The following is a 120034-nucleotide window of genomic DNA, read 5'->3' on the forward strand; positions in this document are numbered from 1 at the left end:
AAGATGGTACAGTACGACTGCTAGCCATCCTCATCTCTTGCCTGCCTGGCAGAAGATGGTACAGTACGACTGCTAGCAATCCGTATCGCCTGCCTGCTCACCATAAGACGGTTCAATAGGACTGACTGCAGGACTAAAGAGAATGACCTGGTCAAGTCACTCCAAATTTAGTCCCTGTGCCCATGTCTGCCCAGTCGCTCCCAGCCGACGTGGCCAGGAGCACCTCGGACACGACGAGGACGACTACCAGTCGTACTGCACCGTCTGCTGCCAGAAGGCAAGGGGTTGCTGCTACTGTGTAGCAAAGCCGTACCGCGTCTGCCAGCACCCAGGAGACATACGGTGACGGTTACCTAAGCGGGCTCCATGCTTGCCGTGGTATGGCGTCTGCACAGGTAACTCAGGAAAAAAGGCGTGAAATGATTGTCTGCCCTTGCTTTCACGGAGGGAGGGAGGGAACGGGGGCCTGACGATATGTACCCAGAACCACCCGCGACAATGTTTTAGCCCCATCAGGCATTGGGATCTCAACACAGAATTCCAATGGGCAGCGGAGACTGCGGGAACTGTGGGATAGCTATCCACAGTGCAACGCTCCGGAAGTCAACTCTAGCCTCGGTACTGTGGAAGCACTCCGCCGAGTTAATGATGCACTTAGAGCATTTTCTGTGGGGACACACACACTCGAATATATAAAACCGATTTCTAAAAAACCGACTTCTATAAATTCGACCTTATTCCGTAGTGTAGACATACCCTAAGTTATGCTATGGCCAGTGTATCTGAAACCTCAGCTCATGATTTACAGGGAATATTCACTAATGGGACTTCATTCTTTTACTGTTATTTTAAATACATATAGTTGAGAATTTGCAAGTGTCAAATTTTTTGCGAAAGTGTTAGTGAAATCAGATCCAAAGCTTTCTTTAAACCACAATAATTATTTTGTTGGCGATCGCTAGAAAATTTTTAAAATAGCCCTTTTCAGTAGGGACAAAATTACTGAAACCATACACTACAAAATACCTCATCCATGGTCAATTTGAAAACAACATCTCTCCCCCTTTAAAAGCCTCCAAAGTTGAGCACTGACATGTTATGCCCAACAGTTGCCTTAAGTCAAGCTGTTTATAACATTAAAAAGTATACCTCTGCCAGACCAGCTGGAGTGTTGTTTCCTGTTTTGTGGCTCCTCTACCATTCCAGTACCATTCCAGTGTGTAAAATGAGAGCTTGCACTGCTAGCTGCAGTTGCAGTGACAAGGCAGAAATTGCCTTTTTTTAAAATTGAACTTGTATATTTTATAAAACATAGGGCAATAACATAACCAGGCCAAAGGTACATACAATCGATATACAGAATCCTGACAATACACCCACATAGTCTACAGTGTCCAGCATTTTGCAGAGGTGGCCCTGCATAGGCATCCTTGCAAACTTCACTCTGACATACCCCAGCTAGCTGTGCATTGTGCTGTCATGATATAGGCATCAAAATAATATGTTCATTTACCTCTGCACATAGATGGAAATAGCACAGCAAGACTGTAGCCTCAGAACACATAATAAGAAGAATTATAAATACTAAGAACAGGAAACCAAACATGTTGTATATTTGATGGGACCTAAACATACACAAAAGAAATCTGTCAAATTAGTTTTCACTCTTTTTGTTATATACCCAAGAACTAAGCTCATCTGAAAACAGAACAGTCTTTGTCTGCATTGTTGACATACTCCTCCAAATCTTCAGCCTGTACCTGCTATACCTCTACCTTCATGTGTAAATACGCTGCTTACACAATTTCATTGTTAAAGTCAGGGGAGGGACAACTCAAAGCTGTAGCATAGTTTTGTAAAACAATTAGACCCTGACTACCTAGGCCAGGGAAATCATTCGTTTCCCCTCACCTTTCTGTCAAGGACTGCTCTCACTAGAAAAGTACTATCATGATTTCAAATCTCAGGGCCTTCTGAGCCCTACTGCTCCATTGGCTCTCTCTTGTGCCTCTCTCCAGCTTGACATCTGCCTCCTTCACATTGCTGCAATTAGTCTTCCACCTGTCTATTTCACCATGCTACACCTTCTAACAGTTGCTCCTCCACTCCCAGAGTTCTATCCCTAGACAAATCAATCTTACTCCAGTCCAAGGGTCATCGAAACACTTGACCATGCAAAAATGCACCCTTTCCTCCCAAGTGTATAAATATTATCTTGTTTATGAGATGAGGGAGGAAGAATTAACTCATATGTAATAATAAGAAGACTGCAACTACTACAGTTTAAGAGATCTGAGAAAAAGGGGATACTGGCAAACTCCTAATGTCTCCCTCCTGAATTTTTGCTCATTCTGCCTGTAATGGTGTTTAGTATTTTTAACTATATAACTAGACAGGCCAATATCAAGGTGTGTGTTTGAAAGTTGCCTACATTTTTCAAGAGTGTCTTATCTTGCCACAATCAAGACCCCGGTTGAGGACTACTGGTGAAAGGTGAATAAATGCTCCACAGTATATTTTACTCTCTCTATATTTAAACCTTGCTATCTTATTCCTGTAGATATCAGGATATGGAGTGTACATCGGACCACAATAATCTAGCATATTAGGTATTTTTCATATGACAATCAAATGCTAAGTTTAACGTTTGGGTTATGTCTGTACTATGAATAGCTACACTGGTCAAATACTTTTATGCAAAACTAAAACAAACTGCATTTTAACCATGTTCCTGAATTTTGTTGCAGCCCTGTGAAATCCAAGGTCTTGGCCTGATTCAGAAACACAGTTGAAAAAAGTTTTGTCCTCCTGATCGTGCAAGACCACCACAGTGCTGTAACTGTGTCAAGGGTCTATCAAATTTTAATAGAGTCCTGCAACACATTAAGGCCCATTATACCATGAAAAACTAATGTATAAGGCCAATTATGATAACGCTCTCATATTAGTGCTTCTCTTTTGATCTTCCTGGTTCCAGGCAAAATGCAAAATAAATGTATTGTCTTAAAGTTCTCAATAAAGGCAAGAAGCTTTATTTTTAATTGTATATATTATATGCTTAGATTCTGAAGAATTCTGAAAAGTCTTCAGCAAGACCATCAATCCTAGGAGTTTGTGGAGTTTTCTGACTCCACTGTTTGGGAATGTCCATTTTTTGGTTTGTTATACCAAGCTTGAGCTGACAGCCCAGCCTGCCTATCAAGTAAAGATACAATCCTCACCAAATAGTGTTTAGAATGGAAAAAAGCTGAATAAAAATACAACCAAATGGCAAGATGCCACCCATGATGATACCAGGCAACGGCTTTGTGAAAAACGAATGCTCCGGGATCTGACAAGGAATCTGGTTTGTACGAACTGGATGTTCAATTGGCTTTGAGAGAAATTAATACAATTAAAAAAAGACAAATACCTTGTTACTATGTTATTTACAGTTAAGATATGAAAGTGTTAAAGGAATCAAAGAAACTTAAGATGATTTTTTCCTAATATCAACTCCTAAGAACTTGACATTTTTAACTCTCCCATTATATTCATCCATAAACTGTGCCACAAGCCACTGAGCTAAATCACATCTTTAAAGATTACAGACTAGTGCACAAACCAACAAACAGTGATTTTTAGACACTCCATTTCAGTGGTGACCTAGCAAATTTCAACATGCAGGAGGGAGAGGTCTTTATTTAGTTTTTCATGGAATCACTGATTTTCTTCTAGATGTGTTAACAATTCAGAGGACTGTAGCTCACAAACTTCGTAGGCAAGAGGAATGTCAATAAGTTTGTGATCTTAAAAGAGAGACTCCAAATGGCCAGAAAAATATTTTGAAAATCATTTTGTATTCTTGTCTACCGTACAAAAATCAGAAGTTGAAGAACAGTTCATTTCAGAATGAACAGCCATATGCATCTTAGCCAAATTTTGGTGTTTTGATGTTGACAGCTAACACACTAACTCCGCATGAATAAATACTTGATGTTAGGACAGAAAAGTATTATACTGAGTGGCAGATAAGACACACTTAAACAATGCACTCAAAAACTGCCTTTTCTTTCAATCCAAAATATGCACCAATAAAGGTTAATGGGACAGAAATTCCAAACCACATTGCCAGGATAGCAACAGTGTGCCAAGGCGGATGGCAGCTGATGATCCTTTCACCCACAGAATAAGATTCATAATGAAGAAATCAGCAAAGACAATTCTGGGGAAAAAATAAAACCAGAATTTTCTCACTAGCAGCATAAAATCAGAAGAGAATTAAATATTTTTAGGTGGTTCATAAAACTAAAGGTTTATGAATATTCACTTGTAGTCTATTTCATTCTCTATTTATGCAATATTGTTTCCCCACTAATTCATAAAAAGTGGTAATTATTATAAGGCCCTTGTAACAGCTAATTGTCTCTAATCTTTAGAGGTCTTTTAGCAAACACTCTCTTGACTGTACTGTACATTTCCAGCCCTTCCTTTCCCATCACAGCTCATTGTCTATTAATGTTTTTAAATAGCTCTTTTCTTCTACCAAATTCATTCAGTGCTGGCAAAACCCCACTGTTCAAGATACTATAAACCATATCAGAGTGAACGCGGTAGGAGGGCTACCATGGGCTAGTCTTAGGAAGAGTTTATTGTTACAAGCTAATCTCTCTTCAGCCATGGAACACAATACATAAAAGACAAACACCCCCCTCCCAAAAAAAAACCAACCCATCATATCTTTGTACTATTTTAAGAAATTCACAGTTTCAGAAGCAGCTATGTTAGTGAAGCATTATTTCTTCAGTTTAATCAGTGGGATACCTTCCATTTTAAGTCCTCTTCTCGACAGTCTTCTTGCACTTTTAGTGTAGAAGTGTGTCACAAAGCAAACTTCCCCACCGCATTATATTCTCCTAAAGCCTCCCTTCAAAAGAAAAAAGAAAAAGAAAAAAAAAGTACACCACGAACAAAAAGTTTTAAAAAAGACTTCCAAACTTTTATTTTGGAATTAACAAAATCTAAGTCATGCGCTCCTGCATCCTCTCCACCTGCTTTCTTAAAATCCTTTCAACAAATGAGACTGAAACCCAGTTTTAATTATTTGAGAGAAGTGATTAAGATTTCAAACATGTTCCATCCTATAGTAAAGCAATAAAATACATTGCTAGGGAACATCATCTGGGAACCTGCAAGGATTCCCACCACCCAGGGTACAAGAGAAGCATCAATCTCAGGAAGGGTCACTGCCAAATGAACCACTCACTGGGACTCATTATGGAAGAATTCTTGAAGCAGAATTTACACTAGTCTCAGAGGAAGCTATACATTCGACTGTATTGAACAACCTTATGCAAAACGAAAGCAGTGGGCAAGCCATTGTACAAATGGCTCCCAGATACTTCTGAAAGTAACATCCTAAAAATGTGTAATCAAATGCAGTTAAACCATACCCTGCATGGTCTATTTTAGATCTTGTCCATGTCAGTAATCCAATCTCTGCTTCTCCCCTTCCCAGGATTCAAAAAAGAACTAGATAAATTCATGGAAGACAGGTCCATCAATGGCTATTAGCCAGGATGGGCAGAAATGGTGTTCCTAGCCTCTGTTTGCCAGAAGCTGGGAATGAGCGACAGGCAATGTATCCACTTGATGATTATCTGTTCTGTTCATTCCCGCTGGGGCACCTGGCAATTGGCCACTGTTGGAAGACAGGATACTGGGCTAAATGGACCTTTTGTCTGAACTAGTATGGCTGTTCTTATGTTATAGTCTTATTTTAGACATAAAAATAATTTTGTTTAAAATACCAATGTCCCTATTACATAGTTTCACCAGAAGAACATTCCAATATGTTCAACATACAAAGACAAGATAAAGTATTTTAGCACATTAGTAAGGAACTAAACTTACAATCTAAGATCTAACCCTATTTCCCCTATACTAAGGGTGAATAGTGTAACAGACTTCAATGGGGGTAGGATCTAGCCCTGATTTATAAAGGTGCTCTAGACAGAAGAGCCTTTCCAAAAAGCCACCATAATAAGCCACACATTCACAATGAAATATAGTCCCTGCTAATGTTAACACGAGTATCTAGAAAATAATCAATGCTGTAGTCTAAGAGCAGTTGTATCGCGTCAGAATTAATTACACCAGCCACAATACAATTCTAAGTCAATGGCTCACAAACTTTTCCATGCCGTGTCTTCATGTTACCAACCCCCCCCCCCACACACCCCCAAAACAAAAAACAAAACAAATCACACTTTTCAGGCCCCACCTCCATAGTGTTTGGATCCTCCTCCCTCCTACTTAAGGGAGGGTGGTCGTGACCCCCAGGTTGAGAAGTCATATTCTACAACATTATGCAATTTGCAAACTCTCCAAATACAGGAGATTTACAAGCTTTTCTTCCCACTCTAAAATGTTCTGTGTAGAAAGGAAAATAAAGTAGGGAAGCAATAAAGGCAATGGCACAGCCCTTGAAAGAGTTCTGTGCTAAGAAATCAGTGTTTTTCTTTATTTGTGGTAACTGAGTTATATACAAGAATACAGGAAAGAACAATTGCATAAGAGTAAGGAACAAAAAGTACTAACCCAGGGCACAACAGAGCTGTCAGCAAAACATTTGTCTTCCACTTTTCACCTCAAAATGCTGAGGAATAAGTAAAAATCATTACTAGAGTTTCAAATGTAACACCTCTTACAAATATTTTGCAGTATGACAGCAAGGAGCAGATCTGATATCCGAGACATCAGCTCCAACTTGAATTACATATAATGCCTGGCAATGCTGAATTTAACATGCTGTATCATGCGAAATAAACAATGGTACTTACTCTTATACATTCTAGCAGATACATAACCAGCAGGAGTTCCCAGCAAGACCCACAGTACAACTCCACAGATCATCAAAGCTCCTTGGTTGGCAGGAGAAAGAAAGCCAAGGCAAGCTAGAATGAAAGATGTGAAAAGAAAGAATAAACCATTTGTTGACACATTTTATTAGCATATTGTAGAATGTAAGCCACAGCGCACAGGTTTATCAAGTTCACTGGCAGACAGCATAGGCATACATCTGCACACATACTGACTAGTCACAAGTGCACACCACTGTGGGCATAACTCTGAACCAAATGCTTGTGTACTTTCATCTCATACTCAAAAGGCTAAGATTCCTGTGGCTAAACAGCTTCAAGAGAGGCACATGGTTGAAGTCTCTGCTCCTCCAACTAAACTATGGCATGAGATTTCAGCTTGGAAACCAGCTTTTAAAAGCTTAAAGAATGATGCTTCTGTAAGAGTACATTTACTGCATAGGCAACCATAATAGTTTAATACATGCCATAAGAGTTGTCCAAGAAAAGTAGGCCCAGAGTAGTAAAAAGCAGTGATTTAAGTTTTGAAAAGGTAGTTATAAGAAGCATGAAGATGACAGGACTGGATCTTCAAGTAACTGATTTAGAAACTTCAAACTCCAAACAAAGCCTAACCCAACTACCACGATGGACAATGCTTATCATCATGGCCCATCTTAAAAATAAGGTCCCTATATTTAAAAAGGCGGGGGGTCTAAGTTCTTGAACAAACTATAAGGGCAACTCCAGATTTGAAAGGGAGTTACTCAATTGTAGTCTCTGCAATCTCCAGCTAGAAGCTTCTTTTTGAAGAAAAACATCTTTGTTATTGACTACTTATATGGTACTAGTGGTATGTGAAATTGTTGTAGCTGGAAAGAGACTCCAAGAGCTGTCATGGATTTGGAAGGACCGATTTATGAAGGCACAAAAAGGTAAGTTATTATTGTACTTACATTTAAACACATTAGGAACAGAGAAAAGGATGCTGAACTAGAACTCTGAAAAGTAATGCTCTGTGTGAAATGTTAAGTTAGCTAGGAATAAAGTGAGTTGTGGGGGATATATTTACATATTTTGATAATATACCAAAGAAAAGCAGTGGTCTGTATCAGAGTGAGAAGAAGTTAAATGGAATGGTAAGACAAAGTTGCCATTTTCACTGTTTAAAATAACTAAGTTTCTAAAGTCTGAGGCAGCAAAACCTTAAAAAGGGGATTGTACTGGGACCACTTTACTTCTTTATCATAGAATCATAGAATATCAGAGTTGGAAGGGACCTCAGGAGGTCATCTAGTCCAACCCCCTGCCCAGAGCAGGACCAATCCCCAACTAAATCATCCCAGCCAGGGCTTTGTCAAGCCTGACCTTAAAAACTTCTAAGGAAGGGGATTCCACCACGTCCCTATGTAACACATTCCAGTGTTTCACCACCCTCCTAGTGAAAAAGTTTTTCCTAATATCCAACCTAAATCTCCCCCACTGCAACTTGAGATCATTACTCCTTGTCCTGTCATCTGCTATCACTGAGAATAGTCTAGATCCATGCTCTTTGGATCCACCTTTCAATTAGTTAAAAGCAGCTATCAAATCCCCCCTCATTCTTCTCTTCCGTAGACTAAACAATCCCATTTCCCTCAGCCTCTCCTCATAAGTCATGTGTTCCAGACCCCTAATCATTTTTGTTGCCCTTCACTGGACTCTCTTCAATTTCTCCACATCCTTCTTGTAGTGTGGGGCCCAAAACTGGACACAGTACTCCAGATGAGGCCTCACCAATGTCGAATAGAGGGGAACGATCACGTCCCTCGATCTGCTGGCAATGCCCCTACTTATACACCCCAAAATGCCATTGGTCTTCTTGGCAACAAGGGCACACTGTTGACTCATATCCAGCTTCTCGTCCACTGTCACCCCTAGCTCCTTCTCTGCAGAACTGCTGCCTAGCCATTCGGTCCCTAGTCTGCAGCGGTGCATTGGATTCTTCCATCCTAAGTGCAGGACTCTGCACTTGTCCTTGTTGAACCTCATCAGATTTCTTTTGGCCCAATCCTCCAATTTGTCTAGGTCCCTCTGTTTCCTATCCCTACCCTCCAGCGTATCTACCACTCCTCCCAGTTTAGTGTCATCCGCAAACTTGCTGAGGGTGCAATCCACACCATCCTCCAGATCATTAACGAAGATATTGAACAAAACCGGCCCCAGAACTGACCCTTGGGGCACTCCACTAGATACCGGCTGCCAACTAGACATGGAGCCATTGATCACTACTCGTTGAGCCCAACAATCCAACCACCTTGTAGTGCATCCATCCAGCCCACACTTCTTTAACTTGCTGACAAGAATACTGTGAGAGACCGTGTCAAAAGCTTTGCTAAAGTCAAGGCTCTAGAGCATGTGAATTATCCCTAATAGAGAGATGCTGCAATAATGATCAAAACACTACTATTTTCGATAGTGTTATTGCAGACATCTGGGTCATTACTATAGGCAAGTGTATTTTTCTTTTCTTAAATAAAGGACTTTGCTACCAGTAAAAAGGATAGACAGCTATGCCAGAAATCATTTCCTGTTTCTTACAATTTCACTAATAGATTGTAAGTAAGTAATTTTCATAAACCTAATGCTACTTACATAGAATAATAAATGTCATAATGAAAAGTTGTGTTCCTTGACCCAAAAAGACAGATAATAGCATTCCCTTCCTTGGAGGTCTAAATACATCTCCATGAACCAACTTCCAAACAAATTCCTCTTGGGCATCTTCCTGCATAATAGCAACATCTTTATTAAATATACATAATTCAGCAGTGAATTAATATAAGCAAGAAGTGAAACATGTTTTCAAAGTTTGATTAACTTTCAGTTTGGCTCCAAAGACAGACTAATTGTATTGATTCATCACTCACTGATTTTACAATCCCCTCACGGTTTACTGGAAGAAAAAGGCAAGATTTATCATGAAAATACTTGCCTTTGAGAGTGACAGAGAAACAAACACTGTAATTAACAAAGATCCTCCTAAGACAAATGTAAATGTAAATCAAAACAAAGCATTCCATTTAATTCCACTTGAAATACACCAGTTCACGTTGGTTTAAATATTTATCTCTTTTGCTTGTCTTAAATACCAGTGTACCTGGTATTTAAGTTGTACTTAAATAAATATATAATATAATATATATAATATAATATAATATGTAATATATAACAGAGGTTGCAAAAGTGATCTATATGGTCATATTTTGATCAGAGAACATCACAGTAGCTCTTATCATGGCCCGGCTCTGCGTGGCCAGGAGGCGGAGCCTTGGGGGAAGTGGAGCAGGGGCAGGGCCTAGTGGTAAGAGATGGGGGGGGCCTCAGGGGAAAAGGGGTTGCAGCAAGTCCACCAACAAGGGTGATAGGGTGTTCCTGAGTAAAGGAGGAGGGAGAAGTTGGAAGGTAGGAGACCTTGTGTTTTGGAGAAGACTGAATAAATGTGACCCCACAAAGGGAACTCTTGTTTTAAATATTTCAGGCTGAGAGTAAGTCATTGCAAGGACCTTAGAGGGAAGGGCAGAGTGCCTGCAGGGCCACCTCAAGGCCCCAAGGAGCACTCTGGGGTGGCATCCATGCGCAGGGACATGGCCAGAGTGTGCTGTGTTCTTGGAAGCCATTAAAATCAGGCGGTCAGCCCATCCCCCAGGCTGCTCTAAATTCTACTGAGGCCAGGACAGAACAGGTCAGCAAATCAAACCTCTGTAACTGGCTCCTTGCCATCTCTGCTCTCTACAGCATGGCAGGAAGGGGTAAGGTGCAGCAGAGAAGCCATCTGGGCCTGTCAACAATCAGATGACTGGAAGGCTGGTCCTGTGGTCTGGGCAATGCTCTGCAACTCAAGACAGGTGGGTTTAATTCCCTCCATGGGCAAACCATTTGGGCTGTCTCTGGTGGATAATATCCCGGCCCTGCCTTACAGTGATGGCAGGAGGATAAATACATTCAAGGTGCTCAGATAGTCTAAGGTCAGGGTTCCACAGAGCAATGCCCCTGACATTTGTTTTTAAAAGGCCTCTGACCACAGCCTCCTGTGACAGGTGGCTTCTGAGATCCCCGTGATTACAGTACCTTATTTGTGACAGAAATGCCAGATTTCAGGGGTGACAGCGAGGGGTAGGAGTGGATTTCTGAGAAGAGATTTGGAATGTCATGGAGTCTAAAATCATGCCTCACCAATCTATTAGAATTCTTTGAGGGGCTCAAAAATCATGTGGACAAGGGAGATGAAGTGAGCTGTAGCTCACGAAAGCTTATGCTCAAATAAATTGGTTAGTCTCTAAGGTGCCACAAGTCCTCCTTTTCTTTTTGCAGATACAGACTAACACGGCTGCTCCTCTGTAAGTTGTACATAGTGACATCTGCTGGAAATGCCTGAACTGGCAGCAATGATCTGCTCTTGCTCAGAGAACAGATGTCTGAAAGGCGTAATACATTTTGTAAATTACTGAAAAAAGCTGAGGTTACAATTCCAATTGAGCCTTAAAATTTAAACACAAATGTTAATGGACAGCAAGCTCATGCAAGCAGTAAAATCAGAGACTCTAAGGAGGCTTGGATGGCTCAAGAGAAAAGTAATACATTATCGAGCATTGTACCTCAAGGTTACGGGTTCAAGTCAACTTCACCTGGGTGGAAAACGAAAGCTGTTATATGACAGCTGTATGATTGTCTTCACCAAATGAACTAGTGCTCTCAGTTCAATTCCTAGTAGACAGGAGTCTTATATCACAAAAACAAACCCTAATTACCATATTTTTAGGTTAGGCTGAACAGAGGCAACAAGTTTTGAAACAACAGGGAAACTGAACCTAGGATGTGAGGATAGGAGGTTACTTTTCAGATAGGGGTAAAGGCACATTCACAAGTATGATTGGCTACTGCCCTGTGCTGTATTAGGTGAATTAAGGACTGATAGTCTTTGAAAACAATCTCCCTCTTTATCAAGTAGGTAATTCAGTGCTTGCAAGAGCCTGGGCAAAGTTATAATGAAGGCATTTTCAAATCAGATAAGACAGAAACTCAGCTGGAAAGGACAAAAAATACGCTCACTTTAAGGCTCTTCTACCACCAAAGTTCAGATTGCACTGTTATTCATAAAACTAATATTCGTAAAACCGTTAAAATAGTGCAAATGTTTATACTAGACAAATATAACTGCCAGAAAGAACCTGGATCCAAACAATTTAGGGGACTGGTTACAAAAAGATTAATATGCCTACCTCAAATCAATTCCAGTTTGTTCATGAATTCACCAGGAATCTCCATAAGGGGACCTCCACAATTTAAACTGTTTTTATCCGTATGTTTGTAGCTAGCAAGACAGAAATTTTAAAGATTCATACCTGTTGACTGGGTAGAGAACTTCACAATTATTTAAAAGTAATTAAGACTCTCGTGAAAAATGTAGCCATCTACTTTTTCGCACCAGCTATACAACTTCTTTATTGAGAACAGGCTTTTGTTGCCCACAATCAAAATGGACATGGTCTCTCTGCACATGTGAAGAATTTGGTTTTGAGGTTTTAGAAAGTTTGAGCAAACGTAATTCAGCCATTTTGGATTATGAGAATAATAGGAAAATAGATCTCCTGTTACTTAACATTCTTGCTGCAGCCAAAACTGATGTGAAGAGAAAGTTGAAACACATCAGATAAATTGCCTGCACTGAAGAGAACACTCAATCGCCATTAATGAGTCAGTTTTATCATCAGTGAACATGAGAATGGCCATAAAGGGTCAGGCCACTGGTCCATCTAGCCCACTATCCTATCTTCCAACAGTGGTCAATGCCAGAGGCTTCAAAGGGAATGAACGGAACAGGGAAATCATCAAGTGATCCCCTATCATCCAGTCCCAGAATCTGGCAGTCAGAGGCCTAGGGACACCCAAAGGATGGAGTTGCATCCCTGACCATCTTGGATAGTAGCCAATGATGGACTTATCCTCCAGGAACTTATCTAAATTATTTTTTGGACCCAGTTATAATTTTGGGCTTCAGAGCATCCTATGGCAATGAGTTCCACAGGTTGACAGTGTGTTATATGAAGAAGTACTTCCTTTTGTTTTAAACCTACTGCCTATTAATTTAATTGGATGACCCCTGGTTCTTGTGTTCCGCGAAGGGGTAAATAACACTTCCTTATTCACTTTCTCCACACCATTCATGATTTTATAGACTTCTATCAATTCCCCCCTTAGCTGTCTCTTGTCCAAGCTGAACAGTCCCAGTCTTTTTAATCTCTCCTCACATGGAAGCTGTTCCATATCCTTAATCATCCGATGAAGTGAGCTGTAGCTCACGAAAGCTCATGCTCAAATAAATTGGCTAGTCTCTAAGGTGCCACAAGTACTCCTTTTCTTTTTGCGAATACAGACTAACACGGCTGTTACTCTGAAACCATTCTCTATATCTTTTCCCTTTCCAATGTATCTTTTTTGAGATGGGCGTGACCAGAACTGCACATATTATTCAAGGTGCAGGCATACCTCACATTTATATATGGGCATTATGATAATTACGATCTTATTATTGATCCCTTTCTTCATGGTTCCTAATATTGTTAGCTTTTTGGACTGCCACTCCACATGGAGCAGAAATTTTCAGAGAACTATCCACAACTCCAAGATCTTTTCTCGAGTGGTAGCAATTAATTTAGACTCCATCATTTTATATCTATAGTTGGGATTATGTTTTCCAGTGTGAATTACTTTATATTTATCAACATTGAATTTCATGTGCCATTTTGTTGTCCAGTCACCCAATTTTGTGAGATTCCTTTGTACCTTTTTGAAGTCTGCTTTGGACTTAACTATCTTGAGTAGTTTAGTATCATCTGCAAACTTTGGCACATCACAGTTTATCCCTTTTTTCAGATCATTTATAAATGTGTTGAACAGCACTGGTCCCAGTTCAGATCCATGCAGGACACCACTATTTACCTCACTCCATTCTGAAAACTGACCATTTATTCCTACCCTTTGTTTCCTGTCTTTTTACCAGTTACTGGTCCATAAGACGATCTTCCCTCTCATACCATGACTGCTTACTTTGCTTAAGAGTCTTTGATGCGGGACTTCGTCAAAGGCTTTCTGAAAATCCAAGTGCATGATATCCACTGTATCCCTTTTGTCCGCATGTTTGTTGATCTCCTCCACGAATTCTAATATATTAGTGAGGCATGATTTCTCTTTACAAAAGCTGAGTTATGACACTTTTCAAATGGTGCCCCGTGCATATGGAGTATACTTCACACAAGGTTGTTTGCTAAGCATGTGTCATGCAGCCAAAGAAAGCCCATCCTGTGTGCTGGAAAGCATATTGCAAGTTCAATGGACTTGGGTAGCCCTGCTATGACATATCTTAGAAACTTTGCAGCAGGGAGAGGCACAAAGTAGAGCTCTTAAGGTTTTCATGAGAAGGACTCTCTCCTACAAATCTACCAAGGTAGGTTCTTGGGAACCCCTGAACACTGTGCTGTTTAGCTAACTAGCTCCATAATACAGAAAATACACTCACTATTACATATTTACAAGGAAGCCAAGCTGCAAAGCTTTAGAACACAGCTTCTTTATAAAGACTTAGGCTATCCCATGTACAAAATACATCAAGAGAAAAAATGATAAAATTAAGGTTGTACTGTCAAGGCAAGGAATTACTGGATTAAGGAGTAAAACCACAGCAGGCCAACAACCCCTTAGGACTTTAGGGTTTTCAGAGAAAAACACAGGCTGGGTTTTCCGCAAAAAGTGAAGTCAGGAAGATGTAAATCTTTGAATACATTGATATAATAGTCAACAGAGCACAGACATTTCTTCAGAAAGACTGAAGTTAGTTTACTTCAACTGTAATTTCTAGTTTTGCTACCCATGGTTGAAGACACTGAAGCATATTAAAACGGCATGTATTAGGAATTACCTTTTTGGATCCAGTCTTGCCATTATCAGTCTTGCTCCAGGTCAGCTTTCATCTTTCCCACTATGGTACAAGATTGTAATGTCAACATGGTTGAAGAGCTACAAAGTGTTCCTCTTGTGAAACTGAGACTGCAAAATATTACATGTTTGAAAAACGTTTCCAGTAGAAGAAGAATACTGTAGTCAAAGATCTGAGTACTCCACAATAAAATAATATTTGGGGGTGTTGGGGAACACACAGAAGGGGTGGAGGAATGAGGAGTATTTTGTATATTCTCAAAATAAAGATTACAAGGATAACAAATCCACAGAAGAAAATAAGGATAAAGAATAAACTTTGTATTCCACAAGGTTTACAACAGTCTACATCAGCATTGCAAAGTCATCATAAGAAGCTCCAGTGCAGATACAGAAGTCTACTCACTCTTTGTCTCCATATAACCAGTGGTGAGCTGGAGCCAGTTCGCACCAGTTCGCGCAAACTGGTTGTTAAATTTTGAAGCCAATTTAGAACCGGTTGTTAAAGGGGTGGGCAAACTCCGTCCTGTCTGGCCTGCCTGAGCTCTCGGCTGGGGAGGCTCCCCTGAGAATCCCTTTTTAATTTTTACTCACCCGGTGACGCTCCGGGGCTTCGGCGGCACTTTGGCAGCGGGCCCTTCAGTGCCACCGAAGACCCGGAGCGACTGAAGAACCTGCCGCCGAAGACGCAGAGCGAGTGAAGGAACCGGTTCTTCAGCTTTTGGCAGCTCATCACTGCATATAACGCACACTAACTGTTGCTCTTTGTCCTCCCTCTAGTGGCTAGAGCAGAGGTCCCCAAACTATGGGGTGTGTCCCCTTATGGGGGCATGGAGGAACCTTTGGAGGGGCACGTGGGGGCCTGGGCCTATTCACACAGGGGGCAGGGAAGGAGCACCACCCAGCCCCTCTCCCCCGACCCCAACTCTGATCCAGTCCTGCCCACAGTCGCGTCCCCAGCTCCCAGCCCATGCCTGGCCTCGTTTGAGTTCCACTTCCTGCCCCGCCCCTGCCCCCAGCCTCAGCCCCATTCCCAGCCTGGGGCAGAGGCTGGGGGTGGGGCCAGGAGCAGAGAAGCACACGGCCCCAGGCTCGGATGCCAGTCCACACTGCGGCCCGGCTTCGCTCCCATCCGCAGCCTCAGACCCTGGCCACGGCTCCTACCCAAGCCCTGCTCCTGGTCCCAGACCCATCCCCAGCTGCAGCCCAAGCCTCAGCCCCCTTACTTCTGTCCAGCTCCCCATCCCCACCCCCAGCCACGACTCTACTCCCAACCCCAGCTCTGGGAGGAGTAGGGGGGTGCCGGCAGAGGTAAGGAGGGGCATGACCCTCAAAAGTTTGGGGAACAATGGGCTAGAGCACAGAGATTTGAGTCTGCTATTATCTCTAACACATGTGGTTCTTCAGCTGAATAGTAAGTAAAAATGCCTTCTTCCCCTCATGCTTTGCTGCATAGATTAATCTGTCCTTGGCCTGAAAGCACTCAGATCAGTATTCCTTCAGGATTCCAACAAAATTAACATTAGGGAATTCTAGTGTTGAAATATCCTCTAGGATCCAATGACTCTGGATTTGTTTCCTTCCCCAATGACCAAGATCCTTGTATTATTGGCGCAGTGCTAGTTTTCCAACATTTTGCTACAACTCTCCAGTAACTGTATTTAGTCATTGGTTTGTTTTCTTTGCCATTTTGTGCAGTTTACGTGTTCTGGAGGCACTGGAAAATTAATTTGTTGCAGCAAGTGTGGGGATATGCAGTAGCCATGTCAGCATGTTATATTATATTATCTCTCTTTATATAAAGAAAATAAAAGCAGCAAAGCAATAATTGCTTCCAAATTTAGGTAGGATGGAATATGTATTTTGGTGTATTTTTAAAAGATGCTGGAACAATGCATAGCATTTTACCACCTTTGCAATTTAAACTTATAGGCATAACTACTGTGTTCTTCCTTGCCCATATGACAGTTACTTCTCTGGCACAATGCCATATAAATATATTTAATCCATTCATTTATACACAGACATTACCAGGCTCTGACATCCACTGATGCAGAAGCACTGTACAGCAGAGCTAGTGCTTTATCCAAACATGTACACTTTATAAATAGGTTTGTACTGTATACTCTTCTCTCTGGGAAAATCATCTGGTACCTGTGTATCAAAACACAGAGAAGTTTAAGCTGTGGAGTTTTCAGCTTACTATCTTTGAAACAGCCAATATGCATTTACTAGCCAATTGTTAGATCTATCACTATACAAATGTAATCCATAAAATAGTGGTACTAATACATTCATCTATGAGCCCTGTTATCATAACAGCATTAGTGTGATACAAGTTTACTGTATTCGCCTACACTACTACTGGAGGAATGATGTGCCACTGCGCACGCACAGAATTCATGTTGTCCGCAGATTGCTTTGCTTCCCCACAGAAAAATTATTTCTGAGGGGAATCAAAGGGAAGCCGCAAGAGCTGTCACTTGCACCTCCTCAGCAGCCCAGAGCAGCTGGCGGAGATGTAAATCAGCCTGTGGGTGGAGGGACTTTGTATGCGTGCAGGGGAGACATCAATCACCGCTGGGGATGGTGGCATGGGGGGAGGCTTGCGTGCGTGCATGTGAGCGAACGAAAGAGACTCTGTGCCTCTGGCTCGCTATTGTGGCATGACCAGCATGCAGGGGCAGGGTTTCGGGATGTTTGGAGGCAGGCGTGAGGCAGGCACAACATAATATAGCAGCCTGACTGCTTAATTGTTCCCATTGTTGTTAGTAAATTGTTCCCATTCATAGTGAATTTCTCGAAAAGCGTAAACTTTTAAGGCTCCTTTACACTGCCAGAGTGGTGTAAAGGAGGCATATTGTAAATGACAGTATGGTCTTATAAATCCTTATGATGCTTTTGTGATTAGAACCGGTCTAAACTTTCAGACAAAAAATTTCCTGTCAAAATATGCTCCATGAACTGTTTACTACTGACCTTTCTGGAGTTGGTCAATAGCCAATATAAACTGTGAGTTTGATACCCCAGCCCTCACTTACTCTTCAGTTGCCTATGATGTAATACTGAGCATATGGCTACAAATATTTGTTGACTAATAGCTAGAAATAAAGGATCAAACCTAACTACATTATTATTAGACAAAGGGGATTCAGGGATTTCTGCCAATGCTCCCCATTCCCGTTCTCCATCCATTGTATGGTAGTTTAAATAAATTCCCAGAATTTTGCAGAATTTTAAAATATTGTGTGCAGAATTTTTGTTTTTTTGGCACAAAATTCCATCAGGAGTACTACACACACTTGCTGCTAACAGTTATTTTCTCCATCAAAGCAGAGTTTGACAAGCCTTTCCACAATTCTGAATAAACTATGTATATTTAATTGCCATTTTTGAGGACTACACATTTGTCAACAGACACATCGGTACTTGTTTCTTGGTGTTTGCTGGAAGGTTTCATTCCTAGTGAGTTCTTGTAATAAGCTGCATGCAGCATGAGCCCCATTAAAGTCAGTGGGGATCTGCGTGGATGAAGGGATTTGCCTGCATGGAGCAGGATCTGGGCTCAGGGTTTCAAACCACTACTGTTTCTGAGTTATGTACCCCACCCTTACAGAACTTGAAAATCTGCACGGATTTTATCCAAACTTTATTAAAAATTCCCCTCGGCCAGAGCCTAAACATGAATTTTTGACCCAAAATGTATTTCAGAAAGTTTAAACCCATGCTATACCAGGAAGTTACGTATGAAGCTATTTTGCCCTCACCCCGACCCGGAGTCCGTTCTCCTTCCCGTGGGCTGACGTCCATAACCTCTTGTTCAGAGTTATGGACAACCTCCATTCCTGAGGCGTCCGTAACTCTGAGGTTCCACTGTACCGCGTTAGTGCAGACCAGCCTTCAGAGCGGTGGATTTACTGCAGCAACAAAAGAACCCCTTCTGTGGCTCTAGTAAGTGTCTGTACTACACCAAAACGGGGTGTAGATGAGGGCTTTTCGTCACATCCAGGTGTAACTGCACTGCCGCCGCTCCAGCGCACAGCTCTGGCCCACCAGCTGTGCTGCCATCCTTTCCTACAGCGCCAGAAGGGGTTTTCCCATCCCTGTAGGGCAGTGGTTCTCAAACTGGTGGTCGGGAGGCCTCAGGGGGTCACAAGGTTATTACGTGAGGGGGGGGGGTCACGAGCTGTCAACCTCCACCCTAAACCCCGCTTTGCCTCCAGCATTTATAATGGTGTTAAATCGATGTAAAAGTGCTTTTAATGACTGTGGGGGGGTTGCACTCTGAGGCTTTCTATGTGAAAGGGGTCACCAGCACAGCCGTTTGAGAGCCACTGCCGCAGGTAACCCATAGCCTGGGAGGCACTAGTTAGGACAGGGAAGAATCGTCCCCTCAATTTCGCTGCAGCCACAGCAGGGACTGGGTCGACACGAGGCCGACCTAATGTTTAAGCGCAGGCGAGGGCTGGGTCTGTGTGCGAGGCCCACGCAGCGCTATCAGGCTGGCCCTAGGGCGCAGCGCTTCCCCTGCAGCAGGCAATCGCCCCCTCCCCCCCCAAAAAAAACGCTCCCTATCCCCAGGATCCTACAACGACTCGGGCCTCTTCAGCGCCCCCCCCGCGCCTACAAACCCCTTCCCCGCTGGCGGCTGCATCCGGGGCTCGCCATCGCGTTCGAGGCGGTGACGTCACTTATATAAAGGCCTGCAGCGCCTTTGTTCGCTCTCTCATTGCGCAGTTGCAGCTCGGTCTGCGAGGACGGGAACTGGAGGGGAGGTGAGCGCCGGCCGGCGGGACAGGCGGGAACGGAGCGGGAGAGCAGAGCAGAGCTGAGCGGGGCAGGAAAGGGGACGCCGAAGGGAGAGGGAAGAAGGGGGTTTTTTTTGGAGGGGGCCAGGTCCCGACGTTCCGTCGGGGAGTTAAACTTCCTCCCGCTCTGGAGTGGGGTGGCCGGGCACTCGCTGCGGTTGGGCGCCGCGCCCGCCTGGTCGCCGGATTCTCGGGGTGAGGAGCGGTGGCCGCCATTTTAGGTGTCGGGCAGTTTTCGGGTCCCGCTGGGTGGGCCTCGCGGTGTGTGTGTGTGTGTACACGCGCGCTCGCTGTGGGGAGGTGCGCGGCTCTTTGTTGCGTTTGGGGTGGCTCGATGCCGGGCAGACACACGTGGTCTGGTCGTTCCCAGTTCAGCTGCTGCGGCGGCCCGCCTCTCCGGTAGGAGATTATCCCCGCCAAACGTGGCCGCCATTTTGTGGTAGCGTCGCGAGACTGTTGAGGGTCTAACGCTCCTATCCCCCGCCCCCTCCGCTTTGCCTGGGGCTCACGCGCCTCTGCCTTTGTGACTGGCTGCGGATCCCGCGTGCTCTCGTCTCCCCGGCCGCATTGTGGCTGCCGAGCCCTCGGTATTCCCGGGGGGGGGGGGGGGGGATGCGCTCTGGTTTTCCCGCCACTGGAGTTTGGGGGGCGGGTGAAGCAGCGTTGGCACATTCCTCCCCAGCTGCTGAGGCCCATCTGTCCTACAGTCGCGATTTACACCCGGCCCCTGGAGCGGCGTGGACGGGCCAGCCTAATAGCAACATGCTGAAAAATGCACCCTGGTTTCCAGACTAGGCTTGAACAGTTTGGAAATAAGAGCTGACCGGCCGAAACCGGCCTGAAGCGAATTACTCTGGGATTGTTTTGCATCATTTGAAACGTAGCTGCAGGGTCCTGTTTCTTTTCCTCTGGTAAAAGATTTTTTGTTTCCATAGGATTTAAAAATTGTTCCTTCTGCCCATAAAACATCATTCCTACATCATGTGCAGTCAGTTAGAGCAGGGCTTATTACGGTCTCCTCAGCGCCGCTCCCCCAGTTTCTGTATCCCGGCACTGTATTTTATAGCATGGCTTCCTTCTAGATTTATTCAAATTATATAGGTTCATCTGTTAGAAATACTATTAGGGTGCTAAATATGAATATCGTTTTGTAAAATTGATGCTTTGTTCTGTGTCTAGCTATCTCATTCTTTCATACAGATGATGGTCTCTGCTTCTTTCTCACTCTAAAGTTTCTAACTGACTTGGTTAGAAGTCACTCTTATATGGTGAGGAAGGAGAGGGAGGGTGTGTGTTGAAATACTTTCTGGAGTTCACACCTTCTTACAAAAAGGGAATTAAAGTTCTTAAATCTAGTGTCATCATGTCTCATTAATATAACTTATGTTTAATAGGTCCTACTAGAGTCAAAATGGTTGAAGCGGATCGTCCTGGGAAATTGTTCATTGGTGGACTGAATACAGAGACAAATGAGAAAGCTCTTGAGGCTGTATTTGGCAAATATGGGCGCATTGTGGAAGGTAAAAATAAAATTTCTAAATGGATACTAACTAAAAGTTGTGCTGTGATGAATCTTATGGCATTGATCAGCTGAAATGATACTGCTCTCATAGTCCTCTAAGAAGTTCTGAGCACGTTGTAAGGGGTAGGTTATGCTGTGAGATTTATGAAAAGTAGAATAACATTTAGGTTTATGTTTACAGTTCTCTTGATGAAGGATCGTGAAACCAACAAATCCAGAGGATTTGCTTTTGTCACATTTGAGAGCCCAGCAGATGCAAAGGATGCTGCCAGAGATATGAATGGAAAGGTATGATCTCTGTTTGATAAATCATGCTTGTTTTATCACTACTACAGTGCAGTGTCAATATTAATTATTTGAACTTAATAGCAGTGTGCTTTACAAACTAGATTTGTATTAAGATCTGAGAGACAAGTCCTACTGTAACAAATGACCAAATTTCTTTTCTGCTGCTAAACTTACAAATGCTGAATATAATCTTTGCTAACCCTATAGAACTGGCATTTATTAAAGCTTCTCTTCCTGTCCCAGGATTTGAGGATGGGGGGTGGGGGTGGGAAGCTTCCTGCTCAGGAGAATAAGAGGGAAGTTAATTTATGTATCTTTGAGAATCAGGATGCCTTTCAGATGGAGTTTTTAGCTTTTTGTTATACAAATTCTTTATCCTATCTGTTTGTAAAGCCAAAAGCTACATAACTCTAATCAAAGTCTCTAAATTTGATTATAAACAGCATCTACTGTACTGAATTGATACAAATGTAATTTCTTAATCTGGAAGGATGGGAGTTCGTGTTATATTGACATATTTTGATAAATATGAAGTTGAAGAAAAACAGTTCCATTTGTTTTTGGAATTTGAGACAGTTACTCAAGTCTTTTAGTGTTTGTTGTTCCTGCTTAGAGGATATAGAGAAAGGATATCTGCTTATTAAGCACACCTAAATTTGTCAAATAGGTACCAGATGCGTGATATGGAAAGTGGCTTGCCAGCTAACTCATTCAATAGTAGTAACAACCATGATTGCATCTGTGCTCCTTTCTCAAATCTGGCAATTTAACTAGGAACAGTAACTTTTGATGATAGGAAAGGACTGAATTGCTTCATTTAAACTGATATGCAAATAATGTAGCTATGCATTGTCAACTTTTTATGAAATAAGTGAAAAGGCCCAGAGTAGTAATGGGGATACATAGCCTAAGATCTGTAGGTCACAGGCTAGTATGTAGTCCCGGGTGGTATTGCAGTTGTGTTCTAAGTGGGAGATGTCTGCTGTTGCTGACCAGCATCACAGCCCTCCTTTTTTGCAGCCTCTTAAGCTCTGAACAACTATGTAGCAGGACTGAATTTACTTTTTCTTTGGAGGTGTCACCTTTAAATCAATTGACACATTGATGGGGCAGTTGAGGAAGCTTGTATTGATATTACTTGTCTTCCATAGCTAGAGTCCTTTAGTTGTCATTTGGCACTCTTCACTATTTGGTTTATATTCAATCACTTGAAATGTTTTGAGTGCATATCTTAAAGTGTGATTTAAGCATTATATTTTGCAGTGTTTCAATAGGTCTTTAGTAAGTATCTATGGAATCCTGGGAATGGAACATCAATGTGCTGGTAGTGTTCTTAGTTAAAACATTTAATTTCAGCAGAGCTCTCTTAATCCTTGCCTTATGTTGTCTCACAGTGAGAATCAAATACAAACAGTAAAAGCTAGCTATAACATGGTGTCCGGTCAGACTGTTTGAGCATGTGTTCTTGGTGCCCATGCCCAACTTAGTGTTACAATAACTTGTGCCACCATTTCAGAGATGAGCAGTCTTTCTGAGTCAAAGTTTACAGTCCTGTGACTTAGAAGGCAGTCGGACTCTTACTGACTTGTAGACAGTTCCTTAAAGGTGCTATTCCAGGATTTACCTCAAAATATGCATGTTACTGTAATACTGAGAATTATGTAGCACAATTCTAAAGTCCTCTTAAATACTGTTTTAACCAGAGTGGCTTGGAATAATTTGTGCTTTAACTGCTGAGGCACTAGAGATTAGTGACTGGCTGAGAGGATTTGATCATTTGACATCGTGTGTAGAGTACTATTCTAAAACTGCTCTTAAAACAAAATGATTCCTTGTTCTTATTTTAGATCTTCTGTATAACGGTATAACATTGGCCACACTTGGAATTTTTAGAATAAATGCCCAGTGTATTAGCTAAAATAGTGGCTTGTTTATATAATATTTAATTGTATTTCTTTGAGATCTGTGCATACTATTTTAGAATGCACCTCCTGCATCACTGGACTCTTAGAACCTTTATAAAGTGGTGCCTTATGGGTTGTGTGAGCACCCTCTCAATGCCCATAATGTTCTGAAGGGTGGTCCTAAGTGTCCAGCAGCCTTTGATTCCTTCTTCCTGTGATAAACTGCAGATGCATGGGGTGGAGGTCCTTACATGAGAAATCTTTAAAAACTTTAGGTTTTTAATAGTAGCTTGCTTAGTTTCTGGGCCACAGAACAGTTAAAATATCTGCATCTGCTTAAATTTGGATCCACCGCATTCTGGGTCAATTATGGTCAATCCTAGAGGAAAACCGAGATAAAGTGGTACCTTCTGTGCGGCTTGCTTTTTCTATATAAAGAGGGAGACAAAAGGTGTAAGTGAGACATGTATTGTATTGGACCAGTTTCTGTTTGGTGAGAGACATTACCTCACCCACCTTCTCTCTAATATCCTGGGGCCAATACAACTACCACACTGCATCCTTCATCTTTTAGTCATTTGAATGTTGTGGAAGATAACCAAACGCTGGTGTTCTGTAATGCTATTCCTCTACACCTTAGGTCAGAAAAGACACATGCATTTCTCCAGGTTTTCTATAGGACAGAGCTCCCATGAGCCAGAGCCTTGTTCCCATAAAGGGGCCTCTTCAGTTCCATGGTTTCCTAAAGTGGGAAAGCAACAGAAGTTTTCTAAATAGGAAGTAGCAGCCTAAACCAGGTACAGGATTGTTAGGATACAGCAAGACTGACCTCTGGAAAAAAAAATTAAACCAGGTCTCTAATAAGTTATTGGCTGACCCCCTCGTAGCCAAAGAAGCGTGGGAGTTCTGTGCTTTTGGTTCTTTCTAACAGCACAAAAGAGAGCACAACACTTCAGATTGGTCAAGTTATTCTGCCTTTTACACTCTTACTTCTAGTAAGTCTCAAGTTTGATAGTTGCTGGGAGTCGATAGCTTTGCTTTGTTCTCTGTTGGGGATGGGTGATTCTCATCCTTGTGGAGTGACATTACCACGGATCACTGGGTTTGGGCTGCTATTTGGTCCATATGAGATTGAGTTCCATCCTGTGCTGCCTCCTAGCTTCTTTCCTATTAGCTTTCAGAGATCCCTCACATGATCTGCTATTCAGGATAAAACTGAGTTCTCTAGTAAGGATGGGCGTCAAAAGAAACAATACAGTTCAAGCAGTACAGAAGAAATTACTTCATAATGCTTCATCATTCTGAAGAGACTGTTTTCATCCTGTAATGGATTTAAGGAAACTGAACAATTACATCAGAGTTCAAATTATGTGTCGTACCACAAGCTTTTATCCCTATTTTTCACTCTGAAACGGATTCAGGCATAAAGTGCATACTTTTACACAGTAGTCAGATTAGCTCACAAAGTACCATTGCTTCTTCATAGATGGTGATCACGACAGATAAACCCTTCTCTGGAACTATCCTTGGCTCTATTAGCCAAGGCTTTTCTACTAAGGAAGGCATTTGCCAGATGGTCGTAATGAAGGTGCTCACAGTGCAGTTTTCCTGAGATCACGGTGAACATGATCTTTCAAGGACACTTCCAGTCACACGTTTATGATTCTAAGTATGACCTCTGCCTACCTGCGGAGGAGATCCTTGCATAAGTGGTTGGTAGTGCCATACAGCCCAAATATAGGTGACTTGGGCATAGTGTTTATTTTACTGAAGGCTGTCCTAGATTCATCAGTGGGCTGATAGGTCTTTCTAGTACCAACTGTTGCAGATGCATTCAGTTTGGTCTGAGAAAGTGGACTGTTCATGGTCAATAAAACATGTGGAAAGCCAAACTCTGTATAAGAGTGTCTGGTTGCAAGCCATCAAGTGAACTTGAAAATCCTTTCTGCCTTTCAGTCAAGGACCACATAATACAAAGTGTCAGGACAGTATGACAGCCTGGTGTTATGATAGCAAGTGCTCATTTCTAGCTGCTCTATCAGGAAACAATGGACCTGGACCTGTTACCTTGCTAATAATGAAAGTATTTACAGTTTTTGCATCCCTGCCCATTTTGGCTAATTGAAGCTGAAGTCAGACTACAGAATCAGTTATTAATGAGCAATATAAGAAGAATGACATGTCTATTAAATGCCTGCCAATGCACAAACTAATCCATTGACATCTTATGCTTCAGCTAGCATGGTGTTACCTGAAGGTTTTAGGCATTAATAGCACACCTTGGTTCTGTTTCTTGGAAATCTTTATAGCTGTTGTCCAAGGGTAATTCTCTAATCCTCACTTAATTAGAACCTTCCCAGTCAACCTTTTATAGGGTTATACTGATTGCCCATTCCCAGCTGCCGTGTAGGTAGTACACCAGCAACTGTAGTTCTTTGGTGGGTCAGCACCTGTATGGCTTTTATAACCATGGCTCTGAACATCAGTATTTGTTGCAGAGTATCTAGAGACCAGGTCCCTATTCTAGGCACTGCACAAACTAGTAAGGTGGTCGCTGCCCCAAAAAAGTTTATACATTTAAGCTTAATACATGATCCAACTATTGGATGTGCTGTGTTCATAAGGCTGTCTTGGGCCCAGCAAGCGAAAAGGTGTTAGTAAAACCCTTGTTCTGCGGATACAACGCTAAACAGTTAAAGGTGGTTTGGGGTTTTACAAACCGAGTTACTGTTGGCTGCCATTGTAGTAACCACTATTTAAATTTCTGACCTTTTATGGACACAAGAGGAGAAAGGGAAATAATTAAAGTATTTTAACTTTAAGGCTTTAAAATTAAGGCTTTTATTTTTAATTTTTGTTTTTCAGCTGTAGTCTCCTTTTTATAGAGTAGACCCTTGTTTGAGCTTTCCCAGAAGGCGCTAAAGATTATAGTAGCTGTCTAATCCCAAAAAGACTGTTCGTTAGATTGTCTTGAGCTGTTGGAATTAAATTCTGTTTGTTTTAGAATCAAACAAGAAGCTTATTCATATGTAGGAAAAATAAAAGCAAAGATAAAATAATGCAGCTTGTGTCACTAATGCTTTTCTTCACTTGCATCCTAGCTGCTGGTAAAACACAGGCTCTGCATATTATCCATTAGTTACTTTAAGACCTTTGCAAACTTACTAGCATTGGACTGTCCCAGGCACTTGTAGCTGGCCTTTTTGGTCACAGGTTCACAGCACCTGCTGCAGAAGGTGGTGATATCTTGGCTGAGTAAGCCAGGGTTTCAATGAACAGAAAGCAAAAAGATAGGAAAGAAGTAACGTGGGGAAGGAAAACCACACATTAGGGAGTTAGGTGATAAAAGGCACTTAAAGCTTGCATTCAGAATTTCTAAATGCCAGATGGTCAATGAGGTATTTTGGTATCAGAACAGCAAAAGCACAAAAGTGTCAGGAATCTACAATGAGCCGGGAGAATGGTCATGATGAAGCTTGCTCCTTCCAGTCTTTTAGTGACCTTCACACAAATTATGTCCAAGAAGTGATGGCATCCTCATGCAATTGAAACTAACCAATCAAAACACTTGCTTCCGTTTCTAGAATATTTCAGCTCATCATGACAACTGGTGGCTTTTCCATGTGCCTCGAAGATGCATTGTCATAGTAGTTCTAACTTAAACAATCCAGTTTACCAGTGTTTGTGTCTCCAGCTTGTATCCAATAGACTGAGTTGGACTCTTGGGTAATTTAAGACTACAGGCTTCTGCACAACACAAGCTATGGGAGAGTACTTGTACTGCACCACTGGCAACTAATTTCTATGAAGCTTCAAAGCTGCGGGCGATAAGGGGGTGTCACCACCTACAGGCATCTCTTTCCTTGTGAACAATGGCCTTAGAATCACTAACTGCAGAAAGGGAAAACTAAAATCGAGTTGATTCTCTTTAATGAGATGTTGTATTTAGCACAGTAATCCTAACTATTTTTGTCCTTTTTGAGTTCTGGGCAGAGTAGATGTTCGGAAACCTAAATAACACACACCTTTCACAGAGCCTGCAGTCTTGGTAGATAGGCTCAAATCCTTTAAGGACTCTTGACTCTTTGATTCCAAAACTTGTGATAACCCAGCACATAATAGGCTGGTAACAAAGCAGCTGTAAAACTTTGAGTTTACTTGTTGAATATATTGAACACTGAGCTTGTATTATGGCCACACAAGGCACCCATTTCTGTAGAGCCATGCCTTTAAATCTAGATCTAGAATCGGCTCTTGCTTTTTAAAAAAAAAAATATATATATATATAGTGGTTTCAGAGAACCTTGAAAACAACATAAACTGACTGTCACCTTTTTGAGTAGGTAGCCTGATGCAATAGTGCAAAGGTATCAACTGCCCAGTTCATTGTTAATTCTGAAACTGCCTTTAGTTTTCATGCCAACTTTAATTTAGTTCACGGCTGATCATCTTCACAGAAACATCAAGTGAATACGTCCAGCTGCCTTCCCATGTGCCAAAAGCTCCAGCTGACAAACCTTAAGCTTCATCCCTGGAACTTCTGATGCCACTATAGTTTGGTACAAAAATCCTGTGGCTTACTGAAAACTGAAACTGGAGAGAGTAGTACATACATAGCACATATTTAAAACAGATGTATGTTCTAAGTTAAACACAACAGAAATACCAGAGTTCCAATTTCTGAAATTGCTGCAGATTTCCATTAAGTGCCACAGGAGCAAAGGACCTTTCTGTAGAACTTATTCCTTCTGAGTACATTCCCGGTTGTTTATACCGGCATGCTGAAGATTCAGAGCTGTTCTAGAATTACAAACCTTCTTAATTTATAATGTAAAAGCCCAGTAACAGTGAAGCTGAACATAAGAATGGCTCTACTGGATCAGACCAATGGTCCATCTAGCCCAATTGCTTATTTAAGACATAGAAGCATAACTGAGCACTGAGTAAAGCAGCTTCTCTTTTTAGTCATTAGATGGGAAAGCAATTAAAGTGGAACAAGCAACCAAGCCATCCTTTGAAAGTGGTGGTAGACGTGGGCCACCACCCCCTCCAAGAAGCAGAGGTCCTCCCAGGGGCCTTAGAGGTGGAAGAGGCGGAAGTGGAGCAAGAGGACCACCTTCAAGAGGGAGTCACTTGGGTATGTATTTACATATCTGATAACACTTGGACAACATGGAAGACCATCAGATTTGGAAGGTGACAATATCCCTCTGAAAAATCAAGCCACTGAATAAAGTATTCCTTGTTTTTAAATTAAAAACAGATGAAAATGTGCACTCTGCAGTTGAGCCAAATTATTGGCTCAGTAATTAGACTTAAATCTTCTAGTGTGTGAGGGTTCCTTTCTGCATATAGCATTCTGCTTGACTTTTGGCTCAAACAGAAAGCAAAACTCCTCCCTTGCAAGCGAGGAAGGAAGCATTCTGGTGTCCTGGTTTGAAAGTCATCTTGCAGCTGGGAAAAAGGTGAACGCTTTGCAGTCTTACTGCCAGAAGACAAAACTCAATAAACAATAGCTGCTGACTTCAGGGATTGATCCTTTGAGGGTCAAGCTTAATTATCTGGCAAGATAGGGATCTGCAAACTTTGAGCACTGCTTGTTTAATATAGCACTGTTTAGAGCTGTAGCTTTTAGGAGAGATACTTGACTGGTTATCCTTTGATGTAGAAAACGTTAGAGTAGCACACAAGATTTTGTTAGTTTGTCTGGATACTGGACTAAAATTAAGCAAGCTGCTTTCTTAATCGGAGAAGCAAGTAGCCCCTTATCTGGGGTGTAGTTGAATCAAAACAGCCAGAAAGCAGTTCTGTGAGGTCTGTATAGTGGGTCCTGCACAACCTCCAGGGTAGGATGTGGTCAAATCTGCTTTTAGGCTGCTCTGCTCCTTATTTGGCCACAATATCTGGAAGCAGTGGACTTGTGCATTATCTAGGCTACATGACCATGTAATCTGATTTACGTTACTCTTCCTCTTTTGGTCACACTGCATCTTTTATTCCTGACTGGGGCTTCCCAGATTTGACCGCTGTACCAAAAAAAGAGCCATTATGGAATCTCAGGGAGCATGCATGTGGCCAGAGTGTTACAGTTCTTCTCCACTTGTCTCCAAGTTCTTCCTACAGACTTCTGCTCTGGCTTGGTGGTACTGATTTGCCACTGCTTAAGCATCTCAAATTTTAGCCCTTTAACCTGCAGGAATATAAAAAATGGCTTATCTAGATCTTCCCATAAATGATCGGTTGACTGACTCTTTACCTTTTTAGGTTCTTCTAGGGGGCCACTTCCAATGAAGAGGGGGCCACCTCCACGAAGTGGCGGACCTCCACCCAAAAGATCTGCACCTTCAGGGCCAGTGCGTAGCAGTAGTGGAATGGGAGGGAGAGGTAAGGAGTTGTTCAATGTGTTTCTTTTTGGTTGTCTGGAATAACGAGGCTGGATTTATTCGTGCCTGTAACACATCACCAGTGACTTCAAATCAAATTCATTTTTTTGTTAGCATAATGTTTATGCTTGTATAGCTATTGTCTCTTCATGTCAGCAAAACTTTCAGATCTGTGACTTTTTAAAGATGTTCCTCTACTGCTGTTTTTTAGTTTTGAGTAGCAGCCATGAAACAGTATTGCACTGAATGCAGACTATAGCAAAGTGATGTCCTAAATAACTCTGAACTATGCTGTTAATACAACTTTGCATTGAGGAACTTCCTCTGCAGCAGCTGTCCTTCATGCTTGCTTCATTTTTAAACAGTTGATTTACGTGAATTGTACTTCTTTAAAGCTCCTGTATCACGTGGAAGAGACAGCTATGGTGGTCCTCCACGCAGAGAGCCAATGCCATCACGGAGAGATGTCTACATGTCACCAAGAGATGATGGTTATAGTACAAAAGACAGGTAAAGTTAATGCATTATAGTTAAAGCTTAATACCAGGGTCCTGATTTCTTATTTTGTCTGCAAAGAATTATGCTCACCTATGAGGAGCTGGTTGAGAATTTGAAAGTGGAGGGTAGCTTAGGTGAAAAAGTGATCATGAAATGGTAGAGTTCTTGATTTTAAGGAATGGTAGGAGGGAGAACAGCACAATAAAGCTAATGGGTTTCAAGAAGGTAGACTTTAGCAAACTCAGGCAGTTGGTAGCTAAGATCCTATGGGAAGCAAGTCTAAAGGGAAAACAGTTCAAGAGTTAGCAGTTTTTTCAGAGAGACTTTATTAAGGGCACAAAAGCAAACTATCCCACTTCATAGGAAAGATAGACGTATGGTAAGAGACCACCCTGGCTTAATTATGAAATCTTCAATGATTGGAAACTCAGAGTCCCACAAAAAGTGGAAACTAGGTCAAATTACAAAGGATGAATATAACCAAATAACGTGAGTATGTAGGGACAAAATTAGAAAGGCCAAGGCACAAAATGAGATTAAATTAGCTAGAGACATGAAGGGTAACAAAGCATTCGAGAAATACATTAGAAGCAAGAGGAAGACCAAGGACAGGGAAGGCCCATTACACAATGATGGTGAGGGAGAACAATAACAAAATGTGGAAATGGTGGAAGTCCTAAATGACTTTCAGCTTTCACCAGAAAGGTTATTAGCAATCGGGCATCTAACATGTGAATACCAGGGAAAAATGAGGTAGGATCAGAAGCTAAAATAGGGACAGAACAAGTTAAAAATTACCTAGACAAGTTAGATGTCCAAGGCACCAAAGCCTGATGAAATACATCCTGGAATACTTAAGGAGCTAACTGAGGAGATATCTAAGACATTAGCAATTATCTTTGAAAAGTCATGGAAGAAGAGATTGATTGCAGAGGCCTGGAAAAGGGCAAATGTTAGTGCCCATCTATAAAAAGGAAAATAAGGACAACCTGGGGAATTTCAGACGAGTCAGTTTACCTTCAGTACCTGGACAGATAATGGAGCAAATAATTAAGTAATCAACTTGCAGATAATAAGGTGATAAGTAACAGCATGGATTACAAAGCACGTCAGACTAATGTAATGGCTTTCTTTGACAGGGTAACAAGTCTTGTGGATGGGGCGGGGGGGGGAGCGAGTGGTAGATGTGGTATAGTTTGACTTTAGTAAGGCTTTTGGTACTGTCACATGACATTCTCATAAACAAACTAGGGAAATACACTGTAGATGGAGCTACTATAAGGTGGGTGCATAACTAGTTGGAAAACCATTCCAGAGAGTACTTTAGTTATCAGTGATTCACATTCAATCTGGGAGGCCATATTGAATGGGCTTCTGCAGGGTTCCTTTCTGGGTCATGTTCTGTTCAACATCTTCATCAGTAGTTTAGATAATGGCATAGAGAGTAAACTTACAAAGTTTGCGGACAATACCAAGCTGGGAGCAAGTGCTCTGGAGGATAGGATTAAAATTCAAAATGATCTGGAGAAATGGTCTGAAGTAAATAGGATGAAATTCAATAAGGACAAGTGCAAAGTACTCCAGTTAGGAAGGAACAATTGCACCCATACAAAATGGGAAAAGACTGCCTAAGAAGGAGTTCTGTGGAAAGTGATCTGGTGGTCATAGTGGATTACAAGCGAAATATGAGTCAACAGTGTAACACAGTTTAGGGGGGCGGGAAGCAAATATTCTAATATGTATTAGCAGGAGTGTTGTAAACCAGACACAAGAAATAATTCTTCCGCTCTACTCCATGCTGATCAGTCCTGAAGTGGAGTATTCTGTCCAGTTCTGGGCGCCACGTTTTGGGAAAGATGTGGACAAATTGAAGAAAGTCCAGAGAAGAGCAACAAAATTGATTAAAGGTCTAGAAAACATGGCCTATGAGGGAAGACTGAAAAAATTGGGTTTGTTTAGTATGGAGAAGAGAAGACTGAGAGGTAACATAACAGTTTTCAAGTACATACAAGGCTGTGAAGAGGAGGGAGGAAAAATCGCAGCAAGGGCGGAATAGGTTGGACATTAGGAAAAGCTTCCTGTCAGGGTGGTTAAGCACTGGAATAAATTGCCTAGGGAGGTTGTGGAATCCCCATCACTGGAGATTTTTAAGAGCAGGTTAGACAAACAACTGTCAGGGATGGTCTAAATAATACTTAATCCTGCCACGAGTGCACGGGACTGGACTAGATGACCTTTCAAGGTCCCTTTCAGCCCTGTGATTCTATGATACTCATAAATAATATAACTATCACTTTTTTCTAGTTATTCAAGTAGAGATTATCCAAGTTCCAGGGATACAAGAGATTATGCTCCGCCTCCAAGAGATTATGCGTACCGTGATTATGGTCATTCCAGCTCACGTGATGAGTACCCCTCTAGAGGATACAGGTACCTAGCATTATATTTTTCTCAGCTTCAGTCACACTCTGTCACAACACTGATTTGTAGTAAGTCTCAGCAGTTTTTCTTCTTATAGTGATCGTGATGGCTATGGTGGTGGACGCGATAGAGACTATTCAGATCATCCAAGTGGAGGCTCTTACAGAGATTCGTATGAGAGCTATGGTAAGGACCCATTTTGAGGGTATCGTAGCAGAGTTTGTAAAGGTTTCCTAATCCTGATTTACTAGGCTGCTTGCATTTAAGGGGGAATGTCACACTCAGTTTTCTCCTCACAGTGAAAGTGAGAATGCAATTATTAGTTTATTTAACAAGATGATCAAATGATTACCATAACCTAACGAAGCAAAGTCTACAGTTCAGAATTGCGACTATCACTGGAAAATATGGCTGAGTTTCTTCTCTAAAAATAACAAGTTGTTCTGGAATATCCCCCAAAAGAGCCTGCTTGAAATAAACACCGTCTTCAGTCCTTTCAAACAGTCTTTAAATTCATTCGCTGCCTGATACACGGCCCCCACTATAAATGTCCCAACATGGCAGATTATATTAAAAAGTTTCAATTCGTACAAAAAAGTAACAGTAAACTTTAGTGCAGCAATTCTGTAAATTCAGATTTAAATTGTTATATATAACTTATAGTGTTGCCATATTACCTGACCATTGACCCTGCAGGTAACTCACGTAGTGCTCCACCTGCACGAGGGCCCCCGCCATCTTATGGTGGAAGCAGTCGCTATGATGATTACGGCAGTACACGAGATGGATATGGAAGTCGAGAAAGTTATTCAAGCAGCAGAAGTGATGTCTACTCAAGTGGTCGTGATCGTGTTGGAAGACAAGACAGAGGTCTTCCCCCTTCCATGGAAAGGGGTTACCCTCCTCCCCGTGATTCATACAGCAGTTCAAGCCGCGGAGCACCCAGAGGTGGTGGCCGTGGAGGAAGCCGATCTGATAGGGGTGGAGGCAGAAGCAGATACTGAAAAACAATCATAAACTTTTGGACCAAGACAGATTACTTCTCACAAACCCAAGTGGAAGTTGTTCTATCTTTACTACCAGAGGACTACTAAAAGGAAAAGTTGTTCTTACCTTTTTTTTATTGTTGCCTGTTAAGTTTCCCCCTCCATGATTTTTATGCTTTTGTGAGGAAAAGTTAAAACAATGTTTAATTTCATTTCAAAATTGTTAACATTTCTTTCAAAAAGCAGATGTTAAATGTATAAAAGTTGAGCTGTGTACTAGTGTTGTAACTTTCAAAGTAAAAGTTTCCCTGAAATGCCAAACTTCCCATCTGATTTTCCTCATGAATGGAACAAGCAGTTCTAAGATCTTCCACACAACATCTAGCCATCTAAAATGGAGATGGATCGTTCTACACATTCAAACTCTCATTCTAAACAAATTAGTTACTTGTGGTTGGAGGGTGGTGGGGATGTGCCACATTAAAATTTCAGTTTCCTCTTGATTCTGAAATCACACAATATTCCCAGATCAAAATTTCTTCAGATCCTTGTGTAAAGAAAAAATCAGGATTCCATTCAGTCACTAAACCAGAAACAGCAAATGGATAATGCTGAGCATACTTTGCCTTCCTACTGTTTTGCTGGGAATTTGCAAGGACCTCTCCCCCAAAATAAACCATTTACATGTAATAAGTCAACTACAGAATACTGTAAATAAAAGGTTTGACCAGTTCCATCAAAGAAGCTACAAAACGATGCTTACTCATACTGTTTCAAATTTTTGCAACTCTGTGTAGTGTCTCACTTTTAAAGGACCATCTTTGATTCCAAAGGCAAATGGAGAAAATAAGATAAGCAAAGAAGTCTTTCTCTCCAACTTCTCAAAGGCTTATGACTTCATAAAAACAAGTGAATCTTTCAGCATTCCACAACAGATTTAAAGCATCAAATGCCTGTGAAACAGCAAAGATGGGTAAGCAAAGCAAACTAGTTTTTCAGTCTGTCAAAATTGAACCAAATTACCTTCCTCTTAGTACAGTGAGACATGCTGTACGTCATGGCAATGGAAGTGCTTTCTGTATTTAAAACAATATCTTATGGAAAAGCAATGCTGGAAAGCATTAGAAGTCTTCCAAATTCAACATTTCTTCTTATGGATATAAAGCATGTATGGCATCAATTTTGAAACTAAAGCATTTAAGAATGCAGCTCGTAGGCACAATGTGTTGCAAAGTAGGGTTGGGAGGGGAAATTCTATGCCCAGTATGTTTCATTGAAGACACTTAAAACAAGCTGCATGTACTATATTTCTAACAAATATTAAAATCCTGATGAAATCAGGAATTGGCTTAGATTGCCAAATATATCAGCTCGGATATTGGGCATTTTCAAGCAAGCCATTGCAAACTTGACGTTTAGTTGGATGCCTGACTTTATTTTAGTTTTGTGAAACTGCATTATATGGGGAAATTCTAGTACAAGTGGCAGAACCTGTGGTGAGTTGTCATGTCGCAGGTAGAGCCATGAAGTTCAAAAGATGCTCTTGAATATAGTAGACTTGAAGACCTCCAACTAAAAAAAACCTTGTTACTACTCTAGTCCTCAAAATAAATTTGCCGTTCATCTTATGGATTTAACATGGCAGTGCACCATTGGAAAGGAATGAGAATCCATAAGCCATGCAACCTATCACTAAGCCATTCCAGTCCATTCCAAGCCAGTGAACCTTCCACCACTTAAAGAGAAGTAGTAGAACTTGAAACACATTAATCTGCAAACCCAAGCTTGTGACTTTTCTGGGACCGGGATGGTTATAGGTTGGATAACCATTTTAAATCTGTTCTAGCTCTGTCATATCTGTTTTAATTGTTGCAGGTTGATAACCTTCAAAGGCATGATGGTCCAAGGTACAGTTCTGACACGTCTGCATGGATAAGTGACCGCAGCTGTAACAGTAGGAAAGGTAAATTTTTATAATAGCACTGTAACTTTAAAGAAATTTCCTTTTTTTCCATGCTCAAACTTTTGATCTCACTTTTTGGGTGGGGGTTGGAAACCGTGCCTTTTTCTGTGCTTGAAAGCAAAATTTCTAGGATGTTTGAACAGAGTACTTTAGCAGGTTGGGAAGTGGCAAGGATGACTGGGAGGGACTTAGACAAGGCCTCTGTGTATGCATTTGGGCCATCTGAGATGCACTAGCTCGGCTAAGAGCTCAGTAAAGAGTAGTTAAACTAGCGTAAACTGCTGTATGGATGCTTATTTTGGTTTTTGAGTTCACTTTTTTAGCTTTAATTTAAATTTACTCCTGAGCTAACGAAGCAAGCCAAAATAAGCCTGTTTTAAAAGAAAATGGCCATGCTGCTTTTGCAGTTTAACTTTAATTTTTAACCAGTGCTGCCACCTTTAGGGAGATTTGATCTAAAATTATATGACTGAGTTTAATTTAATATCTAAAGATCTTTTGAGTTTGCTTTTGCTGAGGTTCTCCGACTAAACTGTGGAACAACAAACAAATGAAGCAAAACAACTCGAGTTCTGTAGGTCATTTGCTTATTGTTTAGCATAACAAAACCTACCTCTATCACATCACTGCACATTCCCTTTAATCAGGGGCCCAGCAGGCACAGGAGCAGATGTTTCCAGTTTGCTGAGACAACGGCATAAGGATGAAAGGCTCACCGAAACAAATACCTTCCCCCAAAAAGCATAAAAGTGGATGGATTATTGCTCTAACACAATTTTACCAAAAAGTCTCCAACCAAACAGTTGCAGTAGCAAAGATATGAGTTTTAACTTGGATCCTGAGTGTACTTCAAAACCTAACCTAAAGCATAGAAAAGATAGGACATTCCCATTTAAAATAAACTACATGAAAAATCTATACTCTAAAAGAGAACCTGCAGAAAACATTGGCTTCTTGTTTGCTCTCTCAAATGCTGCTTTTAAAAAAACTGAAATAGGGAAGCAGGTACTGCCTTGTGCATGTGACTTTCACTATTCATTTTAGGAAAGTTTTTTGGAGGGTTTTTAGCTGACAGTTGTGACTTACTGCGTTGGGTGTGTTCACATTATTGTTGTGTTGGAATTGTCATTTAAAAGTACAGTGCCCAGGGAATTACATAGCTTCTCAATTCCCTATCAGAATGTTATAATGTTGCTTTGTAATTTATCTTAAAGCTATTTTGACAGGAGGAAAATATTTACTATCTAGGGTATGCTATTAATTTAGAACATTGCTTTACTCTAGGATTTGTTCCTGCATTAATTTACTCTTTCCCACTACCTATCTAGGACAGTATAATGGATGCAACAAAAAGTTGTGGCCAGCCCACATTCCTATTCCTCATATCCCTTTTATATATATATATATATTTATAAAAAACTCCGGAAAAGTAAAATTAGTTAAAAGATCTCCATTTCAATTTGCTGTTAGGACCAGTATTAACATCTCTAAGCCAGTGGTTCTCAACCTTTCTACATTACTTCAGGAGTCTTTGTCTTGTATACCCCAATTTTCACCTCACTTAAAAACTACTTGCTTACAAAGTCAGACCTAAAAATACTAGTGTCTCAGCACACTATTACTGAAAAATTGCTTGCTTTCTCTTTACCATATAATTATAAAATCAATTTGAATATAAATATTTTACATTTCAGTGTATAGAGCAGCATAAACAAGTAATTGTCTGCATGAAATTCTAGCTTGTACTGACGTCACTAGTGCTTTTCTTATAGCCTGCTGTAAAAGTAGGCAAATATCTAGATGACCTGATGTACGCCCTGGAAGACCTCTGCATACCCCCTGGTTGAGAACCACTGCTCTAAACCACTACTAACTGGAGCCCAGGGTCAGAGTTAAGGTACATCTGGGAACTGGGAGACCCAGTTTTATTACCAGATTGGTTACAGGTGATCTTTGTGGCATTGTACAAACCACTTAATTTCAGCTTTGGTTTCCTTACCTATAAAAGTTACCAACCTCACAGTGGTAAATGGCTAAGCTGTTTGTCAAGTGCTCTGAAATCCTCTTGTGGAAGGTTTAGTACAGAATTAACTTTATCTGAGTCCAGGGCTCAAAAAAAATCTGGCCAGTGGCAAATAGGAAGACAGATTTCTAGCCTTAATGGCTGTTAATAAAATCATCCAAAATCAGAGTAGGATGGCAGAATCTGGAAAAATACTCAACTGCTACTTCATTTTGTGGTGCATCTCTAGTGTGAGACTGACATTTAAGTATGTTTCAGTGATGGTAATTCCACACCTGGCGGGTGAACAAACTCTTAAATTGACACTGTTTAGGAAAGTTTACAAACATCAGCAAAGGTAGACATTGATCCTTCCCTATACATTACTCACCTCCTCAAACTTCTGCCTCTGACATTAAGAGGCAGACTTCTTTCCTTGCTGAGTCCTCTTTCCCACTTGCATCAGTGGGGGGACTGGAGAGTTGAAGAGATGGTATGTTTGTTTCTTCTTGGGGCTAGGGAAGGTGAAGCTTAATATACAAAAAGCCAGAGTCTTGATCAGAACATGAATTCCCCAGTCAAGAGTAAAAAGCCAAGTAAGTGGTGCAGCTTGGACTGGTTGCTAGGCTTTTGCCAAGGCATCTTGCTGGTAGAACTCACTTCTCCATCTTTCAAATCATCTGGCTTAATAGATGTAATTCTCTAGCTATATTAGATGTATTACAAAAATTGTCATGCCCTGGTAGAGTTCAGTTACTGCAGTGAGCAGTTCTACTTTTGGCAATTGAACAAGCTCCTAATGTTTTGGATAATTGAGCTGCTGCTTATGTCAAATATCTTGACTTATCTAGTGTGTACTGGACCAGTTGTAATTCAAAAGATGTTACACTTAAGCATTGTGTGAGGTCTGCTGCACCCTGCTGTAGATTTAATATACACAATTTACACTCATACACCTTATTTTCCTAATTCTTTTCTCCAAGAATGGTGGCTGTGCTAATGGAGGAAACCATTGCAATGGGCATTAATGCAACAAGTCATTTGCCTCTACTTTGAAACAGTTTTCATATAAACAGTGTCTTGATCCAGCTGATATACTCATCACTCCTTGTAGTCATGTTTGTCCCAGAATGCACTGGTATTCTAATAATGGTCCTAATGTTGCAGGGAACCGAAGTCACTTGCTGATCAAGTGCAGATCATTTCATGAGTGGGAAGTGAATTAGTAGAGGGGACGTGTAGTTGCAATTTTTTTGTTCCCACGGTTGCATCACCAGTTCAATTTGGTCTGAAAGCTTTGTCCTATTTGTTAGTTAATTCAGTAAGTTATAACGTTTGCACATTCCAGATACAATTAGTGTAAGAGCTGTGCATGTCTTGAGGCACACTCAAATGTTCCAACCTAGTGGGTTTTGCCATCATCTCTTCTTGTGTGAAAAGGGTGCTGAAGAGCATTTAGCTTCTTGAAGTCTAGCCTAAACCGGAGAAGAAACTGCATTACCTCACTGTTTTGCAATACACAATGTACTAACACATTTCCTTTCTTCAGTTACAGAGTGACTGGAAGAAAGCGGTGGAACAATGGATGCGTATTGGGAAATCTAAGGATAACTAATGCAACACAAATTTTAACCACCTCTAAAAGTGGTCTTGGCCAGCAAGCATTCAGTGTGTGCAGATGTTAATGTTAGCTTTGAAGAAAAAGGTGTTAATTGCCATTTTAGAGCTGTTCTCATTGGAGCATGAAAGGTTACTAATGGGAACATCTGAGAGGAGTATCTCCTTTATAGATGAAAAGTGTGAACTAAGTGGTGGTTGTCTGGCTTTTGTAACGGTCCACTTCCAAGAAGTAAGCGTGGGTGTCATCTTGATGCTGCAGCAGAACAAATATTCCTGTGCTACTGTTAGGCCTTGTCTATGCTGCAGTTTCTTATCCGGAAAAGGCAGCTTTTTTCAGCAAAACAGAGCAGGTGTAAACACTGCAATGCCACTTTTAGTGACAAAACTTTTCAGGTTTGGCGGCGAAGTTAAAGCAACAAAGTGTCAGTGTAGATGCTGCTGTTCATTATATTGGCGGTACTGGCCTTCCCCAGTATCTTTCAGTGCCTGCCATGACTGCTCTGCTCACTGTTTGGAACTCTGCTGCCCTGCACGCATGTGCCCCTCCCCTTTCAAAGCTCCAGGAAGTTCTGGAATTTCTGACATGGAGAGCTCTGGCAGCAAAGAGCAAATCATTAATATGGAATGCTGCTGTCTCCTGTACTAGGAACATAGAGGCAGGTGTGTGCGTGTGGAAAAGTGCTGTGCTGTACAGAGCCAGGTGGGAGCTAATGAGGGAGGGTGTCTCCGTGCCTGAGGACTGGCTGCTTCTAGCAGCTGTCTGAACTTAAAGACAGCATGCCGACATACTACCACTCTCCCCATACGCTTCAGTTGAAAAACAGATGGCAATCTAGTAGGATGCCCAAGGAACCATGAACTTGAGGAACCTGCATCGTGTGATGCTGTACCTGCCCTGTGAGACATTGCAAATCCTTCCTAAAGCAACCTGTGGCGGGTTGCACAGTGGATAGCTACCCATAGTGCACTGCTCTGTGTCAGTGCAAGAGCTGCTAGTGTGGATGTGCTCAGCTGACACAAGGAGCATAGCATGGATGCACAACAGCAATTTAATGGGAGTGGCATAACTTTTGTTGATAAAACTCTGTATTGTCAACAGCCTTAGTGAACAGTTTGCGGAAACTGTCCCTCTGAGCTGGAAATGGAATAAGTTACTTAAGCAAAAGCAGCTGCCCACTTTGCCCACTCACAGTGGTGGGGTGGGGGGAGGACTTGCAAACACAAGAACCGTTTTTGTTTCACTGTTTTCTGCATGGAAAATTAAGTTGTCTAACCTTTAAATCTTTTTGGGGGGTTGGAGTCGGAGAGTCAGAGGCAATATTCATGAACCTAAAATGAGGTGTAGAGGACTTCTGGGGAAAGTTCAAATCCATCCTTAGAGTTATTGGTGCCCTTGTACCAGCTAGCATCTTTCATAAATGATTACTTCCAAATGTGATCCTTCTAAGATAGAGATAATTAGTTCGTATGGAATCTTGTCTTTAAGTACATCTTTAGGTTGTCTGTATTGCATTTGTACTCTGTATTACACGTTTATTGCTTATTTTGCCAATATATGGTAGAAGTGAAATCCAGTTTTCAAGCATCAGTAATCCTATATGCCATCCCTCATCTTTCTCATTGGTGAAGATGCAGTGTCATGGTTAATAAACTTTACATTGACTGAACGTGTGATAGATGCAAAGTGGTGTAAGTGAAGCAGGTAGCTTCAGTTTACAAATTTGGTCATTGAAAATGTTTGTGCCTGTCTGGACAGCTAGGTCAGGGACAAAGTATGGCTTGAAATGAAGATACTAACTTTCTGTGTGTGAAGTACTATACAAATTTGAGTTCAACACTGCATTTTAACTAGATCCTACAGAAACAACTGAAGCTGTATGTTGTTCATTCAGTTGGGGTGGGGGGACCTAACTCTAAAACTTAAAGGTGACTGGCAGGATTGTTAAGCAAAATATCCACCTAGTGTTTATCCTGTGCACCCAAACTCCAATGTGTGTGTTCCCTGGTACCCAGTATCTACCTCCTAAAAATCCAGCTTCCCCCCCACTTCTGCAGTTGATCTAGCTAATGTGGATGCAAAAAATTTTCACTCTGCTTTCAGGTAGGCTGGGAGTTTAGTGATTAGTGTGTCTGGAAGTTCTGGATGGTGGACTTAGCTTTGAGTCTACACAATTTGTAGTAAGAGTGCTGCTGTAGAGTTTTAGGTCCTTGGGTTGTAGACTTCTATATTGATATGGACATTAAAGGTGCACAACTCCTGGAATATTAAACAAAATCCAGTTTTTTGCTTGGAATAGTTCTGATCTCTGATGGGAAGTGGCTAGTTACATATAATACAACGAACCTTTGTACTATGTACGTTACAAGTAATTCTCTTCTAAATTCTGATGCTAGTCTTCGCATTTCATAATTTTTAAGCAAGTGTAAGGTTAATGGAACTCTTGAAGTGTCTGATTTAGAACACATTAACTACTGAATAATACCTCAGTTTAGTTCTATACCTGCCTCTAGTACATGTTTTCTTTAGTTATGTAAAGCTTTCCCAATTCCCACATGTTCTCTTTATATTATGGTCAGTTTTGTCAAACAGTCTTAATGAATAGCTGTACCCACCCCTTTCAATTCACTTTGTCAGCTGACCACCAAAATCAGCCCGATGGACTCTAGATTATGTTCAGTAGCTGTGTTTTCAGTACTCAGGATTCTGCTACCAAAGAATCCATATCACTAGTTTAGGTGAGCAACTTGAGGCGTGCCGGTGGGGCTTCCTTTGCTAGCACTCGTGAGCACTCATGGAAAGATAAAGGTGACACACTCATCACTAATTTTTAAATCTTTGCCTTAAGTCTTTTGGGCTGCCTTTATATATCATGAAAGAAAGGGCACCAGTTTATTTTTCTCTGCACAGGTTAGCTTTCAAACTTTATTAATTCAGGGTCAGATTTATTTTTTAAAAAATGCAGTTGCATCCAAATAACCATGAAGGAATGGCTGCTTATTCAGGCAATCTTGGTAATTGTGGATGCAGATGAGGCATTAAAAAAATAAACTCATGGGGTCTACAAAAAACCCATGGCACTGCTGTGCTCCCCCTTCAAAAAAAAGTTTATTTTTTAAAGTATTAAATGTCTAGGTCCCTGGGGATGCATTTCCTCAAATGTAAAATCTAGTTTGGGAATATTAACTCTGGAGAAACAATTACAGCTAGGTATTTTTCCTTTGATGAACAACATGTTTAAGATAGACTGAACATCTTTTTGAAGGGCATTGATAATTATCTAAACCAGGGGAGCTTGTATTTTTGTCAGTTGGTGTCTCAGTAGACTAATGAGCATTTCCAGGTTACCTTAAGTTCCAAATACAGGTATTTGGTGGAAGAAAAAATGTCTTAACACCAAAGATTAAAAACTGATGCAAATAATTGTACTGTGTTAAACTGAAATACTACACAGTTGTCCATAAGAGATAAAAATAAAATATAAAACTGAGGATTACTTCTATGAGAGAGAGGCCTTGTAATGGGCTACAAATTTGAAGCTTGCAGTCCATGTTTTCATGGCAAGAGGCATGTGATTAAATGTTACTGGTTGTGCAGCTTAGATTGTGAGCTTGTTCGTCTGCTCCAATATTGCTACTACGGCACCTGCTTTCACGTTACACATCTCCAGCAGCTGCCATCTTTTTAAGTATCCTCTCAAACATCTTTCCATCTCTTCTTTCCCCTACTAGTGTGTTAGGGTTAAAATACTTCATGCCTTCCTGCTTACTGCAGTGTGTTGCCTTACAGCTTACTGGCTAAATAGGGCTGTTGATTAGGAAGTAAATTCAAGCCATCTTTAAAATAATCCATAGGGGGAGTCACTGACTAATGTTATCCTCAAAACTCTTAGCTGGTGTGCCTTTCTAAAATTGTCTGTCAGTGCTGGAAAAATTAATCTTGAAAATGCAAACCATTTGTAAACTATTGCGTTGATGCCTGCCGTCGTCTGCAGGCAGCCTGAAACAGCTGAGTGTTGTGAAATGCTCCACTCCACGTTCAGTGTGAATTCAAATGTCTTGATTATAAAAATTAGCTATTTATTATTCATTGCTCATGTCTTTAGAAAAGGCATCTAGTTTAATGTGCTTATCCAAAACTGCCACACCTTTAGGTGTCAAAAGCCTCTGTTTGCCAAGCTGGCAAAACAGAAGGTTCTGATAACTTCTTCGGCAGGTCTATACTACAGGCCTATATCTGTGTAACTATGTAGTTTGAGCAATATCGTTCTACCAACCTAACCCCTTGTGGAGACAGCGCTATGTCAAGGAAAGAGCTTCTCCTGTCAACATAGTTGCCACCCCTCGAGGTGGATGATTAACAACACCAATGGGAGCTCTCAGGCACAGTGCAGTTGCGCCCTGTGCCGCTCTAGCATTGTACATGAAGACAAGTCCTTTCATGCAGCTAGGTGTTGTCATTGGAAAAACAGTAGGAATAGCTTAGAAAAAATTGGGACTCAGTACATATTTTTAAAATACATTTCATACCCAATTCAGTAAATAAAAACCTTCTGATCTGAAGTTGCTGCAGAACTTCTACTTGTGTGCTGAAGAATTCAGACTTGCAAGCTATGTGAGGTGCCCAACTGTTGTAGTCCCCGTTGAAAGTCCCAGGATTAATGTGGTAGACTGGTATTGGATCCTTGTGCAAAATTGCCCACAAATTGGAAAAATTGCATTTAGCTAACCAAGTTTTGTTTCAAAATGAAGTTGGTTTCAGGAAAGTGTTGTCCTTTTAACTCACATGTAAGCCAGCAAGCTGTGCAGGAATATAGGCTACAATTTTCATAGAATCATAGAATATCAGGGTTGGAAGGGACCCCTGAAGGTCATCTGGTCCAACCCCCTGCTCGAAGCAGGACCAATTCCCAGTTAAATCATCCCAGCCAGGGCTTTGTCAAGCCTGACCTTAAAAACCTCTAAAGGAGGAGATTCTACCACCTCCCTAGGTAATGCATTCCAGTGTTTCACCACCCTCTTAGTGAAAAAGTTTTTCCTAATATCCAGTCTAAACCTCCCCCACTGCAACTTGAGACCATTACTCCTCGTTCTGTCATCTGCTACCATTGAGAACAGTCTAGAGCCATCCTCTTTGGAACCCCCTTTCAGGTAGTTGAAAGCAGCTATCAAATCTCCCCTCATTCTTCTCTTCTGCAGGCTAAACAATCCCAGCTCCCTCAGCCTCTCCTCATAAGTCATGTGTTCCAGACCCCTAATCATTTTTGTTGCCCTTCGCTGGACTCTCTCCAATTTATCCACATCCTTCTTGTAGTGTGGGGCCCAAAACTGGACACAGTACTCCAGATGAGGCCTCACCAATGTTGAATAGAGGGGAACGATCACGTCCCTCGATCTGCTCGCTATGCCCCTACTTATACATCCCAAAATGCCATTGGCCTTGGCAACAAGGGCACACTGCTGGCTCATATCCAGCTTCTCGTCCACTGTCACCCCTAGGTCCTTTTCCGCAGAACTGCTGCCTAGCCATTCGGTCCCTAGTCTGTAGCTGTGCATTGGGTTCTTCCGTCCTAAGTGCAGGACCCTGCACTTATCCTTATTGAACCTCATCAGATTTCTTTTAGCCCAATCCTCCAATTTGTCTAGGTCTTTCTGTATCCTATCCCTCCCCTCCAGCGTATCTACCACTCCTCCCAGTTTAGTATCATCCGCAAATTTGCTGAGAGTGCAATCCACACCATCCTCCAGATCATTTATGAAGATATTGAACAAAACCGGCCCCAGGACCGACCCTTGGGGCACTCCACTTGATACCGGCTGCCAACTAGACATGGAGCCATTGATAACTACCCGTTGAGCCCGACAATCTAGCCAGCTTTCTACCCACCTTATAGTGCATTCATCCAGCCCATACTTCCTTAACTTGCTGACGAATACTGTGGGAGACCGTGTCAAAAGCTTTGCTAAAGTCAAGAAACAAAGCTGACAGAAGTGATTGTGGATGTGTGGGGGGGTTGCTCAATTTGTAACACATTATGGGGGTTTGATTTTTTAGAAGTGCTGAGGACTTGCATGAAAGTTGGGCATTGTTTGTACATTAGACACCCAAAACCACTAGTCATCTGTGAAAGTCTTGGCTGCTGCTTACTGGTTCTGGGGCTGTTATCAGAAGATTTTGAAAAATAAAATAACAGGAAATGGAGTAACATTTAAAATCGAGAGGATCACAAGAGGCAATAGAATGGGGCTATATTCCTGTGGAGAATCACATTTTTGAAAAGATGGGGAGTCTGAACTCACGTTAGAAGTTCCAGTGTATAGTAGAAATATATAGTTACTGAAATATCTGCCCACTCTCCTACCATGAAAACGCCACTTCATCGGATGCATATGGGGGGGGAGATTTTATATACACAGAGAACATGAAACAATGAGTGTTACCATACAGACTGTAGCAAGAGTGATCGAGAAAGGATACAGACTAACGCGGCTGCTACTCTGAAATCTGAGAATAGACTCCCACATTGTCAGCTAAACAGGAAAGGAGGTACAAGTTCCACATGCAGAAATGGTCATGCAATTGTGTATCTGCAATTGCTTGGGTAACTACAGGCACATTTTTGCGTGTGGACCTTAGTGGTTCAAATAAGGTCACGCTTTCCTTGAAAATGGCACCTGTAGTAGTAGGCCTCAAACTGTCCATTAGTAATTAAAACTTTATTTTCAAATAGAGCTTATTCCTGCTGAGTGTTTCTCCCCAGCTGAGCTGTCAGTTACTGTTTTGAAGGAGATAGCTAGATGACCATTTCTGACTGACGCTTGGTGAGCCAGATTCCCTCTGCCATTGGGAAGCATGAACTTGTTACTGAATAGGATGCAGGTTCTGGCTCTGCTGGTACAAGCTCTGAAGAGAACAGAAGAAAGGACAGTTGCCCTCTTCTAAATTACAACAAGCTCTTACACTAATAGAATGGGCTTTACTCAGGGCCATCCTTAGGATTTATGGGGCCCTACACAGTATTATTAAATGCCTGCAGACCCCCAGAAGAACCTCCCTCCCCGCCACCATTGTTGACACACCAAGCTTTGTATGCAGCAGACGCTGCAGCAGCCTGGGGTGGGAGGGAGGGACAAGACAGCAAAGTATACTGAGCTGTCCAGCCTGCCTCATGGTGGCGAAGAACAACAGTTCCCTGCAGAAACCCCCAAAACCTCTCCCTCATGCAGAATGCACTGTGCTGGCACATTTGGTTCTGTGAATATGGCCCTTGCCTAAGGAGACTGCAGTGTGCGCTGGGTGTGCAGGAGCCAACCTGCTGTTCTGGTGGTGACCCAAATTTTTGGGTTCCGTATGCAGCCACCTAGGCTGTATATGCCTAAGAATGGCCCTGGCTTTACTTTGTCCCAGATCTGTCCTGGGGAGGAGGGATAGCTTGGTGGTTTGAGAATTGGCTTGCTAAACCCAGGGTTGTGAGTTCAATCCTTGAGGGAGCTATTTAGGGATCTGGGGATTGGTCCTTCTTTGAGCAGGAGGTTGGACTAGATGGCCTCCTGAGGTCTCTTCCAACCCTGATATTCTATGTGAGTTCTTTATGCACACTGCAACTTTTAACTTTCCAAAGTACAGTGGAGTAGTTCATGTGTTTTAGTATGGTGTGTCCTGAGTAGAACTTGTTGAAAAATTGTTTAAACTCTTGTTTCCAGTGGAAAGTGTGCTTTCTTCTATGTTGTTTTGTGAAACTTCGTATTCTTATCAGTATTTTTATCTAAAATGTTCATTTATCATTTTTCTGTGCTCAGAATAACTTCAACAGTGATATTTTTAACAAGGGGTGTGTGTGTGTGTGTGTACACGGAGGGGAGGGCAGAAGAAATCTCACCATATGGCTAAACTGCCTGAAAAGCTCGTATTTCAGATTTTGAAAATGGAAAGATTCAATGTGTTCTATAAACACTTTATGTAAGATTTGTAAAAATTATCTCTCAAAAAATAAAGTTATTTAAAAATGTTTTATTGATTTTTTTCAATTAAATTTTCAAGCTCTTAATTGTTGACAGCAGTCCTGATTCTGCACACACTTGCAAACACTTAAACATATGCATAACTTTACTCACATGTATTGCTGTTGACTTCAGTGGGACTATACACAAGGGTAATTATATACTTAAGATCTTGCAGGGTTGCTCCCCTATATTAGGATAAATTACTCAGATAAGATACCGATGGATGTGATATAAATATCTAAACAGAGAGGATATTCATTTTTATTTACAAGCAACCGTTCAACCCAAAAGTTCTACTTACTTTCACCATATTTAAGCACAATAATACAGGACCTGAAACCATTTATACAGCCACAAACTTGTTTCTTCATTTAGAATGAGCATAGCTTCTGTTTTTTTAAAAATCACAAGTTCAGAGGCTTTCAATGCAGAGTTAAAAGTTGTTTCAAGCTTTCGCTCTGCAGTCACTAGAAGAGGCAGGAAGATGCAATCACGGATGTGGGTTAGGGTTTGTAGCTGCACTAAACTGTAGTGAAGGCAGAATTCTTAACGATGAATTCAGAAGAGCGAATCGTGACATGGCTTATTTCATTAGGAGTTTTAAATTCCCCCAAAAAGATTATAGGTGATCCAGAGCAGTTCTTGAAAGCTTCTCTGAAAGATGGAGTAGTACTTTGCAAATTGGTTAATCGGCTTCTTCCAGGATCTGTGGAAAAGGTAACAACTTAAGTGTATTTTGGTAGTCACTATGGCAGGAGCATCTTGCTACACTGTGCTGCATGTCTCTAATACTCTGAGAAACCAGAGCATGATATTTTACCAGCAGGCACTGTTTCTAATGACTCTGTTTTTGGAGGAGGGAAGAAAGGAAAGATGCCATCTGTTTTTCAGAGAGACTTCAGTATGTTATCTTGTGTCAAAGTTACTGTATTGTTAGTTGGATTTAAGTAAAATATATAAATTTGGATTGTAGCTTTTTAAAATTTTGTAATCTCTTGGAGAAATTTTGTCAGCAACAAGAAACAAAACAAAAAAAGCATATTGCTTATATTTACAGTTGGAATTGGCTGAATTATGCATGCATGGCGTAAGTCCTGGCATGACTTTTATGCATGCTCTTGTATTTGAAGTAGAAATATTTACTCAACCAGAGGTCAAATCTCCAAGTCTTAGATAATGTATCTATGACTTGTAAATATAATGCTTGAATTTTAAAGACAATTCCATAAAGAATGTACTAATATCTTGCTAACCAGGAAACATAATAGAGAAGGGACTCAAATAGGAATAAAAGTACCTTTCATCAGTGCCAGTTTGTATTTGGTCTGGCCAATACATTTGCAATGTTTTGAAGCTGCTAAACCAAATCAGTACATCGTGTTATAGTTTTATTTGGTACGTAGGCAGACAGTTCAAATCAGCAATAAGTAACTGCAAACAGAAAAGCGGAAGGAGCTTGATGAGAGATAGGAAATGGCAACACAGAGGACAGGCTGTCAGTAAAATGATAGAAAAAACAGATTCCTCCCCATCCTATAAAACAGGAACCTTTAAAAAAATAAGTTGAACTAGCTGGATATATGTCTCCATTTATGTATGTAGTGGTGGTTTTGGGCAGTGTGCTGATAAAGGTCAAGCTTCTCACTATCACTTAGGGCAGTGTCATATGCTGACATTCAAAACAATGTCAATGCCGACCATTTAGATTTATGCATCATTTCCTCCAGTGGCTCTTCCTGGTTCAACAGCTTGCCTACCACCCCCGAGCCTCCCCCTAAAAAGCTTCTCTAATTCAGAATAAGATGCACATTGTCAAATATCCATGCAAGTCTAGTGAGCAGAGACTTTCCTGATAGTAATACAATAATCATGTCTGGGTTTTGTTTCTTTAGTATTGTCTGGAGCCCAAAAATGAAGCAGATTGCATCAGCAACATTCAGGAGTTCTTAAAAGTCTGTGCCACACTTAAAGTGGAGGTAAGTTATTCCACTTATCTCCATTACACTTTATAAAATGATTATTCTGCTAATCTATTTCCCTTGTGAATGTTCCTAAATGAGATCACTTAGCAGGAGATTAAATTGATCATTATTGGTAATCTCTTGTTTTAGTAAAATACATGAGTTTGAATTCCTTAATATTCGGGACAGGGATTCAGAGAAATTTTGCAAATGTAATAGTGTCTCAGAGTTGAATAGACTACCTTTCAAGCCTTTGAGATGGAGCTAAATGTTGAAATAGGAACATGTACTAAAAATAACATTCTTTCTAGAGAGAGCTGAGGAGTTTGATCCTGTTGAAGATTTTTTGGTACTAAAGAAAAATTCATTCAATCCTCAGCCCTGCTTTAGTTTTCCTTATATTGTAGTAATATTAAGACTACTTTACATTTATCCAAGGTCTTTCCTCACAAAGGGTTCTTGTGTTAATTGTGATAGAATAAATGGTTCCAGAGAGTCAAAAGTAATAACATGACCCTGTCTCTGTTCAACACTAAACGGTTAAATAAAACTTCCGATTTTGAGTACAGAGACCTTGGCCTACTTAGTCCCATGGCAAACATACTAGAAAATTCATGCCAAAGTCTAGAAATTTGTTGATCAGGATACACAGGAGAAAAAAAAATCAGAAGAAGACATTTTGGAATTCAAATTGATGGGTTAACAGAACAAACTTAATCAGAACCTATCTAAATCCCTTTTTCACATAGAGCATGTGTTAGTCTTTCTTTGTCAGGTAGTCCTTCTTAGTGGGGAAGAAAGGGTTGGAACCTTTTATAAACTTTCACCTACTTTCCAACAGCTAAACTTACAATTGGGGTAGGCCTGATAAACCCCGGTTATGACAACAGGATCCTAAAATGCTTTACAGATATTGGGCCTGATTCTGCAAAACATATTTGTATAGATGTAGCCTTTACTCACACACAAAAAGTCAATGAAATCAAAGGAATTACTTACATAAATATCATCTGATTAAATGAGTAGGGGTTGCAGAATGTGCCTTTTATATGGTCCCAAAGAGTGCAAGCTGATTCCTGTGCCCAAGCCTAGCCCCAATGTGAGTGGAAGGGTGTGCCCACCCACAAAAGGTTGTGGGATCAGGGCCTAAATGACTGTGCTGATTCTTCAAAATAGAAGTTCAGTTAATTTTGCTATATACTTTCAGACTGGTCATGTGGCATCCCTTGAGTTTTTAAAAAAAAAAAAAAAAAAAAAAGCCTCTTATTTCACACAAAAGACATCTTGCCGTGGAAGTTTATTTGAAAATTTGGCATTAACTTCCTCAGAGTGCTAATGATGAGTCTGAGGAAAAAATACTGTTTTCAAGGGAAATAAGTAGAGCTGGTTGGGAATTTTTCGACAACTTTTTTTGTCAGAAAATGCTGATTTGTGGAAAAGTGTCAGTTTAGACTAAACTTTCTTCTGGAAGGCTTCTCGGGTTCAGGACGGAATTTCTGGTCAAAATGAGGGAGAAAGAGAGACCCATATCAGAATATCCACTCACCTGGGATGTGGAAGAATTACTCCGAATCAGAGTAGGAGCTTGAACCAAAATTACCTACATCCCCGATAAGTGCCCTAACCACTGGACTGGTGGCTATTCTGTATATTAACTGAAGCACATGGCATTAATAAAAAGCCATTATTTAAACAATTTCTTGGTTTTCACATAATTATTAGAAATCCCAGAAACAGTCATACAGTAAAAACATTTCTAAAAACAGGAATTTTGCTTTTCCTTAACTTTAGCACAAAAGGGTCAGATACTGCAAAGCCTTACTCACTCAGGTACCGCCAGTGAATTTTACTTATGGAAAGTATCGTCTCTGAGGCCAATATGAGAATTGGCACTTCAAAATTTGAAAAATGTAAACTAGCTCTATAGTTAGTCAAAAAATAGGAATTTAGCAAAAAAAAAAACATCTTTTCCCCCATTTTTTCCCAATTTCAATATTCTGTCTAAATTGGAAGAATTTCAGCCAGCTGTATTCAGTGGGAGGAGATGGGGAGGGAGATGGAATGACCAGTAAAAGTGAAGTCATTAATAGAGGAGCTCCTTCCAGATTTGGATTGAGAGACAGTGGCAGAGGGGTCTGCACTTACCAGTACCTGTGTTTCATTTCTGCTATGCATAAAGCTAGAGAGGATTCCATGCTCAGGGCTGTCTGACCAGCACCTTTCACAAGCATTACTTTCACTTGGAAAAAAAACAACTAGCTTTGGGACCCCCCTGCAGCAGCTGTTTACAAATGCAGGAGCAAGTCTGAACTATGAAGATGTACACCTGAGCTTCAGCACTGATGAAAGTCATGGAAACCATGGCCTGCGAAGTATCGGGGTGGCACTTGGAGAATGGAGATAAAGGAGCACAAAAGAGGAAATTTGGTTGGGCAAGGCAGCAGTACTTGAGAGGCAACATCTGGATGGCGAACTTGGTGAGATGTAGGGATGGGTAGCTTTCCTCAGGGAAAGCTCAGACTCCCTCAGGCATGAGGGAAACGGCAAGCCTAGGATAGAAAATACAGAGAAGAGATGGAGAGAAGGAAGAAGAGAGAAAAAGAGTGGAAGGAAGGAAAGAAAAAAGACAGGATTTTGTATGCCATCTTGGTATTACATAATCCACAATAAACTCCCCACCTCAACATACCCCAGGCTTGTTCTGAAAGGACCATTTCTAGGGAGCGAGAAGATTTCGGCTGATTCCTTATTTTCTCTGTTGGGACTGCTGGGTGTGAATTACACTGGTGGTCTCTTGTGGAGTAACACCTGAACCTGACCGCCATGAACCGGAGTCAGACCACCAACTGTCCTCCACAGATCACTGGAAAGCCATTGAGTGTTCATGACGTACAGTCACTATTGACTTTGAGTTCAAATGTGTAAACTCTTTTCCCACCCACCGTGATTCAGATGTGAGGCAGGGCTGTGTAAGAACCACCTACATTTGGGCCAAAAGACTTGTGATTTAAATTGGGTGCAATTTGAGGTGCAGTAGAAAGGACCATTTCTTTTGCATTTTTTAAGATGCCCTGGGATACAAAGCAAGGAGAAAGCTCCTGTACAGACTCACCAGATACCATGTACTCACATGTTTAAGGACACACTTAAAAGTCCAAGCTGGACCGAGTGATAAAAAGCGGCTCTTATCCCTTTTCCCATCCCCATTCTCTTAAGCAAACTCATCTCCTGAAATCCTGTTCCTTTTGAGGTTATCAGCTTCTGCACTTTCTGTCTACCTCATGTCATAACATTTTGTTGGTGACTTCACATCGGTTTCCACAGCAATAGTGACACCACAAGCAAATCAAGGATAAGTTTATTCAGGTGGAGAATAAACAGTAATATCTATTTTTGGTACCTACCATTACCATATTCTTTGAGTTCCTCACAAGCTTTAATGTATTTATCCTCACACCATCCCTGTGTGAGAGGGCAGTTCTATTCTCCTCATACGGACAGGGAACTGAGACCCAGAGAGACTGAGTGACTTGCCCAAGGTCATGCAGGACATCTATCATGGAGCAAGGAATTGAATTTGGGTCTCCTGAATCCCAAATTTGCACCCTAGCCACTGGGCCATCCTTCCTCTCCAGTAGATTATTACATTTTACCTTTACATGCTTATGTGCAACTCCTAGCATGCACACATATGAGAAGGCTGAATTTGACTGGATGTTTGTTTATTTTAACAAGAAAGAGAACTTTATTTAGCAAGGTAAAATGGTTATTGGTGTGACAAAGTAGTTCCTACAAATAGCTGGATTTCTGAACCAAGCCAGGTACCTGCAACATTAATCAGATATTTGGATTAAATCATATAGTCAAGAGTCAATATCTGGATAGTAGAGTATGGAACTTTGGTGTTGCAGTTCTGAGCAGTTGGAAATCTGGGCTGCAAGCTCTAAGGCCCTGATCCTGTAAACACTTTTGCATGTGCTTAACTTTAAGCATATGAGTTAGTCTCATTGACTTCAGTGGAACTACAAATCGGCTTAAAGTAAAACATGTACAGAAGTGTGCAGCAGGATTGGGGCCAAAATTTTGGTTTTTATATTAGCTCTCAGTCCAATACTTCCATGAGCCATTTCCTTTCCAAAATGCAGCCAAATACTTTACTGAAGTGTACTGGGAATTTCACACTTCATGGAAGCAGGGTTGTAATTGAACATATGGACAGGAAGAGCCAGGAGGCTTTGAGGTTGCTGTTTGGGGCAATATTTTATTTTTTTAAATGTCACTTCCTTGATTAAATTGTGATTCTTTCCCAGGGCTTTGAATAGCAATTTCTCTCTCTTTTTAAGCAGTTTAGAAAAGCTGACACTTTTTCATTTTAACAGTCTGTTGTTTCTTTGCCTTTGTTCTCTTGATATTGGACTTTTATTGGATTTTTTCTGCCTTTATCCCACCTGGTTATTCGATCCATATTGGTTTCTATCACCTTCTCTTGATAGTTCTGACAGTTGTGTTGGTCATCACTACTACTAATTTTTCTTCTTAAGATATTGTGATAGTGAGAACCACCAGCGTGTGCTGTTGTGTATATAGTCTTACAAGTTCTTTTTCCTACCGCAGGAGCTCTGCTGGCTGGCTATGGAGAAAAGCTGCAGTGTTAATTTGGTGGGTTTCTATTTGAGGGAGCTGTGGCAAGCGGTAGGAGAGCTGGTTTTCTTCCCTGACTGGAGTCAGTGCTTGGGGTAGAGCTGCTCCCTGGGAACCCTGCACTGGCGTTTGGGTGGAGATTCCCGACAGAAAGGATTACCTGGTTGATTTTGTGACCACTTTTGTGCCAGGCTGCTGTAAATAAAACAATTTACATTAAGAAAATACTTTGTCTCCATGCCACAGACTTCTCCATCCCCAGAGAAACAAACTGCAAGGCCCCTGACAGATGCTACTCTTTGGCGGAGGGATGACAATATTTTAGAGGTAGTGATTAAAATAGATGGAAACGGGATGGGTGAGATCTTCTTGGCAGCAGCCAGAGCGCTTTTCCCGTCCCCCAGCCAGAGCAAAGCGAGCGAGCTCCTTTTGCTTTGGCAGAGAGGGAAACGGAGTTTCTCCCGTATTTAACCTGTTCCCAGAGCTGCCTTCAGCGCTGGGCGGGTCTGAGAAGCGGCTACCCGAGGCACCGAGCGTTTGGCGAGGCTGCGAAGCGGACACGCTCGCTTTGGCGAGAGATGCGCCGGGCACTAGAGGCATCTCCGGGCGTTGACTCTGCGCCAGCCCGGCTGGGGCTGCAGTGCGGGGGAGCAGCTCTGCGCGCTGGGAGCCGCCGGTAGAGCGCCAGGGAAGGGGCCCCGGGCTCCGGCCAGGGCCGGCAGCTGCTCGCCCTGGGGGCTGGGGCGCCCCGGGCCGAGCGCTCCCCGGACCCGGCCGGGCGCAGCGTGCGCGCTGGGGGGAGGCGCTCCCTGTCACTTCCCCTTCCTAGCGCCGCGATCCGGCTCCGGGTCAGAGCTAGCAGCCGCCTTCCGCACCCAGCAGCGCCGCCTCCGCCGCGGACAGACCCGGGGGGCCGCTGTCATGCCCCGGGGGTGGCCACCATGCCGCCCTGCGCCGCACGGAGCCTGAGTGCCCGCTCCTGCCGTGAGTAGCCGGTGCCCGCCGCGCCGCTCCCTGCCCTGGGTGCCGTGCGCTGTCTGCACGGCCCCCCGTGCTGAGTGCCCGGGGCCCCCTGCCCTGCGCCCACTGCCCTCTTCCCGCCGCCCCCGGCCTCCCCCTCGTCCTCTGTCCCGCAGCTGGTGTCTGGTGCCCGCACTGCTCGGGGCTAGGGCGCATGGGAAGTGTCGCGCACACACACACACAGCCCCCTCCTCTCGGCAGCACGTTGATTCAGCGGCAGCCTCCGCCACCAAGTCCCCTGCTCACCGCCTGCCATCGCAAACCCTTCTCTGACCTTCCGTGGCAGCAGGTAAAGTAAGTCACAACTTGTGGAGCGTGGCCCGTTCTGATTCTTTGTGTCCGGCCCCCCCCCGGTGTGCTTAGTGCATGCAGAGCTAGGGCAGCCCGTGCTCCGCAGTGACTGAAGCCGCCGTCTGAATATTTTAATGTTCGGCGCTATTTATGTTTGGAGAGAGGATGCAACCGAGGCTGGTGGGGAGCGGAAACAATTGTACCGGGGCCCTGAGCTCAGCCCTTCCCCCATGCCCCCCGCCATCTGTAATGGGTGAAATAGGAGGGGGTGGGGCCCGAGATACCAGGGTCCCAAATGTCTCTGGACCGGCACAAGTTGCATAAGTGACATTTATGGTGGTCGAATCTGAAAAGTGATTTGCTCTTTATGTGGAGAAGGTGCCATGCCTAAAAACGGTACAGCGTACAAGAAAGACTGGCCAGTACCTAGGGTGTTAGGAAAGGTGGAGGTGTGACCAAAGTAGTGCTGCTAAGACTGTGGGACCAGCTATTTTGTGCTGTGCAGAATCTTCCTTGAGGAAATTCTCTTCATTAGAGCAAGGACTGGATAGTGCTGATTAAAACATTCCCCCCAGTTCTGGCATATCTCAGTTTTGCTGGTTTTCACAGATATAATTTGGTATAATATACAGATAGATATAATAGTTTGGACCTGTTCCTGCTTTCATTGAAATCCATGACAAAACTCTCATGGACTTCAGTGAAAGGAGGATTGGGCTCCTAATTGCCAAAAAGGACTGACTGCCTAATAGTTACAGCAGCAAGTGGGACTACAGCTGGCTTTGTTCACAAACCTTTGTTCTGTTTTGGTCACTTGGGTCTATATCCTTGTTGTCGGTTTCACTTTGAGTTTTGGGTTTGTGCTAATGGTCTGAGTTTTGTTGGTTTCATGTTAGAACCATGCAAATCTGCCTTTCATCCGAAGACCTAATTCATTGTTAAAAGGTTCTTAACCCTTGGTGAACCTCATTCACATACTGGGTTTGTATAAAACCAGATATTCCAAAACTTTCTCACACATCCCTGGGTTTTATTCCCAGTTAGTGACTTGCTAAATATGTTAGGGCCTGATTTTGAGAGATGCTGAGCGCCTACAGCTTTTATATAAAATGAGTGGAATGTCTCTCCCTTCTGCAGACCTTAAGAAATTAAAAATGGCTATGCTGGGTCAGACAATGGTCCATCTAGCTCAGTATCCTGTCTTCTGACAGTGCCCAAGGCCAGATGCTTCAGAGGGAATGAACAGAACAAGGCAATTTATCAAGGGATCCATCCCCTGTCATCCAGTCCCAGCTTCTGGCAGTCAGATGTTTAGGGACACCCAGAGCATGGGATTGTGTCCCTGACCATCTTGGCTAATTGCCATTGATGAGCGTATCCTCCATTAATTTATCTTATTCTTTTTTGAATGCATTTATATATTGGCCTTCACAACATCCCTTGGCAACATGTTCCACAGGTTGGCTGTGTGTTGTGTGACGAAGTACTTTCTTCTGTTTGTTTTAAACCTGGTGCCTATAAATTTCAGTGGGTGACCCCCGGCTCTTGGGTTATGTGAAGAGGTAAATAACACTTCCTTATTCACTGTCTCCACACCGTTCATGATTTTGTAGACTCTATCATAACCCCCCTTCATCATCTCTTCTCTCAGGTGAACAGTCCTAGTCTTTTTAATCTCTCCTCATATGAAAGCTGTTTCATCCCTTAATTATTTTTGTTCCCCTTTTCTGTATATCCTTTCCAATTCTAATATATCTTTTTTTAGCTGGAGCGACCAGACCTGCACACAGTATTCAAGGTGTGGGCATACAATGGTTTTATATAGTGGCATTATATTTACTGTCTTATTACTGATCCCTTTCCTAATGGTGCCTAGCGTTCTGTTAGGTTTTTTGACTGCTGCTGCACATTGTGTGGATGTTTTCAGAGAACTATCCACAATGACTCCAAGATCTCTTTCTTGAATGGTAACAGCTAATTTAGACCACATCATTTTGATTACATAGTTGGAATTAGGTTTTCCAATGTGTATTGCTTTGCATTTATCATCTGAATTTCATCTACCATTTTGTTACCCAGTCACATAGTTTTGTGAGATCCCTTTGTAACTCTTCACATCTGCTTTGGATTAAACTATTTTGAGTAATTTTGTATCATCTGCAAATTTTATCACCTCACTGTTCACCCCTTTTCCCAGATCATTTATGAATATGTTGAACAGCACAGTCCCAGTGTAGATCCTCGGGGGACTCTGCTATTTACCTCTCTCCATTCTGAAAACTGGCCTTTTATTCCCACCTTTGTTTTCTGTCTTTTAACCAGTTACTGATCCATTAAAGGACCTTCCTTTTTATCCCATGACTATCTACTTTGCTTAAGAGCCTCTGGTGAGGCTTTCTCAAAATTCAAGTACACTATATCCACTGAATGACCCTTGCCCATATGTTTGTTGACCTCCTTAGAAATTGGTGAGGCATGAGTTCCCTTTACAAAAGCTGTGTTGTCTCTTCCCCAACATATCATTCATCTATATGTCTCATAGTTCTGTTCTCTACTATCGTTTCAACCAATTTACCAGGTACTGTACTGAAGTTAGGCTTATTGGCCTGCAATTGTCGGGATTGCCCCAGAGCCTTTTTAAAAAGTCAGCATTTCATTATCTCTCTGCCAGTCATCTGATACAGAGGCTGATTTAAGTGATAGGTTTCATACCACAGTTAGTAGTTCTACAATTTCATATTTGAGTTCCTTCAGAATTCTTGCGTGATACCATCTTGGTGACTTATTACTGTTTAATTTATTTGTTTGTTCCAAAACCTCTTCCATTGACACCTCAATCTGAGACAGTTCCTCAGATTTGTCACCTAAGAAGAATGGCTCATGTGGGAATCTTCCCTCACATCCTCTGCAGTGAAGAATGATGCAAATAATTCGTTTAGCTTCTCTGCAGCAGCCTTGTCTTCTTTGATTGCTCCTTTAGCACCTGGATTCACAGGAAAGGATTGCTGCTCTTCTAATCTCCCTCCAAGCTCCCACCTCTATCCACTTCCTCTCTCCCTCTTACAGTTGAGGACTGGGAAAGCTGCAGCTGATTTTATCCTAATATGATGTCACCAGTGCGGCCACATGTTTCCATTGGAGGAAGCCAGGATCTGTTATTTCTAATGTAGGAAAAACACCATGACTCAGTTTGGGTAAATTGGTGTGGGTTCGTTGACTTCAGTGAAGCTACACTGATTTACACCAGCTGAGGAGCTGGCCTCTTGTCTTTTACTATCATAAAGTATCGGTGGAAAGAGCCACACACACTTCTCCTTTTGGATTTGCAACTCATGTTTAATTAAGAGAACAAAATTAGGGACTAGAGAAACAGAAGGAGTAGAGTTTATATCTTACAAGTAAGGGCTTGTCTACATTATTCTAGAATAAGGTATGGAGTGAATTTAAAGTGCAGTAGTTATTTTAGAATAACTCCCTACGTGAACACTGTTATTTCAGAAAGCTATTCTGATCAATTTCCCCCATGTAGATAAACCTAAAAGTTGTTTGCTTTCCTTCCATCATCTTCCATCACCTTTTGCACATGTGCGTGCACACACACAGAGGGTATGTCTACATTAGACTTTTGTATCTCAGGTTAATTGAATGCCAGTTACCTCGAGGTGTAAAAGTCTAATGAAGATGAGCGCTCCCATTCATTCTGGGTCTGGAGAGAATACGGCTTTCTTGAAGTATTTTTCTCATTCACTCCTTTAAATAATATACTGATGCCACCATTCCAAGTCTGTTTTCCTTGACTGCTGAAGTGGAAGAAAAGGACATGACCCAGAAAATGACACAGCAGAGAAAACATAAGCAAACGTTGCAATCCCAGTGTTTACGTTCAGAATGAAGCCATGCTAACATCACATCCACTAGTCACTGCCAATGGAGTCACTATACTCATGAGCTCTTTTAGCCTCCCTTTTGAGGGAGAAACTAATGTTGCTATTTAAAGCTGAAACCCTTGCTCAAGTAGCACCTACTGCAGACACCAGTGGGTAGTGTATGGCCCACTCCTGTGGGAGTCTTACAGAAACAAACCCAAGAACAGATTCAGCACATGCATTAGAAGATCTGCTTAGAGTATCCCCAATATATGTGGAAACTTCCTTCAATCTTACAGAGTTATAGAAGTATCAAAGGGATAAGTCTGGGTAGTTTGGAGTAGTGTCATTTGAAAAGGAAGCTACTAAGTTTAACACACTCTTTCATACAACTCTAAATGGGGAGGCTTCTGCTTATTAGAGTTTTATCAGAGGTGGTTTTAATACCTCTTCTTGCAGATGATATTCTCCTAGATCCAAGTGGTTATATAGATTTTTAAAACCGAGAACTGCATGTTGTCTTCCTCACCTACTGTGTAGTGCCTGCTGCTCAGATGCTCCGTGATGTGTGTGGCACATACGCTTAGAGAGAGAGAGCGTATGGAAGCTTGGATTCAGGGGAGGGCAAAGGCACATTTTACTTCTAACTTTATTAGGAATTTGGTAAATGTGCCTGAGGAACTATATGTAGGAAATGAAAAAGGGCCACATCAAAGAGTAACCCCTCTTTCTGTGAATTTTTTAAGGTAATGAATGATCTTGTGCTTGTTTTTCACGAAGTACTTTTTAGTGCACTGGGAGAATCTGTCAATGGATAGTGTCTGGCTGGACAGTGGCTAAGGCCTTCCGTGCTCATTGGCTTTGCAGAACTATAGCTCTAGCCCCAGTACAAAGTATACCTCTTAATGAGCAGGTGGTGTCCACAAAGCTTCTTGTACCTCTTCAACCCCACTCAAGGTTTGGAAGGATTTGCACAGACCCTCCGCACTAAGGTGAATTTCTTCCATATCAAAGAGCGAGACTGTGGCTAGAGTGCTTTGAAAACCCAAAAAGCATCTCCTCTATTATACTGGATTGGTGTAACCGTGAATGCCACTTACAATGTAGAATTTTATCTCCAGGGTGATGATGGTCTAATAGGCCAGGTCCAGAAGATCCACTGACCCCAACAGATCACTGACATGAAAATAAAACCCTTCCCATTGATATATATTTTTGCCACCTGCTAATTGAAGCAATGAATCTTTTTGAATGGAATGTCTTATACACTGGATAGTGAGTGCCTGCTGCCTGGGATAACTGTAAATATGTACCGCGTGCTATGTTGTAAGTGCAGAACATCCTGTGTTTGGCACCATCGCTGTTAAAGTATTTACACTCTCAGGCCCATTAGCTTAGATTACTAAAATGGCAGTGAAATCATTCCTTCCCTCCAAGCAAGTGACAAAACTCTGAATGATTTCAAGGGGAGCAAGATCTGACCCTCATTTGCCAACGTCTTCCTTTTATGTCCATAGCATCCTGCTCTGAATGGGTACATGCACCTTCTTTCAGCATCTGTTGCCAGTTTAACTTCACTAAGCTAAAAGGAAGTTGAACAAATCAACTCCAAAACCTCTTCCTATATTTGAAATGCTGCAAAGATGCTTAGGGGGTTTTGACCATTTAATAATCACTGTCGTTGCTTACCAGAGTGGGCCAGTAAAACTGGGATTATAAGATGTTTTGTGTTAAACTGACATAGTTCCTTTTTTACAGCTCTTTGATGCACGCGATCTGTATGCCGGAGGAAATTTCTCCAAGGTGCTGAATACCTTAGCAGCTGTAAACAAAGCTACTGAAGGTATGAAAACTTTTATCTTTTTTTTAAAATACTACCTCTAAGTACGGTCTACTATTTTTAGTAACTCATGATTTCTAATTATTTTCAAAGGTTTGGCAGACAGGACTGCCCACCTGGAGCATGTGGTACAGTGGGATTAACATTTGCATTTCTAGTGATTTAGGACTGAAATGTGCTACCTGAGATATGCATTTTGGAGGTTAGAATCTTCTTTATACTATGGCCCTTTACATGGTTCTGGCTGTATAAATGGACCTTCAAGTGCGTCAGCATAAATCGGCCTTAATATAAATGAGACTCTAGCCCCAACAAATGCAAACATCGAATTTTAAATGGTACATTTTAAAGTTTGAAGAAAAAAGTAGACCATCCGCATTGGACATTTGTTGAATGTCTGGCAATTCTGTGTGTTTAGACGCTCAGTCCAGTGTGTCGATGACCTTTGCTTTTCCTTGTTTAGGTCTGTGAAGTGCGTCTCCCTGATCAGGCATCAGATGCCCGCTATGTGCACTGTGCTACTTACAGTACTGTCGGCTCTGGTCAGTGCAGGAGCAGGTCATTCAGGCAAAGCAAATCTGGGTTGTCCCTTCTCAATATTTAGCTGTTCTCTAAAATTTTCCTCGTTCTTATTTTCTGTCAAATCAGATATAAAGTGAGAAGATTCAAAAGCAAACCACTAAATACCATGAGCGTGGAAACAGTCTTACTTTATTAGGTAGAACTCCCTGCACCCTGTACTGTCTGTAGGAAAGAATTACAGTCTATTGTGGGGAGTGTGGGGGAGGGAGGAGCAGGATGCCTTAATGGGTAGGTTTGGTGAGAGATCTGCATTTCACAGATCTGAAAAGAGGTTGGAGGCGGGAAGGTAGTTATGGTCCCAATCTTGCAACTGGATCTGCACAAGCAGACCTCTGTGCCCAGTGGAGTCTGTAAGGTTACAAATGGCATACTTTAAAGCCTCTCATGTTTCTTTATTATTTTGAAAATTGCATATTAGCTTATTCACACAGAAAGAATTTAAAAATCCAATTTAATTGTCACCCTTCAGGCCCTTTGTTTACTTTTTGCATTTCTCTCAGGGTGGGAAGGGACAATATGCCCACTCTTGCCTAGTTAGTTGTGCTGTCGAGTCCTCTTGCATTAGTGCAACGCTGCAGGGGAACATACAAAGAAGAAACTTTCTATAGCATTTTAATTCCAATGAGAAACATTTTTGCTGAGCTGAGGTTTTATAAAACCACATTTATACAAAACCTAATTTTGGGGCCTGAGTTTACCTGACAATGCCCCTTTAAAAGAGCTCTCCCTTTTCTGAATGCTGCTCCTCTTAGACAGAAAAATGCAAGTTCTTACCTCCAGGTGTCCAGCTGATCCACTGCTTCTGCTGGTTAGTCAGCTGCCTGAGAAGCCCATGAACAGCAATTCATCCTCAGTGCATCTTCGTAAAAGGCCCTTAGTGGGCTCATTAAATGAGAAGCCCTTTGGGGGCCAATTCAGAAGATCCTTGTGGGCCAATGGGATGCTAGTACAAAATGCAGGTCAGTTGGAAGGTACGCAAGGCAAATTTGCATGAAAACAGGATCTTTTGATTTCAGTTTTCATCTGCTCTGGTGCTTTTCCCCACCTGAACTCAGCACCCTCTCTGGTATTGACTGGTTGGCTTTTGAAATTATTATGACATCACAAATGAAGACTTATTTCAGCTAAGGGATGACCTGCAGCAACAACTAAATATTTAAGACACAAAGATCCTATTTTCAGTTGAAACCATCTCTCGTATCCATTAATTCTTTAGTGCCTTTGGATGTACACAACATACATCAAGCAAAATAGTTCCCATATGGCCTCAGCATATGTCATACATCTCAGAATTGGAAAGGAAGAAAGTCTGATATGGTAGCAGAAATGTTAGCAAACATAATGTAAATTGGAAAAAGTTCTGTAGTGCCAGCAAACTTAATAACAAGTAATGTAATTATAGAGCTAGTGCCTATATGCTATACTCTGGATTGTTGCATTAGATATTATTATTTATTTATTTATTATGAAAAGATAAATAACAGGAGGACTATTTGCCAGCAAACTAGATGTTTTAGGAAAGAAGGTTTCTGCCTAATACATTTGGGAGATTGTTCAAGACTATTATAATCTCTTGTCTGTTTGCTGCATATGTCTCAGGTATTTTCAGATCACCAATCTTTATAGTGTTTAGGGGCTGATAACAATAGTTTTACATTGATATAGCACCTTTCTGTCTGAAGGATATTATCTGTCTTACAAACTATTTACATATAGAACATCTGAAATGCTCTGCTGTGTAATAATCACTGTTGTTACTTTGCCAAAGGGGCCAGTGAAACTGGGATCATGGGAAGTTTCATGATAAACATCAGTTTGAACACATGCTTTTTCTGTTAAAAGTTAGCATAGCTTGGTACCTGTGACATAATTAATCATTCAGAGGGAGAAAACCTTTGGAAAGAGGAGAGAGGTAAAAAGCTATAGTTCTAAAATGTCAAACCATTTGGTGGCTTGGCCCAGTTCCCAGGAAACAGGAGACCTTGTCCCGGAAACCACCGCCACAGATGGCACAGATTGGCTCCCAGGCGTGTGGTCTCACCAGAGAGGCCCAGAACTAAGGGGATGAAACGCCTCCTCACCCTAGGGTCCCTCCAGTTCAGGGCTGAGTCATGTTAACGGGACAGTGCAGGGAAGCTTGCCCTAATGCTGCCTGGCTGTCATGTGGATAACAGAGATTCCCCTTAGTGGCTTCTCTGAGCTCATGCTTCCCCACCCACTCCATTTCCTCATGCAGAGGACTTTGTGCTAGCCCTCAATGCAATTGCACACCCAGACCAGTGTATATTTGTGAAGCCCACATGCATGGTGACTTCATGGATGCAGTTGTGGAAGGTAACTCTGATTTTCCATAATAGTGTGTAAAGGTAGAATGCAGGACCTCTCTGCATTGCATATCAAGTGTTAGGCTTTCATTTTAGGGGAAAAAATCAGGCTATAATAATATGATCTATCAGGCTGTGATGATACGCCTAAAATAGTATAATCGGGCTCTGAATGGAAAACTCAGCTAGTTTAACCATATTTTGACAACATATGGCGAGCTACCCACAGCAGCATTCCATTTTGGAGCTGGCGTAAAGTAGGATGTCAGTTTGATGTAACATAAATTATAGGTTTTGCTGCCAATTTGTCAGAGTCAGTTTTACATTTGTCCCTGGATATTTACATACGTACAGAACTAGTAATACAAGGAGGTAAAACTTTAAAATCTACAGTAACCAAATAATTTTCTTGATACTGTTGTTCATGGCTTGGATAGGTTGAGGAATGGAGACTTGTGGTTTATGTACTCTGTCTTTTCAAAACAAATCATGAGGGAAAACATCTAAAATTGGCCACATGCCAGTCCTGCCAGTTTGCCGACCCTCTGAACACTGAAAACAGCTGAAACAAGTGATCAAATGTCAGTACATTTTAGAGAAAAACACCCTGTCTTTGCAAAGTGGGTTTTCATCCTGTTAGTTATTGCTACCAACATTTCAATTCAAGGAGCTAAGAATTAGATTTCACTTTGTGTGCATCAGGCAATCCTATTACATGGGGGTGAGGAAAAGAATTCAGTCAAGAAGAGGTGGTAGAATTACTCATGAACATTGCCACAGATAAGTGGACCATAAATTGTGCTAACCATTGCCACAAACATTATTTATTTTATTATTTGTATTGTGATAATGTCTAGAGCCCCAGTCACAGACCAGCACCCCATTGTGCAAGGTGCTGTACAAACACAGCACAGAATGACTGTCTCTGCCCCAGAGACCTTACAGTCTAACTATGAGCTTGAGCCAGTGCCCACTGAAGACAGCCATTGAGTCCCATTCAATGGTCATTTATTGGATCAGGTCTAGAAAGAGTAGTATGATTATATTACAGAAAATCTCTGGGGGGAAAAAAGACCTGACTAAGAGTAATCGTTCTCCCAATCCTCCAAGATGATGAGCTCCTTTAGCTCCAATTGAAGTTCCTTTCGGAATCACAATGACAATGAGAGTGAAGGGCAACCGATGCCTTGCAGGACAGGACTGGGCCCTTTATTTTCTAATTTCAACAATGTCTTTTGCAACAACCTTTCCTGAATGTGCTTGATATTTGCAGTTCATCTTCCCCTGTTGCAATAAAGCAACACACTTAGGCTTTGTCTACACTATGCAGCTCTTAGTGACATGGCTGTGCCGCTACTAAAAAGTACGCAGTGTAGCCGCGGTGTGTCGGCATGAGAGAGCTCTCCCACCAACAAAAAACTTCCACCCCCCAAGAGCATTGGTAGCTTTTTTGGCAGGAAAGCGTTCCTACCGACAAAGCGCTGTTCACACCTGCGCTTTTCGTCGGCGAAGCTTTTGTTGTTCAGAGGTGTTAAAAAAAACACACCCCTGAGAGACAAAAGTTTTGTCATTCAGTTGCCAGTGTAGCCAAAGCCTTAAATGATCTGGAAAAAGAGGTAAACAGTGAGGTGGCAATATTTGCAGATGATACAAAACTACTCAAGATAGTTACGACCCAGGCACGTTGCGAAGAGCTACAAAACTGGGTGACTGGGCAATGAAATGGGTGGCTGGACAACAAAATAGCAGATGACATTCAATGTTGATAAATGCAAAGTAATGCACATTGGAAAACATAATCCCAACTATACATATAAAATGTTGGGGTCTAAATTAGCTGTTACCACTCAAGAAAGCAATCTTGGAGTCATTGTGGATAGTTCTCTGAAAACATCCACTCAGTGTGCTGCGGCAGTGAAAAAAGTGAACAGAATGTTGGGAATCATTAAGAAAGGGATAGATAATAAGATAGAAAATATCATATTGCCTCTCTATAAATCCATGGTATGCCCACATCTTGAATACTGCCTGCAGACGTGGTTGCCCCATCTCAAAAAAGATATATTGGAATTAGAAAACGCAAATGAGTAGGGGTATGGAACGGCTTCCGTATGAGGAGAGATTAATAAGACTGGGACTTTTCAGCTTGGAAAAGAAACGACTAAGGGGGGGATATGATAGAGGTCTATAAAATCATGACTGGTATGGAGAAAGTAAATAAGGAAGTGCTATTTACCCCTTCTCATAACACAAGAACTAGAGGTCATCAAATGAAATTAATAGGCAGCAGGTTTAGAACAACCAAAAGGAAGTATTTCTTCACACACCGAACAGTCAACCTGTGGAACTCTTTGTCAGAGGATGTTGTGAAGGTCAAGACTATAACCGGGTTCAAAAAAGAACTAGATAAATTCATGGAGGATAGGTCCATCAATGGATATTACCCAGGATGGGCAGGGATAGTGTCCCTAGCCTCTGTTTGCCAGAAGCTGGGAATGAGCAACAGGGAATGGATCACTTGATGATTACCCGTTCTGTTCATTCCCTCTGGGGCACCTGGCAATTGGCCATTGTTGGAAGACAGGATACTGGGCTAGATGGACCTTTGGTCTGACCCAGTATGGCCATTCTGATGTTATATTTAAATGGAATAAGAGTACCTACAGAAAGCCTTTAAATCCCCTATACTTTACAGCTTCTTGAAATAACATCTGCCTTTGCTTCATTTGCAAATGACAGCATATGAAACTCACATGATCTGATTATTTTTCCGATAACATGGAAATGTGAAACAGTAGTAGAGGGTTAATGAGAGCGATAATTTCTTGAAACATGATTTCTCTACTTGGAAGCATACAAGTGAAAATTCTGTTGTGCAGGGGACTGGATAGTTCATGGGATTGATAGTGGTATAAGCGGTTTCTAGTACTTATGCTGCTGGTTTAAATGTAGCTCAGGTCTATAATGACCAACAGGTTTTTATCACTTGACAAATATTTTAAGTGGCTAGAGTAGAAACAAGTAAACTTATTGGTCATGAAATATAGCCATAAGTACCAGCCACCCACTTATCTCCCACATCTCATGCAGGTGGCATTGAGAATAGAGACCAAGAACTTAATTCCAAAACTGCAAGCTCTGTCTGTTGGAACGGAGGAAGACTCTCCGTTAGCTGTCTGTAGGGATTTATGTTTTCTGTCAGTCATTAGAGGGTGACATCTCATAATCTCTTATCATGCTAAAATGTAACACATTTTAAACTATTTATTTACATGGTTAATGGCATTGGTCCAATCAAAATAAGCACTGCAGCATTCAGCTGTCTGCTCTGAGCCCCTAAATATTTGGGGACTGTATAGTTCTGTGCATTTATTTGTTCTCTTAATTGTGAGGAAATAGAGACAATTTTGTAAAACACAGATTACATTTCAGTTTGTTTTTCCTTCAACAGATCAGCCATCAGAAAGGCCATGTTCACATTTATCATCTCATAGCTCGGCTGCCAGCAGCTCCCAGACTAATTTACACGGAACAGCATCTCAGACTTCAAGAGTGTTACGGAGGCAGTCGAAACCTGTGGTACTCTTGATTTAAAATCTAATATCAAGCATAATAGTGACAACCATTGATCTATCATAGAAAAGGGAGCACATTCTAGTGACAAGAGCAGAGGACTGGGAATCAGAGTTTAAGTTCTATTCCCAGCCCTGCAACTAGATTGCTATATGATCTTAAGCAAATCAAATGGCTTCTCCGAGCTTCTGCATATCTGTCTGCAAAATGAGTATACTAATACTTATCTGCGTCTCCTGCTATTGTGAAGGTTAATTATTGCTTGTAAGAGACATTAAGATCCTCTGATGGAAGGTTTTATATAAGGGGGTGATATTATTGCTGTTATAAAAATGCAAACAATAGTATCCTCATGACCTTAGTATAATTCTGGTTACCCCCTGAATTGGTTTCTAATACTCTTTAATGTTTGTTTCCTTAGGAGATGGTCGAAAATGGCGGTTATCAGTTGGTGGTAAAGGCCAGGTTCAATTTTAAGCAGACCAATGAAGATGAGCTCTCGGTGAATAAAGGAGACATTATTTATGTCACCAGAGTTGAAGAAGGGGGCTGGTGGGAAGGTACATTGAATGGAAAAACAGGCTGGTTCCCCAGTAACTACGTCAAAGAAATCAAGTCCGCCGGTAAGCAAATCTTCAGTGGCTCATTGAATAACAGCATAATGCAGTTTGTCCCCTGATGCCTTCCAGAAACTGCAGTTGTTTGTTAAGCAGTGTCAGCGTGCCCAGTGCTGTACCAGAAATAGTGGCAGGAATAGGGATAGAAGGAGACAGCCCCGCCCTTTGCATACCTTGCTCTGCAGCTTCTTCCCATCTCAACTCAGCACTCCTGTCTGAAACAGCAGAGCCCCAACAGCACAGAGTGGGAGTAGAGTAGCTTCCATGGCTTTAGAAACAGGAAGAGCATGCTGGGTTGTCTCCATGGCATTTGCCTTCAGTTTTAAGTGGGGGCCAGTTGCTCTCTCCAGTTTCTAAGCACAGAGCTTGCTTTCTGCTGAGGACCTTTCTATGTGTCCGGTACATATTTTCCTTTCAATGTAGCCATTCCTGGGAGCAGTATAATTAACGCTCAGAATTTCACTGTGGAAGCCAGCAATAACTACGTGGCCATAGGGAATGATTCCTTTGTTTATATGTAGCTCTGGCTGATTTCACACAGTATGCTTTATCTAGATGCATCTTCAGCTGCAGGCAGCATAAGAGAAGAGAACCTGCCTGATGAAATTTTAACTCCTTTCAGTTTTGCCTTGAATTTCCTGTAAATTTTCAAAAAGAACGAGGAATGCTTGTGGCACCTTAGAGACTAACACATTAATTTGAGCATAAGCGTTCGTGGGCTAAAACCCACTTCATCGGGACATGCATCTGATGAAGTGGGTTTTAGCCCATGAAACCTTATGCTCAAATAAATGTGTTAGTCTCTAAGGTGCCACAAGTCCTCCTGTTCTTTTTGCTGAGACAGACTAACACAGCTACCACTCTGAAACCTGTGCATTTTCAGAAATCTATGCAACAGTCATGACATCAGACATCATCCTGGTTAACTGCCCTCTTGTGGTTCCAATTCCATTTAAATAGAGCTCCCCATGTTAGATCTGTTATCCTTTCGGAGCCACTTTGTGATGATGAATGTTGTATCTTTGAAAACAAAGTTTTACCTTTTAATTATTATTGTTTATTACAGCAGGGTCTAGAAGCCCTAACCAAGATCAGTATATTATTGTGCTAGGGAGGCTCTGGACATAGGTATAGTTAGAGACAGTCCCTGCCCTGAAGAGCTTACAATGTAAATAGACAGAGTGTGTGTGGGGGGCGAAACCGAGGCACTGAGCAAGGAAGTGACTTGCCCAAAGTCACCCAGTAGGTCAATGGCAGAGCTGGAAATAAGGCTCCTTCTTCCCAGTCCAGTGCCTGGTTCACTAGCCCACACTGCCTCAGTGTGTCTATGAGTTTATTTCATTCCTGGTGCTAGTGGTGATACGTAGAACACATCACTTAGAGACAAGCGAAGTTACAAGCAGCAATATAAACCTGGCCATGAGATCAGTGCTTCCACCATTTCCCTTTGTGTAAGGAAAACATAGCAGCTGCACCAGAACTTAACAGTGAAGTTGCAGGGTCCGTCTCCACTGCAAGCTCCTCCGCCCCCCGCGGCAGCGAGTCTCAGGGTCTGGGTCAACTGAGTCGGGCTTGTACAATGGGGCTAACACTAGAAGGGTAAATGTTTCTGCCTGGGCTCTGAGACCCACCCTCCTGGCTGGGTCTCAGAGCCAGGCTCCAGCTGAGCGGGAACGTCCACACTGCTGGTTTTAGCTGGGGAGTGTGAGCCCAAGTCAGCTGACCAAGACTCTGAGACTTGCTGCTGCAGGTTTTTCAAAGAATGCGTCTATCAGGGAAAACTGGGCAGGGGGAGGGCCCAGGGGCACGACGACAGAAATGTCAGTCGCATGAAGCAGAAAAATGAAGGTTTCATAAAGTAAGAGAAAGGGGCCTCCCTGGAGCTAATCTCAGATCTCCCAGTGAGCCCAAGAGGAGCATGACAGCCTTTTGATCTGTGAATCTGTTAGCCTCCAGTCCTCTCGCTAGCACCCAGCTCGAGTAGGGATTCACTGGGCAAAGGATGCAGGGCAAGAGCAGCATTAATAAGTAGCCTGTTTGCCAGCTCTAGCCCCCGCCCCACCCCATATCTGGGGGTGGAGATGGACTAGACCATGGGTCGGCAACCTGCGGCACGCGTGCCAAAGGCGGCATGTGAGCTGATTTTGAGTGGCACTCTGATGCCAGCCAGGGTCCCGGCCACCGGTCCTGCTCAGCCCGCTGTCAGCCTGGATGGACAGAACCCTGGGCCAGCAGCGGGCTGGGCGGGGCCAGCGGCCGGGACCCCGGCTGGCAGGGGCCAGTGGATGGAACCCCAGACTGGCAGCGGGCTGAGCGGCTCAGCGCGCTGCCGGTCTGGGGTTCTGTCTGTTGCCCGCGCTGCTGGTCTGGGGTTCTGTCCGCCGGCCCCACTCATCCACTGCCAGCCGGGGGTTCCGTCCATCCAGGCCAGCAGTGGGATGAGCGGGGCCAGCAGCCGGGACCCCAGACCGGCAGCGCAGGCGGCAGACAGAACCCCAGACTGGCAGCACGCTGAGCTGCTCAGCCCGCTGCCGGTCTCTGGTTCCGTCTACCGGCCCCTGCCAGTCGGGGTCCCGGTCGCCGGTCCCACTCAGCCTGCTGCTAACCCGGGGTTCTGTCCATCCAGGCCGGCAGCGGGTTGAGCGGGGTTTCAGACCACTGCTGGTCTGGGATTCCATCTGTTGCCCACGCTACCGGTCTGGGGTTCTGGCCGCTGGCCCCTGGGGTTCCGTCAGGGAGCCCTGCAAATGTAAAATTTATTACTGGCATGCAAAACCTTAAATTAATGAAGACTTGGCACACCACTTCTCAAAGGTTGCCAACCCCTGGACTAGAGAATCCACATAGCTGCTGAACCTGTAACCTCACCCTGCCTCCTGACACCCCCCATTCCCAGCACCCTGGTTCATGTGGTTATGCCAGGAGCCCTTCCAGAGCTAGGCATGCAGAAGAGATTGGCTGTGTTTTGTCAAGGGCCTCCAGGCATATGGAGGAGTGGGCAGGTTTGGGCTGTCAAACAGGAAGCAGTTACCTGTTTGCCAGGTAACTGCAGACTGGGTGGTGACGTTTGAGTAGAGGTAGGGGTGGTTTCAGGGAGCTGCCTTCCCGCCTCGTGCGCTGAGTTTTGGAATCTGGTTTCAGCAGATTTTTAAATAGTGGAGAAAGTTTTCAAAGATGCGATCTTAAAGTTAGGCCCTTACATCCATATTTAGGCACCTGCCTGATCCAACTCTCATTAAGTCAGCTGGAGTCTTCCCATTGACTTCAGTGGAGCTGAACCAGGCCCTTTGTGGCCAGAATTTCAGAGGGGAGCACCGGCTGTTGCCATGGATTTTTTCCTATTTTGGGGATAGATGGACCTTGTGCTGGCCCTCTGCACAGGCTTGACAATGGCCGAGTGTTGACAGGCCCAGGGATGCTGGAACAATTTGTATAGTGGAGGTGCTGAGAGCCAATGAACCAAACTGTAAACCCTGGATATGATGGAAACCACTTCAACCCAGGGGGTGCAGTAGCACCCCCAGCACCCTTAGTTCCAGCACCTATGGGCAGGCCCTGTGCCCGCTGCTTTGCTAACGTTTTGCAGGGCTGACCCTGCACAGACACACTAGTGTCATGCAGGGACTGCTCATTGTGCCAGGCTTCATGGTGGGTTTGCAGTTTGCACAGAAGGGGACAGCCTGAGTTCTTTACCTGTGACGTCTGCCAGGACTCTGGTATCCCAAGGGAAAAAGCCAGTACATACACACGCACCCCCATCCCCGAGAACCCTCAGGGCCTAAAGCAAGTTAAAGTTCAGAAAGGGCCTGAACCAAAGCTCCCTAGGTCAAGTTAATAGAGGCTGTAGATAAATTTGTTGCAGGTTTATAATTAAAGTCTCTAAATAACATGAAGCAGATGTTAGAACACCGACATTAACTCTCATTGATTCAGTTACCATTGCAGCTTGATTGCATCTGCATAGTGTCGCTCTGCCTTTTTTCGGTGCTGCAGTCGCATGATGCTATTTGCACTTGCACTGTATCCTCAGTGTATTTTTTGGGCCATAATATCTACTGGTGTGGAGTAAAGCATCATCAAGGGTTTTAAGTGATGCACAGGGACCCTCTGTGGAGGAGACAGGAAATGCTGCAAGGGCAATAAATAGACTGCAGCTTGTTGTATTTTCTGAAATATGCTCAGTTTATCAACTTCAGCTTTTCCCCCATTGTCTGTGTGACCGAGAGTGTGCTTTGGAGGTTGCAAGAAGAGCACACACAGGACAAAATACCACTGTCTATTCTGCCTGGCAACTCTCAAGCTCTTCCTACATGTTCAGAGTTCCCACTAACACCAAAGGGAGCTTGGTACACCAAAGGAATGCAGGAATGAGCCCATGGGCAGCCCATGTATGGGCTGATTACCTGTACAGGTGGAGGAGCAGGGCATACCATCAAACCCGTTCTTCTAGACAGAAGAAACAACGCCCAAAATGGAAACGCCTCCTGGTAATTACCATGAATTCACAGTCATAATGTGATTTCTTAGGCCCTTAAAGTTAAGAGCAGCTTAAGGCAGAGGTATTGTTCTCTTCCTTGTGAACCCACAGCGATTTGTCACTGTGTTGTTGGCATGGTTAGCTTTTCCTTGGGAAAAGAGCAGTGCAACAATTATTGGGGGGGTGGGGGGAACAGACCAAATAGATAAAAGGGACTACTGTAAGTCATCTTAGCAAATGGATGTATGAGAAAGATGTACCATAGGTTGAACTTTGAGCCTTTCAGCTTTGGTTTGTTCCTTATTCACTCAAAACTCCCTTAATTTCAGTGAGGATTTTGCCCTTCAAAGGACTGCAGGGTTGGACCTCAACTTGCAACTTATTATTAAGGTGTGTTTCAATAAATCATGAATTAGAGATGGGCCCACAGCAAAGCCCAGAAACCCAGAAGTCCCCAGAGTTAGGAGTGTATGAAGTCTGAATTCTACAGATTGGCTGAAGCAAAACCCCTGCTGCAAACCCCCCCCAGCTGTTGCATGGTTGCCAGTTATTTCAGAAAAACTGGTAAATATCATAGAATGGCTGTACTGCAGTTCTGTCCAGACTTACACAGCTGTCAGTTTCAGGCATGCATTCACTTTGCTTCAGGTTTCATTAAAAAAACCCTGCAATTGGGCATCTCTTTTTTCTGTGACTTTTTGCAGTCTGCTGGACAAGATACAGATGTGGATTTTTCTGATGGCAATTCTGCTTTATAATTTACAGGGTTTTTTGTTGTTGTTTTTTTTGTTCAGATAAACCACTCTCTCCCAAAGCATTAAAAGGACATGAAAGCCCTCAACTTACAAAGAATTATTATACCGTGGTAAGTTTTAAAGCACTGATTTTATATTTTAATAAGCAGAGTATTATATTTATCCTCTGGACCAGATCCTCAGCTGATATAAATTGTCGCAGCTTCACTGAAGTCCTTGGAGCTAATTTAATTTCTGCCAGTTGAGGATCTGGCAGTTTGTGTTTAAATTTAACTATTGAGACTGCTCTGGTTCAAGATATCTACTTGGCTATCGAGATGATAAACTACACATATAAGATGCTACAGTATGTGAGAGAGAGAGACTCAAAATAGAGAGCCCAGATAGAAGAGTGAAGATGGTAGTCTAATAAGTTGCGAGATTGGTATTTTAAAAAAAAAAATTGCTTTTGTTCCATTTTATTATTTCTGATGTAAATAATGTACCTTCATATAAGTCAGAAGGTTTGTGATGGAACAAGGCAAAATAAACTGAGAGGTAAAATGAGCATTGCCCCATGGCATAAGAGAGAGTTAAAATGTCTGCATTTGGACATACAGACTGGTGGCGGAGGGTAAATGCATTTGTCAGTTAAATATATTTTGTACAAACCAGCTGAAATAGCACATGCCCAGGTGCTTAAACCTGGACTAGGAACAGCCTCATCTGTCTCTAGAGCTTGATCTACAGTAAGAAAGCTGCTGTTCGCAGACAAAGGGTGACTGCAGTGGGTCTTGCTGCACCAGTGAGAAAAGAGATTAACTGCTGAGGTAGGCAGGCGAGGCATGAACCAACTTCACTGCTCTTTCATCAAGTGAAACAATGGGAAACTGGGTTTCATCCTGTCTACTCTTGCAGTTAAACTGTTTCGATCTAGCACTAGTCCAGTTGCATGTGATTTGTGTGTAGTTACTGTGCCTGCATGCAAGCCCAATCAATACTGGCATACCCAAATAGCCACTTATGCATGCAAATCGCCTTTTGTGGGGGCAAATACCTAACCTGCATGTGCATTTGTATTATGTTCCAATAGCAAAAAAGAGAAGTCGAGAAGGAGCAGCTTCTAAGGCTTATTCTTACTGCTTTCCTGGGAAACTCTGCACCTCATGAGATCAAATCTGTAATCTGAAACCTCGTGCCTGTTTTTTACAGTTTCTGTCTTGCATTAGCATGTTCTTCAGGCATTAATAAGTCAGAGGTGGATTTAAAATATGTTTCCAGGTTGCTCTGTTGTTGGAAGCTGATGTTGTAGTCATGCACCTAGTCATTAGTGCTGAGATCTGCTCTTTGTTCTGTCTCTCACTCTAGGTACTGCAAAGTATTCTGGAAACAGAACGTGACTATGCTAAGGAACTACAGTCACTTCTGGGAATTTACTTGAGACCCCTCCAATCCTATGACAAGTAAGACCCAAGTCAGTCTGTAATAACAGAACACTTCAAAGCCTTTTCACTTTCGAATGTTTAGGGACCATTTCTGCTCTTTAAAGGCACTCATGCAAAACCTCAGAATGTCTCTGTGATCAGGAAAACAAAGCTTGTGATAGCTTCTGGCGCTTCCTTTTCCTGTATTTTTGCACAGACATCTGATGGTGTGATGGGTTATTAAATATGCAATTTTGATCGACATGATCACTACAGGCTCATACATGGAATTGCTCTTTCATGTGTATTCCCCTCCAGTGTGCCTTATTTTGCCTGCTCATCTTCAAATGGGACCTCCCAGTCATTCCTTCAGGGGACATTATTTAGATGGGGCGATGATCTAGGAATTGCTTTAACGATGGTTAGTCTGGCTCTTGTTTGTTCTGAACTTGCTAACTAGTAAGCATTGCCCTCTGTACATTGATCTGCTTGAAGTGTTTTCTTGTTCTCTACACATCATCCTGCAGTTACTGATAGCCAAAGTGATGTATGGACAACTGAGGGTCATAGATTCATAGATACTAAGGTCAGAAGGGACCATTATGATCATCTAGTCTGACCTCCTGCACAACGCAGGCCACAGAATCTCACCCACCCACTCCTGCGAAAAACCTCACCTATGTCTGAGCTATTGAAGTCCTCAAATCGTGGTTTAAAGACTTCAAGGAGCAGAGAATCCTCCAGCAAGTGACCCGTGGCCCATGCTACAGAGGAAGGCGAAAAACCTCCAGGGCCTCTTCCAATCTGCCCTGGAGGAAAATTTCTTCCCGACCCCAAATATGGCGATCAGCTAAACCCTGAACATATGGGCAAGATTCACCAGCCAGATACTACAGAAAATTCTTTCCTGGGTAACTCAGATCCCACCCCATCTAACATCCCATCACTAGCCATTAGGCCTATTTACCATGAATATTTAAAGATCAATTAATTACCAAAATCATGTTATCCCATCATACCATCTCCTCCATAAACTTATTGAGTTTAATCTTAAAGCCAGATAGATCTTTTGCCTCCACGGCTTCCCTTGGAAGGCTATTCCAAAACTTCACTCCTCTGATGGTTAGAAACCTTCGTCTAATTTCAAGTCTAAACTTCCTGGTGGCCAGTTTATATCCATTTGTTCTTGTGTCCACATTGGTACTGAGCTTAAATAATTCCTCTCCCTCTCCAGTATTTATCCCTCTGATAAATTGTCATTGTCAGGGTTTAGGTGCAGAAATAAGATGTAGTCCAAAATGTTTTCCATCACTATCATGAGAAAAGCTGGTGTGAATTTCAGATTCCATCTATATCCAGTCACAAATGTAGGATTTTATCAAACCTTTGTCTTTCATTTGTCCAAACAATGGCATGTAGATATCTCTCTGTTGCCTACACATCAATAGGCTCAATGTGCATAAGTTATTCCCATTTCAGTAACCTGTCTCTGATGCTTACTGTATTGGCTTTATAGTTATCTGTCCTAGGGAGTAGCATAAATAGGCACAACATGCATGCTTAGATAATTCCATCTCATAGAGTCAGCCACCCCCTCTTTAGAAGTTGTGTAATTGTAAACGTGGAGTAGCGGTTTCTCTGGATTCTGGTGCAGCATACTGTGAGGAGAACATAGAACTCCAAGGGTTTATAAGCGCAGAGGTTAAACACAGAGACTTTTTCCAGTTTGGAGAGATCTGAGGGTAGAATCTCAAGCCTTTCATATTTTCTATGGGAACAAAGTTTCTGGTTTTTAAGTCACATGGTGTCCAGATTTCCTCAAACCTTTCGAAATATTTGTGTGGATAAGTTCAGCAATGGAAAAGTCTCAAGACCCCAGCCTTTCTTCCCCACAGGATGCATGTTGGCCTTCTTAGTCACAGTTCTTATCATGGGATCCAGAGGCACAACACTAGGTGATGTGACTTTCTCGTCTTGCTGTAACAATCGTATCTAGAAGTCTGATTGATCACAGAACTGTAGAGAGCACAAAGGGAAGTAAGGCTGAAATGACCAAGGGTGCTGAGATGATGATGGGAAGACTAGTAGGAAGTGCAGGGAGCACAGAGATGGTCATTGTAATTTGTATGCAATAGGTCCTAAATGCCAGGTGCTGTACAAAGTCCATCCCTGGAAGAGGTTACAATCTAAAGCTCCGATCTTGTAACATGAGTCAGGGTTGGCCTGCCTATGAATACTATTCTGCCCATACCTCTGTGTCTACATCTTCCTTCTCCGCCCCCAGAAGAAATCCTGTCTATATCAATGAGGACAATTAAACAATGTGAGACGATTACATGATTAAAATACAATTCAGTTAATCCTTGAGAGCGAACATCTTCTATAAGGTATTATTTGTGTATCATGAATTTTGGTTTTGTATTTCATTACATTAATTTGTGGTTCTGTTGAAACAAATACTTTAAATCTCCCATATTTTGAACAGGTTATTTGGAGATGTTCTCAGATGTCTTTTTTTTAAATAAGAGATTTGTTTTGAACCATTCCGAAGTACCTATCAAGTACTATTTCAGTATTTTAATTCTTTCAGGCTAAGTGTGGTGGATATTGCATCTTTACTGGGAAATGTTGAGGAAATATGTTCATTTCAGCAAACACTGAATCAAGCCTTGGAAGAATGTGCAAAGTAAGCATCTGTCATTGCAATTAAGGGTGATGAGTTACTAACCTGTGGTTAAAAATAATACAAAGGCCTATTTATTAACTTTGCTCCTAGCTATTGTCTGCACATTTGTTTTAATATAGAAGAAAACAGGAGGAGCTAGAGAAGGCTGTCATCAGTGTTAGAGGGTAAGAGAAGCAATAAAAATAGTGGGTGCATGTACCTCTGCGGTGTCTTCTGAACTGCCCTGCTTAGAAACAGAAAGTTAAGACTGGCATTTGCCTTTAGGAGACCGATGCCCAGTCCCATTGGAAGTCAGAGGGAACTGAGTGTCTAACTCTCATAAGCCTTTTTGAACAGCATCAATGTAAATCTTTTCCTTTCATCCCAAGTGAATGTACCATCCCCAGCTGTCAATATGACCAGGGCAGAGCTTGGACTAGAACTGGGAGAAATGGATAGTTCTGTCTCATCCCTCTTACTGAAAAGAGAAAAAGAAAGCTGACTAACAGGATAGCGGTGTGGGGAAGCTGGGCAAAATAGCAGAATAATTTCAGACTCTGGGCTTCCTTTCTCTCTCTCATCTCCTATTCAAGCACTGCACAGAGCTTCTGAGGGAAGGAGCCATGCAGGACAGAGGCTCCTTTACCTCAAAGCAACAGGCCAGAGATGTCAGAGAGAACACTCCCACTTTATTAAGCAGCCACAGCAGAGACCTGAGAGGCACTTCCAAGTGTGTCCTCATCTATGGAGGGTTTGACCACCTAAAGTTATACCGCCCCAGCTAGAATTCTGAGTTAGAGCTGTCACTGAAAGGCTCGAAGTGTGTTCTTAGGGTGAGCTAAACACTGTACACCAGTGGCTCTCAACCTTTCCAGATGACTGTACCTCTTTCAGGAGTCTGATTTGTCTTGCGTACCCCCAAGTTTCACCTCACTTAAAAAACTACTTGTTTACAAAATCAGACATAAAAATACAAAAGTGTCACAGCACACTGTTACTGAAAAATTGCTGACTTTCTCATTTTTATCATATAATTATAAAATAAACCAATTGGATTATAAATATTGTACTTACATTTCAGTGTATAGTATATAGAGCAGTATAAACAAGTCATTGTCTGTATGAAATTTTAGTTTGTACTGACTTTGCTAGTGCTTTTTATGTAGCCTGTTGTAAAACTAGGGGAAATATCTAGATGAGTTGAGATACCCCCTGGAAGACCTCTGCGCACTCCTAGGGGTACGTGTACCCCTGGTTGGGAACCACTGCTCTACATAGCTGAATTTCTACCACAGCTAGCACTGGCAGCTGGTTATGAAATACAGTGTGTCCATTTCACTGATGCTTTGTCATGTCTGAGGACCTGGCTCATTAACTTTTGTTTCAAGGACATGCTCTGAAGATGTTGCTGCTTATATTTGCAGGCTTCCTGAGAACCAGCAGAGAGTGGGAGGCTGTTTTATGAACCTGATGCCACAGTTCCGATCCCTGTACCTCACGTATTGTGCTAACCACCCTTCCGCTGTTAACGTGCTAACCCAACACAGGTCAGGAATGGCTCGTGTCGAAAAAGCAAACCATCCGTTTTTTAATAATGGCAAGTCCAGCCAGGGCCTTTGCCTGGGATCTTGACAACAGGATCCCAAGGCAACATGATTGCACGGAGTCTTTCCAAAGACCCTGTGTGTGTGCAGAGGAACCTGCCACCGTGCAGATCAACCTGTGCTCACCTGCTTCCCTGCAAGAACGCACAAACATCCCACATAACTCTGACATGCTGACATCAGGGGTCTGATCATGTGAGGTTCAAACACCTTCAACTTGCATTCACTTACTTGTGGGTGCTCCACACTTCTCAGGATCAGGCCCCAAATACGGCATGAAGAGGCTTGAAACAGAGGTTTGCTCAAGCAAACCACAAAGAGGCCATGCAGTTCAGTACGTTATTGCACTAATCATGGCAACATTCTCATTCACAGTGTGACTCCTGGACAGACATCTGCATGTGCCTTAGCTGTAAACTCAGAGCTAAGAGAGTCCTCTGAGCTGACAGGCTATTGCTCCGTTCCCTCCAGTGCTTGCTTAGCTCTCCTGCACACATCTGTGAAAGCAGTGACCTCATCCCAGGGTCTGAGTTCTTGTATTTTTAAAATGGAGGCCTTTACAATGTTTCTCTTGTAACACATCTGATTGTAATTTACCCTAATTACAGTCCTGACTATAGTCAGTGACTCCTTCATTCAGTTCATTTGCCAGAGAATGTTTAAAATGCGCATTTAACTGATCTGTTTTGGTGAATATGCTGATACACACAAAATGTGCTCTCCAAAGTGTTATGAGCCAAAGCTGAGCATGTTTTGCATGTTTACTAGGTTCCAAGGCCAAAACAGACCATTGTGATCATCCAGTCTGATCTTCTGTAAAACACAGATCACAGAACTTCCCCAAAACAATTCCTAGAGCAGAGCTTTTAGAAAATCATCTAATCATGCTTTTAAAATGGCCAGTGATGGAGAATCCACCACGACCCTTGGAACAACTTCCAATGGTTAATTACCCTCACTGGGTAAAATTTACACTTTATTTTCAGTCTGAATTTTTCTAGCTTCAACTTCCAGACATTGGATTGTGTTAGATTGGATTGTGTCCACTAGATTGCGTTAGCCCTTTCGCTGCTTGATTGAAGAGGCCATTTTTAAGTATTTGTTTCCCACGGAGGTACTTATAGACTGTAATTAAGTCACTCCTCAACCTCTCTTTGTTCAGCTAAATAGACAGAGCTCTTTGAGTCTGTCACTGTAAGGTGTGCTTTCTAATCCTTTAATAATTCTTTGACTCTTCTCTGAACCCTCTCCAATTTAGCAACATTGTTCTTGAATTCGCAAAAAGAAAAGGAGTACTTGTGGCACCTTAGAGACTAACCAATTTATTTGAGCATGAGCTTTCGTGAGCTACAGCTCACTTCATCGGATGCATGCCGTGGAAACTGCAGCAGACTTTATTTATACACAGAGAATATGAAAAAATACCTCCTCCCACCCCACTGTCCTGCTGGTAATAGCTTATCTAAAGTGATCATCAGGTGGGCCATTTCCAGCACAAATCCAGGTTTTCTCACCCTCCACCCCCCCACACAAATTCACTCTCCTGCTGGTGATAGCCCATCCAAAGTGACAACTCTTTACACAATGTGCATGATAATAAAGTTGGGCCATTTCCTGCACAAATCCAGGTTCTCTCACATCCCCCCCACCCCCATACACACACAAACTCACTCTCCTGCTGGTAATAGCTCATCCAAACTGACCACTCTCCAAGTTTAAATCCAAGTTAAACCAGAACATCTGGGGGGGGGGGGTAGGAAAAAACAAGAGGAAATAGGCTACCTTGCATAATGACTTAGCCACTCCCAGTCTCTATTTAAGCCTAAATTAATAGTATCCAATTTGCAAATGAATTCCAATTCAGCAGTTTCTCGCTGGAGTCTGGATTTGAAGTTTTTTTGTTTTAAGATAGCCACCTTCATGTCTGTGATTGCGTGACCAGAGAGATTGAAGTGTTCTCCGACTGGTTTATGAATGTTATAATTCTTGACATCTGATTTGTGTCCGCATGGCCCCACAGTATGCCAACATTTTTATGGCTGATTTAGAACAACGCTTCCTCAGCTCTCGTCCCCTAAAGCCCCTACTCTACTTGCGCTATATTGATGACATCTTCATCATCTGGACCCATGGAAAAGAAGCCCTTGAGGAATTCCACCATGATTTCAACAATTTCCATCCCACCACCACCCTCAGCCTGGTCCAGTCCACACAAGAGATCCACTTCTTGGACACTACAGTGCTAATAAACAATGGTCACATAAACACCACCCTATACCGGAAACCTACTGACCGCTATTCCTACCTGCATGCCTCCAGCTTTCACCCTGACCACACCACACGATCCATCGTCTACAGCCAAGCTCTGCGATACAACCGCATTTGCTCCAACCCCTCAGACAGAGACAAACACCTACAAGATCTCTGTCAAGCTTTCTTACAACTACAATACCCACCTGCTGAAGTAAAGAAACAGATTGATAGAGCCAGAAGAGTTCCCAGAAGTTACCTACTACAGGACAGGCCTAACAAAGAAAATAACAGAACGCCACTAGCCGTCACCTTCAGCCCCCAACTAAAACCCCTCCAACGCATTATTAAGGATCTACAACCTATCCTAAAGGATGACCCAACACTCTCACAAATCTTGAGAGACAGGCCAGTCCTTGCCTACAGACAGCCCCGCAACCTGAAGCAAATACTCACCAACAACCACATACCACACAACAGAACCACTAACCCAGGAACTTATCCTTGCAACAAAGCCCGTTGCCAATTGTGCCCACATATCTATTCAGGGGACACCATCACAGGGCCTAATAACATCAGCCACACTATCAGAGGCTCGTATACCTGCACATCCACCAATGTGATATATGCCATCATGTGCCAGCAATGCCCCTCTGCCATGTACATTGGTCAAACTGGACAGTCTCTACGTAAAAGAATAAATGGACACAAATCAGATGTCAAGAATTATAACATTCATAAACCAGTCGGAGAACACTTCAATCTCTCTGGTCACGCAATCACAGACATGAAGGTCGCTATCTTAAAACAAAAAAACTTCAAATCCAGACTCCAGCGAGAAACTGCTGAATTGGAATTCATTTGCAAATTGGATACTATTAATTTAGGCTTAAATAGAGACTGGGAGTGGCTAAGTCATTATGCAGGGTAGCCTATTTCCTCTTGTTTTTTCCTACCCCCCCCCCCCCAGATGTTCTGGTTTAACTTGGATTTAAACTTGGAGAGTGGTCAGTTTGGATGAGCTATTACCAGCAGGAGAGTGAGTTTGTGTGTGTATGGGGGTGGGGGGGATGTGAGAGAACCTGGATTTGTGCAGGAAATGGCCCAACTTTATTATCATGCACATTGTGTAAAGAGTTGTCACTTTGGATGGGCTATCACCAGCAGGAGAGTGAATTTGTGTGGGGGGGTGGAGGGTGAGAAAACCTGGATTTGTGCTGGAAATGGCCCACCTGATGATCACTTTAGATAAGCTATTACCAGCAGGACAGTGGGGTGGGAGGAGGTATTTTTTCATATTCTCTGTGTATAAATAAAGTCTGCTGCAGTTTCCACGGCATGCATCCGATGAAGTGAGCTGTAGCTCACGAAAGCTCATGCTCAAATAAATTGGTTAGTCTCTAAGGTGCCACAAGTACTCCTTTTCTTTTTGCGAATACAGACTAACACGGCTGTTACTCTGAAACCTGTTCTTGAATTGTGGACACAGTCTTCCAGCAGTGGTCACTGGTAACTTAGTGATCTCTATCAAGTGTGTTCTCTAGAAAGGAAACCCTGCTTACTATTCCCAGGGGGTTGTTCAAGCACCCAGCAGCAAGTGGATCCAGGGTACCCATACCTCACACCACAGGAGAGAGGCCTAGTGGTGATAGGCAGAGCCCTGACAGTACTTGGCATGCCTACGCTACAGCAGCCAGTAACAATGGTCCCTACTTGCCATCTAACATGAGCAATTGTCATTACAAATGTGTTCTCCATACATTGGGCCTGTGTTGTGTCTGGGTCCTGGCACAGGTATGTGGGGGTGGAGGAAGGGTGCCAGGAGCCATCTCTCACTGGGGACTCCATGCAAGGGTCAGTTGCAGTGGGAGGGAGCACAGGTACTGCTCTTTCCTAGTGTTCCTGGGGTTCAAGTCACCCTAGGGGAACTTGGTTTCCTACCCCTGGTGAGCTGGCCAGTGCACTAGTGTGGGGAGGTGGCTGCACCTACCCATGGTGGTTGCACAGAATGCACATGCTTGCTGAGCACCAGGGTTTTCCATGTCCTCCCCTACCCCCCTGAGCTCTCCTTGGGGACCAGTGGCCTTGATCTGCCAAAACCCCAGCCTGGCCCTCTCTGGCCCACTGTGTTTGCATCAGCTGGCAAATGTGGAAGAAGCTGGATTTCTTTTGCAATGGAGTGTAGCTCAGAACTGGGCTACCATTATTTGGACAGTGAAGGCGTTAGTAAAACATGGCCCTTAGAGGCTGGTGAACTTTCCTTATCTCTGTTTATAGTGATGAACTGGAGAAGTTTATGGAGAACCAGGGCGCGTCCAACCCAGGGATTTTGATCTTAACAACAAGCCTCAGCAAACCCTTCATGAGACTGGATAAGTACGTCACCCTTCTCCAAGAACTGGAGCGGCACATGGAGGTAAATGAAACATAGCATCTGCCAGGCAGATCATGCGGGGGGTTTTGTGCTGCCAAAAAAACTGCATTGAGAATTGCTTGTACCAGGGGTCCTTCTCTCTAGATATTGAGGGGGGGCCCACTACTGTAGTAACTGAGCACTCCACATGCTTCAATATATTTCTCCTCACACGCTTCTGCGAGGTAGGACAGTGCCATTATCCCTGTTCTTCTGGCACAGAGGAATTAGAGGCTGGCCCAAAGTCACACAGGAAATTTGTGGCCGAACAAGGAACTAAACTTGGGTCTTCCAAGTTGGAGACTAGCATCCTAACCGCTGGGCCATTCTTACTCTCAGGCCTTATAGCTGAGTCTAATCATGATGCTTAATCAGGTTCAAAGTGCTCTACTCTAACATGGGTCAGCTGAGCAGTGAGGGCAGGGCGCAACCGGGTTGCAGCCACTGTGCTGTAGCCTATATAGAGACTTAGTGCATCAGCTCCCCCTCCTCAAAGCTACAAGCTCTAAGCCCCCCATCACCCACCACCTTTCCTGTGGAGCATCGTGACCCTGAGCCCTGCCCTCTGGACACTGCAGCAGCAGCAGGAGGGAGGTATGGGAGAGCAGGGGGCTCTTGGACGCTGTGGCAGTGAGGGCTATGAAAGTACCAGGTGCATAGGCTAATGAGATAGGAGGTGAAGAGGGGAGGGCAGCAGATTGGCCAGCAGTCTCATTTTGAGCAGGACAGATTTTGGCCTCTGTCCTGGGTCCCCATGTTGTGTCCTTGAGTGGCTGAACCAAAATCGCTGTTTTGTTTGCAATTCTTGCCTGCGGCCACGAGAGGCCACTGCTCCCAGTGTAGCAACCAAAGGCTGCTTTGCTGTTGCTCCGGGCTTCTCTCTGCACAAGTGCGCTCATACCAGTGAGGCAGCTGCTCTGTTCATGCACCAGGTTTATGCATGAACAGACCCTCCCAGTGGCAAGCAAGAATGCTGCAGGCAGCAGGCGCATACAGTGGGGAGAGGGCAATGAGGAAGGAGGGGATACAACTAGGATGGGGCAGAGGAAGAGTGGAAACGGGGCTAGTGCAGGCAAGGAGGAGCTACCCCGGGAAAACTGCTGAGGCACAAGCAGACCTGGTGACACCAGATGGGGGGCAGGCCCCTAGAGGGTGGATAGGAGAGGCTGCTCACCCTTTGGGAGTGGGGATTTCTGGAGGAGGGTCTGGTGAGGCTCCAGTGTTAGGCCCCTCTTCCGGAGGGTTTGCCCAAGGCAGCTCCAATATGGCTGCTTGTGGAGTTGCCGCTGTCCAGTTTGCCTGCAGCACGGGGTGAACTGGCGAGCAGCTGTGGCGCTCTGCGGCAGTCAGGGTGGGCCACGTGTGGTGCTGAACGCACAAGGTGGCAGACAAAACATCTATTTTGGTTCAGCCACTCAAGGACTCAACATGGGGACCCAGGACAGAGGCCAAAATCTGTCCTGCTCAAAATGAGACTGCTGGCCTATCTGCTGCCCTCCCCTTTTCACCTCCTATCTCGTTAGCCTATGCACCCAGTACTTTCATAGCCCTCACTGCCACGGTGTCCAAGAGCCCCCTGCTCTCCCATACCTCCCTCCTGCTGCTGCAGAGGGCAGGGCTCAGGGTCACGATGCTCCACAGGAAAGGTGGTGGGTGATGGGGGGCTGAGAGCTTGTAGCTTTGAGGAGGGGGAGCAGATGCACTAAGTCTCTATAGGCTACAGCATAGTGGCTGTGACCCAGTTGCGCCCTGCCCTCACTGCTCACTGGCACCAGGGCAGGGCTCTGAGAAATGCCCAAAGCAGGCTCAGTTTTGAGGCTCACTAAATAAGACATTTATATTTTTGGAAAGCTGCTATAGTTCCCCACAAGCCCCCATGTCACTGGCTTATTTGGAAATTTGGCCCTAGCAAAATCTATCAAATGCTGGCAGCAGCAGAGGTGTGAGAGAGGGGAGATCAGGTCACCTGGTTACGGCACTGGGATAGGATTCAGTCCCAGAGGACACGTTTTATCGAGACTTTTTATCCAAAATACATCTTAACTCTGGATGGGCAACTAGAGGCTTGTTCGCACCAGAGAAATGTCCTAAAAATGTCCTACCTTGATAACCTAGGTTCAGGTGAGTTGCTGTGATAATAACATTGAAAGCCCTAGTACAGATTAATCCGTCTGGTTACTGATCCTGTTTCTGCCCAGGCCTGCTAAGTCTGTGTAACCCAGTGGTCTCCACCTTTTTATGCCCAAGATCACTTTTTGAATTTAAGGGCAACCCAGGATCTATCCTGCCCCTTCTGCAAAGCCCCACCTCACTCACTCCATCCCCCTGATTCTCTATCACTCACTCTCCCCCGCCCTCACTCACTTTCCCCGGCTGGGGCAAGGGGTTGGGGTTCGGGAGGGGGTGCGGGCTCTGGGCTGGGGCTAAGGGGTTCGCAGTGTGGGAGGGGGCTCTGGGCTGGGTCAGGGGTTTGGGGTGCAGGAAGGGGTGAGGGGTGAAAGCTCTGGGAGAGAGTTTGGGTGCAAGTGTGGGCTCCGGGCTGGGGCAGAGTGTTGGGGTGTAGGAGGGGGTACGGGCTCTGGGAGGGAGTTTGGGTGCAGGAGGGGGCTCCGGGCCGGGGCAGAGTGTTGGAGCGCAGGAGGGAGTACAGAGTGCTGGCTCTGGGTGGGGAGTCGGGGCTGGGGTTTGGGGTGCAGGAGGGGGTTCAGGGTGCAGGAGGAGGTATGGGGTGCTGGCTTCGGGAGGGGGCTCAGGGCTGGGGGTTGGGGTGAGGCTTCCCATCGCGCAGCACTTACCTCTGGTGGCTTCCGGTCTGCGGCGCAGTGTGGTTGCTGCTAATGCAGGCTCCCTGCCTCCCCAGCCATGCCACTCCCAGAAGGGCCAATGCACGCCTGGAGGCAGGGGGCACGTGGCTCCACACGCTGCCTCTCTCTGCAAGCACCGCCCCTGCAGCTCCCATTGGCCACAGCTTCCCACTCCCAGCCAATGGGTGCTGTGGGGACGGTGCTTGCAGGCAGGAGCAGCACGTGGAGGGAGACCTCTGCCCTCCGGGGCTATGTGGGCTGCGCTGGCCACTTCTGGGAGCAGCGTGGGGCCGGGGCAGGCAGGAAGCCTGTCTTAGCGGCAGCCCCTCTGTGCTGCCAGGGCTTGGTCTGGTCTGCACTTTGCAGTTACACTCCTTCCAGCACCATTCCAGTTGCGCACATCAGCAACGGCTAATGTTTCTAGTGTAGGGCCCAGGCTAGAGAAGGAACAGAGAAAAGAGAAACTCCCCTAACTCTCTCACTGACTACAACCCATGCTCCTCTGACTGCATGCCCACAGCTGTTGTGGCCAACACCCTAACCAAGATGAGAGAAGAGCTGGAGGGTTGGTCAGACACAGGTCACCTATTTTTGTTGGTTTCTAGATTGTGAACATGGTGTGTGGATTTATATGTGCTGCACTTTGTATGAGTGTATAAATGTGATAGAAGTGGGAGTGGCTGTATCTTGTGAGCTTAATTTGTGCTGGGGCTTGCCAGGGCTGAGCCTCTGGGCTTGCTGCATCAGTTATGAAAGTAAAACAATTTTGCTTGAGCCCCCGGGACCTATTGAGTCCCAGCACCTCTTTCGTTGCACGTTAAGCACTGTCCTTGGCCCATCTTCCCATGACTGGCCCAGCTATTATGTCCAGCGACTGGGCTCTGGATTATGGTTGTAAAGAGTGTATAATGTATAGGCCAAATTCTGCCCACAGATCTGTGTGAAATACTCCAGTTGAAGTTGATGGGCGTTGTGTGTGCCTGTTCAATATCAGAATGGCCACATGCATACAGTGATGGAGGCAGAAACTAAGGGCAGTGTCCTGCCCTGATCTCTGCCCCTCTAGCCTTCTGTTCTCTGTGCAAGTGCAGAGCTCCCAGTGATGTTAATGGGAATTCCATAGATGGGAGGTGAGCGGTGGATTTCATACGAGAGTCAAGATCTGCTTTGTGGACAAGAGAGCAGAACTTTGCCCTATACAATCTGGCACTGGGCTGAAGATTTCTTAAAAAGCAATGTTTGGTTGAGCTGAAATGGTATCTATCCTTGATCCCTTTTCTTTTGTTGAAGAGTTTTGCATCAGTGCATCACTTAGTTGCTTTAAATCACATCAGGCTGACAAAGGCAGCAGAAGAGTGAAGGGGGGTCCTTCACCGCATTGGGATGCGTAGTTCCCCTGGGCCATGATGCATCCTCCCTGTGCTGCACTGTAGCAACGCAGCTTCATATGGCCATACAGAATTTCCATGGCTTTTAAACCATGGCAGGAATGAGGGAAATCTCCATTTCCAAATGCTGTTGCTCTTCATAACTAACAAAGATTTCTTCCTTCGCTAGGAGGCACATCCGGATCATGAAGACGTTTTGAAAGCATTCACATCTTTCAAGTCCCTTATGGTAGGTGGTGATTCTCAAAATAGAGCGCTCCTTCTCTGTGCTGTGTTTCACAAAGAGTGAGTCAAGCCTGACATTTGTCTCCTTGTGAAAAGGTCTTTTAGAATGGAAAAGACAGGTTACGGAGACACCTTATTTGAAATTTTGCCTGACTTTGCCATCTGGTAGCGTGTTCCAACACTTGCATTGTGATCTCTGTAGTGTAGTAACTTCACTAGATAAAGAACTTATTTTAAATGTGTGCCACATAAGGAAGCCACGTGTGGGTGGGGAGTTTTCTTTCATCTCTTTCCCCTTTACACCTTTGTCATTTTTGCTACATGTAATTGTACAATTCCTTACTCATTAAAATGAGCTATGAAGGATTAACACAAGTATATGACTCAACTGTAACTTCTAATAAAGAGATGCATTCTGGGCCTGATCCAAAGCCCATTCATTTAATTGGGATTCTTTCCACTGGTATCCATGGCCTTGGGATCAGGTCCTTGTATATTATAAACATTTATAAGACCATGTGAAATGGCAATAAGTAGAGAAGTTATTAGTTTACTGTCTCTTTGTGTCTTTACAAATAACAGTAAAGCAATCAGTAGCAATTCAATAGTGAACATATTTCAATGAATCATTCCAAATCACTTTAGAACCTTTCTGCAAATGAAAGGAGAAAGAAAACCTTCCACATGGTTGACTGTTTTACTGGGGAAGATTTAATGCTCAGTTATCAAGAAAGTTATGTTGTGTGTCTCTTAAGCTACTGAATACCTTTCACTATAACCACTACAGATGTGCTCCAGCTTCCTTCCTTCCTTCCTTAGCAGAGAAGTTGCAAGTTTACAATGATTAGCAGTGCAGATGAAGAAAGGAGGGAGGAGAAATTTCATAGAAAACAGGAAACAGGGTGTTGTGTTACATTTACTTAGAAGCTCAACAATTTGCATTCATTATAGCAGATAATAGGGAAGTAATTCAGTTATATTAACTTCAAAATGGCTTTAAGCTTTAGAGATGCTCGTAATTTAAGGAGATTTGTACTTGAGCTATTCATGTACAGTATTAGGTCCTATTGTTAAACTGTCTGTGCATAAGGCTTCAATGGGATTTGCTGATGCTCAGCATACCTCAGGATTGGGCTCTTACTTATCACTGTAGTGTACTTACTATATGTCTGAGGTGAGGTGGTCAAAGAGTTAAATTTTGCCTTCAGATATGCCAGCATGACTCTCATGGAGTCAGGGATCAGTCAAGTGTATGCTTCCAAGCAGAGCGTGTGGGTTGCAGAAAGCTAACGAAAATGCTGTTTGTAGCCCTGTCATAGCAGCAGGGTGATAATACAGTGGTTTCAGTTTATAGGGATTGCAGAAAACTTTTGTAGGTTTTATGTGGGTTTGCATCTCCTGAACTGCAGGTTCAGCCAATCAGGGTCACAGAAGACCCACCCTGTGACTTGTACCGCATGACTTTTGGCACAAAGTTTTGCAAACCAAAAAGGAAACCACTAAACTCTGGTTCTAAAAATGAGTGTCTCAAGGGGATAGCCAAAAGGGGCTTCTCCTTCAGTCACAGCGAAAGGGTCACAGCCCCTGAAGGATTTGTACAAAACTGGGTCAAATCCTGAGTTTGAAATGGAGTAAGAAATAAGAGCTTGGCCAGCGTGAGGACTGAGTAAAAATTGAGCCAAGGCTTGGCCTTGCAGGATTTTTCCTCCCAAGTCATCAGAACTTCACCCTATATCAGGTTCCATAATGAAATGCTTGCACAGCCCCACTGAGTAGCACATGTGCTTTAGGACAATATCCTTCAATGCTTTCTCAGTCAGCACCTCCAACGACTTCACTGGGAATTTTGCCAGTGTACATACTGTATAAAGACTTCAGGAGTTAGGGCCTGATCCAAAGCCTATGGAAGTCAATAAGAGTTTCCCCATTAACTGCAGAGTGCTTCGGACCAGGCCCTTTGCCCTCAGAGAGTGAGATTGTGTGTGTATAATCAGTACTCCTGAACCGAGATACAATTAATAAGACAAAATTTATAATGACATTGTTAGGTTTTTTTAAAAGTAAATTTTTCTGAGCAGCTCTGGCATTTTCTTTTCCATTTGCATCTTGTATAATTATTCCCATATGGCAATTAAGGCAGCTGGAAAGAAGAGCAACACATGGAGCTCATTGGAGCTATATGGATTTAGACAGGCTGAGCGTATGGCCCATTCTGTTGAATTATAACTAGATATTCTGGTTTTAGGTCAACTTAAATGGATTCCTTTTAAGTTATTCTATTCCTCTATGTACTCAAGATGTGCAAAATTCACAGTTTTTGTTATGCAGTATTTAATAGGAAAATATTTGCTGATCTGGTTCATGCAGTTTTGCACCCCTTCCAATTTGACTTTATTTACAGTTTGGACAAAATTGCTGTTTTCTCATTAAAAACCTACAAAAATAGAAAGTTCACAATTCCTACTCTGTGGCCATGTTGGCTTAGAAAATGGGTACATTTTTCACTTAGATACAGGACTGGTTTGACAAAAGAAAATATACCTCAGTGCCCCTTTATTTTCTCTTTTTCTAATTTTCATTTTTAAAATATCTTCTGACTTTGTAATTCATCAAAATGTTGTTACTTTAACAAACTTAGTACAATAAAGCAAATTTCAGATTTCCTGCTTGCATGAATGCAATTGTATAAAGCTGAGTGATGCTGTTGATTTCTCATTGAGATAATTGGTGGTGGCTTGGTCTCTTCTGGTCTTCCTCTAAGGCCAGATTTTTGATACTTTTTATTAAGGGACAGTTACAATAAGCCAGAATCTTTAGCCAGGTTTATGTGATCCTAAATAAGTAATAAGTAATATACAAGGTAGAATGTTAGGCCAGATTTTTAAAGGTATTTAGGCACCTAGTTGGATTTTCAAAAGCACCCACGCACCTAACACCCATTGAAATCAGGTTTCAGCATAGCAGCCGTGTTAGTCTGTATCCGCAAAAAGAAAAGGAGTACTTGTGGCACCTCAGAGACTAACAAATTTATTTGAGCATAAGCTTTCGTGAGCTACAGCTCACTTCATCGGATGCATGCATTTTAGATGTCTAGATGCCTTTGAAAATCCTAAATACCTTTAAAAATCTGGCCTGTAGAAAGACATTCTCCTTGTGAAGTGGTCATACTAATGACTGCATTTGGTGTTAGCCATCAGACTGACAGGAGTATTGCCGGAAAATCTCTTCTTGGTGGGCTAGAGAAGGTTTGATTCTGAAGTTTCCTGTTCTCGTTTTAACAAAACTTTTTTTGTCTGTGATATCGGCTTTACAGTCACAGTGCCAGGAGCTGAGGAAGAGGAAACAACTTGAATTGCAGATCCTTTCAGAGACCATTCCAGGATGGGAAGGAGAGGATATCAAAACCATGGGCAATGTAATCTATATGTCACAGGTCGTGGTACAGTGTGGGGCAAGTGAGGTAAGGTGTTTAACATGGCAAAAGTCCTTCTCTCCCTCTCAATGTCAAAATGGAAAAAAAATGCTCAGGTTCAAAAATTTTCTTTATCCTGGCTGTGTTTGTAAAAGATGCTAAGTGCTCTGGCCCCAGGCCAACAAAGCACTTAAGCATCTGCTTACCTTTAAGTTCAGGATTCAGTGGGACTGCTCATATTCTTAAAGTTAAGCATGTGCTTAAATGCATCCCTGGATCAGATCCTGAGTGCCCTCAGCACCATGCAGGCTCATGCGCTATCTGACTCACATTTATCTCTCAAACAAAAAGCTGTTTTCGTGTTGTCAAGCGAGCATGCTTCTGTCATCAATCTATATGCACTACTCCTGTTGCCGTTACCAGAAGTTCTGCGGGTAGAATCATGGCAGGTTTTGACCTTTATGTTTTAAATAAACAAGTGAGACATGGTAGCCTCTAATGCTCTCTCTCTATGTATTAATATATGTGTTATATATTCTATTACATATATATGTGTACGTGGGTGTGTATTATATATGAGTAATTTCTTACCACAGTAGCTCTTACTGGTTTTGATTGAGTATTTACCTATTAGAGCATTGGTACTTCTCATAGCCAGCCAAATTAATGCTTGGTAGGATACATGTATCAATGTTTATAGACTCTGAAGGGATATTAAGTAAAGAAAATAAGTACATTTTAAATTAATAGGTCCAGTTCTGGTGCCCTTATGGTCATTGGGAACATTGCCATTGATTTCAGTTGCAACTGGATTGCGCCCATTATACTAATGTCTCTGAGGAAAATGTGTGTGATGCATTATAAGATGGATGTATTTTTCACTTTAGGAAAAAGAAGAGAGGTATTTCATGTTGTTTTCCAATGTTCTGCTAATGTTGTCTGCAAGCCCTCGGATGACTGGGTTTATCTATCAGGTAGGCAAATTTGATTTGAAGTTGCAAGTATTTGCGTGTAAAGAAGGAAACCAAATGTCTGTAATCAGATTAAATTCCTCTGCTTTCTGAAATTTCTCTGTTGTGGTGCTAACACCCCACCGCCAGGAAACAGAGAACTCTAGTTTATCATACATAGCAGCATGGGGAGTCGTTAGATAGTTTCCACAAGCATGAGTGCCCTTAAATTAAAATATCTCACTTTCTTATACTCAGAGAGTTCTGAGCAATTACTCTGGTGCATGCACAATAAATGCTGACATGGCTTTACCATTCTGAACCCAAATAGAAACTTCAGACTGGGTGTTGGTGGCATGTACCACCCCCATCTCAATAATGCCTGGTTAAAAGCTTTCATTATGACCTTTTTTTTTTTAACCATAGGCTGATAATTTCCATTTTACATAATGCAATGCTCCAGGCAATGCATTTTTTGGGGGCTTACCACACTACTGAGTGGCGGAAGTCATTCTCTTTTGGCTTTAATCCCCACAGCCTACTGGAGGCATGAAATAATTCCCAAGAAAGGAACAGCCTTGTGCTGATTTATCACACTCAAGCACACATGTACAAGAGCAATCATGACGATAGTAAGGAGTCATGATGGGCATTCTTTGGCTTTGATTTGAGACTGACAGCTCAGTTGTGCAACATGACTTTTCCTAAGAGAGGCTTATGGAAGTTAGTGAAAATGACCCTCCTTTGTAAAGCTTTTGAAATCTATGGAAGAGCTAGGTACTATAATTTATTATAATTCAGTTAGCATGGGAGTTCTTTTAATAGACTTGACCTTGTGTTTGGCCTGCTAAGGACAGGGAAATCTAGATCCACAAACTGAAGGGTAATCTTTTCTGGTTTCCTGAAGCCTTCAGTGATTTCTGGTGGTGACTCCTGAGAAAGGCAAATTGGCTAAAAATGATAGATGTAGAGTCTGAATCATTCTCAATTTTTTTTGTAGGGAAAACTGCCGTTAACCGGAATGACGCTGACAAAATTAGAAGGAACCGAAGGGACCGAGTATGCTTTTGAAATCACAGGTCACTACACTTGTTGCATTTCCTGTCCAGTGGGAGCAGCAGCTACTGTATAAGTAGTTCCCATCTGCTACTACATGAGATGCTTTACACTTTCACTGCTACGATATGCTAATCTGTTCTTGTTCTTATGCTACTGTGACATCTGAGTTCTGTGTGTCCAGCTCCCTTGATGACCAAGAAGGGGGTCTGCTTCTGATCCATTTGTGTGCAGTTTAACCTGCCATGACTGTGCTCAGGCTGCTTCAGACTCCATTATGGGTTACCAGTAGCTTGTATGCTGAGGAAAGAGGGGAGTTTAAGGTACAGCCAAGGTCTGCTTAAATTGGTACAGTCCTCTGAAAATGTTGGGAACCACTTCCATAATCTACTGCCAGTTGATTCACAAGCCACTACTTCTGTGCATTGAGTCAGAGTATCATCAGAGCTAGAAATGGAAAAAGATCTGGATCATCCAGTCCATCCCTGACCAGTGCAGCATTGTTTCCTGATTTATATTTCCTAATTTCTTGTCCATTCTAGTTATAAATGTCTTATGCTTTGGGGTCCCTTGACAGATCATTCTACAGCCCAAAACATTTCACGGCTAGGATGCTTTTCCTAATACTCAGTCTAAATTTCCCTTTCATAATTTCATCCCATGACTCCTAGCTAGACCAACCTTGTATCATGCTCAGTACTTTGGCTGCATCATTAGCATTTGAACCCTGTAAATATTTGTAGACTTTTATCATGGCCCCCATTAGTTACTGCTTAGTGAAGCTACACTTAGCTTTTAATAATTCCTCACACGTTTATCCCTCCAGTACCCTGGTCATTTCTGCTGATCTTCTCTGAACTCCCTCCAGTTTGTCAATATCTTTCCGGCAATGAGGTGCCCTGAATTGAGCACACTATTCCAGATATAGTCATACCAGAGTCACAGAGGGCTTGATCCCCAAAGCCCACTGACGCTAGAAGAAAAGCTCCCATTGACTTAATTGGGCTTTTGAACAGGCTCATATAAAGGGACTTGTACCTTCCTCCTCTGGGATGCGAAGCTTTTTTTTTTTTTCCAGCCATATCGCATTGCAAACACAGGAGGTGCTTCTTGTCAGAATGAGTTGGGCTGAATTTCTCTCTTTGGTGGATTGATGCCATTTTATAAGGAATGTAATTTAATCCTCTAATGCAGGGAACATGATAGAACGAATCACAGTGTCCTGTAACAGCAGCCAGGATTTGCACGAATGGCTCGACCATTTGCAAAGGCTAACCAAAGGGACGTGCAGCACAATATCAAAAACACAGTCCTGGAGTGCTCATTCTGTAAGTATGTTGTACCATTCCAGTCCTTTCTGAACTTATTGGATCTCAATATTGACACTAGGCTTTCTTCTTACCTAATGTGACAAAAACAGATGGGTTTGTATCTAGCTAGTTTCACAGAATCATAGAAATGTCCGGCTGGAAGGGATCTCGAGAAGTCATCAAGACCAGCCCCCTCTGCTGTGGCAGGACCAAGTAAACCTAGATCATCCCTGACAGATGTTTGTCCAATTTGTTTTTAAAGCTTCCACAGTCTCCCTTGGAAACCTATTCCAAAGCTTAACTAGCTTTGTAGTTAGAAAGTTTTTCCTAATATTTAACCTAAATCTCCCTTGCTGCAGATGAAGCCCATTGCTTCTTGTCCTACCTTCAGTGGACATGGAGAACAATTGATCACCATCCTCTTTATAACAGCCCTTAAGTATTGGAAGACTGTTATCAGGTCCCCCATCAGTCTTCTTTTCTCAAGACTAAGTGGTTTTCTAAACTTTTCATCGTTTTCGTTGCTCTCCTCTGAACTCTTTCCCGTTTGTCCACATTTTTCCTAAATGGTGGTGCTCAGAATTGGACCCAGTACTTCAGCTGAGGCCTCACCAGTGCCAAGCAGAGCGGGACAGTTACCTCCTGTGACTTACATACAACACTCCTGTTAATACACCCCAGAATCATATTGGCCTTTTTTGCAGCTGCATCACATTGGCCACTCCTGCTCAGTTTGTGGTCCCCAGATCCCTTTTGGCAGTACTACCGCCTAGATAGCTACTCCACATTCTGAGGTGGTGCATTTGATTTTTCCTTCCTAAGTGAAGTACTTTGCACTTGTCATCATTGAATTTCATCTTGTTGATTTCAGACCAGTTTATAGAGCTACAGGATTTTTCACATTGAGGTCATGGTTCTGAGCCCTCATCATGCCTGTGACTGTTGAGTTCACACCTAACACTGTAGCTAGCTATTCAGGTCATTATTCTAATGTCCCTTGCTATCTTTGTGGTAAGCCATGACCTTACAGTAGTTCAGATGGAGAAAGGTCTTTTTTCCCCCCTCTCATATATTGTATGCGAAGGCAAACAGCTTTCACCATCTCATCAGGTATTTTCTCAGACTTTTAGTTCAACTGGACAGCTTCGCGGACCACTGGAACCACCCAAAATCCTTAAACCGTGGACCTTAAGTTGTCTCCGACCCGCTCCTCCACTCAGACCATCAGCAGCTCTAGGTTACAAAGAGGTAATCTTGGATACATGCAGGGTATTGTGCCTTTCATAGAAATCTTTAACGTTTGTGCACAGAGTTGTTTTGCATGATGATAGTAGAAAGGAGTAGGTTTAATGACCTTTAACGAAGATAGGTGTTAAAGGACTGCACAAAATAAAGCCCTGATCCTGCAAACACTTAGCATGTATGTCCCACCAAGTCAATGGAACAAAGTTTCGTGCTTTAAGTATATACATATTTGCAGGATTGAAGAGTTTATATTTTCCACTGATTCCAGTCCTGCAGTCTTTAGGCAAAGACTCCATTTGAGAGTTTTATGTACATGAGGACTTCAGAACTGGGCTCAACACAGAAAATTGTGGGAAGGAAACCACTATTAATTTTTATTATATTTCTCCACCCTGTATTTTTGGTGCTAGATCACAGATCCCCGGTTAGTATTATCCCCCTGGGGAAACTCAGTTTCCAGGGCTTAGGTGACACATGGGAAGTCGGTGGGGAAGCCCATAATAGAACCCGGATCTGATTCTTAGTCCCCTGTTTTAACCACAAGACTATCCTTCCCTCCCTTAAAATAAACTGAGTAATTGTTTAATGTTCCCGGTAGCAGTAGATGACTAAACAGCTGAATCACCAATCATCCTGGTTACAACGAAGGTGTGAACATTACTGTCTCATGGTCCTAGACGCATCCTAGGCTTGTGTCAGCCACCCTTCTGTTATAACCGCTCATTCTCAGGGCCTGCAATACTCTGAAACCTGATGGGCAGGGGGGGTCTGTGGGCTGCAGGAGTGAATTATTTAGGAGGAGGGTTGAAACATCACGGTGGCAGTTGAGATGATTTTTTTAATTAAGAAAAATCAGAAATTTTATTTTGGAAACTAAATTGGGTTTTAAGATCCCTTAATCTTTCCATGCTCTGAGTCCCTAATGTTGACTAAGCAGTTTCATATATAACAAACTGTTGCCCATTTACTACATTTTAATCTAAGGATGAATCACTGCTTTGCAATAAGAAATGAATTTTCTTTTAAAATAGGCCAAAAATGTCTAGGTTGACCAATATAACTATTGACACCACAGCCCTTTGAATCCCATTCACAAGTTATGACTGGGTAATTGCAACACAGCACATTAGACTATATGTCTAGAAAACAGCTTAAGCTTTCTTTAGAAGAGAATTTATTAATGGTGATTCCATAACAACTGTTGTGTGATAAGAGAATGACCATGTGACTGGTGCGTGAAGCCTACAGTACTGTGAAAAACTCTCTGCTGAGCATGGGGCAGGCTGTGATGATCCCACACACAAAGTGGATGTCCACAATGCCCTGTGTGCTAAGGAGCAACGTTCTGGTGGCAGCCCCCAGCCCTCACCCACACAAACCTTAATATGACAATGTGTAAGTGAAGCTAGTGTTTATGGAAAGATTCCAGGTTGTCAATTAAAAGCCACTTATTTAACATCTACGGATCAGGCACAGCATGTGTAGCTGATGTGTCTCTCACTGCCCTATCAGCATGCCTCGCATGCATTTTGGCAGGGTTGGATCTAGGAATGAGCCATTCAGCTCAGGCCCAACCTACTGACGTTGCTGGCAGGGTGCTCGTAAGCGCCAATTGTGAAGAGGGTTCTTGGGAAGTGGACCTCATCTGCTAGGATCTGTATGTGGCCCCTCCTCTGCACCATTTTGTAGCTTAAAAATAAAAAACCTTTTCAGAATCGTTTGCGTTTTGCAAATCAGAACCCCAATTCCAAGTAGAACCAGACCCGACACGACTCATCTGGAATGTACACTAATTGATTGGCCCACTCTGAGCAGGAAGGAAAAAAGTAAATTTTAAACACATTAGGCAACATTCTGATCTTGGTGTTACACCTGGGTAAATTCAGATGAACTCCAACTGGAGCTATGTTCATGCACTAGAAGCCAGAATTCGGCCCTGTTTTTAAAGGCATAACATTTCTGTTTACACACTAAGTGGCTCAAAGGGCTCCAACACAACGCATATGATTCTTAATTCACACCTCCCACAATTACCTGGTGGACAGTAATGGCTTTGAACGAGACCTTTTAAAATTTAGGCTGAACCTCATGGATACAACCATGAAATGGGGATGAGAAATCAGACCAGGTCAGGTTCCTGTTATGAGACATATGAAAATTATTTTAAAAATCCATTTCTGTAAAGAGAATTTAGAGCTTCAATTGAAAGAAATTCATTATTGTCTGGGGGGAAGGCGCAGAGTTTGATGGAAAGATACGAGATTTTTAGACATCCACTGAGATTTCAATTGGTTTCTTGTTCGTAGGGCGGAATTTCACATATTCATGTACTCTTTCTCGTAGCTAGCTGCATTCAGGAAACCCCAGAAGCCTGCTTACGCACTGTGTATCAGTGTTGCCATTTCCATTTAAACTGGGTCATTTTTCCTGTTCTGTTTCTAGTCATAATTTGAAATTACAGAGCAGGTGCCCATCAGTAAATTCTCATGTACGGATTTGGGGTAATGGGGTGTGACACACATTTCCTAGTTTGAAAAATTACCTGCCTTGTATGACTTGCAAGGTTTCTTCTTACAGCAGCACATTTCTGTGCAAACAGCAACTTCTGTTGGGTCAGAGGGCACCACGTGAGTGCACTTAGAGGACGAATCTTGCCTCAAAACCCATGTCATACAGGGTCTCTGGGTCTTTCCCAGAGACCCCACAAAAACATTTGTAGTAAGAGCTGCTTCTAGGAGCAAATCTAGCCCTCAGTACTTTGGCCATGAAACTTGTTTAACTGCTGGGGAACACCTGACTGCAGGTTATCAGGCCAGGGAGCTACTCTGCTAATCCAGCCTAAGGACTGTAATAGTTTCTGTGGCCTTTGCAACCCACACTAGGGAAGACTAGAGGTTCAGTCATCCCTGTCCACTCCACACTGTCCTCAGAGCAAATGGATACCACAGAAACCTATGCTGCAGGCCCGTACTGGATGCAGCATGTGTGGACACCTCCCTGCAAAATCTTCTGGCATCTTTCTGGCCTCTTCTGCAACAGATCCACAGTGGTTTCACTGTGTTGATAGCCCAGTGTGTCTGCTGAGGAGAGGGCAGGATTTGGGCCATATTGACGATGATTATAGGGGAAAAACTATTTCTCGTGAAGTAGAAGGAAAATTCTGGTGTATTTCAATGCCTCGCACTGTAGCAGTCGCCCATTTAGGGGGATGTTGATCAGGAGAAAAAATAATTTCACTAGGAAAGGGTCCCATTCTACTTGAGAAAACACAATTCACAGCACGCCAGCGGGCGTTGCCACCCTTACACCAAATGTTCCCTCACCCCTGCTGACTTGAAGAAATGGTTACTGTTCTTGAAACAAATCTGAGCATAGAGCAAAACCCCTGAGCCTGATCCTACAGCTTCTCCACAAGTCTGGGTGAGAGTTGTGCATGCAGAGCAGCGGCAGAATCAGTGCCTTAGCTTGCATATTGAGGTTGGATTTTTCGTGATTTATTGCATTTCTAAGATGTATGGTTATAAATAGGCAAGATTTACTGACCTCCTACTACTACTCATTGAAGCATGATTACTTTTTTTCCTGTATTAGGAGTATATTAATGCCTGCTTGTCATGTATTTCATATTTAATTAATTTTTCAACATAATTTTGCATGAAACCATGCTCTTTTTGGTTCTTTTGCACGTTGATATTGAGGATGTGACTATCCTTGTAGCACATTAATTGCAACACTAACATTTAAATGTTGTTTTAGAACTATTGATTAAATGGACTTGGTCAATAAAATCATCGACCACTCACACTCATCTTCTCTTTCTTTACATATTCATTTTAGAGGATGTCTTATATCTTAAAGGTAAGGGTAGATACATCTCTTTGGCTTATTGTAACATAGAATGCTTGTGCCGTGACATTTATTAAGCAGATCTTTCCTCTCCCGTTTGCTTTTTCCTAATTGTGCCTGCTTTTAATAATTTACAACACGATTCAATTCTGATTGGTAAATACATTTTGAACAGGCTCACCAAAAATATTTAGAACTGTGACACAAAGGCTGCATTGCATGAAAAACATGACACCCCTGTTATTTATTTAGTTACTAGATCTTTTACCCTTGATATTTATATTACACATAACCTGTCATATACAAATGCTTTCAAAATCAATAAGAATGATTATGGCTCAACAAAAGAACTAAACACTTGTTTCTTATCTTTACAATCTTATCAGACACTAACTCTGTGTGTATATGCCTATATTTCATATATATGTGTGTGGGAAGGTGTTTATAATTTTACACACACAGATATAGTGTGTGTATATATATAAACAAACAATGTATCATTTATGATATGTTCTGTGTTATAAATAAAAATGTAGTCTAGGAATTAACATGTATCCAATTCTATAGGGAATTTTATAACTGACCACAGAAAAGTTGATCATACTGATATTTCTAGTGAATTTATGTGAGTCACTTACCAAAAGATTATATTTCATCTGATTGTGTTTTATTCCCCTGTCATTTGCCTGAGACACATGCACAGTTCCCATTGCTTTTACTGGGATTTGTGCACACAGACCTAGTGCAGGGATAGCCCTAAGTGCTGTGAAGTTTCCTTAACTTTATAACTGCTTACAAAGGAATTTAGTGCATAATGCAATGAACCACATTCAGTCTGAATTGCTTTGCTATTTTAAGTATCAGAGGGGTAGCCGTGTTAGTCTGGATCTGTAAAAGCGGCAAAGAGTCCTGTGGCACCTTACAGACTAACAGACATATTGGAGCATAAGCTTTCATGGATGAATACCCACCTTGTCAGATGCATGAGCATAAGCTTTCGTGGGTGAATATGTTAGATGCATCTGACAAAGTGGGTATTCACCCACGAAAGCTTATGCTCCAATACGTCTGTTAGTCTATAAGGTGCCACTCTTTGCCGCTTTTGCTATTTTAGCTATCTTTGGCTCTTGTTTAGAAGGAAAGTCTGTTTCTCTATAGGATACCAGCAAGAGTCCAAAGACCATGAAGAAGTTTCTTCCTAAAAGGAAAACGGAGAGAAAAGCATCTGATGAGGAGTTTGTTATTAGAAAAAGTAAGTGTTTCCTTTTCTGTAGGGGAGTTCTGTTTGCAACGTAATTTACATGAGATTTTAAATGAAAACAGAGACATTTGTTCAATGCATCATATGTTGCACATAAATAACTAAAGGTACTTTGTTTCTGAGATTTTTTGAAAGCCTTCATCATACTCATAAGCTTCCCACTATGCCATGCACAGCTACCATCTATCTTAGTTTTGAGAGACCCTTGTGGGAATGCTTAGGATTTATATCACTCTTACCATTGATTTAAGCATCACAAAATCACGATGAGGTAGGTAGGGAAGTTATTATCCTCACCATACAGATAGAGAAACAGGGACCGAAAGGATAATCTTCAAAGCAGTTAATGGTTTAAATTGAATTTCAATCTATGAACCATCACAATAGCTGTGCTCTTCTAGGACAATGCAGATCACAAAGCCCAAGAAAGAAGCCTGTGAGAGCTGGGGGCAAAACATTCTTTGTCAAGGAGGTCTGGCTATGAAACTAACTCTCAGAGGAGATCAGGCCAGTCCACCGTCTGCCCATCTTTAAGGAACACTGCAAAACCTATCTCTTCAAAAAAGCTTTCCAACATAAGAATAATATTCCCAATGCAGGCGTCTCCTTGTACTGCTAAACCCCTGCCAACAAAAAAGAAATTGATAAAATCTAACTCCCCTTCTTGCCCACCAATTTTTTTTTTAATCCCGTTATGGGAGACCTGCTGGAGACTCCATGAAGTCTACTTGGGACATAACTTGATTTTCACATGGAAGTGGATCAGATACTGTGGTGAAGAGTGGCAGTACAAAACCCTAAAATAGATAAATGACTTGCCCACAGAGTGAGAGAGTGACAGAGCCAGGATTAGAAACCAGGACTTCCTGAGTCCTAGTTCTTAGTTGTACCTCTCTCAACGATCCTGGCAGTGGGGTTTTAAGCCTGCAACTTCTTAACAAATGCACTTATTTCCCCTGCAAGTCCCTCATACCGTGGGTAGTAGCTACCTGACTCTTCACAGCACTTGCTATCCAGGATCCCCGTCCTTCCTTTAGTCAGACCTCAGCCAAAGGTAGGCGCCACTCCACTTAATTGGCCTTCATGTGAAATGCAAAGCTCTCCATCCCTGTGAATTGAGAGTATCACCTCTGCCCTTCTCCTAGAGACAATACCATTTGTCATACAAGCAAGGCTGTCTCTCCTTGTAAGTGAGTTTGTTGCAGGAGTTTGAGAGAGAGAAAATGAAGCCAAAATATATTGCTTTTAGCCAATATTTGCAATGTTTTGCAGGTACTGCTGCACTAGAAGAGGATGCCCAGATTCTGAAAGTTATTGAGGCCTATTGCACTGGTGCAGGTTTTCAGCAAACTCTCAGTTCAGGTAGACACACAAATATATTACATAATTCACAAGGTATCTGAAATGATGATCACCTCTTAGGAAAAAAACAGTGTTGCAACATACGGCAATCAAGCTTGTGCAAAGAAACCGTGGTGTTTGAATCATCAAGATAAGAACATTTCATACATTTAGTGGTTTATTTGCTATTGTTTTTCTTCTGTCACAGAGGATGAACAAGTAGGAGGTAAGATGGCAGATGCTCTGGGTTGTAGTACACAGCTACTTCACTAGCACTTGGTAGGAATTAAACAAACTTAGTTTGTGCCTGTGGCTGTGAGTAAGAGAAACTGATGCTAATCTCAGGGTGGTAGGTAGCTTTTGAAAGGAAGCTTGAATATTATCTCTTGATCAGCCGCATGTTTAAGAACAAGCTGCTTCATGAGAACCTGAGTATCTAACATTTTCTGAAACTCTGGAACTACGGCTATTTATCAGTGCTGTTGAGAGATCAGATTCAACTGGTGAACTATCTGATGAGGAAACATTTTTAAATTGGGATCCATGAAACATGTATCTCCTAATGGTTCCTACCCTAAACAAATACTTTAATTTATAAGCAATCAGATAATTTTAGATTCAGCGAGTGCCTCCAACAACTTGCCATTTGCTGCTTTAGCCGCAGTTAACTTAAGCACATGCTTACGTCCATCCCTGCTAAAGTCCCATTGAAGTCAATAGGATTTAAACACATGCTTATATATTAAAACGTGTGATTTAGTGCTTTGCTGAATTAGGCCATTGCCCATTTTGTACCTTCTTTCCGTATTCCTGATGCTTAGATTGAGAATGGCTACAGTTATCATGGGGAATCACTCAAAAAACAAGTTTTTAAGGGTGCTGACTCCATGTGGGTATTTAACATACTGCAGTGTAGGCATTGTGGGGATCTAGAGGAGTCACTTCTGCTCTCGTTGTTAGCAGGCTTGACGTGTCTGGCTCTGCACATGCTGTTGAAAGTTTTACTCCTGGATGCACAATGTTTGCGCAGAAACTAGTGTGTTATCAAGGCTTAAATGGCAAGTTAGCTCAAAGGAAGAATGCTGATCATGGCATTTGAAGAAACCATCTAAGGCAGGGGACATGTGTACACAACAGGGACCCCATCCTGACCAGAGCTTCTGGGTGCTACTGTCATATAAATACTAATGAATGAATGCTAGCAGGCAACACAAGGACTTAGACTTACTCTGAAGGGACCCAATTCCTCCTCCAGCCGTTTTCCAATGAACTATCCTAATATCGACTAGGGTGAGCCAGTTCACAATTAGGCTTGTTATTTCTAAATGGTGTCAGCTGTTGTGGAAGGTTTCAGTTTTTCTTTTTGTTTGGCAACTCTTGTTTATAGGCTCTCGTAAAGACTCCATACCCCAGGTCCTACTGCCCGAGGAAGAGAAAATCATCATAGAGGAAACAAGAAGCAATGGTCAGACTGTCACGGAGGAAAAGTGCGTGAGGCTAGTCAGCTGCTTAGAGGCTTCCCTATTTGTGTGTTTATGCTTTAAACTTTATGATAAATTCCAGTGGATTTTGGATGATACCTTAAAAACCAAGGCCATGTCTTCTCTGTGTAGTGTTATTGGAAGGATATAGGTACTCAGGTCAGAATATAGCCAGTGCATCCTTTACATTCACTGGGAGTTTCAGGTGGCGAGGAGTACAAGATTGATTCCAATTTGTATTTAGCTCCTTTTCTTTTTAAAATTGGAGGCCAGATCCTCAGCTGGTGTAAATCAGCATAATTCCATTGGAGGTTATTTATTTGTAAAACCATTACTGCTCCTGCCGAGCCCCGACAGATTCATTCTTGTGGCCATCCATCCATATTCCATGCATACCATTTGATGTAAATGCCTTGTATGTTTTGTTGTTGAGACCTAGATAAACACATGTTCTGGTAACTGTTTTGATGGCTCTGACATTTAAATGCTCCTCTGCTGAGACTCCAGAACAAGGTCTTATGGATGGACCCTCAGCACTGAGGTGCTGGCACATACTTAACTCAAGAAATGTTAATAGCCCTGCTGAAATAAGCAGCCTAAGATAAAATACAAACTGCCAGCACCTCCCACAACTAACTCTTTATTTGTATGCAAACCTCATTCTGATGTTGATTTACTGCACCTCAGCTCACTTATCTTAATTTTCTGCTTATTTTCTAGAAGTCTGGTAGACACGGTTTATGCACTGAAAGATCAGGTCAAAGAATTAAAGCAGGTAATTAGAGCATTTCTGCATGTGCTGTCAGTAAGGAGCAGTGATTAAACAGGTGACCTTGCTCTACCAACATTCTATCAATTAGCCGATCTTTGTTTGAGGACTGAGATGGCTTCAAAATTATGGGTCTAATCCTGCAGCTGCCTGACAGGCACACTTCCTATTGACGTCAGCAGGAGTTCTATGTTGCCAAGTGGCTGCAGGATCCGTGGGGCTCTATACTTTGTGTCAGTATATGAAGAGTACAGAGCAGGGTTTAGCCTCTGGCAGCCATATATTGGTTTTTTAATTGTCCTGTGTCCTTTAATCTCTACGGACCTCATTGTTCCTTTTATAGGATTATGATAAACAGATGTAAAAATTAATCCCCGTTGGGGTAGGAGAGGGAAGTACCCTACTTCCCCTCCCCTGCACCCCAGTTCTGGATCTTCTTGACATCACTCCACTACCAGAGGGCCTTGAAGTTGTGGTCCTGGAATGGGATTCCTGCAGGCGGATGCTTATGCCCATGTGAAGTCCCAGTAACTTCAATGTGGATCTGTACAGCAGCAGGATCTGGCTGAGCAGGATCAGGCCCTTAGTGTATTCCAAATCACAAGTGACCCGGTCTGTGACTCTTTGGAAACCAGCACTAAATTTTGTCAAATGTCCCTGCTTTGGGTGTGTTTGGGTTTTGGGGGGCTTTTCCCCCCACCACTTTTCAGTGACGATTAAGGCCATGCTACAGCACAACACTTAAGCACATGCTTATGTCTATTACTATTCAGCAAAGCACTTAGGCATGCACTTAACATTAACCGCATATTTAAATGCTTTGCTCTTTTGGGCCTATGAGGTTTTTGAACTTTGATAAGAATAAATATAGTGGGTTTTTTCTTCACCCCACAGGAGAGTAAAAAAATGAAACAATGTTTGGAAGAAGAGCTGAAATCAAGAAAAGATTTAGAGAAGTTAGTCAGAAGGCTATTGAAGCAAACTGATGAATGTGCCAGGGATGAGACTGGGCGCAAGTCCTCGGTTTTAGCTTGAATTCTGGATGAAGCTGCTGGCAGTTGCGTGTGACCTCAGGCGTTCTTGGGAAGCAGAACTGGATGCTTTGCTTCTTCTTGCTCCTTATTTTATTTTGTTGTGGTGGGGTTTTTTTGTTACAAAAAAAAAGTGGTAGTGAAAAATAGTCTGTTTCTATTCCATAAGGATATAACACATACCACAAACAAGTAAATAGTCAACAGCTAAAATGGTCAGCAAAGGGTCTACGATTCACAATTCATCTGCAGCAACTAATACCTCATTGTACCTGCTACTGGAAGCAAATAAGAAGTCTGCAAATGACTGCCACTCAGAAGAGGGATTTGACAGTGGTTTCCTATAAAGGAAATGTAAGCACTTTTTATGCTTTCCTTTTTATTCTTTTTAACGTGCCCGGTACTTAATTTATTGAATGGAAGTGTTATTGAGCTGGAGTCAAGTAAAAACCAAAAAGCAACTAGCACTTGTTTTCTGAAAATCAAGAATGGAAGTTTTCCCCTCCAAATATTCCTCCCCACCACCCTTAGTTGTCTGTAGTGAGCTAGTGCCCTGCAATAGTGTGGTTCCCATGTGGCCTTTATACAGATGAAAATGTGCAATTAACATTTTAAGACATTTTTAATTTAACTCCTTGGAGCAGTAGGAACTTCTTCTGTCATTAGCACATCAGGAAGTCACATTGGCTGAAACTGCCTCTTAGCAGCTAATGGTTAACACAACAGTTAACTTCTCTTTTGCCCAAAGGCCTGTTTCTAATGCATGACCTCTAATACTTATGTCCTGTTACATTTTCACGTTCTAAATGTCCATGTACTGAATAAGCTTTATATTTTCCCAGTCCTTTTACCTTGCCATATGTGCTCCCCTCTTTATGGAATGCACACTTGGCTTGACAAGGGGTTGCTAGGTTTCCCCCCCCCCCCCCCCACTTAAAACATTTGCGGTTCCTTCACCTTGGTTATGAAAAAAGACAATGACAACTAATTACTCCGTCCACCCCAAAGGGGCTTTATAATAGGAAAAAATGTTCTGTTGCAATAGAAAAAATATTTACATTTATGCTTTGACAAGAGCTGCAATGATCAATCTCCCTCCTGTATAAGAATTTATACACTTTTTACAAATTGCTGGCAGAAATACTAGCACCAGTACATACAGTGTGTATATATAGACGGCGTATTGCGTTTCCATCTGGCTCTGGGTTCCCCTTGTTTTGTTATTGTTGCCTTTTTTCCCTTGCTAGCAATACATCGTTAATTTTAGCAGAAGGTCTGGAGTATTCTAACTGTTAAGAATGAATATCAAGGGGCAGTGTGTCCCAAAGAGATATAGACACATATCATAGCTCATTGCTCTTTAAGTTCTCCATGAAGGAAATATTACAGGGAATAATTATAACCCTCATATTGCAATTAAAGTTCAACCTGAGTGGGGCAAATTGCATTTGGGAATGAAAAGCAATTAGGCTGAAAAGCTGGATTCTAAAAACGGTGGAGCATTTTAAAATGGGTTTTCATTTTATTGTGAGTTTGTTTGGGGTGATCTTGTTTGTTTGTTTGATTTTTTTAAAAAATCTTGGGCCTTGTTTGCTCTGGCCAGCATTCACTATCCCTGTCCTTACTTCTCGATGGTAGGCGGTCCCTAAAGTGACCGGCTCTCTGACTCCTCGCACATCAGCAGTAAGTGTGTGAAGCTGAACTGTACTAAGCTGACCACTGGTCCTGGCAATCTGTCCATGCCTCATTGCATGGGCACTGGGCTTTAACATCCATTCGCTTATGAAGGGTAGAAGTGTGAAATGTTGGTGTGTGGCTGGGTGTCATGAAGCTGGTTCTCCCACTTCCCGAGTAACATCCCTGTGCTGCTCCTGTCAGAGTAACTTCACTGAGTTTTGGGGAGCCAGGGTAGAAGAGGCAGTAATCTACACCATGCTCCGGCAGCAGCTCGGCTGTGTCTGCTGTCTCGCTGGCATTGCACGTATGCACACACCCAAGCGACATTTGGCTCATGAACTGTAATCAATAAGTGAACTCAACCCGACTGTGACTTATAGTCCTGGGCAAAAGGTATAAATATATCCATCTAGTTCAGAGTTTATTTGAACCCATGCTGTGTACATATGCATGTTTATAGGATTTTTAATGTGCTGGAGGATGTGCTATACGTTTTTGGAACAGACGCATGTACTGAGCGTAACAAGCCAAAAATCAAATTAAATAAATAAATAAAGGAAAGGAAGCCATGTCAAACTGATAGCAGTGTTGCCATAGTTACTTTGTTTACAGTACTTTGTAAATAGGTTCTGGTTAGTCTGTCTTAAGATGGATGCTCCGTGTCAGCTGCCTTCCACTTGATCTTTTGTCATGTAGATTTATTTACTTATGCAAGTTCAATTTTTCTAATGTTTTTATTTTGAACTATTTTTAAGTGACATTTTCAACAAATAAAGAAGGATAAAAATTGCTTCTTTGCTACATCTGTTGATTTCTGTGTCCAGTTCCCCTCTTCCCCGAGACTGGTATCTGCAAAATACAGCACCTGTTGGGTTAGCCTTTCAGTGTCTGTGTCACAGGATAGCTGGTTTCTGTGGACAGACTGAGCCCAGTACCACTGCACTGGAGCAGGGTAGCCCAATCCAGCTAATTGAAGAGGGCTGAGCTACACCTGGGCCTATTAAGTGCAGCTAGTAGGCAGCTGGTGGGATAGGACTGAGACAGGTTGAGCCCAAGTCAGCAGAGGTCACACTGGAGTGGAGCTGACAGCTGTGATGGGTCCCTTGAGCAAAGGGGCAACTCCACAACCTCAAGACGGGAGTGGAGCTGGAGGAGACAAGGTGCTGCCAGGAGCTGGAGAGCCAGAGACCCCTAGGAGGGGTGACTTAGCAGCCTGGGGACCAGGTATTAGCTTAAGACTGTGTTCTCTTCGTTTGTTAACCTTTGTTATAAAAGAATAAACCTCCTGGACTGGGCCTGGGCATGGAAGTGCATGCTTGGCGACAGGGCAGCATTCTCCCCTCCTCCCCCCCCACCCCCCCGACAGTCTGGCATTTGGCCCAAAGGCCATACCAAGAACAAGTTGCCAATGTAAGGCTAGAGTTTGCAGGCTCAGGGTCCTAACTTATCTAGGATACAGGCTGTTGGCAGGCTCTGGCATCAGTGGATTTTACTGAAAATCCTGCCGCGGTGAAATCTGGAGGTGTTCAAAATACTGCCCACAGTGAACCAGATTTATATGGAACAGGGGAGTTTTGTAAGGATTGCTGGCTGATTCTCTGTTACATCCTCTGCAGCACTGGGAGGGGTGGTGGGGAGATGGCCGCTGTTGAGGAGCTGGCCGCTCCCTGAGTCTCTGCCTGACTCCAGCCATGGGTTAGAACAGCCTGCTCAAACGTATGTCAGCTGGCGATGGTCCCACCCTCCTCCTGTCATGCCCCCTTTGCTGGGACTATAGGGATGTGGGTGGAAAGAACTGGCTGAGCAGGTGCATGTTCACTGGGCACTCCTCCATCCTGAGGGAAATCCCAGCAAGCAGAGGAGCTGAGTCTCTGCTCCATTTGGATGAGGATATGCTCCTTCACATGCCAGCTTACAGTACTCACCCCTGGTCCTTCTCACTGGCTTCGGGCAGTGTAAGGATGTCCTGCATGGACATCTATCTAGGTAAGTTACTTACATGGCCCCACTACTGTAGTATCTGAGGGTCTCATTATCTTTTAATTTGTTTATCGTCACAACCCTCCGTGAGGCAGAGCAGTCCTATTAGCCCCATTGTACAGAAGAGGAACAGAGAGGCTAAGTGACTTGCCCAAGGTCACACACGAAGGCGGTGGCAGAGCAGGGACTTGTACCCAGGTTTCTCAAATCCCAAATTACTCAACCCTAGCACAGATCTGCTGTAATTTACCTGCACAAGCCCTTGCAACATTTATCACTAACCCGTCACCCTCTGAAAAATGAGAAAAGCCCTTCTAGCTAGGACACGTGAAGACAGTAGTGAAGCTTTGGGTCTCAAAACCTTGCCTGTGCCCCATATTCATTCTTGTAAAGGTTTTCTAATTAGGGTATTTTACAGAGAAGTATCTGTTCTTTCTACTGCATCAGTCACTTGCCTGTTATACGTACAGTATGTTACTTTCTGTCCAGGTGGAGTTTATTGCTTCTCTGATGATTGGGAGTTGCAATGGGATTTCTGTCAGTCTCCCACTTGGACAAAACCTCTAGTACATGCCCATGTTTCTACTACATTTGTAATAGCACATTGTGATATTTATTAATTAATTCAACCATCCTAGAGGAACTAGTGCTCCCCATAAGTGGTTTATTGGTGTAAATTCAGGCCTAAAGTCAGTGGGGAGAGCGGGTCTGAGGGTAGTTGTGGAAGGGAACAAGTTCTTGCATAGTGTGACAGTCAGCCTCCAGACACCCTACCGGTGATGCTTTCATGGGGCATCCAGAACAGTAAGTCACCTTGTTACCCTTCTGCCGCAGCAAGAGAGAGATTTGCTGCTGCTAAACTTCATCAGCTCCATGTCACTCCAGACTGTTAGCTAGCCTAACAAACTCCTCAGGACTCTGCTAGTCCTTGCCTTGCCTTGCAGGTAACTGTTGGTGCCCCTAATTCCTGAACCCCGCTGGAAGAGCGTTCCTCTGCAATATCCAGGCCCTCTTGCTGGACACGCAGAAATTACTAAGCCTGCTATCTCCAAAGAGACAGAACGCACACCAGCCCGCTGGCTCACCAGGGGATGCACACATCCCTTTTATATAACCGCACTGAGATGAGCTCATAATAAAACTAGTTTATTAATAAAGAACAGAGAGTTAAGTGATACCAAGCAGAGATAATAGAAACAGAAAATGATTACAAATAAAACAAAAGTATAACATGCTTCTAGGGGACTCCTAGCAGGCTCGACGCTTTGTCTACAGTTTCTCTTCAGCATCACCAACCCACGTAGCGGGGAGAACCCACCGTTCGGAGATACAAAGAGGGCCTACCTCTTTGTTCCCTCAGTGATGGATGCCAAAATGGCTTTTTTTCTTCTCCTTATGTTTCCCAGAACTCATTTTTGTACCCAGAGACAGGATGACTCTCACCCCACCCCCGCGGTTCTTCTCTTCTTCTTGACTCCTGTGTAAATGGGGCTTCCAATGTTTTGGTTCCACAATGCTTAATTTACAGCGCAGACAGGGAGATAGCTGCCTGCCTTCCTGCCTGGGAGAAAGCCTTTCTCCCTTTGCTTGGTCACAGGCTTTAAAACATAATATCAGTAAGTAGCCAGAATTCCTCACATAGTGCTAAAACATACAGGTACGCTGATATTAATCACCAGTAAAAGACCTTACAGGATACACTTTTACAGGACAATAATATTGTATGCAATCAGTTGATTCCATTGCTTATCCTTCAGGGTTCAGACCCCTGTTCTCCCCATGCGGTGTCTGGACCACAATTGTCACAACTCCCTTGTGAGTTTGAGGCTGGAGTTTTGGCCACTGGCCATGATGTAAGCTTCACCTCTGCCCCCTCTTTTCTCGACAGGGCATTGACTGCTTCGTTCTCCAATCTCACAATTGGTTTAATGACATCTGCAATGACCATCCTAAATAGGGTGACCATATTTCCCTATGCTAAACACGGGACACCTGGTAAAATTACTCATATTCAAGGGCGTTCAACGGCAATCAATCAGAACTATGTAGTACAAACGTTCAAATTAACATCAAGTTGACTAAGACTGCGCAAAAAAGAAATACTGCAGAGTTGGACTCTTTTTATTACCTTTTTTATCTTTAAGGCTTTAGGGGTCACATAGGGAGGGGTGACACACACACCTCTACCACACACACACACTCCTGTACACCTCTCTCACACTGGGGGAGGGGGTGACCAACTGACTCGACTCTCCCTGCCCGGCGCTCTCTGTCCTCCATGCCTGGCTGGGCCCCTGGGACGGACACACCTCTCCCAGTACCTGGCACCGTGTCGTCCCAAAGAAACAGGTGGTGGAGCATGCAGGGTCACATGGCCCCCCACCAAGATTCAGGAAGATGGGCTACGTGGATTGCAAGAGATTCTTTGCTCCTCAGACTCTCTTCAGTTTTGTCCATGTCTGAGACAGCCATATGAACACGGCTCCAGGGCCACTTTGCTCAGACCATGGCAGCTTTGTGCATTTGGGGTGGGGGACTCCAACTGGGTCTCTGCTCTCTTTGCACTGGATCTTTCTACCCCTTTCCCTACACTCTGCCTCTAGGATTCTTCGTGGTGCCAGTCTCCTGCCTTGGACTATGGACTCTTTCTTCTTCGGTGCCTTGCTCTTTCAACTGGTTCTTTGTACCCTAGGGAACTGTGGCAGCGTGTATGCACATGATGCAATATCCATTCTCAGGAAAACACTGCAGCTATACTAGGTATCCATCCGCTCCCGCAGGTAGCACATGGTCTGCTGGGTTCCAGCCTCTCCCTCCCCCCCATCCCCAAGGTCCACCTCTCGCACTGGTATTTCTGCAGTTATGCTTGCAGTGGATTTGAGGGCACAGCTTCTTGATATTCACACGGTTTCCTGCCTGGGTGTGGTGCTTACTCTCCCTTTTTCCTCTGAAAGGACAATCTGCCTAATTCCTGTCAAATTCCTACGAGGAAGCCCTGCAACCAGACACAGGGGGCCTGAGTCTCCATTGCTGGTCACCCTAATCATAAACCACAGAGTAAGGGGCATCTTTCCCCCTCTTCAACATCCAGACTCCCCCCAGCAGTTGTGCCATGCCCATCTGGGTCACTCAGGCAAATAAAGGGTTCTGTCACCCTGAAGGCATGATACTAGCTCTCTTACGCGCCTGAGTTGTCTTTACTCCCGATGGAGTCCTGTCCCGCAGCAGTTTATGGGGCACAGTATCTTTGAGCTGTGCCTGTTTCCTTCACTTAGACCAATAAAGGGTTCTGTCACCCCCTTAAGGTGTGAAACCAGATCTCTTTCCACGCGGAGTCTGCCCTGTTCCCAGCAGAGTCCACAGCTTTACTATCTGTACCAGTGACTCACTGACCTCAGCACGCCACTGAGAGCAGGGAAGACCACTGGGAGTGGTGAGACTCTGGCACAGCTGGGAAAGCTGTGAGCCAGTACGCCACTGAAAGCAGGGAAACTGAGGCATAGCTGGATGGGGCTGTGGGCCAAAACCGCTGCATCAGCACTCATTGCATTTCTGAGCAGTAGGTCCCAGATTGTGTGGCTTGGTGACACTGGACAAGTAACTAGGTGAGAAAATTGCTTTAGACAAAGCTTTGAAGCATGTCATATTTTTGATTTATTTGTAACCATTTTCTGTTTCTATCATCTCTGCTTGGTATCACGTAAATCTCTGTTCTTTATTACTAAACTTATTCTTGTTTTATTGTAAATTAATCTCAGTGCTGTGATATTCCAGTGAGGTGCCCATTCTCAGCTGAGCCAGCAGGCTGCTGCTGTGTGTTCTGTTTCTTTGAAGACTTGGTTATTTCGGAGAGTGGCCAGTGAGAGGGGCTGGATGGAGGAATGCTCTTCCAGCGGGTTTGGGAGCTGGGGGAACCCAGGGTTACCTGCAAGGCAAAGTTTGGATTGGCAGAGTCCCGAGGAGTTGGTTTGGCTGGCCAGCAGACTGGGAGCTATCACATAGTGTAGCAAATCACTCTCTTGATGAGGCAGAAAAGTGACAATGTGACTTACACCTCAGGACTCCCTGAGAAAGCGTCTCTCATAATAACAGCAGGAAGGGACACGCATTTATTCTTTGGTAATGCACGTGGAGTTTGATCTGACGTCAGCAGAAAGACTCCCATTGACTTCAACAGCCTTTGGGTCAAACCCATGAAATGGAGCTGTACTAAACAATGTTAGGGGGCTGTAAACCACTCTTTCCTTCAGTGACTATAGTTATACTAGTACAACGCCGACAGACCCCGGTCAGCGGCAGGCGGGATCGAACCAGGGACCTCTGGAGCTTAGAGCATGAGCCTCTACAGCATGAGCTAAAAGCCAACTGTCTGTTAGCTAAGGCTGTAGAGCAGACTCATTTTCTCTCTCTCTCTAAGTGGTCTTGGTGCCACTAGATGGGACAGAACGCCACACCCAGAAGGTGTGTGGGTTACACTAGCACAAGCGTTTGTTTTAAGGCGAGGAGAAACACATCAGCCTAGCTGGGGAGGCAAATGTTTGAGGCTTGGCTGTGAGGTGCATTGGAAGGGATACTTGGTGCTTAGGCTGGACTGTGTTCAGAACTGCGCAGTGTGAACGCAGCTGAGCGCAGGGCAACACTGGTGTTTCCTGGCAACTTTTGAGGTTTTGATATTTGTTTTCATTCTGCTTTGTAACAAACACGCCCTTTCGAAAGCCTTTGTGAAAATGGGCCTGTGTCAAAATGGTCATTTTCAGCTGGAAACCTGAGCATTTTGGGAGGCAAAGGGGGCCACCATTCCCTCCATTCAAGTTCAAATCTCTGCACTCGCTGATTCAGAGCTGAGTATTTTGTCCCCAAATCACTACAGAGTATGAGGGAGAGTGTCTGTCTGTTTCTCTTCCCACTCTTCCCTAAGCAGCTTGGATCATAAGGCTAGATGTCTGGGACCCAACTGTCCCCTCAGCTGCATATGCACAAATCTCAGGAAGTTACTAGGAGAATCTAACCCTTCTAAATGCCTGGTCTTTTGAGACCATCTCCTGTCTGATGCCTCACAATGGTTTAATGTGGTTGTCAAGTCTGACTAAAATGTTATCATCTTGTTCCCAAGGCAGGGGAAGAAGTGTGACCACAAAAAACCAAACTGCAGCAGGATGGGAATTCCCTTCCCCTCCCCCAGGTCATGTTCACTGAGCCTGGTTGCTTGTTGCCCTGAACCTTGTGCTGCCACTGACTCCAGAGCAGAATGGGTGTAAAGCTACCATTCTTTCCCTGCACTCAGCACTGACAGGGCCTCAGCTGGAGGACTATGTCCAGTTCTGGGCAGTGCACTTCAGGGAAGATGTGGACAAACTGGGGAAAGTCGAGAAGAGATCAGCAAAAATGATTGAAGGCTTAGAAAACATGATCTATGAGGAGAGAGAAAAAACTGGGTTTGTTAGTTTGGAGAAGAGAAGACTGAGGGGAGACATAGTCTTCAAGTATGAAAAGGTTGTTATAAAGAGGAGGGTGATAAATTATTCAACTTAACCATCAAGGACAGGACATACTGGGCTTAGGGAAGCAAGGAAGATTTAGATGAGATATTTAGGAAAAACTTCCTGTCAGAGTGGTTAAGCACTGTAATAAATTGCCCAGGGAGGTTGTGGAATCTCCGTCAGTGGAGATTTTAATGAGCAGATTAGACAAACACCCGTTAGGAATGGTCTAGATAATACTCAGTCCTGCCATGAGTGCAGGGGACTAGACTAGATAACCTCTCAAGGTCCCTTCCAGTCCTACATTTCCTTGATTCTGCTTTGGTAGAGTTTTACACCTACTTTGCACTGCTGTCAATGAATGCACAAAATGTATGACAATGGAAACTCAGGCCCCCTGTGTCTGGTTGCAGAGCTTCCTAGTAGGAATTTGACAGGAATTAAGCAGATTGTCCCTTCAGAGGAAAAAGGAAGAGTAAGCACCACACCCAGGCAGGAAACCATGTGAATATCAAGAAACTGTGCCCTCAAAACCACTGCAACCATAACTTTGCAGAAATACCAGCCCGAGAGGTAGACTTTGGGGTAGAGGGAGGGAGAGGCTGGAACCGAGCAGACCACGTGCTACTTGCGGGAGCGGATGGATACCTAGTATAACTGCAGTGTTTTCCTGAGAATGGATATTGCATCATGTGCATACACGCTGCCACAGTTCCGTAGGATACAAAGAACCAGTCGAAAGAGCAAGGTACTGAAGAAGAGTCTATAGTCCAAGGCAGGAGACTGGCACCACGAAGAATCCTAGAGGCAGAGTGTAGGGAAAGGGGTAGAAAGATCCAGTGCAAAGAGAGCAGAGACCCAGTTGGAGTCCCCCACCCCAAATGCACAAAGCTGCCATGGTCTGAGCAAAGTGGCCCTGGAGCCATGTTCATATGGGTGTTTCAGACATAGACAAAATTGAAGAGAGTCTGAGGAGCAAAGAATCTCTTGCAATCCATGTAGCCCATCTTCCTGAAGTCGCTGCTGTCTGAGGCTGCATTAACTTCAGGGGCATGTGACTGGTCAGTGGAGCTGGTTGGAAAAATGTTCGTCAAAACCTTTTTGCAACCAAAACAGCTTTCTGATTAAACAGACATTTTCACAAGAAAACATCTATTTTTATCTGTGGTTTAGGTGGTTAAAAAAACAAAAGAAATTTTTGGTCTTCAGCAACCAAAGACCAAGTTTTTCAACAAAATAAAATAAAAATGAAAAAATCAGTGAAAAATACATTTTCCAACCAGTGCTATTATTTCCCTTCTTTCCCACGGGTCCTTGCATGCTGTCCACAGGTTTGGCTGCATGATTGTCTTCCATGTGTGCTCACCATTCCCTGGCCACCCAGAACAGACCATGGAACATAAAACCGTTCCATGCCCAATTCACAAATATTAAGGAGACATCACAGTAGTACACTTCACTACTCCTGATGCAATTATCTGGCTTAATCTTCTAAATGTAAAATTATAGTTTACATCAGCCTTATGAAGAAGTCAGAACTCTGCTTCTTATTCAAGGCCTGTTTACAATATGGAGATCCTGCACACAGGTCGTTGCCATTAGCAGTAAGGGACGTGGCAGGCAGACCAACTTATAGGACAGATCTTTGCTGAGCATACACATAGATGCTAAGGGGCCTGTGCTAGCCAGCAGCCTGGCCCAGATCATGTTGCCAAGTCTCATGAAGAAAAAAAAGTGGCACTGCCTTTCAAAACGAGTCCACCCCATTTCAGAGGAAGGGGAGTGGGGATGTGGGAGGAGGGATACAAATTCCATATTTTTAGTAGTTCTAGTTTTGCTGCATACAACATTGTTACACATTAAAAATATTAAAATAATACATTTGTGTGTACTTACGTTATTTAAAAAGGTCATCCTTGCTCTCTCCATCCTCCACGGTCTCTGTTGCCTCAATGTGGTATATGCCTGTGTTGAACCGTTGAAGCATATCCCAGTTTGGGACAAAAAAATGGAACATAGGCTGTGTCAAGTGGACAGGCCAGAAAGTTCACAAACTTGGGTGTGTTTTCTTAAATGAATGGGAGTGGGGATAGGAGGATTCTAAAATTCAAATGAAGTGCATATACCTTGATGCCAGTCAATCACTGAAACCACTGCTAGAACCGTTCTCAAACTACACCTCTGTGTGGACGTCACCTATTACGAAAAAGCCCCAAATAAGGAGCGATTTGGTGTCACTTTGCACCAAATCGCTCCTGAAGCCAGACCGTCCCTCTCCAGTTCCACTCCTCATACTACAGCTCTGTCACTACAGCCATGGTGCGTTGTGGGTAGGCATCCCAGAGTCCTCCACCTCCTTCCCAAACCCACCCTCCTCCCACTCTCCCTGGGGGGGCGGGCCTGGGGGGAGCTTCACGGCTGACGGGAGTGGCGCAGTGTGGGATTGCAGCGGGAGGGCTGCCGGCATGGGGGTCAGCGTGCACCTGCCCGACCCCCGCCACCTTCTCAGCCACAGGGCCTTGGCCTGGGCATGAGCCATTCTGGCCATGAAGGGAGGCTTTGGCCTTTTGGGGAATTTGAGCCCTCTGATTGGATGCCCAGCCTGCTTGCCCGCCTCTTGGGGCAGAATAACCAATCAGAGCTGCTGCAGGCTGAGCTCGCTGCTGCGCTCTCTCTCTCTCTATCTCCTCAGCAGCCTCAGCCTCTCTCAGGAGGGGGCGGGGGTGCAAAGAGCCCAGCCACTAAGGGTGGCCCCCACCCCATCCTCTGGGCAGTGGGGACAGGATGGTTCCTCTGCCCCCACCCCACCCCCCCAGCATCGCCTGGGAAGGGGCACAGGGGGGGTGACAGCCCATGGAGCCCCCCTCCCCCCTTCTAGCCTGGAAGGGGGAGGGGACCCCACTGCAGCCCCTAGGCCTGGGAGAGGGGTGTGAAGAACCCAGGAGGAGCAGAGGTGAGGCTGGGGGCTGAACTTGGGGATGGGGACAGAACTAAGGGGGGGGCTGAACTGCGGGATGGCTAAGGTGGCCGAACTGAAGCAGATTAAGGGGGCCGAACGGAGGGCGGGGGTCTGAACAGACAGGGCTGAGGAGTCTGAACTGAGGGGCATTGGGGGGGCTGAAGTGAGGGGAGTTGTGGGGGGCTGACCTGAGCAATGCAGGGGGATGAACTGAGGGATGCAGGGGGCTGGACTGAGTGGGAGACTGAACTGGGGGGTTGAGGGAGCTGACCTGAGGGACGCCGGGGTTCTGAATTGAGCAGGGAGCTGAACAGATGGGGTTAAGGGGGCTGAATGGAGGTGTTGGGCACTAAGGGTGGCTGAACTGTGGGGGGCTAAGGTGGCTGAATTGAGGGGGTGCTGAACTGAGGGGGGGGCAGAGGGCACTGACTGGAGGGGCACGGGGAGCTGAACTGAGTGGGGATTGAATAGAGGGGGCTGAACTGAGGTGCTGGGAACTGAGGGTGGCTGAATGGATACGGGTAGGAGGACTGGAGGGCTGAACTGAAGGTTTGAGGGGTGGAGGCTGAACTGTTGGGGTGGGAACCAGGTGGCAGAATTATTTGCTAGGCAGGGGACAGGAAGATGTGGGGGTAAGAGCTTCTGCAGTAGGGACCAGAATCACCTTACCCAATAAATTTGGGAGAGTGGACAACACTGTTTGTTAACCACACACGCACACTGGGGATGGGCCAGGGGAGATCAAAAATCAAAAGACAGACCAAAAAAGCACAGTATAATCGTCTTTTCAAAAGAAAAACTCATGATTTTTTTATCTGTGGAGGCTGGCAATACAGTACTGATGCCTGTGTGTCCACGTTGCCACTGTGCTGATATAGCTCCGCCATTAGGGATTTGCGCAACTCTGAATAGGGGAATAACTACACTGAAAAACCTGAAGGATATTTTGGTGGTAGACACACATGAGTTTGGATGCATGTGTGCCACCACCGAAAAAGGATGAATTCTACTGGTGCAATTCTTGTGTCTATTGTATTCTACTATATATAGCCTCTTCTACCACCACACTTATCTCCATGGTATCTGAGCACCTTCAGTAGTGCATAAGCACAGTGACTAACATCTGTCACGTGTTATATGTTCTCTCATCCTCTCCCCAGGGGCGAATTGTGTGTGCAGTGGAATGTTTTGTTTTGGTAGGGTTTTTTGTTTGTTTGTTTGGTTTTTAATACACATTACTCTGTCAAAGAAATGCATCTTAAATTTGGAGCAAAAGGTAGTGAGATTTGTAATGGTCCTTCGTTCCTGTGTGTTACAATAGCTAGCTGCTTAATGGGGCCGTTGCGGTATGATGAGTATGATTATGTATAGGGTAACGGTTAGGAATGTAGAGAACTCTACTTTCAGTAAGTGCTTGAGGAGAGAGTGCATTGTATGTGGAGGAAGGATTAAAGCCTGAATGATGCTCTCTCTGTTTTTATGCTTGAACGCAGAACATTGGGGGAGTTTGTTCCATAGTCTCCGACCAGCCCCCAGGAAAGCTCTGTGTCCCACACAGAAGAGCCTTACCCTTATTGTAGAGAGTTCCATCGTGTCTGAGCAGTGCAAGTGTCGACCACTGTCTTCATCCCAGGTCTTTAGGCTCTTTTAGATGTCTTGGGGCCAGGCCAGGGAGTTCCTTGATCACAGTGCTTTCACCTCTCAAAGGCGAGATGGCAGTATCTCATGGTCACAGCATTGACTGCTGCAGAGACCTGGTGAAAGCCCCTGCTTCAGGGACAGAAGCCTTGATAAGTTCACTGTTTCCCAGCTGTAGCTGATGATCTGCCCTGAGATATCTGCTGTCCATTCCTTCTGACTCCATTCGCGGGGTTTGATTTCTATGTCAATGTGAAATGATGTTAAAAACTCCATAAGTTTCTATTATGCTAAATATCCCATATTGTTTCTTATTTTAATATTGGTTGTTGAAAATGCGACACCTGTATGTATTACATGCTGCAGCCACCTCTTCCCCCCATCACAGGATTCACCACTGCTGCATTGCAGGAATGGAAATGCAAAGAGTTGCATTTACAGAACAATCTGTGAGAAATAACTATCCAATGGTTCTACCGATCCTTGTTCTTTAACTGGCTGATAATGGCTGGCAACCAACTAGGGTACATATATTTGTATACTACGTAGTTATTGCACAGAGTCAGTATGCAAATAAGATTCCCTAAATCAGTCAGTGTGAAGAGAATTGTATGTAACTGCATTCTGATTGGCTGAGATAATTTCACTTTTCCACTTCCATCTGATGAAGAATAACTTTTGCAGGAGGAG

At 43.1% G+C, this 120034-nt stretch overlaps 2 protein-coding genes, 1 long non-coding RNA gene and 1 other non-coding gene across 14 annotated transcripts; 3 read left to right on the top strand and 1 right to left on the bottom strand.

Annotated features, from left to right (window-relative positions):
• Positions 1-6552: 6552 nt before the first annotated feature.
• On the bottom strand, positions 6553-19326 carry LOC125642889 (uncharacterized). 2 transcript variants are annotated; one of them, XR_012670039.1, is made up of 5 exons: positions 18581-19326; positions 16845-16967; positions 14797-14924; positions 6822-6935; positions 6553-6637 (listed from the first exon to the last, which is right to left on the bottom strand). It is a non-coding gene; the product is annotated as an uncharacterized LOC125642889 (long non-coding RNA). The 2 variants fall into 2 exon arrangements; XR_012670040.1 differs by lacking the exons at positions 14797-14924; positions 16845-16967; positions 18581-19326 and adding an exon at positions 9474-9602.
• A 164-nt stretch (positions 19327-19490) lies between these two features.
• RBMX (RNA binding motif protein X-linked) lies at positions 19491-33944 on the top strand. 3 transcript variants are annotated; one of them, XM_075132568.1, is made up of 9 exons: positions 19491-19588; positions 21016-21141; positions 21325-21431; positions 28301-28472; positions 29600-29719; positions 30114-30228; positions 32521-32646; positions 32720-32823; positions 33334-33944. In XM_075132568.1, exons 2-9 carry the CDS (start codon positions 21033-21035, stop codon positions 33639-33641), a joined length of 1161 nt encoding a protein of 386 aa, XP_074988669.1. In that variant the 5' UTR covers positions 19491-19588; positions 21016-21032; the 3' UTR covers positions 33642-33944. The 3 variants fall into 3 exon arrangements, with proteins under 3 accessions (XP_074988669.1, XP_048720766.1, XP_074988670.1); XM_048864809.2 differs by having other exon boundaries at positions 32735-32823; XM_075132569.1 differs by lacking the exon at positions 19491-19588 and adding an exon at positions 19795-19816.
• Positions 21183-21256, top strand: LOC125643246 (small nucleolar RNA SNORD61). The gene has a single exon (XR_007358644.1). It is a non-coding gene; the product is annotated as a small nucleolar RNA SNORD61 (small nucleolar RNA).
• A 13300-nt stretch (positions 33945-47244) lies between the features above and the next one.
• ARHGEF6 (Rac/Cdc42 guanine nucleotide exchange factor 6) lies at positions 47245-108077 on the top strand. 8 transcript variants are annotated; one of them, XM_048864798.2, is made up of 22 exons: positions 47245-47926; positions 49102-49185; positions 60747-60831; positions 67186-67313; positions 67729-67930; positions 73196-73266; positions 74504-74598; positions 77150-77245; positions 78649-78771; positions 83356-83494; positions 87853-87912; positions 91222-91368; positions 92208-92294; positions 93271-93349; positions 94521-94654; positions 95747-95905; positions 99719-99739; positions 100886-100979; positions 102261-102350; positions 103717-103816; positions 104531-104585; positions 105474-108077. In XM_048864798.2, exons 1-22 carry the CDS (start codon positions 47762-47764, stop codon positions 105612-105614), a joined length of 2355 nt encoding a protein of 784 aa, XP_048720755.1. In that variant the 5' UTR covers positions 47245-47761; the 3' UTR covers positions 105615-108077. The 8 variants fall into 8 exon arrangements, with proteins under 8 accessions (XP_048720755.1, XP_048720759.1, XP_048720757.1 ...); XM_048864800.2 differs by having other exon boundaries at positions 47247-47926; positions 95747-95884; XM_048864799.2 differs by having other exon boundaries at positions 47248-47926; positions 95759-95905.
• Positions 108078-120034: the final 11957 nt, after the last annotated feature.

This window comes from Caretta caretta, chromosome 9, assembly GCF_965140235.1.
Source record: "Caretta caretta isolate rCarCar2 chromosome 9, rCarCar1.hap1, whole genome shotgun sequence".
In the NCBI taxonomy this organism is placed as follows: Eukaryota; Metazoa; Chordata; order Testudines; family Cheloniidae; genus Caretta; species Caretta caretta.

Excerpts from the sequence above, each read along its gene's own strand:
- RBMX (XM_075132568.1), top strand. The coding sequence starts at position 21,033 with ATGGTTGAAGCGGATCGTCCTGGGAAATTGTTCATTGGTGGACTGAAT. Across the intron at positions 28,473-29,599 it reads TTCAAGAGGGAGTCACTTGG|GTTCTTCTAGGGGGCCACTT; the intron begins GTATGTATTTAC and ends TTACCTTTTTAG. Across the intron at positions 32,824-33,333 it reads AGATTCGTATGAGAGCTATG|GTAACTCACGTAGTGCTCCA; the intron begins GTAAGGACCCAT and ends TTGACCCTGCAG.
- ARHGEF6 (XM_048864798.2), top strand. The coding sequence starts at position 47,762 with ATGAATTCAGAAGAGCGAATCGTGACATGGCTTATTTCATTAGGAGTT. Across the intron at positions 60,832-67,185 it reads TGTAAACAAAGCTACTGAAG|ATCAGCCATCAGAAAGGCCA; the intron begins GTATGAAAACTT and ends TTCCTTCAACAG. Across the intron at positions 102,351-103,716 it reads TCAGCAAACTCTCAGTTCAG|GCTCTCGTAAAGACTCCATA; the intron begins GTAGACACACAA and ends TCTTGTTTATAG.